Source organism: Pholis gunnellus, assembly GCF_910591455.1.
Source record: "Pholis gunnellus genome assembly, chromosome: 19".
In the NCBI taxonomy this organism is placed as follows: Eukaryota; Metazoa; Chordata; class Actinopteri; order Perciformes; family Pholidae; genus Pholis; species Pholis gunnellus.
In genome coordinates, this window is record NC_136546.1 from 8,343,918 (window position 1) to 8,446,187 (window position 102,270).

General features: G+C 41.1%; 8 protein-coding genes across 11 annotated transcripts; 3 read left to right on the forward strand and 5 right to left on the reverse strand.

The window, feature by feature from the left end:
- Positions 1-13,485: 13,485 nt before the first annotated feature.
- nudt14 (nudix (nucleoside diphosphate linked moiety X)-type motif 14) lies at positions 13,486-29,150 on the reverse strand. Its single transcript, XM_079179922.1, has 5 exons — positions 29,044-29,150; positions 20,050-20,093; positions 16,823-16,887; positions 15,929-16,229; positions 13,486-13,882 (listed from the first exon to the last, which is right to left on the reverse strand). The coding sequence occupies exons 1-5, from the start codon at positions 29,122-29,124 to the stop codon at positions 13,633-13,635; spliced, it is 741 nt and encodes a 246-aa protein (XP_079036048.1). The 5' UTR covers positions 29,125-29,150; the 3' UTR covers positions 13,486-13,632.
- An 11,284-nt stretch (positions 29,151-40,434) lies between these two features.
- On the reverse strand, positions 40,435-51,538 carry knl1 (kinetochore scaffold 1). The gene is made up of 28 exons (XM_079180865.1): positions 51,461-51,538; positions 51,316-51,371; positions 51,202-51,223; positions 51,021-51,064; positions 50,876-50,928; positions 49,950-50,703; positions 49,766-49,818; positions 48,791-49,430; positions 48,557-48,597; positions 47,727-48,228; positions 47,543-47,595; positions 45,869-47,386; positions 45,662-45,782; positions 45,496-45,551; positions 45,321-45,419; positions 45,060-45,175; positions 44,191-44,281; positions 43,885-44,001; positions 43,701-43,788; positions 43,491-43,553; positions 43,365-43,404; positions 43,175-43,279; positions 42,971-43,071; positions 42,506-42,571; positions 42,103-42,212; positions 41,811-41,932; positions 41,542-41,667; positions 40,435-41,187 (listed from the first exon to the last, which is right to left on the reverse strand). Exons 4-28 carry the CDS (start codon positions 51,022-51,024, stop codon positions 41,091-41,093), a joined length of 5,136 nt encoding a protein of 1,711 aa, XP_079036991.1. The 5' UTR covers positions 51,025-51,064; positions 51,202-51,223; positions 51,316-51,371; positions 51,461-51,538; the 3' UTR covers positions 40,435-41,090.
- Positions 51,539-52,989: 1,451 nt separating this feature from the next.
- On the forward strand, positions 52,990-55,017 carry knstrn (kinetochore localized astrin (SPAG5) binding protein). The gene is made up of 9 exons (XM_079179843.1): positions 52,990-53,005; positions 53,336-53,407; positions 53,529-53,664; positions 53,755-53,784; positions 53,873-53,972; positions 54,099-54,213; positions 54,294-54,355; positions 54,600-54,674; positions 54,768-55,017. The coding sequence occupies exons 2-9, from the start codon at positions 53,377-53,379 to the stop codon at positions 54,891-54,893; spliced, it is 675 nt and encodes a 224-aa protein (XP_079035969.1). The 5' UTR covers positions 52,990-53,005; positions 53,336-53,376; the 3' UTR covers positions 54,894-55,017.
- Positions 55,018-55,172: 155 nt separating this feature from the next.
- LOC306711065 (adhesion G-protein coupled receptor G5-like) lies at positions 55,173-63,504 on the reverse strand. Its single transcript, XM_079179841.1, has 18 exons — positions 63,472-63,504; positions 63,190-63,294; positions 62,905-63,051; positions 62,571-62,615; positions 62,319-62,462; positions 61,968-61,997; positions 61,614-61,688; positions 61,299-61,437; positions 60,230-60,392; positions 59,603-59,737; positions 59,405-59,515; positions 59,268-59,304; positions 58,790-58,890; positions 58,443-58,564; positions 56,610-56,878; positions 56,423-56,516; positions 56,042-56,331; positions 55,173-55,558 (listed from the first exon to the last, which is right to left on the reverse strand). The coding sequence occupies exons 2-18, from the start codon at positions 63,242-63,244 to the stop codon at positions 55,404-55,406; spliced, it is 2,112 nt and encodes a 703-aa protein (XP_079035967.1). The 5' UTR covers positions 63,245-63,294; positions 63,472-63,504; the 3' UTR covers positions 55,173-55,403.
- A 1,147-nt stretch (positions 63,505-64,651) lies between these two features.
- On the forward strand, positions 64,652-67,147 carry mtif3 (mitochondrial translational initiation factor 3). Of its 2 annotated transcripts, none has more exons than XM_079180810.1 (4): positions 64,652-64,719; positions 65,777-66,239; positions 66,436-66,587; positions 66,865-67,147. In XM_079180810.1, the coding sequence occupies exons 2-4, from the start codon at positions 65,780-65,782 to the stop codon at positions 67,132-67,134; spliced, it is 882 nt and encodes a 293-aa protein (XP_079036936.1). In that variant the 5' UTR covers positions 64,652-64,719; positions 65,777-65,779; the 3' UTR covers positions 67,135-67,147. The 2 variants fall into 2 exon arrangements, with proteins under 2 accessions (XP_079036936.1, XP_079036935.1); XM_079180809.1 differs by having other exon boundaries at positions 64,664-64,761.
- A 1,349-nt stretch (positions 67,148-68,496) lies between these two features.
- heca (hdc homolog, cell cycle regulator) lies at positions 68,497-77,566 on the reverse strand. The gene is made up of 5 exons (XM_079180807.1): positions 77,121-77,566; positions 73,883-74,924; positions 72,537-72,703; positions 69,730-69,884; positions 68,497-68,680 (listed from the first exon to the last, which is right to left on the reverse strand). The coding sequence occupies exons 1-5, from the start codon at positions 77,281-77,283 to the stop codon at positions 68,516-68,518; spliced, it is 1,692 nt and encodes a 563-aa protein (XP_079036933.1). The 5' UTR covers positions 77,284-77,566; the 3' UTR covers positions 68,497-68,515.
- A 1,908-nt stretch (positions 77,567-79,474) lies between these two features.
- Positions 79,475-84,085, reverse strand: abracl (ABRA C-terminal like). The gene is made up of 3 exons (XM_079179879.1): positions 83,971-84,085; positions 82,898-82,963; positions 79,475-82,051 (listed from the first exon to the last, which is right to left on the reverse strand). Exons 2-3 carry the CDS (start codon positions 82,956-82,958, stop codon positions 81,867-81,869), a joined length of 246 nt encoding a protein of 81 aa, XP_079036005.1. The 5' UTR covers positions 82,959-82,963; positions 83,971-84,085; the 3' UTR covers positions 79,475-81,866.
- A 2,143-nt stretch (positions 84,086-86,228) lies between these two features.
- reps1 (RALBP1 associated Eps domain containing 1) lies at positions 86,229-100,799 on the forward strand. 3 transcript variants are annotated; one of them, XM_079180945.1, is made up of 19 exons: positions 86,229-86,970; positions 88,548-88,671; positions 90,095-90,324; positions 91,137-91,299; positions 91,933-92,057; positions 93,020-93,182; positions 93,273-93,336; positions 93,604-93,758; positions 94,273-94,412; positions 94,853-94,933; positions 95,925-96,012; positions 96,241-96,339; positions 96,637-96,697; positions 96,912-97,110; positions 97,202-97,396; positions 97,572-97,679; positions 98,069-98,232; positions 98,314-98,419; positions 98,504-100,799. In XM_079180945.1, exons 1-19 carry the CDS (start codon positions 86,818-86,820, stop codon positions 98,570-98,572), a joined length of 2,487 nt encoding a protein of 828 aa, XP_079037071.1. In that variant the 5' UTR covers positions 86,229-86,817; the 3' UTR covers positions 98,573-100,799. The 3 variants fall into 3 exon arrangements, with proteins under 3 accessions (XP_079037071.1, XP_079037072.1, XP_079037073.1); XM_079180946.1 differs by having other exon boundaries at positions 97,572-97,661; XM_079180947.1 differs by lacking the exon at positions 94,853-94,933.
- Positions 100,800-102,270: the final 1,471 nt, after the last annotated feature.

The following is a 102,270-nucleotide window of genomic DNA, read 5'->3' on the forward strand; positions in this document are numbered from 1 at the left end:
ATGGCCGGTGACAATAACAAAAACTGGATCCCTGCTCAGGTGTAAGTGACATGCAACATGCTACCACTCTGTTTCTGTCAAGGAAAACCAGAGAGAGAGAAGCTGCCAATCAAAAGGTATGTGACACCCCCCCCCCACACACACACACACACACACCCCCACCCCCGCCCTCCATGTCTCTGTCTCCTTCTCATCAGGCAACTGCCAGCCCGTCAGATTCAGATAGGCCTTGAAGGAGGCCGCCGATAGCCTGAGCCACTGCAGCCGCTTTGACTGGAACATTTCACACGCTGTCACAAGTACATGCGAGTGCCTTAAGTTGCATCACACCTAGTAAAGGGCCCTCGGGTGGTGAAGGAACAGTGTGTGTATGTGTGTTGGTGTGCGTCTTAGTGTCGTGACCTGTATTTTTAGCCATGCTAGAGGTGCAGCTGTGTGGATGGGCAATGTCTGTACTACTATTGGATGGATAGCTTTGACATTTCATACAGACATTTATGGTCCCCTGAGGATGAATCCTAATAACTTTGGTGATGCTCGGACAATTTCTCTTGCGTCAACATGAGGTTCACATTTGATGTTTTTAAGTAAAACGACTCGACAGCCATTGGATGGATCACAACATTTAGTACAGACATGAATGTCCTCCCTCAGGATGGATTGCAATACATTTGGTGATCTTGTATCATTTTATCCATCCGTTGTGCTAATTAGCAAATGTTACCATGCAAACACAATGAAATAAGCTGGTGAACATGTTAACATTACACCTGCTAAACATCCGCATGCTAGCATTGTCATTGTGAGCATATTAGCACGCTGACATTAGCATTTAGCACTAAAAGTGCAGCCTCGCAGAGACGCTAGCATTGCTGTAGACTTGAATATCAGCTACTTTAAAATATATCAATATGTTGTGTTGAACCTATTTGGAAAAAAAGCACTGCTTACCCCAGAACAGTTTTCAAGTCAAGGTGGAAATGCATGTGTAAAAGCATTTAGACCTTAATGATTCACTAATATGAGCCTCGGTGACTCATTTTCAAGCGTCTCGCTAAGCCCGAGTGACTCACCAGAGGAACCTCCACACACTTTGCCTTTACATTAAAAATGTCTCTCCAAAAAAACAGTAAATCCAAAAGGAAACATGCAAAATAACAACTACAGACTTTAGATTTATGTTTATGTGATTCAGTTATATTACACTCACATTAGTCTACTATAGCACCTCCCGAATACCAACACCTTCCCAAAGGGCCTCGGGTGGTGTGTGCCTATACCTTGTCCTCCTGTTTGCATACATGTGTGTGAGGCGCAGAGAGAGGAGTGTGTGTGTGCAGGAGGAGAAGGGATTATGAGCGGGAGCGCTGTGGGGGGTTTGCCAGCCTCCAGGGGGGGAGGTGAAGGGGATTTCTTCTCTCATCCATTTTTCATGGCTTTTCTCCTTTCACATCTCCGGTCTCTGTACATACGGCTGACGGGTCGATTCTCTTTTATCTTTGAGCATCTTTTGCGGACTCAGTGTGTGTGCGTGCGTGCGGGGGGGGGGGGGGGGGGGGCAGGATGGGTCAAGGTTGAGACATGCTGTTTTTCATCAAGCTCTAATAACTATCTCACCAAACTGGCTGCTGAGACTCATTTGCTGACGTGTTCACGGTTTTAATTGTGGTATCACAGCAGTATCTTTCTCTAATGGTGAAGTCAAAATGCTAAATGTGTCTGTATAATGACGATCTGTATGTTTTTTTTTACCCTGCTGATGGATGAATGGTTATCTCATAGGGATATTATGGAGGTCATACCACGTGGACCGTACATAAACAGTACTGTTAAATAGCAGTTTATTTCCCTTGTGGATTAATTCAAATGCATATGTCTTTTAAAAGGGGCTTTGAATAATTAATTACCTCCCATGTGACCTCTATGGTTCATCATGATTGACCAAAATTCTTTCCTGGCCTCCACCCTTCCCCTTGAAACACAGCAGCCTTTAACCAGCATAGATTACCATTGTTTGTGGTAGCAGCAATAGTTGCTATAGTAGTCGCAGTAGTCTTAGTAGTAATGGTAGTCTTAGTAGTATATCCTGATTCAAGCAGATACATCTAAAAATACCATATAGAAGTGAAAATGACAAGAATCCACGTACTGTTTTCAGGCAATTTTTGAAAAGCAGTAAACGCTTCGACAACATATAAATAAAATGTTACGTTCTTCTAATTCTTGTTTGGAGTTGAACAGGTGGGGCAGCTGGTCTCACCTCAACTGACAATCACTTATTTTGTGTTTTATCTGAATTAATTCGTGATTTTGGGAAAAGCTTTCATACCCACCAGATATGCCATGCAGGGCTGTGAGTCCTGTTTTCATTTTGAACATCCTGTTAGATGGAATTCTCAGCCAACCAAACCAAATCTCACCTCATCTGTCATCACACAAGCTCATCGATAGCTCATCTATGTGCCCACCCATTAATTCACTGATGGAAGATGCTACCATACCAAGTGCCACCTGCTCATCAGCAATTTGGGCTTCAGTATCTCGCCCAAGGACACTTCCACATGTAGGCTTGAACGAGGGACCTACTATCTCAAAGACCGCTCTAACATCTGAGCCATAGCTTTCCCCCAAAATTGACTCTAAACATTGGCAAGGCAGGGTCACGAGTATGATTGGATAGTGCAGCTCATCAGCTGGGGAAACTATTCTAAATGTGCCCTTGAGCGAGGCGTTTAGCCCACAATGCAACAGTGTTCTCACGACCTGCATATCGCATACTTGATATCCCACATAAAAAGTACAACCTCACAAGTTCCTTATGAAGACATTTTTCACATAGTTAACCAGTTGTCATGATTTTAACTGCTTTCTTACACCAATACTCTGCAACACAGATTGATAATAGTGATTTATTGATTACAGACGTTAGATTTACCAGCTGGAGCTGGTATAAAGCTTTACGATAACAACTTCAGTTCCCATGGCTGACTGAGCTATCCAGTGTGTGGAAAGGGCATTTCCGCTTCGACAGGATGAGGCATGTTAGTCACCACTGATACCGTAGTGTACCTTTATCATACCCTTATGTTCTGCTCTGCTGATAGTGCTGTATGCATTCATGTTTTCACATGCGGAGAGCTCAGATTTCATGCCAGTCTGTGTGACATGTTACTGTTCAGAGAAGAGGAAAAGTGACAGACGTTGTCAAACCAACTGGAAATGCATAGTTGGGTTTCAATAACACTGGGCAAACACGGAAACAGTCGACCCACACAAACACACACGCGCATTTTTGAGAATGGAAAAACCACAGTTACAATGCTAACCAGTTGGGCCAGTTAATGCCACGCCGTACTGTATGTCTCGCTTTTCCTGCTCATGCTTTGGAACAGATTTTTGTAGAGGCAGTCCCCATTTAACCTTTTCGACGTTCGACACAAGACGACAAAATGATCGGTTGATCATCCAGGACAGAGTTCATTTTGTGTATTTTCTGTGGTGGCATAGCAATACTAAATTCTTTACTGTTTATATTCTGCTGTTAAAAACTCCGCCATCATCTCCAGGGGAAGTGTCCCGAAGACCTTTCAAACCCAAATTATTGCTTCTTTTTGCTTCCTCTCCTCCACTATCACTAAACCCTAAGAGATATATGATGCTCAGATCTCCTAAATGCTGCCTGCCATGCTTACTACTATGAATCACTGAATAAAGAGGATATGTGGTGTCAGTGTAAACATTGCAGATAAGAATACTTTCACATGTGGAGGTACCTATGGGGAGACTTGCTCTAAACCCTCCAATCCATCCCAGCATGCACAGGCCAGGACCTCGTAAATATACGTCACTGATAAGGCCTCACATCGCTGCAAAAAAAAACGAGCAGCACAACCTTTATGGCCAGCCTGACTTTAGCCCTTTAAAACAGAAACAGGTCGTCGGTATTCACCTGGCTCCTGTCAAGTTTATCAGTTTGAGCCAGTCGCCTCCTCTGCTCTTCCTCAAAGCACAATGCCATGTTAATCCAAGGTTATGACCTAACTGCTGTTGAGTTCAGAAGAGCAGCACGTCTTGTAGTTATTTCAAGTGTAGGTTTGGTGACTATTCAAGGGGTTGCAGGATAAATCTGAAGGGTTGTGAGATCACTAAGATTAGAAAAAAAAAAGAAAACAAACTCTGCTGCATTTTTTTCTAATCTTCGATTATCTATTATGCAAGAGATCACTCTTTGGTTGAACTTGTCATAACTCATTGACATACTTTATGCAACCTGTGACTAAGGTGTTGCAAGTAGACATATCTTAACTCTAAAGGAGACAGATCAAGAATTATCAGAGTTGTTTCTCAATCAGGAGCAAAGGAGGAAGCCGTATGAACACAAGTGCGAACACAAAGGACAGGATCGATTAACGGGTCAAAGGAATCGTTGGTTGTTGGTTTGTTTCCTACTAACAGTAAACCCTGGATTCTTTTAGCCATGACCAATATCATTTCCTTCCCTCAACCATGTGGTTATTATTCAAACCATGACGAAGATTAAGATCCCTAATCTTCGAAAAGTAGTCATTTTAACACAAACCATGATATTTCACTAGCCCTTGTGTGTGCTGTTTGGGAGGGAATGGACTGAGGTTGTATTTGGTCATTTTCACTTGGAGGTTTTGAGGCTTTAAAGGGTCATAACAAGCCAAAAAGGTTTGTTCCAAAGTACAACTATACCATAGTTAATGTATGTACTATTTAGAACAGTCTACTCTAAACATTATGGAAGCAGTTCCAAGAGTGTTACCAGCAGAGGTGAAAGAGGTCAGAACTTTAACTTAGGGAAAGGTAGCAATACTAAATTGTAAAAATACTCCGATCCATGTAAATGTACTGCATTCAAAATCTTAAATAAGTGAAAGAACCGGTATTGGCATCAAAATATACTTAAAGTACCAAAAGTAAAAGTACTCATCATGCAGAATGGTCCATTTCGGAATATTATATATTAATTCACTATATCACACAGTTAGTGATGTATTCATGCGTACACCATTTCAATGTTGCAGCTGGTAAAGGTAGAGCTAATTTCAATTACTTAATATACTGGGTTAGAAATGGAAGTACTCAAGCTAAGTACAAGTACCTCAGAATTGTACTTAAACACAGCACTTGAGTAGGTGTACTTAGTTATTTTCCACCGTTAGTGGCCTCCTCAGCTGGGAATACTGCCAGAACTGTGCCCTCAAGCAAGGCGTTTAGTTGCTTCCGTGTATCTGTTAAGTGTATTAAGAGTATGAAAAGTATAACGTTACAGTACATGAACACTACTGATGTCTACAGAAGACATACAGCAGATTTGTGAAGATGCAGAGGTCGACAAAGGTTTAAAAACACACCTCCTTCCCATATGTGTCGGATCCCATTTGCATACAGATGGAGAGTGTGTCAGAGTGTGCTGGAATCACTCTGGCATTGTGCACATCAGTGTCTCCTCACTGCAGTGCTGGATCTTGTCTTTCCTTCAAAGAGCAGGTTTTTAGCTTCCCACCTGTGAATGGACTGCATTCAGAAAGAGGGGAGGTAATCCATCTGCTGCGGTAACACACATCCAGATGGTCTCTGGAGAACGGGGCTGTCCCATGTGTCCAGTTACAACATGAAAGCAACAGGGACGCAAGTTAAGCACCCGTCTATCCACCCATCCGCACCAAGCTTTTATAGTAAATGGCGAGGGGAAGCGGTATTTACAGAAATGTTTGCATACACACAGGCTGTGTTCAAAATCCCAATGTATTATTCATAATAGTATCACGTAAAATTGAGTATGTAGTTTCGTTCCAGACGCATAGACAGTTTTCACTCACCGGTAGCTCGGACTGGTAAAGTCGTGGTCGATACGGTCACGTGATGCGGGGACGACGTCTTGCTTGAGTTTACTTCAGTGTGAACCGTCTGCTGGTAATGGCACACTTCATTGATAATTTAGAAGGCAGCGTGCAGTACAAACTAATGAGCGTGTAGTATATGCAGTATGTAGTATGCGATTTCGAACACAGAATAAGCTTGATTTTGGGAAGAAACCTAATCTGTTTTATTTCGGATGAGAAGATGGATACCAGGCTATGGAGCTTGAGTCAGGTGAGCGAATAAGAGTATTTCCCAAATTGTTGAAGTCTTACTTTAAAAACAATCACCTTGAATCATCTAGAGCTCTCTACGAAGTGATTGTAAAACACCTTATCTTGTAACATTAGAAGACAGTTTCCTAATGGAAACAGACCCCCCAATATTCATGTATATGTACAACTGAACATGTTTTGAGCAACTTGACTGAACAACTTGATTTCAGCGATAAGCCACAAGCTGACTCGTGTTTTTGAACCGCCCACGTAAGAAGCAGAGGGTCAAACGATTCTCTTTCAGTCTTAAAAGTCAAGAGATATACATGAAAATGGAATTTAAAAACGTGTTCAGTATCCAGTCAGATGGGTCTATAGAGTGCTTCTTTCCCAGAGAAGAGTGCTTTGACACTAAAGTAGGAGGGAGTATATAAGCGTGACCTGTTGCCATTTGTCTCCTAGCAACATGCTTTTAAGAGGGCAACAGAAGTGTGGCCTTATAAAGGATAGAAAGTGAGACCGATATAGAAAGTCACACTTGACAGACACGTTTCAGCAATGAAGTTGTTGAAGCAAATACTATGAAAATAAAATTTAAAAAAAACACTTCTTGTCACAATGTGCAGAGTTTGATGAGTTTTTTTCATTTTTGTCTTTGTAACAATAAATCTAGTAGATAGAAAACGTTCTTCCTGTTTCCTTACACTCGATAAACTACTAGATTAAATCATCTCCACAGTGCAACAGTTTTTTATTTCCTCTCTCCGGCTGAATGCGAGAACTCTGCTTTCATTTCTGGGAAACCGTCAATCAGGACGCCGATCAGCATCAGGTCTGCAGAATTTACATTTGCTTTGGTTTATCTCTAGTCAGGACGTGTTTGTTCAAGAGAGATGATGCGTATCAACGGGCTGCTGCTGACAGATTCATGTAAGCAGCAGGTAAAGCGCTGTGGATTTCAAGTAAATCACATTATACTTGCTTATCTCTGTTCTTTCAGTTTCCTGTGGAAGTAAAGTACTTGTTACACTTCATGCAAACATTACCTGAAGTCCCCCATGAGTGTGCAAACATGTACCAAGACCCTATAATGTTGTTGTGTGCAGATGTAAGGACTTGGTTTACTTGGTAAAGTAAGTTATTTGTCAGTGATTATGACTCATGAAGACATATTTTTGTATTGTAACACCTTTGTTCATCATCTGTTTATAGCAGCCTCCACTTACGGCATCCACAGAAGGAGTTATAGTTATTGACTCATACATTATAAACACTTATATCTGCTTAAAACTACAATATAGTGTTTCATATTTTAATTATTAAAGTTCATACAGTTTACAAATGACTCAGAGGTCACAAATAACATTTTGGTCGCCTACAAATATCAGCGTTCAGTTGTGCTTAGCTCCAACCCAGTCTATGGTCTGTAGTGTAGTGCTCGTGACAGTCTCCTAAAATAAGCTTGAAGCATATAATAGAATAATTACAGGAAAAGAAAAAAAATTCATTTTGGGCATCAAACCCATTTTATTTCAATTTAATGCAGTTTAATCCAACACAGTTAGTGCACATGCAAAGTATCATATTTAAATATATACTGTATGTTTGTACCAAGTGTCATGTTTTAAAAGTTTTAATATTTTAACATTTAGGTAATAAATTAACAAAATTGAAACATTACTTAAAACACTGCCCACAATGAGTATACACTTTTTAATAAAGCAAAAAAAAAAAAAAGCATGATAAATTCTTAAAACTGCAATATTCGTTGTGTTTGTACTTTTTTTTTCAGAAAATACTTTTTTCAAACATAAATTCAGTGAAAATAAAAATCACAATTGGACAAATTCCTTTGTCTTTACCATGAGAAAAATCATAATACTTCTTTCACTTAAAGGTATTATGTGTAGGATTGTCACTGAATATTACACTACCTAACAGAATAACATGTGCTACACTTTATAACCACTATGAACGGCTTAATAGCAGCAAATCTGATTATCTCCCCCTTGTTGCTTCAGAATATTCAGCTACCAGTCTGCCAATAAAGAAGCAAACATGGCCGACTTCATCCAAAATCAAGTGACTTATATTGAGTAGATCACCAGAGGTAAATGTTTAAACTATCTCAGCCATGGTCCAATTTAACAGTAATTAGAGAATACTACACATAGCACCTTTAAAAACATGTTCACGATTGACTGTTGCTCAGCTCATGATCACTAAAAACACAGTAAGAAATCGTCAAACGGTGAACAAACCATTAACGGAAGAAAAGGAAAACACGATCACAGTTGAAGAAGCAACTACAGCATAGCCATGGGGGTACATCTATAAAAGTCTGGTACCGATGAATTAAGAGTTCTGTCACAGAGAACCTCTGAGTGTTGACATTTCTGACATGTTGCTGAGAATTTGATACGTCAGCGCCTTAGAAGCAAGCAAACGGACACAAAATATTTTCGTTGTGTGCCTGAGAGATGGAGGTAGAACTGTCCAATGCTGGGCTAGTGGTTAATATCCAGCATAGGCAAGAATGAATTAAACAACCATTTACTTACCTCATATATTAAGTGTTTTATTCAATAGAAGTAGCATATGGCTTACCAGTGGCACAGTCTGCAACCTCACTCTGGACTGTCAAAAGTGCATTTACTTTTGTCGCGGTGGGAGACTTAAAGGAATAGTTCAACATTTTGGGGGGGGATACTCTTTCTTGCCGAGAGTTAGATGAGCGGATCTATATCACTCTCATCAAAGTAAATATGAAGTTATAGCCAGCAGTCGGTTAGCTTAGCATTAGCTAAGCTTATGCTAAGCTAAGTTAGCCAGCAGCTGGCTGTAGCTTTATATTTATCACACAGACATGAGAGTGAAGTCAATCCTCTCGTCTAACTCTCAGCAAAAATGGCAAATAAGCATATTTTCTAAAAGGTCAAACTTTTCCTTCAAGTCCTCCAAGAACACTGCTTTTAACAACCTTTACAAGACTTCCATTAGAATAAAGAGTTTGGTCTTAAAGTAAAATGTTTGCATTTTATTTAAAAAACATCAATGTAGTGTGAAACTAAATAAGATTATAAAAACATAGCCCGTCACATCCGAATAGCTTAAAAAACTAATATAAAAAAATGGTTGAGTATAAAATAGACCGCAGGTCTGATAACAGACCAGCTTGTGAGTTTTGACGCCAAAGGCTGAACAAAAATAAAATACATAAATTTAAATTCCCATCGTATATTTAACTGCCTCTATAGAGAAGCTGGCTGAACCAGCTGAAACTGAAGTGCTGCCACGCCGGTTGCCACTTGCAACAGCTGACTATTTTTTGTGGATGCCACTTTTGTTTCGTCAATCATTACGGCTGCTGTCTGTCCGCGGTGACGTTCACTAAATGCACTCGACTTTCAGACAGTAGCTGGAGGGAAGGTGTGGAGAAATTTGGACTGCTGTTGGCCTGCTGGCTGATGCTGCCCACAGTGACAAACAAGCCTGTGGAGAAGGCCAAGAAAAGCCTTCGTGGTTTGCTTTAATTTCCCTCAAAAAGAAAGATAATTTTGGCCAAAAGAGAAGTCACATGGCAGCTCTCCACATTTGACAGGCACATAAAGTTACAGACTGGCCTTAAAAGTTTAAATGGCTTTGTTTTACATCAAACCAAATCAGAAGCAGTTGGCCTAATTACGGCAAACAGAGATTTTCTAAACACACAGAGGAATATTCCTTTTGGAATGATTATGGCTAACCCATTTAAAATGTGGGCGACAAAAAGTGACCACCATCTTCATTATTTGCCACTATAGGTTCATCTCATACCAGACAAGAACAAAACGATGGAAAACTGTGAGCACCATTGGGAATCTTTCAATAAATAAGGTTCTCCATTAAACTCAACAGGTGTTGAGATCCACTCGGACCTTATTCAACTGAAGACTAAAGAACGGTTTGTTTGTCACATGGAAGAAGATGGAGGAAATTAGAAGGTTAGGGATATAATGAAGATAAGCTGCCAAATAAATAACTTTCTGAAAGCTAAAAAAATGACGATTTAAAGATATTATGATGGTTATCAAGATATAAAGTGTGGTTACGAAAATATTGTTCAAAAAACCCTGTTCGTGTTTACAGCAGCCATGTCTCCATTCAGTTCACAAGTTGATTGGCAAGTTGATTTTAAACAAACTTTTGAAATGTCACAAAACAAAAATGGGAATTAGGCGTGTTTCCATCAACTGGTTTGTAGCATATGAACTTGGCTACAGCGTAGCTTGGTCAGAAGTTGGCGCTACAGGCTACGCATGTCTTTAATCCGCCAGTAAACAGAATAAAAGAAGTAGAGAGGCCTTCAGGAATTTGTCTTAATTGGGCAAGTTTGAATTATTCTTTCATGTCCGCCACTATTGGCCAAGTTTCATGTTGTTTAGAAACGAAGACAAGCAGTCGCACATTATGGGAATATTTGAGAAAACGCAGTCAGTTAAAACGTTATTTCCGCAATTGAGGAATTTTTATCAAATTTTTGCATTTCCGTACAGCTTTTCTAATGCAATACTTCAAAACGCGCAAAAAAACTATGTGAATGGAAACACGGCTAGTGTGAACGTCCATTTTTGATTAACTCGACACATAACACTAACAAGTTGTCCATTGGTCATTTCATGGGTTTCCAAAGGTGCAATCCACATTTCTTCAAAATTGTTATAGTGGATACTTCCTGTTCTTCCTGTTTGTATGCGTTATAATCCAAATTTACGATTGATACCAAAAAACACAAAGATAATCTGATTTAGTGATGGACATCAGGTTTGGGTGCTAATTTAAGAGAATATGAATCAATTTAGAAAATGAGTCATCTTTCTTTTTCCAAAGAAAATCAACAAAATAAAATTTGTTCAAGCAGTTCCAGCAAACTATACAATCTTACATCAAGGAATGGTCTTTGACGGACGGAGGGGTACCGACGCTCAATGATTGGGGTGTACGGGGAGATAAATATGGCTTAAGGGTTCTGCATATATTCCTATACAGTCTGGGTGGATATACATGACTCAAGTATGTGAAACATATTTAGTTTGGTTGATACAAATTCTCTTCACTTTGTTTGTGCAGATAAAAACAATGAATTAAGAGCTCAAGCCGCACCAGATTACCGCGTTGAGATGCCCAGTCCTCTTCTAAGAGAACCACTGTGAGATTCAGTCGGGACAAACGCACACCTAACACACCAATGAAGAAGAATGACCAAATAACACGTTTTATGGGTAAGAGAAGACAAATGTTCACATTTGATTGTCAGTTGTTCCTCAGGATAAAAAAAAAAAGCCCGGAGGAACAAAATAAATCCTGGATTGATGCTCATCTTTACCTGAAGAACTTCTTCATTCACCCGAGTTCAGAAAAACACATCTACAGTAAGTTGTATTACGGTTGTTTTTGTTTGAAACAGCAGGTTTATGATTTAACTTGTGATTTCACCTTGAATTTATTCAAGGTGTAATTAACATTGAACAAATAACTAAAATACAGCACTTTTAATATTGTAGTCAACAAACCAAGTTGTTCAGGCTGTTTTTTGTGTCGTTTTCTAAATAAACTTAAAACTTCACTCACTATATTTCATCACACATATTTTCCAACTTCCAAACTCTGCAGGTGCACCAAGAAGCGTCTCTCTCTTATGTCATGACAGTAATAATGTATAAATAATGAGATGTGTTATCTGTTGTGAGCAGTCAATTTCTAAAAATGGTGTCTTTGATTCAGAACTTGCATATTTTTAAGAAAACTACAAGGTGGGGGAATTGCTTCCTTTTCACATATTGATTCATAAATGAAGTACCAGCCCTTTTAGAATGAAGAAAAAAACAATGACATATAGTAAGAATAGTGAGAACTCTGTTGCCTTTTGAGCTGCAAATTAATTTGAAATATATGAATATAACAACATGCTGGTCATCGTCACATCCAGAGATCCACCCTGAATACGACCAAAAGTTTGACTATTTGGACCTGAGATTTTGGCAAACTGCTGTTGAGATTCACTTTGTGAGATAAGGTTTGTGTGTTCATGACCCTCGGAGATTTACAAAGCAGAATCTCTGAAATGAATTATGACCAATCTTATTGATGGGTTTAAGTCCTTTTTCAATATGCTCCTACGCCTGCATTAACGTGTTCAAGATGTAACCTTGACATGCCGGGTATGAAAGGAACTCTCTAGAAATGACTTTGATTGTAATGAAAATGATAAAAAAAAAAGAAAATGATGCACCGGAGAGCAAAAAGAACTCCTTCAAAACTCAAAAACTCTTCAGTGACATGTTACAGTCCAAATATCGGTAACCCTTCGCAGGATTGTGCTCGAGAACAATGACACTTAAAACTGAGGCGAGGCCTTCGGTGCAGGGGCAGGTGGGTGTATGCTTTTTCTGTGAAGTGAAAAAAATAAAAATACCTAAATCACATTTTCCACTTGGCTTGCAGAAGAAGAAAAGTCTGCCAATATGTCCACTGGTTTGACTTAATGAAGATTTTCTAACAGAGTTGATTTCAGTGACACTGAGTGACTGTTTAGCCCAGGGTACTATCAGAAGTATTGCTTAAAGGCTGTGGATCAGAGAAAACTAGTGAGGCATGCTTGAACAAGTGGTGGTTAAAACGCACCTCACACCTCAGTCGTTACAAGGCCCCACCATTGACTAGCATAGTTTTTGCATTACTGGATCATGGATTAAAGGAGTACTCCACTGTTTGGTTTAGCTGCGTTACCTTATCTGTATCTTTAATGGTCCGTGTAATGACCAGCACAAAAAGTTTGCTGTTCATATGATGTGTGTTTTCATATTAATATGCAAAGTTCCTCCTGCACACTTTGTAAGGCAAGTGGAACCGTTCGCATTAACACCAATAAAAATAGTAGCACGCTAAAATGTTAGCAAACCGTGGCTGGTTAGCATCACCGAGTTTGTAATGAATGCTGGGAGTTGTAGGAATGCTTGAAACATGTTTTGACAAGTTTGTTTATTTGACTGTGAGCAGAATGGCAAACGGCTTTTTTTCTTAGCCAATATCAGGTTTATTTAAATGCTTTTTTTTTTTTTTTTTTGCTGTTATAAATGCAGGTAACATTCAAGAAACCTACACTAAAAGCAGTGGAGTGGTCCTTTAATCAAGGGCAGGCAAATGAATTCAGTGATATGCAGCCATTTATAACAGATGGCACAGTAAATGAAACGATTAACAGACTACAAAAATCATCAAGAAGAGAAAAATGTGCCAGTGACGACCAGCTATGGCAAATTTGTTTTGAAGGGAAAATATTAAGACCACATGAAACTTAAAAAGGTTAACAGGACAAAACTTAAAGATACCTGTTGGCAACAAGACAAGGGGCCCACCTGTCATCATGTACCAATAAGCAAAAAGGCAATACAGGATGAAGAGCCATGAAGGGGAAGAGTGGATGTGCTGGGCCAGTGTTTGATTTAATTTGGAATAAACGGTATAAAGAATGGTTGGTTAATACTAGTTACACGTTGGTGGAGATCTTGTACTTGGGAGACATGTTATTATGGAACCAGATGAAACTAAAAACTACGCCCATGGTTTTGGGTATACGCTCGTCATAGGCAAACGTCATGGCCTCGTGCAGCGGGACTTTGACCACCTCGATGAGCTCTCCCTCCCGGGGCTCACCTCCACCTGCACTCACGCAGTTGTCATCAGACACCTCGGCGTAAAACATAGTCTGCTTCGCACCTGTTACACCTACGCCTGACCTGTAGGGGAGGAGAAGGGAAAGAAGAAAAAAAAAATGATTGCTGTGTACGCATGTTTGCAATTACTCAAGTTTTGACACAGGGTTGGATATCGTTTGAGGGTCCAAAATCTTGTTTTTTCATCATTTAACAAAATGCAAATGCATCAGTGTTTCAAGCTGTCACTTCCATAAAGAAGGGGACTTTTATTCCCTATTATTAATCCAACTTGATAGTGTCTTTCTTTAGTTTCTGTCTGGTTAACACCCATGTTTTTCTAATGCCTTGTCCCCAGTTTATAATGTCTGTTATAAATCTGTAGCCTCCAACTACATATGAAATCTATAAAACTGGTAATAAGCGGCACACCAGTAATTTTTTAAGTATTTTCAATGCCATTTTCAGCCCAACTGACCTCGGGTTGCCTACTATTAGCACAGAATGTCACCGGAACCATGCGCTGCTGTCAAAACCCCCCTCATAGGGGTCCTGAGGGTTAAAACGATACCTATCTGTTTAATGGAAGAAGCCCACACATAACAACGCTCATAGACAACACCAACAAAGCTCGAGGAGGAGTTCTAGTCAAATCAAAAGCACAGCTATGAGAGCTGTCAGTCAAAGCTGTCCAGGTGCGGCTCTTTAAACTGCTGCGTCAAGACACAGTGTGAGCTCATAATGTGTTGACAAAGACGGCTGCTTTCCCTGATGCATCTCTACAGCTCACTTACACAACCTCAGCACTTTTAGTCCCTTCTCTTAATAAGGTTGCATTTTTTTATCTTGATATAGTTCCACCAAAGTCAAACTGTATTCATGGAAATGGATGCTTTCCTTTTGGGTGCATCATATTAAGTGGACTTTAAGAAAGCTTAGAGATTTAAAAGGATACTCCACCCAGAATTTAAATAACTCAAATTATTGACAGTGGAGACGTGGTTTATGCTGCAGAAGTGGCTAAATACGTTTCTGTAGACAAAAAAAAAAGTCATAAAAACTGGTAATGTTCAGTACTCATCCATGAAGGGCTTTTCTACTTCGTTTAAAGTCTACAGGGGTGAGTGTTGAGATTTTGAACGAGCTATCACTCTTTTAAAAAGGCGTTTTTAAAAAGGTAACAACTATTGTCCCATGTTTTTGTATATAACTGACTAACACGGACAATTATTTCTAAAATTGGTCCGGTACTGAGCGCGGGCGGACAGGAGCCGCTCACGGGGTGCAATGTAATCCTATTGGGCAACCTGACGCCGTCAATTTACATCCACTTAAAGTGCTTGTTAGCTTTTTCACTGACAGTGTCTGACAACATTATGAAGAGAGTCTTGACGCGTTGCCGGAAGAAAACGGTGGAATACATCCATGGTGGAAGCACGAGAGCCAGCCGAGCAGAGCTTGTTGTGTGCGAGTACAGAAAGTGTAGCTTAGTGTTATCTCAAAGATTACAAAAAATAAACTATGGTTCATGTTTGAACATTTCCAAATTATACCAACAAAATGCTGCGGACAGCTTGGAGTGGAGAGACCTGCTGCAGACAAGGTGGAAATAATGTGATTAGCTAAAATGATTGTGTTGACCTGGCATCAGTACACACAAACGCATGGCAGGATGACGGCAAACTATCACTTTTAGTGAATGTAAATGGACGATGCCAGGTTGCCCGATATGATTACATGAAGGTTCCCGTCTGCAGCTCTCGCATTGTCACTATTGGTCAACTAGACTCTGGCTCTGGTTAAAAAATTCTGAAGTTACCCATGAATGGTCCCTGGAATCAGTCCAACTAAAGAAACAAAGCTGCAAATGTGGGTTATTTCTGAGTGAACATAGCTCAAGGAGGTTCAGAAATTATAAAAGAAAGTTATACTAAATAGGACAACAGGATATTAATTGTTAAGGGACAAGAAATCCAGTGGGAGACACGAAAGTAGATATTTAAAAAGACAATGAAATGCCTTGTCCCAAAACGTACAAAGACTTAAACTTCATCGGTATTTCCTACAGCTTCAGAACACACACACACACAAACACACACACACACACACACACACGTGCCATCAGCTTACCTGTAAGAAGTAATCCTCTTCAGTTTAGAGGCAGGCACATCGTAGCCACACTCCTCCAGCACCTCCTGCCGGGCGATCTCCTCCAGAGATAGGTCGGGTTTGTCCACCAGCCCGGCGCAGAGCTCGTAGGTGACCCCCGCTGAGGCCGGGGGCTGCTGAGAAGAGCTCTCCCCCTCTGAGGCCGTCTGGCCCTCCGGAGACTCGGGGGCAGGGGCGGCGGCTTCGGCGGCGCCCTCCTCAGTTTTTTCCGCCGACTGAGGCGGCTGCGTCTTGGCCCTTTCCCACTCGCACATGTATACAGCTGGTTGGCAGAGAAGACAGAAAATACTGTTATACCTGGGTGGAAGTAAGACGTCGTTCCCGTTACACGTTTGTGTACTTGTCTCTTCTTTTACAGACTATGAGTCATCGATTAAATGGAAAAATAAGTGACAAATGAATCGATATTGACAGGATGCATGCTAATCTTTAAAAGCTTTCTTAAAACATATTGACCACTCCCTTTAAAAAAACAGAACAAATGCCATTCTAGGTTGTAGACAAATGGATTTCTTTCAGATAAAAGGACAGTATTTTTTCAGCAAAGAGAGAGGAGAGGAAAAAACTATATCAATGCCCAGACTTCCTTGAATTTAGCACACTGCGTTGTGGAACAGTCCCTGGCGACATCTAACAAAGGAGGTTAGGCTGCTTTGTAACGGGGCCTCTTGCGCTCTATTTATGAGTCCGCATTGTTACTAAGATCCAGTAGAATAAACAGGGATTGTAATGTGCTTTAGTCAAAGTGCCCACAGGATGTACGACAATCTAGATCCTTCTGGGTGACAAGAAGAAAACGAATGAACTAGAATGCAGATTAAAGTCAGTCTCCTGTTTTGCGTGAGGAAAACTTACCTGGGCGGAACTGCTTGACGAGGACAAAACAGTGTGAGCTGGTGTTGAAGATCAGCACTGACACACTAAAGAAAAAGACACAAAAAAGGTCAAGTTCAAATAAAATCAGACAACTTTTTCTAACAGTAAATCTCGATGCATACATGATTTATTAGGCAAGATGCTGAACCCCAAATTGCTGGATTTACTGGATTAAATCCAGTGTGCGGGGAACACACGGCATTTCGCTGTGGTGGGTCCACAAGTATGCGAGTCTGAAAACCTGACACAGTAAGTAAACTGACTGCAGGGTCATACATTTTTGGGCTGAATGTGGACGTCCACACAGGCCCTCATGGCTGGATGATTTGTTCTGAAAATGAGTCTTAAAAATGTGGTTAAAGTTTGAGTAAACTAAATGAAATCAAAGCATGAACACACTGTCAATGTCAAAAACATCCACGACTGTCGTTTTTCATGCCAACCCATCGACATCCCATATGTACATACACAACTATCCTATTTACCAGCAACGCTCCACACACAAGCAGCAATTGTATCACTCCATGCTGGCAACCGAACCTCGACGACAGCCGTCTGTCCAGTGCGCTACGGGCATCAAACGATGCGGCGTTGCCCTAAACCTTTGGCTTTTGTCAACCAAATGTCTTAAGTGCTTCGACCAAAATTATACTGAAACTCAAATCCAACACAATTGTATAAAGAGCAATATTATGGAACAAGAGGACCAAATCATTCCAGATTCAAACGCTGACTCCCAACAAACAAGAGGTGGAGGTTCAGCGCTGGCACCCAGTGAATTGTAGACACGCAGGTGGTTCACCGCTCTGTGTGTGTGTGTGTGTGTGTGTGTGTGTGCGTGTGCGTGTGTGACTGTCGCTGCCAGTGGAGACTTGAGGCCTGGGGTCGGTGTTGGGAAAGCGGATGTGTCTGAGGCAGCAGGAAGCCCTGCCCTGTCTTTCCCAGGGTGAGAGGACATTATTGGACTTTGCTATTACAACTTGTTGTAGCTACAGTGCCCGGGGCTGATACTGACTTAATATGTGTCTGCAATACAATGCAGAGGCAATGTAGAGAACAAGTACGGATTGGATAATGGTGTAGTGGTACATTTGGATTTGAAGTGGGGAAACACAGGCCTGAGGCATGGAGGCTGTCCACTGAGGCAGGCCTGGGTCTTGTTGTGCTGTTCCACACCATTACAGCTGTTCCACTGAAGAGAAATGCTCTAATGGTTAAACCGAGAAGCCGGCTGAACGGACGCTCAGGACTTTTCACGCACCGTTAAGCTTTCTCCGCGGGGCTTCTGCAGGCTGGACGGCGGGAAAACTGGGTTATGACAGACATGCGAGGAGCGGGACTAAGGCGAGGACTGGGTCGCACTGCAAAGCTTCTGGTGTCAAGACACTATGATCAGGCCTTTGTTGTACAGGAAAGACATGGGTTACGCGCTAAACAATCCATCTTCTCATCCCAGAACTGAGGCAATGGCATTGCGCAAGACCAACAACTCCGGAGACACATTTTCTTTTGCTAATTGAGATATATTTGTATGCACCACATACAAAAGTGGTTAGACCTATTTTTTTATTGACTAATTTTAATGTTTTTTCATTTCACTCATAATTCCAAGTGATACATAGTCGTAGAATATCTTGTTTTATTGAACATCTCTTAATTGAGTGAGTGTAGATACCCATCTCAGTTCCTTGAGATTCACCGAAAACTTTATGAAAGCAGTAGGGATTAAACTGATCGTGCTACTTTGTTTATACATTTACAAATATACATGTATCAGCTGGCTGGGGATACATCAGACATAATCAAACTCTGTAGAGTGAAAGGCATAGAAGCGAATAAAGACACATGAGCAGGCCAACAGCCAGAGATCCACATATGCAAGGTACCATGGTCTCTTTAAAATGTCTTGCACTGGCTAAAAATACTGTCCGTCATTAAATGTTATTTCCAGTAATAAACAAGCACCCGAACGCAAATACTCCCATAAACACATAGGTGTCGAAATACCAAAGCAATGGGAGTGTTTTTTTTAGATTTGGAGATGGCTTATGAGCGCGTTCCACTAGACGTCTTGGAGGCTGTGCATTCGTGGCAGTTAGTGAAGGAAGGTCTTGGTGGGCAGAGACTTTGGATATCAACATTGTCTATCTGCTTTTTTGCCAGTGATGCAATTCTGTCGGCTTCAACAGGCTGTGAACTTCAGTGGGACGTCTAGAGGAACTCCCAAGTTGGAGACCATGGAACGTGTGATTGAAAACAAAGGATTTAGCCACTTCCTGTCCTCTTGAGTTAACGATATCTCAGGGTGAGATGTGGTTTGAGATCGACGGGCGGATTGCTGTACCGTCTGTGGTGAAGCCAGGAAGCTTCAATCACTAAATTAGATATTTCACAGCACGCGGAAATGTGACAAAAAGGGTCCAGCCGAGAAGAAAATGTTACGCGCACTTACACACAAATGCAAAACAACCGTGGATCCTTTGAATACAGGCTAAAGGGGGGATAACACTTTGCAGAAGTTCCACCTGGGGGGGGGAAGCTGGATGTTCCCATGGGCTATTTTCTTGAGGAAGTACAGGTCTGAGGTTTACTGCTTTGGCCTCGATGGAACTGTTTTTCACAGGGACCTCTCTCCGGGGTCAGGAGTGGAGGAAAGGGGGCTTAAATGACCTGAGACTTACTGCAGGGCATTAAGGTACACGGGGCAGAACAGGGAGTGGGGACCGGGGTTTTGACACAAATGTGTGATATTTCTCTTAAAGTGCCCCCTGTGAAGCTCAGGACATTTACAGCCATTGCCAAGTAGAATAACAGGGCACCAGTTCCCTGAAAAAACAAGGTCTGTTTTGGTTCGACTGCCATTCCAGTATTTGCCATATTTTATGTGATATTTAGAGGTACAGAGATAGTGTAAATTGGTGCAAATCGAGCCCCTTTGTCAATCAGACCATCAAATTCAGCCTCGATCACATTCACATACTTTAGTGACAAGCTCTTCAGATCGCAAAATGTCTCCTGACACGGACAAGCAGCCTTTTCTTTATCAAAGCGATTTCATTGGCAACGGTTTTGACAGCTCACCAGCAAGCCGTACCATCTGTGTGTGTGTGTGTGTGTGTGTGTGTGTGTGTGTTTATTCATGCACACACACACAATAAGACGGGGACTGCTTCCATCCAACAGTTGAGAAGAAAAGGTGTTTTTACCTATCATGGGTTCGCATGAAGTCCCAGGATTTCTTTGTGCCATTCTGTGAAGGAATAAGAGAGAAATGAACAACATAAGTTAAGACAATAAACGGGACATTGTGTTAATCGGCCAACACTGTGGTTTGACAACAGAGTACACAAAAAGTGTGAACACAGTGTGTATTCAGTGTAGCACACCTCCTCACTACCACCATTGCATGCGACTCGTGTGGCAGGAAGTCAAAACAGCGCTGATTTATTTCATACGATTACTGCAGAAGCAATCAGCTGCCCCACACCTGAAGCCTGCATGGGCACGTTGAAGTAATATCACAAACCACACCCAAGAAAAACATCTGCAGATGCAAATCAAAAAGCACAGTGCCGGCACCAAACAACTAAGACAAATGCAAACGTTAATGGTGGCAATAATTCATAGTTTAAGCAGGAGCCAAAACTCTGAACTTAAGTAACCGCAATGTTTGTTGCTCCTCCCTAGTCAAAACCAAATACTGCCAAATGTAATACACAGCTTACAGCAAACACTGGCAATATCATAGTATGCGTTTTGTCAGAGTCAGCAGCTGTGAATCACAACTCTGAAAAGTGTCTTACTGTGCATTTTTTGTCCCGTACATGCCTCGTTAACGGGTGATTTTTGGGGAGTCTATCACGGTTTTTGCATCCCCAGTCAAAAAAGGACCCACGGTCCACACACTGCTGGGCTCCCTGATCGCTACACAGTAAAACATGTCCTGTAGTTACAAACTGCACGCGAGAGAAGTTGTTGTAGCCGAGTGTTTAAATGCCCAGCGGTCACATCACCACAACAACAGGACGTGCAGCTGAACACTCCTTCAGTAAAATTCCAGCAGCGCAATTACAATCAAACCGCAGAGGCAGGTGTGTGCGTGTGTGTGTGCGCGTGTGACCAGCACGAAAGGGATGCGATCGCAATCAGCACAAAGATCTTAAATATATGGGCAGTGACACACACACACACACACACACACACACACACACACACACACACACACACACACACACACACACACACACACACACACACACACACACACACACACACACACACACACACACACACACACACACACACACACACACACGGATTATTGGCTCATCACTTGGCAGTAAGCGTAAAGGGACGACGCGATAACAATCCTGATAGTCCAGTTCACTTTGAGGTTATTTTCATTCATGCTAGCTGAAGAGAGGAAAGGTGTTTACAGTTCAGGAAGCAAAACTGTATGAAGGAAAAAAATCCAAATGGTGCGGAGTTCATCACTTCATTGCACTTCGCTTTTGGTGTGAAGTCAACAAATAGTTTTCCTCCACTGGTGTATAAGTGCCTGCAGCTGTGCTTCAGTCTGCACAAAGGACAGACTTTGTTTAAATCATTAGCGGAGAAATATTATTGGGTCCGATGTCGGTTCAGTTTTGTAAATCAAGCAGAAGTCTCAGTGAACGGGTCAGATGAAGGGCTGCAGGTCACACGCAAAGTCATCAAGGTCAGTAAGACCGTAGACCGTATTCACATGAAATCAGCAAAGATATGTGAATTAAACTGAAAACATGGAAAACACAGATTGCATGCTGTATAAATACGGTAAAGTTGGCCTACATTTCCGATGCCTGGAGGAAATATGGCCTTAATTTTAAAAAATGTAGGCTACACCTCCTCTCCACCCACCAGCTCCTTCAGACGCAGCGATGACAGCTTTACTAGGACAGGCTTGTATTCAGCTACAATAGATGTGCCTTCATGTGTGCCAGTGTGGCGGTGCAGTTTCAGTACCACCCAAGAATTGGGAGGAGGTGGAATGGCACGCTAATTGCACTGATAGAATCAGAAATAATAAAGTTAGTGTTGTTGCAACACGGGGTTTGAGTTGGATGTGCCACTGTGCCAAAGAGCAACTATAAGATTTCTATCTGAAAGGAAATAAACTCTCTCTCTCTCACACACACACACGGACCGATTTGACTGAACTCCTCTCTTAACACGACTGAACAAAAAGTGTAACTTTCTAAATGTAGTGTTTTCTTCAGGGCTACTGCCTGCCTTGTGTTAACCTCCGACACGTCGGACATTAAAAACTATTATAAATCACACTTTCAAACGACCGGTGCCGGACCTGACGGCTCACGTCCACGGGGCCTCAAAAGTGAAGCCAAGCTATTATAACGCCGTTCATGCATCATTAGCTGTCATGTTGTGGTGTGAAATGAGAGCATGAAGCCAAAAGTTTGTGTAGGCTAAGTTATGGTATATCGCCTCTATTTACTGGAATAGCAATTATGTCAGTCCTACGATAAAAGCTGTATGCACGTTTGAATACTGAGCAGATACTCCTGACTTTAATCTAAAATAAAGTTTGTCATCATCGTCAACGCTTGTCTCTGTCTTTTATATATAAATTGTACAGAATGACGTTTTTCTTTGAATGTTCTACAAACCAACACTGCAGGCTCATGCTGCAGGTTTACATTTAGGTTGCATTTGACATGCGATGTATTGGGACGCACTTAAATGGTTTTGTGGCCTGCTAACTAGTATGGTGGTGTGGGTATTGGAACGCATAGATCTTCTCTGGCTGTCAGCCAACAGTAAGGCGCCAACGTCATCCAAACTCCTCGCTTGTGCCGTGTCATCAAAAATGTTCTGCGTGCCCTGCGGACAGACTAGCGGTGTAATTACTCTCACATGTCAACAAAGTGTGCCGAGTGTCTTTACACGGCATCATTCCTGCTTGAGGCCAAGCCAGCCACACCCCTCTCGCTTTCCCTTGGTAAAAACAAAACTAGTGTGAAGGCGTGTGTGTGTGTGTGTGTGTGTGTGTGTGATGGATTACTTGTCATGACTGAGGCGGGGATGTTCTTTTTGTGGCTTGTTGCTTTGTTTAGCGTAATTATTGTATAATGTATGAGACAAATCCTGTCTATGAACCTCTTACAGGTAAATTGTGGGCTACTTTCATGTACACTACACTAGGGATGTCAAACACACCAACATTATATTGCTGCACACCGCACACTTACTGCAGTGCATTATACTTTGCATTGAAGCTAGAATAACAAGTGGCATCATATACTAATAATAATACAGCCATGTGACATTCCTATTTTGTTAACATTCTTTTAAGTAATGTTTTTATTAAATAAAATGCACTTCCTGGAGGATACAGCACACGTGACACAACACCAATATTCAGAAATGAAATATATGGCTTGTGGCTCTGAAACAATCTGAGCCATCGAGAGGCAATCGACTGCAGAAAATTGGTAGGCAGCCGGTGACAATGCCCATAAGTCATCCAAAAGCCCATTGAGTGTGGCCTGACCACAGTAAATGACGCAGACGGCCTGTGGTCATCGAAAGCTAGTTTAGCTCTGGTGGGCGGAGGCCGTCACAATGAAGCTACTCTGAACAAAACCAGGACGATCCAGACACAGGTATACCAGCAGCTGCTTAGTAACTGAAAAAAGTAATCACATGACCGTAATGCTGTTACTAAGTGATGCCTTACTGCCCAACATTAGCTGTAACCTGCTACGTGATTTTTGTTTATTGACATGTCAAAATGAGCTGAAACTAAAAGTTGTTTTGACTTTTTACTTCCACACAGTCCGCGTGTGGTCAAAAGCTCCGGCAACTCATGACATGAGATTGGGGGCTTTTAGATTCATCCACTTTTTTCACAAAGCTCCGTTTGTTAAGAGTGAAAAAAACAAAAACAAAGCTTATTCGGGGTGGAAGGCCAACATTTTGAGAAAAAGATCAAATATGGCCACGTTAGAGTAGACGTGTGAGATTATATTATAACACAAGAGTGTGCTGTCCTTCCTGTGTAAATGGGAGCTACAGCTTTCCCAGATTTCTAGTAACAGCGGATGATGGAAGGTGTGAAAAGATGATGATAAAAAAAATATATATATATATATATATATATATATATATACTCCCAATTAGGTCTGTCCATTCAGAAAAGCAAAAGAGAGTAACTCAAGTAACTCATCAAGAGAGTGGAAACAGGTCAGAAGGGTATTTTCCCAACAGGAAGTTGCCGAAATTAAACTTGAAAAACACCGGCAGCAACAGTACCAGTAGAGTCAGTTAGAGACTAAGAGACAGACTAACCACCACCTTGATTATAGTCTAGTTTGTTTACAGTAATCATATCAATATATCACTATAAACTAAGCAGTGAGTCATTGTCAGGATCAAACATTAAAAAGATGGAGTTCTTTTCCAACAACAACATACTGTACGAGTTACAACTACTCACTAACACACACACACACACACATACTACCTCTCTTGTATCCTGTCACAACTCACAGATGGCGGGGTTCCCCTCATTACCGGGGCCACTTGCTGAGAGAAGGGGGGCGGGGAAGGCTTGAATGGCCCAGGGGAGACAGAGAATCATGGCCGACATGGATTACTACAGAGAGATTAGCCCGTGGGGAGGGAGAGGGAGAGAGAGACGAAGACAGGGAGAGGGAGGGAGGGAGGGAGGGAGGAAGCAGGAACACTGCTACACAGGACCTTGAAATGAATGTGGTCCCTCTGGCTTTGGGCATCAGAAATGACAGACTCCTGTGTGAATGGCTATTGTAGGGTGAGATGTATGGTCTTTTAGGTGCTTAAAGTCTAATAGCCATCACACACACACACACACACACACACACACACCTCCATACACTATAAAGCAGGCAGCTGCTGCAGCAGAAAGAAAAAAAAAAATCAACTACCATCCTCAAATACAATAGCACTTTGAATCTCAACATGTGCTCTCCAGTTTTTTTTTTTTTCCCCTGGTTTTAGCTTCAGTCTCTGTCCTCTCACCAGCCTGAACAAAAGGCAGCAAGGCTATCACACACACATTACGACCAGTGAACTAATGACCGACAGAGTTTGAAAAAACGACAATGACCGAAAGCATCTGCAGCTGCACAAAACCGATCGACCGGCCATGACGTAATTACAGATCTGCAGCATTAAAACAACCTGGTTAATGGTTCCTATCCACCGAATCTAGTGTCAAGGACGCACTCCTCGAGCTCACACCCATGTGACCGTGTCCTCGAGTACAATCCACAGAAAGCATGTCGACCTCAAATCGCATCGAGTCAGCCGAGTGTCCCTCCAATGCAAAGTGACTACTTGGGAGGAATTGACCAAAGCATATTTCTGTTTTAACAAGACCGAGAGTCTGCAGCACCGTCAGCAGCTCGGTCAGGCTGTTTATAGACACAGCGATACTTTGAGCTAAACGCTCATCATGCTAACACGCTGATGTACGGCAGGTATAATGTATGATCACCGCGTTAGTTCAGACATGCTAACATTTTCTAATTTGCACTAAAGAAAAAGTACAGCTGAGGCTGATTGGAATGAATGTTATTATTTTGCAGGTATTTTGGTCATAAATCAAAGTATTCAGTGGGTTCAACTAATCTGTTGTCATTAAATCATTGTAAATATAGAATTTCAAGTTGAGTCAACTTAAATTTTAGAACTTGAGTTGAGCATGAGTTCTTCAGACTTGAAGTCATTTGACTTGAGATGATGAGTTAAAGGAATGTACTGCTGGGAGATCACTCAACTCATCAACTTCAAAGTTTAAAAGAAACATGATAATGATATTAGCAGACTTCCCAGCATGCATTTTTTTGAGTGTTGGAACTCTCCAGAGATCAGTTGTGTAGTTTGAAGAAAACATATATGATGTGTGCCTGAACTATGGTATTAACAAATAGCTTCTTATTCAACGTAATTTGGTTTAAAATCCCTTTTCTCTGTGAACTTAATTTAGTTAGTTCTGTATATTTCTACTTATGTGACCAACTTTGAACCAACTTTTCAACTTTAGTTCAGGTAACTGATGTTTTTCAGACAGCAGAGTAATGTACGTTTTTAAGTTGAACCAGCGTAAGATGTTTTACAGCGTGAATTTTAATGACAAAAATTGGTCAGCGGGTAAAACAAGAACTTCAATAAGCTTTTTAGTTAAGAGTTCCTCTCACAGGTGATAAGTGACACTAAAATACCTGCCCTAAATGGAAGTTTAAAACAAGCAGACAATTGTCTCTCCATCTACAGACACACTCGTACATATTGGGCTCATTTTACCGCCATGAATCCAACTCGAGCCTATGAAATACTATTCACGAGAGTGTTTTAAGATCATGATAGATCTCCGACTCACTGATGGAGTAGAGTGTGTGTGTGTGTGTGTGTGTGGGGGGGGGCTATATACAAGTTAAATAATTCCAGATGAATAATTCAAATCATTATAATGAATAAATGGAAGGTAATTATCCTGCTTCAAGTATCAACCTGTGATTCAATGTAAGCACGAGGCGACGGAGATAAGAGGGGTTTCCCGGAGTCAACGAGGGCCAATCACCTGCCTTGTAGAGAGAGAAGACAAAACACCAGTAAACACTAATGATGGAGAGAGCCTCTCACGCATGATATTATCTACTTTTAGAGTACTGTGTGTGTGTGTGTGTGTGTGTGTGTGTGTGTGTGTGTGTGTGTGTGTGTGTGTGTGTGTGTGTGACCAGTGGCTAAGCTGCAAATGTACCCACGGACATAAAAGGTTTGAGGAAGAGATGCTCCCTCGGTAGGACTGAAAGGCCTTTGTGGGGAGTCCCTGAACAGCTCCTCCCGAGCTGCAGAGGAGAGATGACGAGGATGAAAGGGAGGACAGGACGAGAGAGAGGGAGTCATCTCTTTTGTTGTCCATCTGCTGTCTTAGCCGTTCCGCCATTCTCTTGACAAGCTTAACCCCCACCCCACTGCTGTCACAGGTGTAAACCCCAAATAACAAAAAGAAAACCTCCTCAATGAGCTCCCCTCAACATGAGTGCCTTGCTACTTGAGTTTTTCTGATTAAACTGAAAGCAACGCTACAAAAGAGCACTTTTGCAGTTAAAGATGCAGTTTCTTTATGTTTAAAAAAGTACTTTCCAGCCCTGAGTGAAGAAAATAACCTTTATCTTGCATGTAGATATACGACATTAACCGTACTTCATCAGTAAAACCAGGTAAAATAACATCTTTCTATCGCCTACAAGGTGAGGCATGTGTCTTTAGAGTGAGTAAGTACCATGATTCATCTTCTGCACCACTGTCAATATCCTGGTTTTACACAACAGAAGCCAAGTCTATAACGCAGGAACACAGATACCGCACAAATATTTTGAAACCTAAAAATAAATTCTTCCTGGACTGCAGCCTATGTTTGGGTGAGGAAGCATTTCTCACTTTGTTGGAGACCATCAGGACACACAGTCATCACACTTTTCTTTTAGCATTCGCACTTCTTTATACACACACACACACATATATATATATATATATACACACATATATACATATGTGTATTTACTTTATCATAAACTTATAAAACACAGATAAATAAAGCATAGACATACTGATCCAGAGTCATGTTCCAGGATCACAATATCATGCCTTTCAATTTCCATTATGCGGTTAACAATATTGAGCATTTACTGCAAACCACTGAGGCGGCTAATATGAAATTTGACAGCTTTTGATCTCCTGAGATAAAAACGTACAGTTAACGAGATTTCGGTCACAGACGATTCCCTCTGCCCGCCCTGATTGCCACCATGACCTGGATAGGCAGCTAAAAATGGATAGTTGAAAGGATGGATAGACGGATGGATGGGTAGCGACTATACGTCCACCCACAGGCCCTTCAGAATGCAGCTTTTGCTAGGATAAATGTAACAAAGTAGGAGTTCTAAATCTACACAACAAACACTACAAAAGCATATAAGAGGAGATGATTCATATCAGATTGATTTCTAATTATGCAAGGTAAAAAGTCACTTTGAATGTGAATTAATAGCAAAAATTCTAGATTTAATTATGACAAAGAAACCGTTTTTACTGTGGATCATGGTTAATACTACCCTATCTGATGAACACGTGCCAATCTGCATCCCTACATAAAACCATCGTAAAGAGATCAACAAATCATGTAGGAACCGATCAACGTTTCTGGTCAGGTTCAATGCCAGGCCAACGCAGTATGTTGGTAATGATCCTTATTGTCCACTCACTATCTGATACCATGACTTAAGCAACTCACTTCATACATATTCACACTTGCATCAGTATAATGGTGTGGAAAGACCAAAAACAGCGTAAGTGATCAATGACCAAATAAGAACAACAAAAGGGTGCAGTCTGTAAAAAAAAAAAAGCAGGTTTGATAGGAACTATAGCACAAAAACCACCTATAAAAAAAAAATACTTGGACAATAATGTAAAAGACTGCAGCTGACCTTAGCTGTATGCATGTGCCTCTGAATGTTCCAGGTTATATCATTGACCTGTACTTGCACTGTCATGTGGCGAAACAGACGTTTAGAGTAGTTTTACCTCGATAAAACCCCACAGCATTTGAACGGGCAAGTCTCTACAATGTCCCACGTGTAAATGGGGAATTTATCTCAATGCAAACCTGAACTCTGAAGACCTCTGACCTGCAGACACCAACACCTCACAGACTGCATTCACACAGGAGTCAGTGTGACAGCCTGGATCAACAAGTAAGCAAGTTCACGTGTCACGTAACACTGCCAAACAGTGTTAACTACACCCCCTCCTGTAATGTACTAATGTAAAGCATGTGCTAACGTTAACGTGATGCTCCATCTAAAATACCTCTTCAGCTATAAGCTACCGTTAGCTTGCTAGCTTGTAGCTGTCTGTTAGCTGCCTCGGCTCAGGTCAAACACAGAAACACACCGCACGTGAAAACAAAGCGAATACGAGTGTTTAGTGATCGTGGTTAAAGTGACGCCAATTATTGTAGTAAACGTCTCTGTTTAAGGTCAGTTTAGCCTTCATGTTATGCTAGCATGCTAGCAGCTAAATGAATGGGGGGTTGGGCTAGCCTACAGCATCCAGTAGCCTCTGTTAACCGCTATCAGACAGAAATAACTCACCTGGTTATAGTGCACCCTGAACGGTTTCAGATAATCGGACTCTGTGCACGGAGTGACTTCAATGTTATTAATTTCTTCCATAGTTTACACTTGGAGCTGGATTGTTGGCTCACCGATGGGTATCTGTCACCGCACACTCACTGACAGTAAAGGAATGTCTACGGAAGCCGGGAGAGGACAAGAGACTGGACCGCAAGGGTGGCACGAGAGGTGAAAGGATATTAGGAATGGAAGGCACTGTGGTTGATTATAGTAAATACTTTATTCAAACTTTATAGGGAACAATAGCTCAGATAACGACTCTAAGTATTGCTTTGAATAATTATTTGTATTATTGCAAATGAGAATTATATTTAATCAAATAAAATAAAATCAACCTTGTAACTAAGTGGGCTACCTTTATTATTATAAGTATTGTACTTCACTAGAGTAATTTAATTCCATGCCGCTTTATACTTCTACTCTTCTACATTTTGGAGGCAAATATTGTATCTTTTACTCTATTGAATATATTTGACAGCTGCAGATTTAGAATAGTAATAAAAAAAAATAGAATATGTATAGGTTAAGCAACCCAGCAGTACATAAAGTAATTCAAATCAGCCCCACCTTTGTCAGCTGCAATATTAAATTGATGTACAGATGTATATTAATGCATCACCAATTATTATCCCGGTAACATTATAAATATTATTCTGAAATGGACATTTATTTATGAATCTCAATATCACGTATCACATATTTGCCTCAAGTCCTTTTGACAGGTGCATAAGATCAAAACTCCAAAAGCTGACTAAATGGTCCAAATAATCCCACACACTGTCAATTAATTATTACTCAATTCCTCTGCAATGTTTCAGGTCTTCAGACGTTCATGAGGTCAAATTGCTTGATGAGATCCACATTTGAATCCTCGTTGGCTGCTGTCTCTGAGGCATTATTTCAATATTTTCATTGTGTTTTGGTGTTTTAAACATTACATTGATTGGCTCGGAGGAAGGTTACATAACAGTTACCAATTGGCCCAAAGGAGGAGAGCATTTTTCATCAAGGACAGCATGATTAGTGTTTTTTTGTGTTATTCTGTTTCAGAAAAGGTCTTTCAATAGTTAACTTGACACAGTTTTAGTCAATGCAACAACGCAAGATTTTCTTAAAAGACTCAACGTGTACGTTTGTTGACCATCTAAACTCTATTTTCACACATTGTATATGATAAAAGCCTTTATTTACAGATGGAAAATCTGCATTGTTTGTGTTTCTCAACTGATAACTAAAATATAACCCTATTAACTGCTTACTATACTGCTTTACAAATATAACTTTAAAATTCAGCAGTTGCCAGAAAAAAAACCTTTCGGTCCACTTACTAGCTTTTTGTGTTTGCTTTTAACTGCTCTTTACAGTCTTCATCAGCAGATTTAAGAAAAGTAAGATGGTGTTCAAAGCTCCAGATGTTTTGTCAAACTACATGACAGAAATATCTTCCTCGAAATGTCATCAGGTTCCGAAAACGTTGTGGGAATAGTTTAACATTTAGGGAAATCCGCTTACTTACTTCCTTTCCAATATTTAGATAAGAGAAGATTGACACTACACATATTTGTTAACTAAATATAAAGACGTGATGAATATTTGTCGTTTCACAGGGAGTCGTGTGCCAGACTTTTTACTGGCCGGGACAGCGAAGACTCCAGGAAGTTACTGTTCCTGACCAAAATAGTCCAGCACTTAGCCCACTGTAAAACCACAATCTGTTGTTTTTCAACTTTGATTTTTGCACATATTAAACAAACAAGATATAACGTGTAAACTAATACATTTTAGGGATGCTGGGAGGTGGATTTTCTTACTTTTGGACAAAGCCAGGCTAGCTGTTTCCACCTGCCTCCAGTCTTTATGCTAAGCTAAGCTAACTGGCTGCCAACTGTATTCAAAAAGCTTATTTCCCCTAATATAGCTCTATTCCTTTCACAACTCAGACATCATCAGTTAACATTGATTGTTATGGTTGTTATTGATTATTAATAGATGTTTGGATTGACAGCTTGTTCCAATCCAGTGTGTGTTGAGTTCGTAGAGCCCCTTTTAATGCCCGACACAGCTTCATATTAAACATGATGCGAGGTCCACTGTGCTGAGCAATGAATAAGAGATGGGTGTGGGAGCTCTTTCTCACCAACCCTGCCTTGAAGGGTGAGGCTGCATGATGTCACCCCCCTCACATCAATAACAGCCTTATAATGGGAAACAATCTGCAGAGCTCCAATCTCCATGGGGCTGACTTCCTCCAACAAATGAGCCCCGTCCACCACCCACTACACAAGGACAGGACGTAACACTTTTTGAGGGCTGATTTACATCTAAATAAATACAGGCCTAGACGAAACAATGTGCGGACCCAACGGAGGAACCGGCGTCTCTCCTCTGGGCACGTCCAATTTATACTGCCCGATCAAGCCCAGCTGCAGGACACGATAAGACGGAGGGGTGGAGGGGGGTACTGCGGAGTTGAAGTATTGTACTGGAGTCGACCTGCTCTGGTTTGCTGAACACAAAGAAACTATGGCAGAAGAATGAGGGGTTGAAATGTACTAAAGCATTAAAGAAGTAAAGATAAAATAATATTCCCTGTTGTCAAAACAAGTATTTCACACCATTAGTGTTCAGGGGTTTGGGAAAGTTCTTTTTTGGACAATGGCTATCAAATATCAAAAAGCAATAACTGGTAGCACTGAAGTAGTTTTAACCAACTTCAAAGGGTCTCAAGATAAATCTGAGGGGTCTTGAGATGATTACTGGGAAAGGAAAGAAGCGAAACAAAGTTCTTATAAACAACTTTTTTCTTTGATTTCCGTGAAATATTAGGGGGATATTTTTGTGAAAGGGGTCGCAAGACAAAAAAGTTGGAGAGTCACTGCTTTTAACTTTGACAATACACTGCATTCAATAATCTTAATCCATGTTTTATGTCCAATCTTAATCTGAACAGTAACTATAGCTGTTAATGAAATGTAGTAGCTGTATAAAGTGACATAAAATGACCTCGAAACAGTACTTGAGTTAAAGGGGACATACCATGTTTATTTTCAGGTTCATACTTGTATTTTGAGTTTCTACTGGAACATGTTTACATGCTTTAATGTTCAAAAAAATACTGTATGGGTCACTTCTTTGTGAACTTGGAAATACGTTTAAAGTTCTTTCAGCGGAGTCAGCAGCAGAAACACTGGACTTCATTCCTACATAGTGGACCGTCCTGACACTGATTCCTGTCTCGGGCCTCATTTGAGCATCGCCCACAAAAAGGCTTCCGAAAAATCTTATCAGGTCCGGAGGCACCCATAACGTGTTAATCCCATCCTTCCAAGAACACGCGGGTGCAGACTCCTTGCAGTCACGACCACTTACAGCCTGCATGCGGCTGATGCACGCCAGACTTCTCCTAGCTTAGCTCAACGCCAAACCTGGAGCCTCCTGGAGCCACCAAACCTTCTCTTCCCGTCTGGCCTGCTCTGTCTTTTTATGTCTTAAATTATGGCCATCTTACTTTCATTTTACGGATGTTTTGTTTCATTAAATCATCATTTTTACAGTTATTTTCCCACAGTTTCATACGTTCAAATTGTTGGTATAAAATCAGTCACATATACTCCTTTCATTTATTAGTTATCATGTGTGATACTTTTGACTTTTAGTAATATCAAACTTAGTCTGTTCTCTACCTTGAATAATGTGAATAAGAAGCCGTTTGATACTCATTTAGGAAGCAAATCAAATTATCGATGTAGACAAACTCTACTGCAACAGCTTGATGATGATTATTCAAATTTTGGAACTTGACTTCAGTGAAGTTTGGTGTTTTTTGTGTTGTGGAAATGCACTTACTCTGTGTAAATGTTGTCTTTTTATTAAGAAGAATACATTTGTGGAGGAAATGGACCAGAGAGTGTGATCAAATAAGATAATGCTCTTGGAAAAAGAAACATATATGTATATATTTTTTATGGCCCACAACATGGACCATAGTAGTTGCTGTTGCTGAAACTTTGGACTAACCCTTATTTTAAAGGGAAAAGCTCTCCACTGGTCTATCCATAGCATAGTTTATCAGCCAGGGTCAAGCAGGGATTTGGGCCAGAGGCTCGGGGAATGCACTTAACCAAGGTGGCTGCTGTACCTCTGTTAGCGGGCTCAGGGTGTGGGTCAAGATGGCCGGTATCCACCCGTCCAGCAGTCTGGACGTTCAGCCGCCACTCGCCTTGTCCAGGAGACGCTCCTATATCCTCCCATGTGAGCTTGGATTTCAAAATAGGGCCTTGTGTCAAAAGGGCACTCGATAACGCAGCTCAGACAACTGTTGCTCGGTGTAGGTGTGTGAGGAGTTGATGGTGGATCCGAGGTGAGGACAGTGAAACATGAAGGTGACAGGACTGGGCTTCACATCGTTGCACATCTAAAAAATATGTATAAATAAGACTTTTTAAAAAGGATCAAAACATATTTAATAAATTTTTTTATCCACATATTCAGAGTTGTAGACTTGGACTCGAGTCATACTTAAAGTTGCACTCATGAATACTTTTACACGTGTAGTGTTTTGGATACTTTCAGCTCATTGTTTGGGTTTTATGGCCCTCAGCTTTAGTGTTTTGGTTTTGGTTTAATATTGGACTTCCATTTATCAGATGACCCAAGGCACCACTTCAAATGAATGCTAATGTTTCCTTTCTGTCTGCTTGATGTGTAAACTGTTTAACAATTTTCCCACATTCAACTTTATAAAGTGACGACATGTGAATGTTGTGTTTAAAGCTTGTTGCACTGTTCCCCAAGTGGACAAAAAAATCAATTAATGCAAGTTTAAGTAAAACAAAAACGAGGACTTGAGATATCTTTTGCATAGACCTAACTGAGACCTGAAGAATTAACTTCCCTATAGAAAGCACAATGTGGCTGACCTTAAATAGCCACCTATCCATCCATTATTGGTGACCTTTACAGGAGCATAGGGGGGGGGGGGGGGGGGGGGGGGGGGTTCCCAGCTGCTTGGTTGAGAGGTAGGTACACATGTCACCGGTCAATCACAGGGCTGACACGTAGAGACAAACCACCATTCACATTCACATGGGCAATATTACACTCAACAATTAACCTAAGCTGCATGTCTCTGGACCGCAGGAGAACCCGGAGAAACGGGGAGAACAGAAGGGCCCGAGCCGGCCAGGGAGTTCAAATACAGAACCCTCTTGCCGTGAGGCGACAGTGCTAACCGCTAAACGCATTTCAATTACTTGATAGCAGCTGTGTGAAAACAATATTATTGCTTTGCCAAAGTCAAGTCATATAATGGTCAGCATGCAGAAACCTGAAAGACTTTAAATGTGCTTGTGAAGACTTGCCCCACATTTCTTTTTAAATAGCCCTGCCTGCCATTTTACTTGCCGTGCTGCATATTAACTTCATGAAAACGTTCATTAGCAAGGTGTGAGGCACATGGCTGGACTAGTCAGCTTCATCAGTATTTCTCTTCCAGTTAGTAGTAATGTGTGAAGACTCTTCCTCCTCCTCTGCAAGATCCAACTCTCAAGGCCATTGTAGTGGAAGCCCTCCTCTGCCAGGCCCTTATATTTTTAGGAAAAGCTATTATTGTTCTGATCCCTTGTATTTCGTGCCCCAGGATGCGTTTCCCCGAACAAGGTCAGAATTCCTGTTTTGTCATCATTATTCTACCAGAGAATAGTCAACACGCCCACAATGCTTTCTGTTCGTCGGGGTTCCTGGTACTTGTTTGTCTTCCATGGATACAATTAGACCCGAAATGGAATTTGGCCGAAGTTAAGTGAAGCTATTGTGGCAGAGAATAGTTTGGAATCAATTTAACTCAGCTGGAAGTTACCCTCAAGTCATTTGCTATTGATGGACCAGTGGACAAAAAGAAAGTCCTTAAAAAGGAATTCCCCTTCAAGTCTCTTCGGGCCCAATGATGCATCATAATTAAAAATATAATTAATGATAATTTAGGCACTTGTAGGTTTTAGACAGCAGTTTTATATGGACGATAAGTGACGAATTGCACATCTTGGGCGGATTTCTGAAAAAAAAAGAAAACATTTTCGATCGCAAACACAACATAATACATCATATCACACTATTATGGACTCAAAGTCTTTTGTGATGTAACTTTAGTTAACACACAGCCCTCAGTATCCTACTTGGTGGGCTGCATGTCCTCATTGATAGTGAGATTTTCAGACGTATTCAAGCTCTGCCACCTTCTGACACACCTGCACATTCAGGTTTGCAAAGGTACCTTTTCGCAGTAATTTAATGGGTTTGCAGTAAATACATGTTCATATTTTTTAGACACTTATCCTGCGTTTTAATAAAGAATACTTCATCTTTTAAATCATTTTCAACAGGTTTTGAATGCCGGGAAACATTCTCTCTCCACGTAGAACAGCACAGATATGAAGGGATTATTTAAATGAATACTTCTTTGTATTTTCCCTTCTAATGAGATGTAATATGTCCTCACAAAAGTTTAAAAGCAACCTCTGGACTGGATGGCTTGTGAGGCTGTTGGGACCATTGAAGCTCGATACTATGGGACAGCTGCTGTGTCCCCCTGCTGAGAGGGAGCCCATTTTAACAAGGCAGGCCTATTGTCTTTTCCTAAGAATGACCAGAGAATGTGGAAACTCCCCGGGTCACACAGTGTTTACTAGCGCGCGTGTGTGTGTGTGAGTGTGTGTGTGTGTGTGTGTGTGTGTGTGTGTGTGTGTGTGTGTGCGTTGGTCATTGGGGTGAGTGGTGGGACGTGGCTGTGTTGCTTTCATTCGCATCACTATGGGAGCACATGCCATCAGAGCTAATTACCTGCCTGGAAGGACCAATTAAGACACCCTCTAATGCCCCCAAAAAGATGAACGGGACAGAGGCATGAAAAGTGGCATTTGAAGTGAACTGTGTGGAGACACGGCTCCGTATGTCTCTGTTTCAGGAAGGCCAATGCACGGACAAACACACACAAACATTTCATCTAATTTGGGGTTCATAACAGTAGTCTCTGCATTTCTCATATTCCAAAGATGTCCATTACAACAGACTTTCTGTCCCAGTAGCGAAATGTTAAACATGCAGTAATGCAGCAACATAAAATAGTATTAAAAGTGTGCTCTCATCCACTGTCACAATGTGTTGGTTTCATAGTTGTTTCCACTAAAATAGTGAATGAAACAAAACCTTTTCAGTTTGAAACATTTGATTGAGTCTTGAAAATTGTTCGAATGAACTGAATTCTTAACTTTGCCTTGTCTTCTTTACATAACATGTTTCCCGCAGTCTAAAACAGTTGAAATAAACAATGGTTTAAAATGAATGGGTAATTCTTTTTTTTTTTAAACTACTTTTCCCCACAGTTTTATGCAATTGTTCACAGTGGTGTTTATTATTTAAGGCCCCTTTTTCTTTGTTTGTAGTGAAAATAAAAAGGATTTTGCAAGCAACCGTTACAGATTAGCTGCGAGTTTAAAACCACTTGTCTCTTAATTGGATATAAAGACGTTCCATTCGGCATACATCTATTGTTTTTATGGATACAGTGTCTTCTTCAGACATAGCCTAATATATTAGTCTATACAGTTACTTAAAGGTGGGAGACATCCTCATTGTTTTTGACATCAAGCAATTTATCAACCTGTGATTTTTAGGCTTAACAGGATGACACTATTTTCTCTTGTGACAGATGACTGAAGGTCTGTTGGATCGCAACATTATCTGCTTAATAATGCCAAGAAATCTGATCAAAATCAACAGTAACAGCAATCACAGCATATTTTCTATGTTATGCAGTCGGCTTCCACTAACTCCGGTGTACAATGGGACCCGACAGTTTCATTCCTATTCTGTGAACTCGTAGTGAACGTGTTATAAGTTGTGAATGTACCGATGCCTGAAGAATAAACCCATTGTGTCTTGGCTTGGATACGGCCCTTTCCTCGGGTGCTGCTGTGAAACCCAACACTTTGTTTAAATTGAGCTGGCTTTATCTTTTTTTCCTCACTGTTTGAGTGAAGCTGTCACAGCTGGACTCCAGCAGCACTGTGAGATGATTACAAGACATGGAGACTGGCCACCAAGGCCAGAGGAAGGGAGGGACAATGGAGGCGAATTACTTCAGACTGGAGGTGTTGGCAGGCTGTCGTTACAGTTAAAGCAATGGTTGTTGGTATACTTGAACTCTGACCTTCTTTAAAAATCCACATGAGTTAAACCGTGCTAATGAGCTTCTGCACATCCACAGGCTTCATGTCTAGCGCAAATATCTGCTGCAAATGAACCCGACTGGAACCCACATAATATTCTTGATTAACTGGACTATGGAGCATTGGTGCCTATAGTCTTTTGTTTCTTTCCATAGCGGGAGGCTATCGCACCTCATTCTACCAAATGGTCATTTTTATTAAATTAAAATAGATATGTACTGATAGAAGTCTGGCCAAGCATTGCAGACACAAGCCAAACAACACTGATCCCAGAATGTAGCTTTGTGTGACCCCGAGTTATATTTATGGAAGTATAATGTCCAAACCATTATTTATGTCTCTAAATATTAAATCATTATTCAAGCAGGACTTGGAGCTGAAGGTTGCCGCGACAGGTGCTTTTGTTTCTAATCTTATTTCTAGAGATACAAATGAAAAACAGTCCTTCCTACTAGATTAAAGCACATACTCCATTTGCCTTTCTTTTCTTTATTGCATGAAGCATCAGTTTGTCTGGCAGGTGGTTTTGTTTTGACTTAAATACAAATGAAACCTTAAAGCTATCTTCCATAACCAATTCTGCCACCTCAAAGCTCTCCCTGCCTGGTGAAATACAGCTCCTGGATGTAAACAGATGGGGACCAGGTTGCTTGAGGCCAAATGTTCCACTTTACAGAATTAGACAGTTGGACTGTCGCCATCTTTCTTTCATCTAAATCCCAATAAACTGTTACATTTGTCACTCATAAAGCAGTTTCGTTGCACCTCTCATATGTGGTGATGCATTTAATGTCAAGTGGAAAGGATCTTGACATTATTGGGCAACACAGCAGTGTATATTTGATCAACTTAGATGAATTTGATGTCTTGTTTCATTCCATTTTGTATCCACCCTTACAGCTTATCTGATTCAGACAGACAGGGTTGAGATCACACCTGTTTATCTACAGGTTTCACTTTTACGTTAAAAGATAATGAATTACAGATTTTTAGCAACAGTAGCAGCATGGCTTTAAGCATGGCAACATGACAATTGATTCCTTTGAAATATATTCGGGGTTCCCAGTGGATAAATCCTGCTGACTGATCCCCTGACTTTTCCTCTAGTGCCACCATGACGTTGACATTTGCGGTTTTGAGTGAAATTTCTTGCGAACTATTGCGGATTGCCACAAAATTTGTTCTTGTCATAACTGACTGACTTTAAACAATTTTAACTCTTTTCATTGAGCGTTATTATACGGTCAAACGTATTCATATTTGGTCATAAAATATAATTATTCCGATCCCAGCGGTCTCATCTGTACTTTGTGTTTAGTGCTAATTATGTTAGCATGCTAATGTGATAAAACTCAACACTTACGAAAAGTTATTTTTTGTGCCTTTTACTATGAGTGCCCTGCAACTTACACAAACCTAATATATTACTAACCCGCTATTCAATCCCCCCAAATCACACACACACACACATACACACACCGCCCAGGCTCCAGTGCAACCGTCTATATTTAAAACCCTGCCGCCACTTTGAAATTACTTAACTGGAGTAAAAAACAACTAATACCTATTTGTATTGCGTTCCGGTCTAATGAATGATTCAGTTTCCTATTGTAAACAAGGACAAATCCTTCAGCCGATCGATTGAAACGAATTTGAGTTGACCCCCCCAGGCTGAGGTCAGGAGACCCAAATGCTACTTCAGCCAAACTTAACGCCCGCCTGGACACCCTGTGTGTCTTCGATCTGGTTTGACAGCAGCCGTTGTTTCTGGGGGAGGGACGGAGGAACTCGTGTCCCCTGACGGCTCACTAGAGGGTGACGGTTTGGAAAGTCCTCTTTGACCTTTGACGTCGGGGCTTGAGGAATGGACAGTCCGCACCCCCCCCCCCTCCTCCTGCTCCCTCTCAGAGGCTTGTATCTGGCTGTTTGACCTTTCAAATGAACCCTGGACACTGTCCATGTCAGTCATGTTTTGGCTGTTGCCAATGAGCTTTGAGCATTAGGAAGATCTGCATGCTAGATACTACCATGTTTAGGTTGGTTCAATAAAAGACAGAGAGCCTACACAGATGAGCTCTTTGTTTGATGCCAAGGTGCAGCTGCTCTCTGGTCACTGCTGAAGGATTACAAGGTGTATAGTAGCCCTAAGATCTATGAAACATGGTTAAACACACAAGAAAATAAAACCAAGTCTAATTTTGTGTTACTAAGTTGTTTACATTTCATAGATGAAAAGCAGCACGATGTTGTGCTGCACAAAGGTATTTGTCATTTGCAGTTTATTCTTACAAACAACTTAAAAATACATATCTTACAGTCGCTCTGTGATTACCCAGCAGCTCTTAACCTCAAGGTCAAGATCCCAAAATGGCACCAAGATAAATCTCAGGGGTCACAGGATGGTTAAACAAATTAGGAAAGAACATCTATAGCTGTGCTACTCAAAGGTTTTTTCGTCCAGCTATCTCTGGCCTTTAAGAAATATCCTTCAAATCAAACAATCTGAGCAGGAAAAAAACACCACCGGTTCAACTGCTCACAGATATCCACACTGAGGCCATTTTCTGTGACCCCGACAGTAGACATTGCTTTAAGAGGTCACAGACCAAAGCGGGTGTTGAACAGGTTACATGTTTTACAGACCCATGGCGCCCTCTAAAGCATAACCACAGTATGGCATCTAACACTGAAGGCGTGTTTTAAGGGAATAACGTCAACTTGGTTAATGTCATGAAGTAGAACAGAGTAGCACACTGACAGCACACAGAAGAGTTAAAAAGACATTTTGGTGTAGAGAATAAGTGCAGTGACAGATGTTGATGGTTGACATCTCAGCTGTTCAAACACAGTCTATCAAATTGGTTAATACCGGTCTTAAAGCACATTAGTCTCAACAATAACACAATGTCTGTCTTGTAAAGATATATGTTTCACATTCTGCAAAGAGATTTATATTATTGATGATACATTACTACATGTTGTAGACAAGCAGATGAAGAAGAGACTACAGAATGTAACCTGTGACTTAATCTTCATTCAGTTAATGCATCCTGGGAATAAAACACAGTTAAGTAAACAATAGCACAGACAAAACAATTGAAACATAATCTTTTTAATGCACTTCCATTTATTTAACAAGTTGTGGTCTCTCTTTTGGACTAAAGTACAACAAATCTTTCAAAAATGAAAAGAGGAACTGTCGTGACAAAATATAGTGAAATATATTTACATATGTTCAGAACTGTACACAGCTACAGCTGGATGTGACGTATTTATAAGCAAAACAAAGTACTGTAAGCTGGGTTCATGTTCACTGCCTGGAAGAGACTCTGCACACCAGACCAGAGAACAACTGTGTTTAATCTGTTCACGGTTCACATAACCACGAAACAAATGTAAATTGAACCAAATTCTAGCAAGATGACATAACTAACAGAACTTCAAATTACTTGAATAACCTAAAATAGTAAATGTATTTGTATCACATTTACATTCTTTCTTATCCAAGAACAAACTTGTATGTATTTGTTTTAGAGACGTTTCGGGACCTTAATGTTAGTGGTTGTAAATAATGGTGACGTCTGGCCAGATATGTGACAAACAAGACAAAGGCTGTCGCTAAAACTCATCGGATTCCCTGTATTCTGTCAATTTGAACAAAATGCACGGAAATGGGTTTTTTTGCATTTTATATTTTAAAAAAGCCAGACAACACATTTTAAAGTTTACATTTTTCAACATCCACACTGTACAAAAGAGTTTAAATAGAAAAGATTGGTCTCAACAGAGCAGAGTATCATGAATGGTTTTGACAATCTTCGTCAGGAGGTTCTTGGCTGGACTGAACGACGCCACAATCTCCTCGATCTGCTCCGTCCTGCAAATAAATGAAAACATCAATTATATATCAAACTAAAAAGCGTAGAGCTGAAGTGTCCGTCTGTACCGGTTCCTTTCTTGTATGCAAATGTCAAAGCCTCGCGCAGCAGAAGAGCAGCCAAACCAAATAGGAAAAGAAAGATAATAAGATAAACGTTTAAGAATTTAAATAATAAAACCCTAAAATATGTCCTAAATTCAACTTCAAGACTTGAAGTATAAATAAAGTCTTTGGTTTGTGGTGAAAAACAACACATTTTTGTTTACAGGCTTTTAAAATTGCATTTCCACACAAGGCAGGAAAGCATAAAATCATCTATTTCTACTGAATTCATATTTGAGTCAAACTTACGTCGTGTTTCCGATCATGTTTCTGAAGCTCTGCACTTGAAGGACACAGTGGTGGTCGATCACACCGACAGAGAAGATCACTTCAAACTTGGAAAATGTCTTGAGACAGCTGAAGACAATGTGCACTCTAGAAGAAGAAGAAGAAGAAAAGGATATTAAACAATGTAATGTGAGCTTTTATTCTACTTCTGTTTATTAACACTAGTTTAATTAGTTTGTGATTAACCATCATATTCTAATATTCAGATTTTGGTCGGGAAGAGTTCTTACCGAGTGTCCACACAGCTGATGTGGAGAATATCAAGCCTCAGACCTCCCCACATGTTCAGCAGACGCAACTCCTCTCCCAGCAGACGACAGCGACTCACCACCAGGCCAACATCGTGGAGCAGCTACACACAACAGGAGACAAAATAAAGTTGCAGATTGATTTGTGTAAAACCGTATTTCCGCAAAAGGTACAACACAAATATGAGACAGAATACTACGGGGGTCTACAACCTGCAGCTGCACACATGTGGCCCTCTTGCAGTAAGCGGAACACATCTCCATCCACACCTACCGTTGGAACATGTCTGCTCGTTGGATACTTCTCCACCCAGTCACGCTCTCCCTCCACGTACTCAGAGAGCAGCTTGTGAACGAGGCAGGCGTGGCCCTGTGACTTCTCATCTAGTTAGAAAACAAAATGTACAGTAGTCGGCTTTTCTTTCTTATAATAAACAAATTACCGGTAAAAACAATGTCCCCAATCCTCAAAATGCATCCTCATTAATGAAATGTTAACTACTCTAAGAAAAATTAGATGATTTGACATGGAAGGTATTTAGACAGGCGAGTAGATGAGAAAGAGACATGAATCAAGATTTGAGCTCATGTAAATCCAAACATATATATATATATATATAATATTCATCACATATATTCTGACATGACACGCTGCTTTTTGTATCATCTTTTCTCACCATCAAGTTGAAGTTTGAATGCGACGTGGGATATTTTCCTCTCAGACTGATCACCAGCATCAGTTCCTTCAAAAACAATAAAAAAAAGACAAATAGTATTAATTGGAAAAACATTTATATATTTAAAAAAAAGCTTGGCTGTAAATTAAAACACATCAGTCTTTTGAGAGATACAAGTCTTTCTTTCACTCAATGTCTGCCTAGCACACACACACCCACACACTACACTGTGTATAGTTTGGCTGGTAAACAGTAGCTTTAACTGCAAAGCAGGTCCTGATATTAGAGTGGATTAGTGTGACTAAAAAGGGCAACACGGTTAAAATGTTCAGCCTTTAGCGACTTACATGTTAAATTAAAAAGAACAAATTCTTGTAGAAACAGTAGGAATGCTGTCCACCTTGTATAAGCCGTACCAGTTTATCTAAAGTTTAAAAACAACGCCGTCTGTTGAAGACCACTCACCGCTGGATTGTTCGTACAGCAGCTCTAGATGAAAGGTGTCATGAAGGAACGTGTAGGCGGTGCAGTTGTCGGTCTTCTCTGCAAACCTCCATTCATTCACCCTGAGGTAAGAAATGTACAAAAAGGGATTTTAACTTTAATATCGTTGTGTAACATGAAAGTGGTTCACGGTGCAGCTTTTTTTTTTGACAATCAGAAACTGACATGTGCAGCACGTTGCCGTGGCTCTCGAGGTTCCTCGTCTCAGCTTTCAGCCGGTTCAGTTTATTGGAGTTCTGCTTCTTCTGCATCTCCAGTTCGGATATTTGTCTGTGGCAAAAGAAAATCAAAAAATTTATATTTAAAAGTGTCTAAACATTAAAAAAAAAGATATTCCTTAATATTCCCAACTCACCGGTCATTATCCGCCAAAGCCTCAGCGACTGTCTGCATTTCTGTAAAAGATAAAAGTAATATTCAACTCAAGCACATAAAAATAAATTATTAATAATAATAATAATGTAAAGGTATTACAAGTTACCTTCTTGACGCGAGTTCAGACTTGGTTTGCCTTCGAAGCCCTTTTCTTCAACTGCAGTAAGTTCTAGAGGACGAGAAAAACAAAGTCACTTTATCATCACATCCACACCAATACGGCCCGTTCTTGTGGGTGTGAATCATTAACTATTCATACAGAGAAGGAGGCACAGTGAACTGAACAGCCAGGAGTCAGTTTCCCGCAGTAGCATACCGGTTTCTGATTCCCGAATACAATCATCCAAACTTTTCAGCATCTCATCTGCTTCCTCAATCTTTCCTCTCAACCTCTGCTGCGCCTCCTGAAAAGATGAGAAATAGCTTTAAACCTTCCTCGTCCTCAAAAAGACCCGGGAGGTTTCTAATTCAGTTTGGTTCCGTGTGTGGAGGACTCTTACCAGATTAGCCTGCACAAGGTTGGAGTACAACACCTCCTTCATTTCATGGGACTGAACTTTGCTCAACTTCCTGAAGAGGTTATTTCTCTCTTTGAGTTTTGCACCAAAAGATTTGAGCTGTGAATTCAAACGAACACAGTGAGGGTCAGGAGTGGAATCACACAGCCAACTGATACTCTTTCTACTGCTACATCTACATAAACAGCTACACACACTGTCAACATGTCACATGACGTAGTCATCATGGCAAGAAAGAAGAAAGTAAATTGAAGTTAAATAGAATTACACTGGGTTGTCCCTTCATACCTCTTTCTCTGTAAAATGTCTCACTTCTTCCCACAGAGGTCTGTTAACCATCTTCAGTGGTTTGTCCCGGTCCTGCATTCGCTCCTTCAACCTGGGAAGAGGACAAAACAGGCCTGTGTGTCATTTTAACTTCTTAGAACAGTATCTTTCTTTGGCTTTTCCAATGTCATTCTGTCATTTCTGACAGCAGTCAAACAAGATATGGTGCCGAGTAGGAGTTTTCTTTAAAGAAAAAGAACCATGCTAAGCAGCTAGCCCCGGTCCGTCCTGTCTTGTAATACCACTTGTTTCTTCCGGAGGCGATAGTGAGTCACTGTAGTGTCCATTCTGCCCTCAGTACCACATGAGAGGACGAAGACGTAGTGCTGCCCTGAGGGCTTGTCAATCGCCTTTAAGGTACATGGTCCGTGTATGTTTCGATACATGTGGCAGAAACAAGAAAATGACTTTTATGTTTGTTTTGCTCTCCCTATCATATTGCCCCCGACACCCCGGCAGATCAGCAAACTTCCTGTTGCTGCCGACACACAGGTTTAGACCCAGCAGAGCGGAGCGGCGATACGACGCTCTGCCACAAAATATCAAAACATTACACGGGCTATAGGCTGAAGCCGCACGTGAAGATTCAGAGATAACGGTGATATTTTGGCCTCAGAGCTTCAAGCGGTTTGGTTGGTTCATGTGTATTCTTGCTATTTTACAATAACTGATGGCAGCAGGTGGCCGAGTACCACACATTGCACCTTTTTCAGGAGCCATGCTGACCTAAAATGAGACATGAACCACCTTCAAGGAAGAAAAAACACCTGGTTAAACAGCGTAATGTGACAAACTAAAGTCGTAAATGTGTTAAACGTGAGCGTACATACCCCTCCACCCGTTCTGTGAGGCTGAGGACGTCGGTCTCATACACCATCTGTTTAGGACGGTAGATGTGTCTGTCTCTCCATAAGTCCATCGGTGTGCAGTCTGTGTCTGAAATAAGCTGCAAACAAAAATATTAAAAAGTCATGTTACTACAGTTGGCTGTTTTTCCATACATATATATATATATATATATATATATATATATATATATATATATATATATATATATTTTTTTTTTTTAATATGAAAGAAGATGAACATACTCTGCCGGGAAGGATGCTTTGCCGAGGATTATGGATGACGAAGTCTATGTTGAAGAGGTTAAAGAACTCCAACACTGTAATGGTGCCATCGTTGAGTTTCTGGAATCAAAACATTGAATGAATGAGTAAAAACTTTTTTTTAAAGATTTATTCATAACATATGTCAACAATATACCTGTACATCATTGGTGTAGTCTTCAAGCTGGGATTCAAACAGGCTTTGTTTGAAAGCTGAAAAAAAACCCAAAAACAATTAATTGACGGAGAATCTGAGGAAGCAGAATTATGTCAGGAAAACATCTAATAGGAATGTGATGATACTAAGATGATAAACAACTTACTTGATTCAAATGTAGCTTCACATCTGGTGCTGGTTGTGTGAGAGCTGTTGGAGTAATCTGTGGTCTGTGTGGTCATGCTTGGAGCTGTAGCAATGTTACCGTCGCACTCCACAACATGAGACTGAACATGGGGAAAACAAATGAAGAATTTAAAGCTCGTCAAGGTAAATAAAGTAAACAAAGGATATCATCCATTATTTGACCTACCGTTTCGACGTCAGTGGTCGCTTCAGTGGAGGTTTTCATTCTCTTTTCATCCTCCGTGTTGTTTTCGTCTCCTGGCAGAGGTCTCTTTTTCCCGTGGACAGAACTAACAAAGTCCGGTTCAAACACGTCTTCCTCTAAAAGCTCGTCCGTGTGGAACCCGCGAGAAGAACTCACATTTCCAGCGGCTCTCTGAGGACTCATGTCCAGCGTTTCAGACATATCTTCGTAGCTTACAAGCTCTTCGTCGTAAAGATCAAAGTTGCTCAGTTTACTCGTCACATCGACAGCGACCGTCCTCGTTTGTTCTCCCACAGGATTCGGCTTCTTTGCCTCTTCAGGTTTGCCTCTTTGGGGGAGTTTTGCCTTAAAGCTTCCCATTGAGAGTCTGGACATAAGTTGCTTCGTCTTCAGGTTGAAAGGAATTGTCGTAGTAAAGGGTTCTTCTTCTTCTTCTTCTTCTTGCGTAACACTTTGAGCTTGTGTATTTTCCTCCGTGTTTACCAAACCCACTTCAAGTTCAGGCTCCGTTACAGGTGTGCATCTGGTTTTGTCTTGTGAGTTTCTGTCCGTGTCGTGTTCCAGTCGAGGCACAGGTGCTGTGCAGGCATCCATGGCAACAGCAACAGGCGCTGTAGTCGTTACCTGGCTGAAACGTCTTACTTTTGATTGTAGATCGGCCAAACTCATTCGCCTGGACTTCCGTGAAGGCGCTGCATCGACGTCATGGTCGACAGCACTGGGTGAGCTCTCCATCTTCTGCGACAAAGTTTGATCTCTCGGTTCGCACCCGGTGACCGTTTCCTTCGAGGGAAGAGAATCGGGAAGGTTTGTGATTTCCACGCCGCCGGGGTCGGACGATCCCAGTGCTTCACTGCCTGACTGGGAAGTGACCCCGGTTTTCTTCGACTGGTCAGAATTGGGGCACACGTCCTGTGTGGACGAAGGGCATTGAGGTAGCTCATCCGTCTGTCCCAAAATGCAGCCCGTCTGAGCTTCAGTCATATCCACGCTTACATCGTCCCCCATCATGGTTTCATTTATTGGCTTCTTCACGGCAGCTGGAGCTTCCTTTTCAGGATCCACATCAGGCTTCCGTGTCTTCACTCGGTCCAGGAAGCCATTTGTGTCTACATCTTTTTGAGGGGACACTTCGGCAGGAGCCACTGCTCCGGTGATCACAGCCCAGGAGCCACTTGTCTTAGATAGGGAGTTTTTAAATCCTGGATCCAAAGCATGTGCTGGTAAAGATCTGTTACTCTGCCGAAGATGTGAATTCGATGCTGAATTGTGGTCAATATTTACAGTGAGGCACTGGGTCACATCCATCGCTGCATCAGTTGCAGTGAACCTCACCGTTTTCTCTCCACAAGCGGGTAAAGCGTCCACATGTTGGTGAGACTGGGGTGCCAAATTGGTGGCAATGTTTACAGTGTGATTTCTTGTCACATCCATACAGGCCTCTTCAGCAGTAAACCTCACTGTCTTCTCTCTGCAGTCGTCTTCAGCATCGAACTTGACCTGAAGGAGAAAGATAGAGAAGATAGGACAGCAAGTTAACATTATCATTTCATAATTAAAACGTGAAAGAATTGATTAGTGCCGCTTTAACAGAAGTTTACGTGTGCAGCAATACATTTGTGTAAAAGCTCAGATTAAGGGAAGGTTTAGGCTCACCTGATGTTTTTGCACCTTCGTCTTTAAAGAAGCAGTCAATGAGGAATCCAGACCTAAATGTGGAGATGGGAAATAAGTCAGAAACAATTCAAACAAAGAAACTGTTTTTACTATTTTGATCATTACAATCTCGTCTTGTTGCCTCGTCATTGTCAAAAAATTGGAGAGTTTGGTGTTTCCATACCTGTGCGGTTAGATGATCCCAGCGCTTCATTGTTCTTCTGTCCTGAAGTCATCTCTTGTTTCTTCACACTACCACTTTGGGGGTACATGCCTTGTGTGGGGAAGAGGCACTGAAGAGAATCATCTGTACCTGTGCTTCCTAAAATCCGGCCTGTCTGAGCTTCAGTCATGTCCATGCTCACATCCTCTTCTGGACGGACTGTCCCTCCATTGGATGAGTCTCCAAAGTCAGAGCACTGTGCAGCTGTAGGCGTCACTCTTGTGATCACAGGATCACCACTGGGGCCACTGGTTCTTGAGAGGCTTGCAGTAAAACTTGGATTCAAACTGTGTGCTGATCTGTTTCTAGGGCGACCATCTTGTTTCTTTACAGGGAGAAGTGCATCTGATAGTAAATTACTTGCAATATGTACAGTGAGGCCCTGGGTCATATCCATCACTGCATCCTCTGCACTGAACCTCACGGTTTTCTCTCCGCAGTCGTCTTCAGTGGCAAACTTGACCTTTGGAAGGGAAAACAATAATCACTGTAAGAGTACAGTCCTCGAAAACATCAATGACAACTTAAATTAGCATTCCTAGTTAATTAATTCTTTTTTTATATTTTGTAGACAATAAAAATGAAGTATGCAACCATTTTCTAAAAGAAATCGATAAATGTAATCACTGAGATTCTGCACAAGTTGACTCAATAGGTAACAATGCTGCACAGACCACAAACAGCTCTTAAAACACAGACTTAGTTTTAATAGCACAGGTGTTGTATATTAATTCATCCCGCAAAATAAATACACACTTCAAAAATCATAGCAAGTGAATGTTTAAGCTCACCGGATTTCTTTGCACCCTTGTCTTCAGAGAGGTTTCCGTACCTGACGGGAGGAGAAAGAGAATTAAAGTAAAAGCAAATTAGAAGAAGCCATCAGACCCATTTCAAATAGTAATAAATGAAATTAAGGGCACTCTAAAGTTGTTATTTGTGCTGAAGAAGAAATTAAATGTTTGTTCAGATGTTACTATTTTTGTCCTCTCATCGTCTCTTTGATCTACACTTGAGTTCCATACCTGTGCGGTTAGATGATCCCAGCGCTTCATTGTTCTTCTGTCCTGAAGTCATCTCTGCTCTCTTCACACTTCCACAGGAGGGGTACATGTCTTGAGTGGGGAAGAGAAACTGGAAAGGATCGTCTGAGCCAGTGAGTCCTATGCGACCCGTCTGAGCTCCAGTCATGTCCATGCTCACGTCATCTTCAGGACTGACCGTACCTCCATTAAATGATTCTCCAGAAGCTCTGGTTGTATTTAGTGACTGCTTTTCTTTACCAACACTACGTTTCAGCTGGGACAGGGAGCCGTTTGTGTCAACAGTTTCCCGAGAGGATGCTGCAGTAGAAGGTACCATTCTTGCAATCACGGGACTACCACTGGGGGCAGCGGGTTCAGAGGGACTTGAAAGGACGTTTTTAAATCCCAGATCCAAAGCTGACAGGCCAGGAGTACCACAAGTCTCACGGCTTCTCTCCTCCAGAGATGAGGCATTGTCCACTTTTCCAAGAGTGTGAAAAATGTCCACGTTTTGGTTTGAAGGAGCGAATGAACTACTGGCAGTGTTCACCGTGTGACTCCGAGTCATTTCCATAAAGTCATCACCTGCAGTGAACACTCTGGTTTTCTCTCTGCATTCGTCTGCTGTATCAAGATTGTCCTGGAAGAGGAAAGACATGGGAGAACATTAAAACAACATTCAGAAAGTACCATCTATATTTACCATTGAGTTATACATATTATATATATATATATATATATATATATATATATATATATATATATATATATATATATATAGAGAGCACATTTAAAAACAACATTTGTTTGTAAGTGCTCTCCAGTCGAGGCAGATGGGTTAGGTATAACATAATTACACACATAAAATGGTGCATAGTTGGCAATTTAGCTTCACTTAATGTCCGTACGGCATGACGGATTGTTTTCAGACTTAAAACGTACGTAATACTTAAGTAAACGTATTGTAAAACTCACCTTGGGTCTTTGATTGAAATCATGTTGAGATGGATTCTTCAAGGACGTCATATCTGAATTTGGAAATACAAATAAAATGCTTATTAAACTGTAAATGAGTCATCGTATCATAAGTTGTGAAACAATATCAACAAGGAACACTTAGGCCATTAATCAGTCAGCTGGTTGATAGAAAATGAAATACCTTGAGGGTTGAATGATGGTTTACTGATCTGCTGGTTGGTCTTCTCTTTTGTCTGCGACACTCTGCTGTCATGGTGGGAGTACATTTCTTGCGTGGGGAAGAGACACTGGAAGGGATCCTCGTCATCAGTGAGTCCCAGAATGCGACCAGTATGCGCTTCGGTCATATCAATGCTTAAATCCTCTTCAGGACAGAGGGCCCTTCCATAAGAGAATTCACCGACCTTCCTGGATGAACTCAGTGACTTCTCCATCACAGCTGAAATAGACGTTGGAGCCTGATTTTCTTTATCCACGTCAGCACTTTGTGCTTTAATCTGAGCCGTGGAGCAGTTTGCTCTTTCAGACGATGCAGCAGGCGCCAACATGGTGATCACAGGATTAATGCCGGGGTCACTCGGTTTGGAGAGACTTGCGAGGAAGTTTTCAAATCCAGCATCCAAAGTAGGTGCTGGAGACGATTTGTTTCTCTTCTCTACTCTTAAATCCATATTTCTGCTGGTGGGTGCTGATACTGACCCAGTGTTCACATTGTGACTCAGGCTCATGTCCATGGCTCCATCGCTGGCAGTGAGCTTCCCTCTTTTCTCTCCTCTGGCGGGTAAGGAGTCATAGTTTTGGAGGGAAATGTCTGCAGCGAACCCTGCATCATTTCCAATGTTTATTGTGTGACTGTGGGTCATGTCCAGGAATGCATCATCTGTAGAAAACATCACTGTCTTCTCCCCGAAGTCACGCCCAGTATCAACGTCGGCCTGGGTGAAGAAAAGTGGCTTTATGTCAATGAATGGTCACTAAATATCAAGTTCTACATAAAAGCTTCTCATGAACATTATAATGAAGCATTGTATTAATAGAATACATATGATCATAACAAAGAAATGTAACCATTGGTGGCTGCGACAGTTGTAAGAACACACAACTCACCTTGTCCCTTTGTTGAGAGGCATGCAGAGGAGCATTCAACAGGGTTTCCATTCCTGAATTTGAGAGATTTGAATTTAGTAAGAGTCGTCTTACACTGTAACAGATAATGGGAGTATGTGGTAATAGCTGTAATGAATATCCCTACCCATAATTTGTTGAATCCCATCTTCAGTGACCGCCACCTGGACCCTTATGAAAGCAAACACACAATATTAATGTTGCTACTACAGAACATTTTGACTGCAAGACAAAGATCAGCATATTCAAATCCAACATTTTCAATAGGTCAGCAGCTTAATATGTGCAGCTTGAGAAGATCACCGTACCTATTTTGTGTGGCTGTCGCTGCTGTGGAAAAACAAAAATAGGACAAATATTACAAGGCTGCTCCAAAAAAACTAATAAGAACTCAGATACTTATACATACTAACGTTACATACTCGTTGTTATTAACTCTTGTAAAGGACTTCGGGCAGGAGAGGCATTTTTTACATCCCTGTAAAGAAAAAGTACAGATTAGGTTGAAATGTCAGCGTGCTTGTGGTAAATCTGAGCCTGACTCTTTTTTTTTTGGTATTGTCTCACTTTGAGAACAAAAGGACGTCGTTGGCCGGAGCAAAGCTGACTCTTCTGGAAATTCTCTTTTCCACCGGTTTGGCACACTCCACCTTAGTGAAAATAAAAACATATAAAGCAAAATATAAAACCATAAACAAAGTTTTTACCCTTCAAATGTATCCTTGTTATGGTGACAATTGATACTAAAAAGAATATCACGATTGGAGCACATCTTTCATTACAAGAAAAATTCTCAATTTGACATACAAACACTTAATTTTCTTTAAATCTAGCAATTCAGTTACCACATTTTCCTGCTGCTGTGGTTCAGGGAACATGACTGATCTCCGTGGTGCTTTTAAAATCTAAAAAAGACAAATTGCAGAGGTTATGATTCAGGCTTATGATATAAATGTAAACTACATATACTTTGTCCATATATTATTTGTAGCACTGACCGAAGAAATGCGTCGCTTGGAGAATCCACTGCCTTCACTGTAACAGCACATCAAACACAGTATTCAGCTATGGTGAGTGTTTGTTCTTATATAAAATGTGAATACAGTCATATCACAAATCAATGGTAATGCCAGCTACAAAGATGGCCTTTAGGTTAAGTGTAGTCTGTTGCTTTGAGGACACATGAGTGCTTTCTTCTCACAACATAGTTTCTACTCACTCATTCTTGGCAGGATCCAGAGGCTCCATTTTCAACTGTGAACAAATGAAAACAGAGCTTGATGCAGGAAGTCACAGATTCTGCAGTCCATTGTTACATTTAAGTTGGTAAGACATGACATTATGTCACATTTACCTGACCTTTCTTCATATTTAGCTAAATGGTTCGATTAACAACCAGATACATTGTTTTTTGTGGGATAAAAAGGTAGACCCGGTGCAGTGTTTCAGGTTAAATAAGTAACTGTTACTTAAGGATTACTGACCTCGGTAGCGAGCATTCATTGTACCTCGGCTAACGTCCGTGTTGGTCTGGCATTAACAAAACAAGAACAATAACTGAACCCAAAATAAACAATACAGCGCATACCTTGTAGTTGTTGTGAGATAATTCCTTGGTTTTACAACGGATAATGTTGTGTTATTACTTCTTAACTAACGTGAAATAGCTTTCATGTCGCTTATTTTTTAGCTGGGTCGACGTGCGAAGCTGTGAGCTGCAGCTAACGTCAACGAGCCTTGATGCTAACGTCTTCAGTTTTGAATTTAGCCGCCTCCACGCATGCGCAGTGACCCATTTCAATAGTTTTTTGTCTTTCGCTGCTTATTTCGGTAAGTGCAATATTGTTAACTCAACAACAATAACAGCATAATACACATGCCGCTTAGCTCGAATTAATCAAGAAATACAAACCCTCTGACAACAACAAATAGAGAAAAGTAGTTTTCGTCATACAGGAAGTAACGGACTCAAACCGGATATGATCACAGAGGGCGGGACGTTTTTAAATTCGTGCGGCTCGTTTTGGGGAATTGACTGTTGACGTCTTGTACTTAACGCATCCATAAAGGTAGGCGTTGATGTTGTGTTACTGAACCCTGTCACACATATTGGTATGTTTCAGTTATGGCGAACGGTTAACTAGCACCTAAGCTAAGCTAACTAGACCCTTGATATGTTACTTTTTTTTAAGTCGTCTAGCGAATGTTGAATTTGGAAACTCACACCAAACTCCATTCAAAATCTGTATTTTTGTATTAATCTTACGGTTAAAAGTGAATATATAGGTCCTAGTATTCTATGATTACGTTGTCGAAGCTTTAGAGTAAACGTTACGCAGAAACAGAACGTGTTTGAATATTTCAGTTCAACAGCTGGTTCAGTAAACATTTCCTGGAATTACTAAATTGTAAGTTACTTAATCAGATTGTTTCTTCTTACAGGTGCCTTTTACATTGCTGGTGTTGTATTCATTGCACAGCAGATGAAGCAAATGACATCCAAAATTCCAAGAGGTGAGCAGAATTTGGTATTTTTGGACTGTTTTGGTGATTCTATTTATGTACATTTAAATTGTACTATTGTATTTCAAGACAAACGAAGCTGATGTCTGATTAACAATCTTGTGTTTTCCAGGTGTGCATTTACCTGCAGAAATGAAGAAAGCGGGTGATAAGTTTGAATCCAAAGACAGAGCACCTGTATCTGCAACAGAAAGTGCTGCCCAAAAGTCAGATGGTGTCCTCAAACACCAAAAAGAAAACCTGCCAAAGTAAGGCGTGTGCTAATCAACACTATACTATGTACAGTATGGTTGTGTCACAGCTATTTAATTCATTTTTCTTCCACTTTTGTCTTGCAGGAAAACGGTTGCTCCCAAAGCACACAAAGGGTGAGTCTTGCATTACGTTGCATATCCTGAAGCATCAGCCTTTTTTTCTTCTTCTTCTCACAATTTTATATTTCACCTGTCGGTATAGGGTGTCCACCAGGTATGGGCAACAGGCAGAGCTTAAGGGGCAAAATCAGCATCTGATGGCTACCAATGGGGAGCTGCAGAAAAACCTCTCAGAGACACAGGTGCAGGAAGTAGTTTTAATGAAGTACTTGCATGATTGTAACATATCTAACTACTTGCATTTATAGATTTCACTTGTCTGTTGTCCGCTGCAATTGACCAGCATTTCTTTCCTTGTCACTTTGCAGCAAAGAGTGTCTGAGTTGCAGCTGCAGTTCAGTGAACTTGAAAAGGAGAATGTAGAGGTTCGGAAAAACCTGAAGGACTGTCACATACTCCTAGTCGCAGCCAATATAGACCCAGGTGAATATGTATCCCCTTTTTTCAAAATGTGTTTTTCTTTGCTTGATGGAAAATAACGTAACATCTCTTTTGATTCTTAGTTTTGGGAGAAAGGGTTGGCTCAGCTGCGCAACAAAATGAAGACGAAAGAAAAGAGGTTATGGTATGTATAGTTTATTTCAGTCTACTTGATGTTATAAGTTCTGTCATGTTTTTATCACACTCACACAAATGACTACAAACATGCACTAGTTGTATACCACATATCCATACAATTAAAGTACATTTACAATATAGTTGTATCCTACACATGTTTATATAGTTGTATCCTACACATAAAGGGTAACAGTCTGCTATCACAGGCAGTGCCATCTATTGAACACAACTTTCATTGTCTCCATTTTCAGAGTGTCTCCACAGACCTGCTGAATGAATTAACAGCGTTTGGAGACACTGCATCACAGCAACGTGCCCGGTTAGAGGTGAGTTAAACTCACACTTTGCTGTTTGTTGTAATTGCTTTTACGTGACGATCGCAGTGTATTTTAAATGATCCTCATTTTACACATTTATAGGAATTCCAAACAACGATGTCGGAACTCACGAAAGCGCGGGAACATATGCAGGAAAGGGAGAACTTCTCCCTGGAGGCGGCTGAAATGGAAAAAGCTCTCAAGGAAGCAGAAGCTCTCTTGCTGTAAAAGTTATACAAATTTCCCAACTAAAAAGAAGTTTAAAATAATAAAAACAATTGCGTATTGATGCATAATGTATGTTTTAATGTTAGTGAGACTTAAACTGAATAAAAGATTCTTTATCCTCGTGCTCCTTATCTCATTTTCATATTTCAAACCGTCAAAACATGCTTTAGGAAACATTATTTTTACCGTAATATCCACAACTAAAGACATTTTATTGGTTAAAGATCAAACAGTCTTGATAGTTTTTCTATATAACAAATCTGTAAAAAACTATTTTTACTAATCAACTTCATGAAACGTACAGCCTTTTCTGATCCCCACTGAATTAAATTGTACAAACCAAATTCTGGTCCTAAGAAAATAAATAATTATAATAATAATACACCTATAATATATGTCAGGCAAGATGCCCTATACAATATTACACACCAGTACACTTTCTAGTTCATTCTACTTGCTTGTAGTCTCTTACTTCAAGCTGTCCATCTTCACCTTTTAGTCCACACTTGTCTACGAGGGCTTTTCTTTTTTGACGTTGGCGTAGGGGTTCTCGCAGCTGTGCACGCTACTTTGAAGAGTGCTGGCGTCACTGACTGAGGTTTCCTGAGTCCCGATTAGCTCTTCGGAGTGGCCGGTGTTGTAGTAGTAGATGAACAGGAAGAAACCTGCCACAGACAAAGAAAGATGGTCACTCATACGGACAAGTTGAGCCTTGAAATGGAACGTAGTTTTAGTTTATTGCTACTTTACACTCATTGCTCATGCAGGTGGGTCATCTATCCTTTTACAGTTTACTTTTATTATAATACAATATTGTAATAATCACTGAAACAAAGTAACTGCTGTGGCATCACGCTAGCTTTGATAGAACCATGACATGTTTTTTTTGTTGTTGTGTACACTGATCCATTTGGAGGAAGTGAGACGACATCCAGCCGACATGGAGCAACATTATCATTCATTTGGTGTTGTGTCTCTGGCTACGAGTTGATTTAAGACCAATGTTCACTGTCCTTTAGCTCTTTTTTGTTTGGTAAGTAATAAAAACCAAGCTAGATGAGCAGTGAGTTTAAATTAGGATTCAATTGAATTATTTGAAATGCAACAGAACAATAAATTGAAAGCTTATTATTATCACAGTTCGGGACCTTGGAATGAATTCAAGACTGTGAAAATGTAGTAGGAGGGGATCCGGAGGACACCGTAGGCGAAGAAGGCAAAACCCCAAGTGATCCCCATCATGCAACACAGTCCCAGGATGATTGCAATGCCTTTTCTGTTTGTGCTTATTACTGCACTGCTTGTTCCACTTCCCGTTCTCTTGAGACAAAAGAGCCAGGACATTATGATGATGAAGGTAGTGAAGGTGAAGAGGAAGACCAACGCATAGTAACCTATGTTGACAATGGAGTGCACGTCACTGTCCGTTATCCAGCACCTTGGAACAGAGAGACATGTCGGTAAAGGAAGGGAAGCGTATGAACAAATGTGGGAATTCTGTATATTAAATATATATTCCACACACTCACATGGCCACAATTTCTTGAGTGTCACTAGTATAGATGGATTGTTTGCCATATTTTCCTAAGATGAGCAGGACGATCCCAACTACACTCGGTAGTACTGCAAATGGACAAAGAAGATTTACCAAGTCACTACTGACTTGCAAATGTCCATGTTCAGATCAAACAACAGAAAATACTGATGTGTACTCACCCCAACTGGTAATGGAGAGTTTGAGTATGTAGTGACGGATAAAGATTTTGCCCCCCACGTGCAGCTGCAGGCCGAGGTGGAAGGCCTGCACAGCAAACCAAGTAAAAGTGACCAGCATGAAGTAGTGCATGAGAGCCGCCAGGGTCTTACAACCCATAGAGCTGTTCGTCCGTGCCACGAAGTCGTTGAGCAGGAAAGTGAGGTTAAGCAGGAACATGGCCGACACCAGGTGGATGAGAATCTTTGTGGCTATACTGGCCTCGGTCTTCCTGTAAGAGAGACACATATTGCTAATTGCTACCCCGTCTGGTGAAGGAGTTACAGCTGCTATGAGGAACTTTATTTTGTGTTTAGAAAGCAGTCGTGTTTCCGAGAACCAGAGTTTCCTTTAGAAAACTTCTTATTTTACTGCAGCAGGGTCTGACAGTCAGCCACGCTCAGTCCTGGTAATAATAACTTTGAGGTTTGGATTGTTGTTCGGACAAAACAAGACATTTGAACACGTTTCTTTGAGTTCTGGGTAATTGTGACAGTATTTCTCACTATTTTCATACACTTTACAAACTAAATGATAAATTGGATTAATCAATAAAACAAACAGCAGATCAATCAATAAAGAAAATAATCATTAGTTGCAGCCTTATATAAAATGGTTAAAACTTAGCTCCACCTCACAAGAGTATAACGTTGCTTATACACATTAATGCATGAGTAATAATAATGTAATCATAATCTGTGTAATAGTATGTCATTAGATATCATAAACCCTCACATGGGCTATTTCTTTCCATTGATCACTTTAACTTTTAATACTTTGAAGTACATTTCCTGATACTATGTTTCCAATACAGCATTTTTATTTGTAGGAGATGTTTTTTACAGCGGGGTATGAATATAGAAACAGAATTCTCTCACCTCTGTAAAATTGTCATTATCATTTATCGTTGTCTCGTTATTTAATAAGTCCTAAACTAAACTTGAGTTATTATAAGTAATTCAATTTAATCACAAATTGCATAATTCTATGTATATTTATTTATCTATAAATGCAAAGGTAAGTGCAATAGTGGCCCGAAAATAGTAATGTGATCATACAAAGTGAGGAAAGGGACAGATGGGATGTCAGCTTAGTTTCATAAAGTATTCATTTGGTACATAACACGGTTGTTTCCATAGCACTCCCACAGCAAAGCTACTATTCAGCGGTCTCATTTCCCTATTGCAAATGTCTGACAGAGTTCTGTTGTTCTGAAGAGCATGCTTATTTACATGAATTATCACTAAATCAGCTGGCTGTGGGACAACGCAGCTATTGACAAGAGATGTGTTTTTTGGTGCTTGTTTACTTGTATAAAGACTAAAGACTAAAGAAAAACAGATTTTTCCGATTAATGCCTTTTTTTAAAATAATCGGAACTATTTAAAAATCAATCCAGTATCTTTTAGTACAACTTTTGTTTCTAAAAGGCTGACATTAATGATAATGACACTTCATTTTATTTTTTTACAGGAAATATCTGAATATGTATGGCTACATAATGAGAGAGATTGGAGTATTCAGCCATGGCTCAACAAACCTGGACAAAAGATGGGTTTCATTCTGCAGTTAAAAGCTTACAAGTAGTTGTTATTGCTCAGGCCAAGCCCAGTATTTTTAGACATATTTAAACACAAATAAATGACGTAATCATTTAGTAATTTGGCTTTAAAACAGAATTTAGCTTGTGAAAATGTGACCGTGACAACCCTATATTGAAATAAAGGTAACACTTTATTTTACATGGTCATCATTTCCTGATACTGAAACTAATTATGGAAACATGTTATCATTACCTCATAAGGAAGTGCAGGAAGAGGACTACGCCGAGGAAGAACATGGACAAGCCACAGCCAACTTGGGTGATGATGGTGAGGTTTTTCAGGTCGGAACCAGATATGGTGACATTAAGAGGAGCCTGCGAAGAGCAACAATTAAACACTTTATCACATGGACTGGCATTGATGAGGATAGTTTATGATGAATTTCATTACAGAGGGGGAAATGAAAAAATTCAGTAGCTATGTGCAGTCAAGACGGTCATACAGAGGAATGTCCATATACATGTATTCCACTGGGAATGCCGATTGAAAGGACGAAGCTTAGAATGTCATGAGAATATTACAAAAGACGGAAGACGTACCAATAAGATAGCAAAAAAGGTCAAATGCGAACACTCGCATGTAATGTTGGTCCCATTTGTTAGCGTCCGACATCCGTCTTCAGTCCAGTTTGGTCGGCTTCCTAAAGGACAGGATCAGAGCACGCAGACAACGCAGAGCTGAAGCTGGAGGGTTCACGAGTACATTGAGTGAGTGAGAAACAACAACGAATCAACGCTCCATGCCAATAGTAGATTTGAAACACGGAAAATACGGGAATCAATTTGACACTGTATCCGTTCTATTCAAGTGTCCCAGTGGAATAGAAGTACATCGCCTATATTACATCAGCTCACTACTGTGGTCTCTGTTATTTCATGTCCTTTTCTAATCTACATTATGGCAGCAGTCACATGCTGGGATTTTGTTCCTAAAAACCATCGTTAATGTTATCGATTACACTTGATGTGTCAAAAAGCTCTATTCTTTCGTCGGTAATGTAGACCTAAAGAAAATTACCTTCACCATTCCATGAACAACAAGATGGAATTCCTTCCTGTAAAAACAACAACAGAACTGCATTCAAACGTGCTCTTGGATGGTAAACAAACTCAAACAAATACAAATAATACACATTCGATATCTTGTTAACTTACGTCTTTAATGTTCTTGAAATTGATGAATATCTTGTCTGTGAGATTGCTGATCGTGACTCCCATTTCAACTGCTAAAACCTCATCCCCTAAAATAGTGCTGTTGTTCATATCCTGAAAAAAAAATGAAACAACTGCAAAATAGTCACATGATTATATTTCCTTTATCATTGAAGGCGACATTTTGATATTGTTTCTTACCGAAGTCAGATTGTTGAATCGTAAAAGGACTACAAATGCCACGCTGACATTCAAACTCAGGGATTTCTCAAACGCTTCTTTTGGCACTGAGACAGATCTTGAGAATTGAGCCACAATATCACTGCTGTCTACGATCTGCAGGGAAGAACACACAAGTGTGTTGTCAAAATCGTGTACAGTGCTGTTTTAAACATTTAAGAAAAGTAAAACCGTTTGTTTGAAGTCAATCCAATTATAATCCAGGAAATGACTTAGTATCTAGGAAATGACTCAGCAGTCTGCCTGCTCAGCTACATTAGTTTTGATCCTTTCACCTCAATCTCGGAAAGAGAAAAATGTTGAACAAAAGTAAGTTATTTCCAAATGAGAGACAGGATGCCATATCCTCAAAGTTTAGATGGACTACTTATTTCATGACTCTGAAGTGTTAAATAAGTAATGGTAAGTAATGCCTGAGGAAGTGTCCATTATTAGGAATTAACGCGGTGTGTCTTACAGTTGGAGTTAGTTGAAAACCTGGTGTGTCTCACACAGACGCTAAGTTGGGAGTGAACTGGTTCCCCAATCCATACAGTTATTACCGCATAGCACGCATATGAAGGTTCAAATTCAAAATAATACACCCACACTTATGATGTCCTTTGGGTCCGAATAACCAAAGAAGACCTCGTCTACATCCGAAGGGTCTGTTTCTCTCACTAGGATACCCGTAACTCCTTCTCCCACAGTCAGTGTAGCCGAAGACTCGTTGATGGAGCTGGCAAGGTCGGCCATTTTGTCCATGACTTCGCTGTTGACAGAAGGAAGAATATTTAATATATTGACAATTCTGAGTTTCATATACATTTTTACATATATTACATTACATTGTGGTAAATATATATAAATAGCCCACTTTTTTTTTTTACCCCCTTTGAATTTCAATGTTATAAGGAATAGTTAGGAGTTGTACAGAGCTGGAGCAGGGAGGTTAGCTTAGCTTAGCTCAAAGACTGGAGGCAGGGGGGGAAACAGATAGCCTGGCACTGTCCAAAGTTTAAAAAGCATCCATGTAATCCCAACTCTAAAGTTCAATAATTAAGATATTGTATCAGCTTAAGTCCTACAGAAAGAGAAATGTAAAGCTTTGTGGTATTACAGGGAACCTCCTGCTGCAACTATTTCTGGGAGCAGTGACTTCCTGGAGTCTTGTCGACACATTTCTATTGGCGAACAAACAAACAAACACGATAGGACATGTTAATTAGGCAGCATTAGTGGTTTTGGAGTTAGGAGTGGCCCATAAGACTCCACCGTTCAATTTGTTATTTGGTGCATCAAAAAAGCACAATGTCGCTTAATGAATTTCTCTCTTAAAGCACTAATTCGCTTTGGGAATTTTCCTTTTAAATAAAGCAGCACATTGTTTATTTCTGTAAATCGTCTATCTATTATCAAAGCATTATCAGCAATACAGATAAGGTGAATATGAATGTGTTGCGTTGCATGTCGATTTAGTGGTGCTCCTAAAGCGTTCCGCTGATGCTCCTGACATTTTCAGTAGTGCTCCATAGAGTGAAAAATCAGCTTTGAAAAGAACCAGCCTAGCTGTTTCCAATCTCAACAACCTCTGGCTCTGGCTCCGCAGTGGTAATAATCTTCTCATCTCACTCTCGGTAAGAAAGCAAATGAAAGCATGTTTCCCAAAATGTCTTACGCAGCTTTGCAAGCGTCGAATTTTTCTCCTTCTTTAGGTGTAAAATTCCCAGGCACTTTAACTTCAACCTTCGGCACTTTCACTGGATTATCACACCGTAAACATGTTGTGCTTGTTGTGTTGATGATGAACTTTGATTCTGAAAGGAAGGGACATCGATTTTTATCTCAAGCGTTAGAATCTGTAAAGTAAGTTATACAGTTGGTGCCATTTATAGCCAGTGTCCGCAGCATTACAAGCATGATGTGCATTATTTTGCACAAAAGGCAAGACATGAACAAATAGTTACTTTTTGCTTCTCTGAGAGGAACTCACCGGTTCTGCATTTGTTTACATCATAACTAGCTTCTTTACATATCGTTGTATTCAAACGTGTAATCCAGCAAGGTTCTACAAAGAGAAACACGGTCAGAATCTTCACATACACAGTAAAGGAAAAAGTGGGACAACGCCACAAAAAGTGCACTGATAAAAATATTTAACAATCTCGTATCTTGTAGCTAATATTATGAGGGATGGTAACACAAAAAAAAAAGACTTCTAAATTGAATTAAAGACTTGTATCATCATTCCAATTGTTACATTGAGCATAAACGTAATCATACCTTTATAGACACTTGTTTTTATTCCTATTTTTTCCAGACTGAATTGTAAAACAAAGTTGTTTACCTTTTTCAGTGTTAATGATGGCCGTTGAATCTGAATAATAAGAGAAATTTATATTGACAAAAACAAATCAGCAAATTAAAACTGTTGTTTGACAGTTTTAAAGGGCCAACACACACACACACACACACACACACACACACACACACACACACACACACACACACACACACACACACACACACACACACACACACACAAGCAAACAGATGTATGTCCAACTTTCCTCTCTTCTCATCTGCCCTGTGCACTGAATAATAAATACAGTAAAGGTGAACAGAATGTCATTTAATGTTGCTCACAACATTTAATGCTGACATCGGAGAATGTAAAAAAACAGTTATGTAATATCACCTGCGATGTCAGGTAATGTGGTGTTGCACTGCCTCCCTTCCACGACATACAGATCCCATTCCTTTTTGGTGTACAATTTTTTGAGGCGTACTACATAAGAACCATTATATCCTTCCACTTGAGGATATTCCCCCCGAAAATTTCCTGTTAATTAAAAGCAGAAACACAGTTCGATCTTTATTTTGTTGAAATGCTAATGTGAGTGCAAGAAGAAATTCAAAATTCTGAGAGTAATAAGTTGGTTGTACTCACGTTGTTCAGTCACATTTCTCTGCACAAATATTATGCAAGCCATAGCTGCAGAGAGGTAAAGAATGCAGTCTTTTTATGTCACGTAGTAAGAGTAACAAAGTAAGAGCAAAAAGGCTCAGTCTAATGTGTATGTACTTTAACAGCAGCTAAGTCATCGATCTGCAATGTGGTGTTTTCACCCATCAGATGGACCCTACATTAGATGCTTAAGATATGTTACTGTATTTTATCGTTTTAAAAACATAAATACAGCTACTAGCTGTAAAGGTGCTTGTTCCCCAAACATCAGTCAACAGCTACTGTAATTAAAATGTTTATTATAGTTTCAACTCACTCCGATTCCAATGTTTATCTGCAGTGATGAAGGCACTGAAACTTTCAAGAACCACAAAATAAGGTGATGTCGGGTTATTGTTCAAACAACCTTTGAGGTCCTTCCAAGTTTCTTTTTTCTCTGTTTTGGGTTTTCCATCTGTTCCATCTGAGACAACAAGGTAAACAAAGAAATCTTCACACAAGGTGTCACCTTATAACCATAATAATCGTCCCTTATGAGAATAATGCAATATGATATGTAGAGGCCACTAGACGTTATCATTTGGAGATTTTGATTACGTACAAAAAGGATAAATCCACAGAAGCCCCACGAACAAAACCCAAGTCATCCAGCTCATGTTGCTTTGATGGCATTAACTCTCTGTCAGGACGTGCGATCGATTCCCTGCTACAGAAGATGAATGACAAGTACAATTCCAAAGTTCTTTTTCAATACAGATTATCAGCCAAAAGTATTTTACTTCAAGAGGATGTCAAATGTGTACATATTGAAAAGCCCTCTGAGGCTAATTTGTAATTTGTGACTTTGGGCTATACAAAAATAAATTGAATTGAATTGAATTACCTTTCTGTGGTTGAATCGTCAAAGCACTGAAGAGTAGCACTGAGGAGCAGCACTGAAAACACGAACAACTGAACCTTTTGGACTCATGAATATGTTGTCTCACTGACTTTGCATAGCTGCCCGCTGAAAGCGTTTTGTTTTGCAAATACACAGTTCCAAGAAATGTCCTTGCGCCTCTCTCCTTTGCAATATAACCAAAACATAATTTTGCTTAGATGAATGTCCAGTTACGATGTAACCAAATTTAAGGAATGAATGGTGGCTGTGACGCACAGTAGCTTGTATGTACATCGTTATTTTTAGCATGAAGTACAAATGTATGAATAGGCCTACAAATTAACTCTGTACCTTGTCCTTTTAAAAACATCCTCAAGAATAGCATTCTGGATTTTTCCAGACAAGGATTGTGTCTGCACATAGCCTACTTCTCTTTTATAATGTTTTTTAATGAAAAGTAAATGGTAAATATTCCAGGGTAAAGTATGATCAATGGAGAATATTTCAATTTTGTCAGTTTTAATTGCATTTTGAAATTGATTTGAAAAAAAAATCTTCAATCCATAAAAAGTAGCTCTTTGTTTATTGTTATTAAAGTTATTAAACTAATTAACTAAACACTAAAGTACTAATTGGGTCACAACAAGTAATTCAAATAAAAAGTAATTCACCTAAGTAATCAAATACATCCAAAGGATTTCATGGCTCTGACACAAGATGTTCAACACGAAAGAACTGTGCCAAATGATCAAAACAAATGAAATAACAATGAAAGGGTTTGTAAGGAAATGAGCTTATATACAATAAATGACAACAACACAAAAACAACAAACTGCTAAAAGCAACATTTAAGGTTGCTAAAATCAGCATCTATCTTCTTTTTTTTTTACATTTTTGAGAATTGTATATAGGCAAGAAATCAACTGTGTACAATTAATGGCAAATTGAAACGTTTTTCACCCCCATTGCATCAAGACGGATAGACAGACATTTCAAAACCCGGGCAAAATACAACTAGAACCACCTGGATGGTAAGATGACTAAGCTCAAGTAAGAATGTATGGTAGGCCCTGTTGTGTTTTGGGTGAACTGACCCTGTTAATGAAGTCACGACGTGTCCCGCTTTGTGCAGAAGAGGGCAGCATCGGGTTTCGGCTGCATCTGTTCTCGCTCAAATGACATGAAGAAGTACATGGCGGAAGAAGACCGCAACAGTCACCCTGCAATATGAATACACGACATTGATCGACAGTGAGTAAACAGCACAACAACAGGAGATAATTGGAGAAAAGGGTAATACTTTACAACTGTTTAAGTGGCACTTACGCCGAGTTTTAGGCCCAAACTAAACGCTGCCAAAATGACTGTAAACGGCTCTCTCGGTCAACTCCAGACTCCCTTTTTAAACCGTACAGTTTAATGTTGACATGTTAATTCCACACCAAGTGCACCACAGTGCATTTACTGCAAGGCGTTTTTATGAATTGAAAAGGCTTGCTGGCCAGTTCGGCATAACGTTTGCTGATGAACTTTTTAATTAAATGTTAGCTTTTTACAATTTGCTTGCAGTGGTCGCTGCGGCCAGAGTGTTTTACCTGCACACGCGTGTCAGAATGCCAGGTGAACGATATAAAGAGAAGGGTAAATAAGAGTTAAACTTCCTAAAGTAAAAATAAGTAAATGTGGGGTATCACGAATATCACAGCGGACCCTGAGGGCTTGTATACATCTTATTTGGGGTGTGTGCAGTGACATTTAAGAAGGGCAAACTGTAATTGGCCGATGTTTCAACGGGGGCGGGCCTTGCGGGGTGCAACAGGAAATGATGTCACAACTGTATGAACTGGCTGTTGATACAAACGAGATGCTGCTAATGAGGCAGAGACGAAATTGAACCCAACACCCATTAGATATGTTTGTGGTATCAGAGCTAACTAGCCCGTAGAGTACTTTAGGAAATAAATGACTAAATAATATTTTTTAAATCTAGTGAAATGTACCTACAAGACATTACTTAAAATACCTACAGAGGCAAGAGAAAACCCTGAGCTAGCAAGCGAATAATGGCAGTATATGTGTCAAACACATTGTTTCATAATCCTAATGAATTGAAAACCCACGTAGTACGCATTTAGCAAAATATGAGCTATGTAAATATGTACTAGTAATCTGTCATGTCTGCCAGTCATTTTCAGGAAAAGCTTAATTCTAACATTGTGGTAAAAGAGATGCTTTCCCCCCCAGTTATGGCCTTTTCGTGATGTACGCTGTTTCACATAATCCCCTCTTTCTTTCTTTTTGTATCTAGGATATGTCTGCAGGTTGTGTGAGGTGGATGCTGAGCCGTACAGTGAGAGCTGTGTGTGGTGGCAGCCGAGGCTACTGGACGCCGGCGTCGAGATTCGCGCTACCCGGTGAAAGACCTGACCTCGTTGCTTCCTCCTGGAGATGGTCTCCATTCTCCACGGCTGCAGACGACACAGAACAGACTCCCGCACCAAAGAAGAAAAACAAGCACGATCCCAAAGCTCATGCCACAATCGGCGCCGTCGGCCGTAAGATCCCACACCGTGAGATACAGGTCATAAGTGTGACGGGCGAGAACCTGGGCACCATGCACCGTGCAGATGTGATCCGAATCCTGGACGAGCAGGGTCTCAAATTGGTGCTGCTCACCGAACACAAAGATCCCCCCGTCTACCGGCTGATGAGCGGCAAACAGATCCACGAAGAGCAGCTGAAACTGCGGGAGAAACAGAAAGCAAAAGCAGGTATGTGGTATTAGAGGTATTGATATAATAATTACCAAATGGGATCTTGTCAAAATATTACTTAAAACAAGGCTCTAGCAGTTTCATCTCGATACCCTCAGTATTCAACAGATCTCTACAGGAAGTAAAAGATGTACGTAGTTCACACAGTACGAAAGTCAAACGTGATGAAACACGCGTGTTCTGTTCTCCACAGCCCCCGTGCAGGTGAAAGAGCTCACCTTTTCCTCCGGCATCGCAGCGCACGACCTGTCCACCAAGATGAAACAAGTGGAGAGTTGGCTGGAGAAGAAGAACCATGTCAGACTCACTCTGCGATCAGGACGCGGGCGATCGGCAGTCGACCTGGTGAGGGGGAAACGCTTTCTGTTGTCTACTCCGTCCTGTGCAACTGAAACAGGTTCAGAATAGCGCAGCTGTGTGCGTTAGAGATGTGCATTCCCAAATGAAGCATCTGCACGGCAGATGTAGTCACAGATTTAACGTCATCTGCGTACATGTCTGCCAAAAAATGACAGTACGGAAATGTGTTTGTCCACCAGAAACTACTTAGAAGTTTATTTTTCACTATTCTTAAAAAAACAAATCAAAGGGATTAAAAAAAACATTGTTTTATTTTCCACAGGACACAACTCTGGAGCAGATAGTGCAGCAAATGGAGGTGATGGTCGGATTCGTTTCCAAGCCAAAAGCCGTACGTGACGGTCAAGCAGCCATGTGCATCCTCCGACCACCTTCAGCAAAGGAACTGTCACAGAAACGGAAGGATAAGGACGCAGCATCGCAGTCTGACGACTCGACTTCAGGAGCCACTGAGAGCGAAACACCCGTCCCTCCTGTTAGCAACACGGACACAACAGAAGGGTCTATAGATGGAAATAAAACATTCTCATAAAAACTAATCCAATTCCTTCATTTCGTTGTGCATCGTGTTAAGAATTGAATAAAGCCTGGTGTATAATAATGATGCATCCAGCGAAATGGAATAACCATCGGCCCTCTGAAAGTTTCACAGGTGGCAGAGCTACGATGGTACCGACGTGTTGTGCAATAGCAGAGTGACGTTTTTAATGTATAGCGCCTGTTTGAATACTGCATTACAGGCTGTAGTGACCTAAACACTGAACTTTATTTGATAAGTGCGGGTTTCATTCTTAAAAACATACTCTTAAGTTGGTCCTCTCCACTACAAGATGAAGCAGTAGGTTTCTCCAATCATTCAGCTTTTTCCTTTTGAAGGTGCAGCGTGTAGGATCTGGCGGCATCTAGCAGTGAGGTTGCAGATTGCAACCAACTGAAACTCGTCCGATGTGCCTTGACACAAAAAAACTAATCCCGCGGAAGCCCTATCTAGAGCCAGTGTTTGGTTTGTCCGTTCTGGGCTACAGTAGAAACATGGCAGCCGGTTTATTCTAAGGTAACGATTCTGTATTTCAGGTTATTACACACTAAAGGAAACAAACGTAATATTATGTTCTCATTTCTGCCAATAGAGCCCCCTAAATGCTACACACTGGCCCTTTACCTCGCCCTGTCTATAAATGTAACCTGAATGGACCAGATGTTTGTTATTAGATGGGGCTTTGAGTCTTCACATGTGACATTGAGAACAGACTTTTGTACCCAAAATGTGGTGAATACATGTTTCTGCTTTTTACCCACAAACATACACCGATGAACAGGTCGACACCACTGGATACGTTTGTTCACGTACTTGTGACAATTCAGACGAGCTAAAGGATGATGATGATGATCCGCTAATAAAAGTTGAAGCATTTGGAAGAACATCAGTAATTAGCTTGAGGATGATGTCGTCACTGTTGAAGTGACATTTCTTTTTTTTAAATATGGGATGAAGATATCAAACCGACACAAACGCATATCGTTCTCTTCTTTATTTGAGATTCATCTTTGTTTTTGGTAAAAAAAAAAGAAGAAAAAAAGTTAAATAAAAGCAAAGTTTGGCATACTGATACATTCATTTCTCACAGATAAGTGTGTTTGCTTGACTGATGTGTCACTTCTACACTTTATCAACACCTTTCTGTAACTGCGGAGATATACTGTCTTGGAACTCTTTTTTTTTTTTTTTTCTTTCTTTTTTTTTTTTGAAAACTAGAGTGATACTTTTTCCTATACATAAAAAAACAACAAAAGAGAGCGAACATAAAAACATAAAATCACCTTAAGGCCCCAAAAAATAAAATCTTTCCTAGATTGTGTTTAAAAAAATGTAGAACAAAAGCAGCTCAACTAGCCTGCATGGACAGCATTTGTCAATAAGCCTCGAGTACTTTGTAGGAGGAGAAAGGTTTCACAAAGTGATAGTCCAGGTTGCCGCAGTGAGGGCACTGCTGGACGTTGCTGTACTCGGAGAAATACTGCATCCCGACTCGAACGTCCACCACCGGCTTCCCGCAGTGCTTACAGTTGAGACGAGCCTGAGGACACACAGAGACAGGACGCAGGTCACTTTAAGAGGACGTTGAATTAATGCTGTACAAGATTTGACCCGGAAGCTCAGGACGTGTGTCGAAAAAATCTCAACCCAAAGCTCCACTCGCTAGTTCTTTTCTGAGCTTTTCAACTGCATCTCACGCCGTTCATCAACCCTGGTGACACAGCAATGACCCTGGACCCGAGTTGCACCAGCTGTTCTTAAGTTCAGACTAAACCCTGGAGCATTTACCAACTTTATATTCACTGGCTCGAGCCACAACTAAAAGCAAGACCGATTTGTATCCGACTCTCTTCTGTCTCAGTTGGATCTGTGATTCAAGAGCTTTTACGATTCTTTTGTACAAAGCTAAATTGGTATCTAGTGTACTGGATAGTAACATTTGAGCACCTCCACAACTATTTTAGCATTCATAACATTAAGTTCATACGGCAGGCTTTTTAGCAAAAGAGCAACAATAGCATTATGAAGTCCTTTCTGGTCCAATGTTTGCTCTCTTCTGGCTCCTTTGTTGGTCTCTCAATGCTCCACTATGTTCACCAGTTAGTCGTAAACTGAGTTTGGTGCTGGACAGGTAGTGGACAGTTTTTTGCAGAAAATGGCTGCCTGCTGTGTTTTAATGAGAGAAGTTGCCGGCCAGAAAACCAAAAACAATGAGCTGAAAGACACTAAAATGTTCCATAAATCTGAGGGGAACTGAGTTAGATGATAATTCTCTTGGTTCAGCCACTACGAATGACGCCTCACATTTCACATAGTAATTTAATCCAATGTTGTTATACAGGTTCAAATTCACAATAGGAGGTTATAACACTCGACCTCCATGCCAAATTTCAGCCTCCTAGGGCAAAAACTGTGGCCGCCAAAGGGTTGGGAAATGTTTGTGGACCGACTGACCGGCAACAGAGTCGCAGCTAAAAACACGGATTAGTACAACTTTAATTCCAGTGAGCAACCGGATGACGGCAGCATTGGAGAGTACCACTGTTTCTCTGCCCACGTGTGATAGTAGTCAGTAAAATCAGTTTCTACCTGGCAACACGGGGAAGCCGCCAGTATATCGTAGGTGTACATTGTGCCCAGTTGGTGCCAGCTCCCGTCCCAGCGTGACTTGCACTTGATGCAGACAATCTTGTGGACGCCTTCTAGACAGTCCACACAGATGGCGTAGAGGTGCATTAACCTGCCTGTTGGAAATAAAGAAGTAGAGTTAGGTATTACGTTTAAAGAATAACAAGACACTCTGATAATCAGCGAGGGAAATAAAAAAAAATAAACCCCTGATTGCTCCCATGGCTCATTATGATGCTTCTACAGTGCATGCAAGATAAATAAGACCAGAGACTAAGGTACCGGAGTGATCACATCCTAAAAGATCAGCCTGGCAAGTACCAAAATGAAACCTTCCTAGCTCTGTACAATTTCTGTGTGAACGCCAAAGGTCATTTTATTTGGCGTGTTATTTTTAAATCTGTGCTTCCCAACAAGAGCTTTGAAACCTCATCAAACTGAAGCTATGGAGCAAATGCAATGCAGCTTACCATTCAAATCCCATTATTAACATGAATGCATTGAGAGCCACTCACATGGAGAGTCATGACGTGTTTGATGAAGATGGGTTGTAAAAATACGTCCCTGCAAACTTGCTCACTAATAAAACAAACAAACATACATTTACATTTTCTCAGGACAAAATCGAGCTCTTCGGCCTCGTAAGGCAAAGTAGGTCTGAGCTGTTAGCTACTGTTAAATAAACAAACCCCTCACTGTTTAACTGTACAGCATGATTCATTTCTCTTTGGCCGACATTTATATTCGGCCTGACACAAAAGCATGAAAATCTGAATAAATAATCCTTTCATGCTGATGCATATCAAGCACCATACATATCAAAGCTTGTGGGCCAAAACATCAAAGAAGCTTCGCCCTGCTTATTCCCATTCATGTCTGACTGTGCCAGCAAAAAACCGTCGATGTTTATATTCACAACATGGACTGAGCTTATCGACGGATTAACCAGTTGTAATTTCTATTTGTAGAAAAGAAAGCTTGACATTTTAAATAGAATGTGAAGATATAATTGAGCAAAAATAACATATTAATGGTTGCAATTCATGTCGACATTAAATGTTTTTTTTATATTAGAACAATCCTGAAAGTTGATGTTCAGCCGATCCAGAGCTTAATAACATCACTTGATTAATGTGTTTCTGTTAGTTTTCAGATTAAACACTGTACCTACAATACAAACTGAACATAGCGTAAATAGTTTTAACATGTTTTATATAATTCACTAATGGTAATTTTAGTTTTCTGTGAGGTTATACAGGCTAAATGCTAACGTCAGCGTCCTAACATGCTCACAATGACAATGCTAACACGCTAATATTTACCGTGTTCATCGTCTTCGTTTAGCACGTTATGTTTGCTGATTAGCTCTGAGCATAAAGTGGAGATGATGTCGATGGAAACGTATAGGAGAAATTTAAATGTTGGTGGTGATGGATAAAAAGTTAAAGGATCATCAAAGGTATTATAATTCATCTTCTGGGAACCAAAAATGTCTGCACCTAATTTTAAGGCAATCCATACAAATAGCATTTGAGAAATGTAACTAAAAAACACTAACGTCAACCTCATGGTTGCGCAAGAGGAAACGTCAGAGGATCAGTAGAGTCGGTAGGATTCATCCTCTGGGCACCATGAACGTCTGTACAACATTTCATTGCAATCCATCAAACGGTTATTGAGATATTTCAGTCTGGACTAAAGCGGTCGACCGACTGACCGCTATCACCATCCACCGCTAACGTGGCTAATAAACTTGTAAGTGAATAACATCTTCAAATATTCACTTTTTGTCTCATAAGGTTATTCCAAGCTCGCACGTTTATCGTAGAGTGTGCTAGATTTTTTTCACCCCACTTTTTCACAGCATTATAGAAGGAAATTATATTTATTTAAATACTTTAAAATAAGTGAATCAAATATACAAAATATTTGCGCTATGTTGAGCTCTGTGCCCTCCATAGACTTAAAGCTACAGTTAGTAACTGTAATAAAAATAACTTTTTTTCATATTTGCTCAAACTGTCACTGTATCCTGACATAGTAGATGAGACGGATGATCTGAGTAAGAAAAACAACCAATCAGAGCCGATGAGTATCTTAAGCTTAAAGCTGTTAATCACTTGCTTGTGAAGCTCGTGAACTCCAATCAAATGGTCAAACGAGGCAAAATTGATCAAATATGAATCAGGATTCTGTTACTGTATTGTCTATTTGTCTTTTAATTGTTTTCAGAAACATATTTCCGTGTTCTGTTTAGCTGTGAAATGAGAACGTTTGCGACCCGGCTGCCAAAACTGTTGGAAAACAAATGAAAACAACCGAGCCAAAACCAAGCACCGCCCACCATCCAGAGAAAACTTCAAAAAGCGTTCTTCTTTTTCTGATTTCATTTTTTTCATTATTTATTTATATTAATTATATTGGCTTTATAACTACACTCGTCGTCATATACATACATGTGTTTGCCCTCTGCATTTAACCCATCCTCAGCATTCAGCAGCAGTTGGCTGCTGTAAAGCGCACCGAGAGCATTTTGGGCTCCGGTGTCTCGCTCAAGGGCACTACGACATGCAGACGGTAGCAGACGGGGATCAAACTACCATTTGTGACAAGGAATAGCCCATACAGTGATTGACAGATAATCTATCTCATGTACTACTGTCAGGGTATATTGAGAGTTTTAGCAAATATGACAAAAAGCTCTTTTTTATGATCCGTAGCGGGAAGTGTTTGTCTCTCACGCCATGCTCTTGCAAAGCAGGTGTTACCTTGAAGGTGGCAGGGGACGTCATACTCAATCTCGTCGTGGCGTGAAGGGCTGAGAAACAGAGTCCCGTCCACCAGAGGAAACTGTTCAAACACAGGCAGCGCTCTGTGGCACAGCGCACAGTTGACCACGTTTCTCTGGCTCGCACTGAGGGCTGAGAGGATAAACCTACAGGACAACATGGACAGAAACATTAGGTCCTCCACACTGGACGGGGCCTCTGGCAGATTCACGTGACATTCTTTCTGGTTTTTATCAGAGTTGTCTTTATAAACAAAGAATCAATCCCGTAAGGAGGTTTTGTTTGTGTGGCAAGGGTTTCAGGCTGAAACTATAGTGACATTGTAACGGTTAGAGTAATAACGTGGGCACGTCTAACGCGATAAGAGGTGATTAGGATTCTGTAACAGCCAAACAGACAGCAGAATAAAATGAAGTATTCTTTAATAAATATTTGTGTTTCAAGCAGTAATAATTAAAGAAGCAATTATCATGGTGTCTTCACAGATCTCTTCAAAGAGGTAATCAGACAGCTGCATTTAATCATTTATAATTTGCATTGCACTCTGGCTGTTTTACCTTCTTTACTCAGTGTTATTTTTTATTTTATTATTTATCATTTTTTAAATCCCTTTCTATATTCCTTTCGCATTGCGTTGCGTTTCTTTTGTATCACGCCATATCAATGCCTTTTATGTTTAATGTACAACATGTTGATTTGTTTTGTTCTAATGAGATTGAAACAAATGAGCTGTGTTGGACAAAACAGGCCATTTAAATATGACACCTTGTGTTGTGGAAAATTGTGATCAGCATTTTAGCAGACCTCCCAGCATGCACTGCTTGAGTGTTAAAAACTCTCCAGAGAGTCCATTGTTGTGTAGTTTGAAGAAAAGATATATGAGGGGAACCTGCTGTGCGTCTTTATTACATGTTGAGTCAAGTCACGGTTGTTTCTTTTCATAATAATGAAAACAATTTGAACTATGATGACGGTCAGTATCAATTTCAGACTTTTCCCCACTTGCACTTTCTCATTCTTTTAGCTTTTGAAAGTGCAACAGTAAGTCCAGAAGCAGCAGCCATAACAGTAGATCTTGTACATCATAACTGACTTAGAACCTGAGAAATGTAATGTAACTCAAGTCTGACTGTAACAAATTTCAGTTTGACGAATGTTGACTCAACTTAATATCTTACATTGGTCAAAATTGGTCATATCCAGTGAACCTAACTCAGCCAGTTACATATTTTCAAAGCTCATGAGGCAACGTTGAACTAAACACTCAACATAAGCTCAGTTAACTCACATTTTAAGGCAGAAGGGAAACATGTTTTGCGGTGTACCTGCGCAGCTCTTCTCCCTGGCCTGCCTGGGCGTCGTCCTCCATGCGGACGTGGTAGGTGTTGAGTTTATGTCGAGGGACGTGGGTGAGGAGCTCCGAGAGGTCCAGCCTCCTCAGGAACTGCACTGGGTGAGAGTGCGTGCCGTCACCCACACTGCCGGAGGTGAGCCGGTGGTGGAGCGGGAGGGCGAAGGACAGCGGCAGGGGAATTACAGACCCGGGGTCGAGGTGGGCTCCGCCGCCGGAGGCTCCCATCGAGCAGCCGCCTCCCCGGCCGAGAGCTCCCGCGACCAGCAGGTGCTTCCTCTGCGGGTCCATGTGGACGGCTGATTTGAAGAACTCTCCCAGCTGACGGGAACCTCGCAATCCTGCCCCTCCAGCTGCTGCTCCTAGGACAGCAGTGGGGGAGAAAGGGAAACCAGCTGGGGGAGACTGTCCCGGGGAGTCACATGGTGACTTCTGAGGAGGCCCCAGAGAAAAGGGTCCTCCTGTCGGGAGCCCTCCTACTGCTCCTCTCTCTGAAGAGTTCTGACGGTCCATTGATTGTCTCCGAGGTAAGTCCTGACTCGAGGCTCTGTGGAGTAGTTTACCTCCTCCTATACCTGCTGCTCCTGGTGGCTTGCTTCTCTTGGGCTCATCAAAAAGCCCGTCCCCGGGCCCTGCGGCCCCTCCACTGGACCCGTTCCTGCTCCTCTCAGTTGGCTTCTTCTTGCGCTCGTCGTGCAAACGTTTCACCTGATACCAGTCGGTGTCTTTCTTTAGGTGGCCCTGGCCGCAGCGGCAAGAGCAGAACCTGAACGCCAGGTCGTAGCCCTTCTTGGTCCACATGTTCTGCCTGCACTGCTTCTCGTTCCAGGACCGCGCGCGGCCGATGCAGTTGAACTGGACCAGGATGGAGCTCTCCCACTCGTAGAAACACTGCAGGTGCATCCAGTTGCCGTAAGGGCAGATCTCGCTGTTGCAGAGCACCCGCTGGTAGTCGTCCTTCTCCAGGTCGATGGGACGGGCAAAGCTGCAGCCGAGAGGGGTCGCACACTGGCCCTCTGGAAGAGTAAAGGCAGGAAGGGGATTAGTGAGTTGTGTTCTCGTCACAATTTCCCACAAAAACTTGATTGATTCACCTCATGTGTAATATCTTACTGAGCCTATGCCGCATTGTCTATTAATCAGTCAGTTACTTTTATGATTAAACAGTTAATCATTTGTTCAAGTTGTGCGGGGGAAAAAAACAAGTAGCATCTTCAAATTGCTCATTTTCGAAGTCCAAAACCAAAAAGTTTTTCAATTTAGGGCTGCAACTTATGATTAATTTCATTATCGATTAATCTGCCTTTTACTTTTTTGATGAATCTGACATTGTTTGGTCTTGTAAACATCAGAAAATAGATTTTTTTTTTTTAAATGTCCCTGGTGACGTCTTCAAATATCCAAAACCCAAAGATAATCAATGTCCAATAAAATAAGACAAATAAATCCTTACATCAAAGAACCATTAAACGTGTTTTTATTTCGTCCGAGATGACGGAACCATTCAAGCAGTCTCTCCATCATGAGTAATCAACAACACGCCATGAGGTGAACGTGTTCAATTTTAGATTGCAGTGTCCTTGCTGCCTCATCGCCATCGATTTATGAAATTCAACTCGGCCATCCAAGCCTCTGAGCGGCTCTTTTCAAGCTCTGCCAACTGTCAAGTCTGGATGTGAATCAAGTAAATGTGGGCACTCAGTCTCTACAAGAAGGAGCTCATGATAAATGTGTGTGTGTGTGTGTGTGTGTGTGTGTATGTGTGTGTGTGTGTGTGTGTGTACCTTTTCGGTACAGTCAGTGTCAGCACTCTTTTTCTCCATCTAAAGTCACCACAGTTGGCAAAAACATCGTGTTTTTAGCCCTGTGTATTGTTTTAGTGGATAAAACTGATAAAGTTCCACACTGAGTTCAGCTTTAAATTAATCTTGCTTGGACACAAACAAAACACACATAGCTCCTTAAAGATGTTTTCAAAACTTTACTTACTTTACTGTACTGAAAATAAAATATATAATTATATATTTAATATAATTATTTTTGGGCTGATACGGACTTATCTGATGATTATTTTCCTGGTTAATCGATTAATTTGGGTTCTTAATTAATAAGAAAATAGTACAACAATGCAAGGTGTGATATTAAAATTGCTTATTTTGTCCAGTCCACACCCAAAGACAATTCAGAATAATACACTTAACTCTGAAAAATAAATATACATACAACTGTGGTGCATTTACGTTTTTCTACAGAAACAATTCTATATTAAAAGTGTCATAATAATATCATAAAGGGACTCAGGAGACCACTAATATCTAAAGAGCAAGAACCAGCTCATGTTTTAAAGGGTCTGTTTTAAACCAAATGTGAATCCAAAGTGAGAGGAGACAATCAGCGCACGGTCAGTGTTTATTTATAGCTGTTTTAATAAGGGTCTCTGGGAAGTTGAACTGAGTGCGCAGACAAGCGGTGAGTTGTCAGTATTACCCTCCAGGAAGGCCACGACCAAAAACTGTGTGGACAAGGTGCACTTCAGGAAGAGAGAGCGGAGGCCTGCAGACTAACACCAAATAAACAGCCTTTACTAACGTGGATGTAGTGTCATTAAGACTCTATATTTATCACCAAAAAATACTAATTTCATAGGTGATAATTATTTATTTCCCGGAAGAGCTCGAGGCGCCAAATTCCATCTTACAATTTAAAGATGTCTAGGTGCTATTCAAAACTCGTAAAAACAAGACTAAAGACTATTTACCAAAGCACAACTACTGCTCTCCAATTCTGATATCAACCGACACACCCAGCAACACCTGTGTCAGTCACATTGCAACTTATTTGCCCGCTCTTGTGTGTTTTGCGCCAAAACAAACCCATCAGTGTAACTCAAGTCACACAAACCGAGATTGCAATGCAGTAGAGTAGAATACTAACTTGCTGGTTCACATACACACAACGGACAAACAAGATCCACTCAATTCATACAAGGCCTTAAGTCGTGATCGACCATTATAGCCTATACGTGCAGACAATCAAGTAACCATTGAACGAAGACATTTTTCAACCGAAGTTTGGCACAGTGTTCAGTGCCATTTGCAACGTCGCAGTGCATGCATGTCAGAGTCGCACAGACAGGACAGAGCTTTCCCACCCCCTTGGCAGGAAGGCACGCATCACTAAACTTCTACATCTGTGTCCGTTTCCTCTCTTACCACTTGAGCGCTCGTGTCTGGGTGCAGCAGCAGAAGCAGCCGACGCCGCCGCGGCCGCGCCTCCTGTTGCGGCCGCCGCACAGGCTCCATTTTCCTGCTCATCTCCGCTACTGTTAGTGCGTTTGCTCTTCTTTCCCTTGTTGTTGTTCTTCTGGTTGGGCATTGTGCAGGATTCGGATGTCAGTGTTATTTTCGACCTCTTATCGACGGCTGCTGTCAACGCTGTCTGACATTTCTGTGGACTCCATTTCTGCAGTGGTGCTTTTTTTTTGTTGTTGTTGTTGTTGTTGCAGTGCTTTGTCTTTGTGTTGTTGTTGTTGGTGTCCTCGTGGATGACAGGCGGGGTTTGATGCAGCTATGACAGCAGCAGTAACAAAATATAAGCTGCTATAATAACCTTAAAGAACGAAGGCGTGTCCGTCTCTTGTTTTGATTCCTGCTCTGCTGTTTTCTTCCACCCCTGACGTCACGGGACCCCGCCCCCCGCGTTGGCCGTCAACGGTTTATGATGCATTCAGGGCCTGTGGGAAAGCTTTGAATTTATAGTTTCGAAATTCAATTTCATTCTTAACAACTCAAACTATTAATCATTCATTTTATTTTGTTTGTATACATGACAACCAGTGGTGGAAGGAAGTAAATAAGACGAGATAATCTCTTATTGACACAAGGGCATGTCCTCCTTTTCCTGTTTAAAGCTGCACACATCACAGTATACATGTTTTACTACCTGTTAACAAGCTGTTTAAACTCACATATATATATATATATATATATATAAAATATTTATATCATATATATAAATGTGTATATATATTTGCTGCATTAGCTACATCTACATCCTGTTGTTACCAGTCCCTAACTGGTTCTCATTACAACATTACTGCACAACCTATAACCTATATTCCATAGATATACTATACTATATTCCTATATTGTAACTCCTGCACCATTGTATGTCTATGTTTACATCTTTGATTGTCGTTTACTTTTTTTACTTGTGTGACTTATGTTTCATACATATTGTATGAGTATTGCTGGAGGTAGCCTGAGTGCTGGGAATGACTGCTTCATGCTGGAAAATGGCATCATGCAGAAATATTGCCCCTGTATGCTTTTATTATGAAACATTGTATTATTGGATGGTTTAGTAAGTACTAGTTTACTATTGTGAAGTGGAGATATTTACAGCTGCTTTATATACCTTTGTACGTCTTCAACAGTGCTTAATATTCTATAAAGGTCATCTCGGGTATTGTATGTAAAATATTAATTAGCAACAATCACTCCAGCTGTGAGATCAATATGGAGTAAAAGGTGCAACAAACCTTTAATGCAGTGGAGAACATGTGTAAGGTGGTATTACATGGAAATACTATACAAGTACCCCAAAATTATATTTAACCATAGTACCTTTTCATCTCTTTTCCATCACTTATAACAATGCAAATGATCTACCATAATATATGAGTAAGATATTCTCACTGTACTTCAATGCAGCAGCAGACTCAGCCTTGAGACTAGAAGTTGATGAGAAGAAGTAACAAGTATCACATAACTGTGGGGAGGCATCATCTTATTTAGCCCTTATGACAGCACATATTTCATCAGCCTGGCAGTGATCCCCAAAAAAACCTTGCAAGGTAACGGGAGCGTTACAGCAGAACAGTACTTAAAAACATGGAGTATGTACATCAAAGTACCTGTGTAACAATCAATGGCATTTCAATTCAACCAAATGTTTGAACACCAGAGTGAATGGAACGTATGACAAGACAAAAAACGATGTTTTCTTCCTGGAGGAGATCAGGGGGGCAGACACCATTCATGAATCTTACAAGACTGATGACTATGAAAAGGGGCAAAACAACCACAGACAAAAATAACGACAAAAAGAGCTACAAAGTGACACACAACCACAAAGATACACAAAAGGACAACAGAAATACCAAGCAACCACAAAGGGACACAAAATCACCACAAAGAGACACTAAACAACTACAAAAAGAGGCAAAACAGTAATAAAGTGTGTGTGTGTGTGTGTGTGTGTCTTGCTCTTATGTAAGATATGTGGTAAGCATGTGCGTGCCCAGGGGGCCCATTGTCTCATAATCCGCCCATGCGTGATCTCCTTGCACCAAAACACACCATAGCAGCCCTTAACAAATAAGTAAATAAACCAGTTACATGAAGCGTGATTCCACAGCAGCCGAGTACTAGCAGCAGTACTTTGATGACCAAAAATGCACAAACAATGTAGCGTCCCCAGTGTCAGTGGCGCATTCAAATAAAGAAAATACAGTGAATCAAGTTTTAGATTAAGAGTCTTCTCACAAAACACACCACAAAGCAGGTTCAAGGCTTCAAGTGTAAAGATTTTATTCCTCTGCGTTTATTCCGCAGCAACAGAAACCTTTATTCGTTTAGGAATGTGTTATTGCCGATACAAAAAGACAGTAATGACGCACGTGAACACATGCAGGCATCCCACAAGTTCACAGAAATGGCTTGAGGTATTGGCACTGCTCTGATCATAACTTTCTCCACTTGCTAAGTGTTAACTTGTGCTGTAATCTGCATTTATGACCCAGAGCAACACACAGCAGGTTAATGAAAAATGACAGTGATGCAAGCAGCATGTTTCTTCCCAACTCTTGCTTTTTCTCCAATATTTCCATAACTTTTCAGACTTCTATACTTAGCCGACATCGTTTTATATTCTGATGATTACATTTTGTATTTAAGGCTATATTTCAGCTTCATTCATAATCAGCATAATCATTCAGTTTTCATGATTTAAACACGTTTTTGATTCACCAAACGCTGTTTAGAGCACAATCTCCTATTGGGTTAAAAAAAAAAAAAAGAAGACATAATTCAAGTCAAGCTGAAACAAAACAGCAAACACCTGAGCATAAAAAAATGTGCTAGGTTGACACAACAGCAGTGAGTGTGAAACGGTTCTCATAAAACTTGCAGATGAGGCGTGGTCTCACAGGGCAGAGTTGTTGTGATGTAAATCTTGATATTATGCAGGTGAGCACAACCACTGCCAAGTATGAAATGTTACATTCAGGCAAAAATATTTGGAGATTGTTGGTCCTTCAGGTGGTTATCCAAGACGATGGGGCAGAGCCAGGTACGCGATTGGCTGTTTCTGTGGTCTGAATGAGTGAACAGCCAATCACGTAGCTGCATCCGCCGTGCCAAATCCTCACTGATTAACAGTGGCATTGAGAAATACAATGGTGATTTGGAAAAAGTGTAATTTTGAAGTAAAAAATATATATAAATTACGATTGCCAGAATTTCATTTTAACGAGTTAAAAGAAATATCTATTGGATTATTTCACAAATTCATGTTTTATTACATCATTTGTCTGTATCGATTCATATGGTATATTTATTTAAATTTGATCAGTTTAGGCCTCCATACAAAGCTTGGAATGCTCGTCGAAACAAAGCAAAGTGATCACGCCTGATCTGCAAGTATCATTTGACCTACAGTACAGAACAGAGAATGGTAAAATATATATTTTTTTAAACTAATAAAACTATAAATGCACATCTTGTGTCACAAGTAAGACACCTAATTTCAGCTACAGGACATTTACTAAACATATTTTGGTTCTGTCGATTTGGTCCTGAGAAACATCACAAATTCATCTTTTGCATCTGGCACCAATCACCCTGTAATTATTATACACTAATAAAAATTGCACAAGAAATACATTCGCCATTTGCTCATCAACGGTTTCTTACAAAAGGCAAGTTTTCGAGTTTGTTTAGCAGAGAAAATCTACCTTTGACCACATGTAAAAAGATGGAATAAAAACTACTCTAGTAGATTGCATCGAGTACAAAAAGGTGGAAAAGTTTTTTCTTGAAATGCACTTGTCTTTGTAGCTTCTATGAAGGAATTGTTCGTGTATTTCCAAAAGCACTGGTCTAATAAGGTCTTTTTACAAAGTCCACAAGAGGTAGTAGAGATGGCTCATGTAAACAATAAATGGAACTGCCTTTTGGTGACACTGTTGGTGGAAACATACATCTCGTTGTCTTAAAGCTGACAGACATAATACACTAAATGAAATGTGAAAACACATTGTATGATTTTGTAGGTAAAGATGTCTTAACTCCCGTCGCCACTTGAGGCTGTTAAGGGAACAATTTAGTGCAGCTTTAAAAGAAGAAAGAAAAATGTAAAAAGTATTTGTACAAACAATATGAAGATCAGAGTGCTCTAATTAAAAAAGTATCTTGTTCTGTGTGTCCTTCATCATGACACCATCAAGAGAGGCATTTGGTAACTAAAAAAAACAAACTAAAATGAATGTGTTACACGGATGATTACATTCCTGATTTGTGCGTTTATAGTCTTAAAAGTGTACCAAAATCACATGGCAGACCCGTGGTTGATAACAGCAGCGCCTGAGAAGGAGAGAAACACGTATTTTCCTTGTCATCTGAAACCATGAATGTGGCTGTTTTTCAGTCCCCGAAAACCTAAAATATTCTCAAATGACTTTTTGTGATATAGTTTGGCAAAAGTAAAATCAAATGCAGACAAGCCGGCTGGGTCCGTACTGTTTGATCTAATATGTTTAAATTCAAAATACTGAGCCCTGCACATGAAGCGAGATAACTGAAAACAGAAGCTCAGTGACAAGCCGAGAGGCGGCAGAAGCTCGGCATTTGAGAGGATTCGGTAAGTTGCTAGAAGACCCTCCGATACCAACTTTGGCCTCATTCCTCGAGCAGGACGATATCGACGTTATCATGGACGCCCTGCAGGAGCAACTCGCCCTCGAAACTGATCACCTTTTTCTTCTTGGCTGCCCGCAGGGTGCCCACCAACGCCTCGAAGATGTTGGCACACTTGTCGTCGCTAAATAACACCCCGAACTTCACTCTGGTTTGACCATCAGCATCTGAAATGAGAGACAGGCTGATAAAGTTAATTCCAAAACGGGACGGATCGTAATCTAAACAGCTGTAACGACCCGAGCGTTGGTGTATTATTCTATCATGTTTTCTTTCCGCAGGTAAGCCGCTCAGTCACACCAGATAATCTGGATTTAAGTCACAATTAGCCAGTTTTCTCCAGTCCCCTATTTGATTCATTAACAGGTGAAAGCAAAAGCATGAAGGCTTCTTTTTAATTGGCTTAAGAGATTGAATAATTCTTGGATCTTATTTTGATTCAACCCCTCGTTTGAGGGCTTTTTCTTATTGATATATAATATGCTGATTATTATATATTTTTTAGACTACAAAATGTCACAAAAACTGCTGAAAAGGCTCATAACAGTCTCCAATAGACCACGAGGATCTCTTCAAATTGATAGTTTTGTACGACCAACTGTCCAGAACCCAAAGATTTAATTTACGATTAAAAAAAAACCAACAACAACAGAAAAGCAGCACATCTTGACATTTGAGAGGCTGGAACCAGCTGCACGCTTAAATATTTAATCTAAAACTTAAAGAACTGAGAGAGCGCAGCATTAGCACCAAAGATGAGCTCATGAAAACATTATTGAAGAGTTATTTTTAGACTAAATTCAACAAGTGAAGACTGAGGGGCTGGTGAGCTGGTCCCTCCAGTCTGTTTGTGTTTCCAGCATCAGGAGCAGTGAGCTGTAGCTATACTGACCAAACATCACATGATTGCATGTTTGTGGTTCACTAGAATTCACGGCATGAACCGCTTCAAAACTGTTCCAGCTATGCCAGAGCCCTTCAAGATGAAACGCAGAGTCATAGCACGGACTCACCTTTACTGCCGAGTCGCTGGATCTCCTGCACCAGCAGTTTTACTTCATGAGCGACATCCATTGTTGCTAAAAGGGAAAACAACATCAAGAGACAAATATATCAACGCAATTAGACTTTTTTTTTGGCTTGAAATGAATCTTCTTATTTTTCTTTAAAAGCATCAAATAGGATGAGAGCAATCAACCTTGATACACTGCATGGAGAGAGCACCAAGTTAAAGTCCGTTCAAAGGAGTGTCATTTTAATGATCCATTGCTTCAAGGAAACAGTGCCTTCTTTGATATTCAATCTTTTAAATGAAGGTTCATCACTCAATTAACTGTTATTAAAATAAAAGACTTTCATGGGCCCCCTGGACCAACTATGATGATGTGGAGTTATTATTAAAAAAAAATGCATTTAATTGAAATTATGTTTTGCGTGGTACACCGAGTTTTCAACAAGCGGGAAGTTATTCCGGAAGAAAAATAAATCTTTGATTGTTATTACCCCCGTGGTTATATGTTATTATCCTCAAGGCAATTCCACTTTTGCCAGATTAGTGAGAGGACTTTGGAACTAAACGAATCTTCTTACAGGAAAACGGTTGTTAAGACCATTAAAATCAACGCAAAAGCATTTGTATTTATCGAATATGCACAACACACTAGCACGAGCCATCCCTTTAATCAGAGAAGTAACATCAGCATTGAGATCAGACGGAACGAGCCTCAACATGAACAGGGCGGACGATCATGAATGCGGAAATGGGTGGATTAGCACTCACAGCTAGCTATCCCGGAGCGCGAATCCTCACTGTAATTCATTCATCTGTAGTGATGTGCAGTCGTTCTTAAGTGCGGGTTAATGTTCACAATTCAAACATGGCATACGTAACTTCAGGTGCAGTAAGAAGTATTGAAATAAGCAGCAGATACGAGCTCGCCGGTAACGTTAGCTTCTTACAAATGATCTAGTGAGGGAGGACGGAGGAGTTTCACACAGTTAAACGGATAATACGTGGTGGCAAAACGATGCCATGAAAGTAAACATAAAACCTGTTTAATTGTTGCATTGACATGTATATGTTTACCTTTAAATTCGTCTTGAATCTAATAAGATGACGGACGGCTTTCTGATAAATCTGCTGCCGGTGGATAATGCTGCTGCGTTCAGGGTCTGCGCGGAAACTTCCACTACACTCACTCACTCTGCACAAAATCCGAGATTTATCAATCTTCTTCTTCTTTAATTTAATGGCGGACTACGAACCAACCGTTAAGGTGCATGCCGCAACCGACTGTACCGGAGTGTGTAACTTCATGGCTTTATAACAGTTTTTAAAAATAATAATAGTAAAAAAAAAAGTTCTACTCTGGATATTAAACTCGCTTCATTAGAAAATGTAAATAAAGCCATTTTAACCTGAACTTGTTTGTCGCCTATCTCTAACAGTCTTTTGATGCTCCACAGTCAGCACACGTTCAACAGTTTCTTTACAATTACATTGAGTTCTGTATGACCTTAATCTACAAAAAGTAACATCTTCTTTTTCACATTTACCTTACATATTTACATATCACTTCTCACTATGACTGACGTCTTCTGTTATAATTTCTACTCTCAGTGTCGTTATTCCAAATGTCCTGCCAAAATGTCATTAGTCTGTGCTATATTACTGTTTTTGTTTCTGACCTCCCAAAACAAATTTCTAAAATGTTAATATAATTTTAGTTGAATGCACTTTTGTCAAGTTTATCTGCAACCTCATTTCCCTCTATTATCATCAAAGACCTGTATACATGTAATAATGCTTCTTTGTCACCTCATTAAATGTAACACCTTTGTACAATTGGGCTCAAAGATACTTAAATACGCTGACTATAGTACATGGGCTTACTGCATTGTTCTATCCCTTGTCCATTATCTATTTTATTTTAAAAAACGAGCATATACATGATTTTTAATCCCCAATCATAAGACCATCTCTCTACATGGATTATTGCTTTTTGCATACTTTTCATTACATATGCAAAATTATTTTCCTTTTTCCAGATTGCTCCATTATCTGCACAACGATTAAAGTATACCTGTCATTCTTAACGATCATCACAGTAAACACAAAACCAGTTTGAATGTAACATTAACATATGTGTATTTACCTTTTATTTCGTCTTGATTCTAATAAGATGATGGACAACTGCCACAAGCGAGAGAGTTCAGGATACGTTCCAACTGGTAAGAAACCCAAGGTAGACCCAGAACCAAGAGATTATATAGCTCGTCTGGCCTTTCGCCCCCATCAAGGGCTGGAAAAAGTTGCTGGGAAGGTTGAAGTCTGGAATAACTTGCTGACCCTGCTGACCCTGCTGACCCTGCTGAGCTTGTTGTCCCTGCGACCCGGCTCCAGATCAGTGAAAGATAATGGATGGATGGAAAAATGTTGCCTGGTCTGTTTAGTCTCGATTTCAGGGTCAGAATCCATTCTGACAAATTGTAACCCGAATGTCACAGCAGAAATCGAGACTCATTAGACCAGGCAACGTTTTTCCATACTTCTATTGTCCAATTTTGGAGATATTGTGCTAATTGTAGTCTTGGTTTTCTGTTGTTGGCCTACAGGAGACATGGAGATAAGGATGTTTATCTTCTCATACCTTTGATAGAGCGGTGACTGCAGTGATAGTCCCTCTATGAGATGCCCTGGCAGCTTAAAAATGAAGACAATTTAACTAGATCATAAAACCCAGAACACGAGAGATTATACATCTCACCTGGCCCCTCGCTGGGCCCCCATCAAGGCCTGTAAAACATTGCTGAGGGGACATTAGGAATACCCTGCTGAGCCTGTTGCCTCTGCAACCCAGCCCCGCGCCATGTCACAACGCTCAAATCATCTCAAACTGTTTTCCTGAAACATGACAATGACTTCACTGTTCTCAAATGGCCTCCACAGTCACCAGAGCTCAATCCAATAGCACACCTTTGGGATGTAGTGCGTATACCTTTGCACCGCATCCCAAAGGTTGCAGGCTAGGGTTTATAAGAATTTTGATACAAGGAGAAATATGTTAATTATTTCAGTCAATAAATCGGAGTCAATATCCCACCAACACTCTTTTCCACCTAATTTTCCATGGAAATTAAAAAAAACAAGGATTGTTTACTTCAAAGAGTTACTAATGACACGTGATTTTGATATTTTCATGTCTGGGAAATTCGGGATTAAATGGGTTAAATAAGAGCCCTTTAAAGGGCTCTGGGTTAAATGCGCGTCAATCGGTGTTTTATTTTGAAATATCCTACCGGAAGTGTTACTTTACCAGGCTTGACACTGGTGGTAGGAATGGCGGCTAAGATTACTACAGGAAGGAACCCAAAGACCATGAAACTTTACTTCTAACGGCCCCGCTGAGGAATTTGTTTCCAGCGAAACGCAGTAAAGCCGCCCCACAACGGATCAGAGGGAGAAGAAGTGCCATAACGTGAGATTAACGCAGGAGACGTCCAGGCTGAGGAAGTGGACGCACTTTGCGACTTGCTAGTTAGCTTAACGTTAGTGCCACTGACTTTGATTCAAGGTAGCCGTTAGCTCGCTTTACTGCTAGCCAGCTGTTGGCTACTTGGCTTGGCTGAGCCCAACAAGTTAACTAAGTAATTAACTGTATGAAAACATTCCTTGTTTGAATACTTGAGTGTTGATCCGCTGCCTTTATCAACAGATAGTATTGGTGTTTTTTTTGTACAGAGAGTAGGACCAGGCGACAACAAGTCGACACAGCGCGTTGAGAACATTATTACTGCTAACCTAGCTGGTGCAGCAACGCTAGCTAAGTTGGGATCCTGAAGTCTCGCCCATTTTTTGGATCCTGCCCTAGCCATTGGCTAAGGGCTAATCAACGGCCAAGTAGTCTGGTTTTCAGGGTCAGTTGGCACTACAATGGAAAGTCTAACGCTTACTGATGTCGAGCAGAAATATTACTCGGATTTGTTCGCGTACTGCGACACGGACAACACCAAAAAAGTGGCTTCCAATGGGAGAGTTCTTGACCTTTTCCGGGCGGCCCAGCTACCCAGCGAAGTTGTCCTGCAGGTAAGCTAGCGTTAGCCAGTGCCAGTTTTTGAAAGTGTTATCCTCAGACTGTGAGGCTGTTAATGGACATTTTTACAAACTTGCCTGGCTGTCAGAGCTGACCTGTCATTCAGGTTAAGCTATGGTTGTGCCATGGTGGTTAGCAATGCTGCGCAGCAGAAGAGACACACCTTCTTCTGGCTAATGTTAGCCTTAGCCAAAGAGAGTGGGGCAGCCAAGTCCCATCATTTACTTTAGCTGAACATTTTGGTCTCAAATTGACATCTTATTCATATACCAGACGCTCGTATGTCTGCTCTCCATGCATCTCTTTATGGGCATGTGTTGAACAGCGCCCAATGTACATAACGTTGTAGTAAATGATCTCCCCATCAGCCCTTTGCCTCAGATTACTGCCCACTCTTTCCTGTCTTCTCACTCCATTAAACTCTGTTATTTTTGCTCGCCACTGGCTTGAGATGACCTGATGGAAAAGCAGACCCAATGTCAGTGTCTACATGTCAATGTGATTTATAATAGCTGTTGCCTGACATACCACCAACTGATCAAAAATACCTGATTTTAGGAATGGTGTTTCCATTCAACCTGCCTATACACAGATCTTAACCCACTGCTACTCGTCGTATTAAATTCATGTTACGTTCACATCAACCTTGATGCCATCCACACGGCCACTGCTCCGTCTGTTAACTAAGAGTTATGAGCAGCCATCTCAAATGCAGCAGCTCCATTTCCCCCCCCCTTGTGTGTGTTGTGACTCCAGGTTTTCGCAGCAGGCCGGTATTTGCAGTTTGTGAGTCAGAACCCTGTTTCAAGGTCAACAAGGGGAGCTGTGTGGTGGAAGAATCGGACAGTGTTGTAATCATCTACTTTCAAAATGTACACTGTGGTGGCCAATCGGAACACGTACAGCTACAGTGTCGCGTTGTAACAGGCAGGAGAAAAGTGACTGGTGCTTTGTATCCGGACGTACTCGAGAATAAATCCTTTGTCAGCAAGAACGGGATCAGTCAGCTGTGCAGTAATCGATGTTGTGCCTCTCAGCACTGAAGGGCTCATCTTAATGTGATGAGTTTTTGACTCCCTGGGTGTCAATCGTCCACAGGTTCCTGGTGGCCACGTATTAATCATGTGACACCACTGTGAATTATACACACACAAAAATTGCATTATCTGTGCACATTTTAAACACTTTGTGGTGTCTGTCTGAATGGTCGATCTAGCATTCTGGATATAAGAAAAGCTTGCTCAGCATGATGTCAAGCACAGCCAAATATGTGATAATAAGGCTTATTATCCCGCTGATCAGCTGCTAATAAGCTGAGTAAATGAGACTGTTGCTTGTGTAGTTTCTTTGTGACTTGAAGCGGGTAAACCACATTAACTCAGTAAGTCTTTCAAACAAATTAGCTTCTTGTTAAAGCAAACTCTGAATGATGGTTATATATTGTTTACTTTCTTGTTTAAGTTGTGAATAGTCGGTGTCTGACTTGCTCTTCTCTCAGCAATGGTTAATATCAGAGTTTCAGATGGATGTTGTTAACTGTTCCTCCTCGTTCGTTTGTGTGTGGGTTTAGATCACAGAGCTGTGTGGAGCCACTCGGCTGGGTCACTTCGGGCGGAGCCAGTTCTACATCGCTCTGAAGCTTATTGCCATCGCCCAGTCCGGTCTGCCCCTGAGGGTGGAAAGCCTCAACTCGGGTGAGTCCAGCGATGAATTGAGCCATTTATCTCTACTTGAGAACCTGCTTTCACAAGCCGGGGCAGATTCCCACTAAAAGTACCATCACTTAAAACATACCACTGACACTGGACTCAAAAGCGTTTCGTGTGTCGAGGGCAGTCAAAATCCTGTTTCAGAAATGCTAGCTTAATGAATTTGAGGAGGTCATGGGACAGAGAGCAAGGGGCAGGATAGAAATCTTCAAATTAAAGGTCTTAAAGAATGCAGTCTGTGTTAACTAACTGTAAATGATATGCTTAATATCAATAACATGTAAAAAACAATTACAAAAGCGCTCATTATGTGTGTGTATATGGGGGAAAATATTGTTTACTTCAACAAAAATGTAATCAGAAATGATTTGAGCCATTTAGCCAGTCTGCACAGAAGTTGGTAGTAGCCCAATATTTGTGTTATCAGCTGCTTGACAATAAGAGCTTTCTGTTTATCTTTGTACTAAACAGTCTGTAGTCAAAGCCCTCGAGGGTCTAACGGCAAAATTGCATTTTTCTGTTTGTCTTTGGCGTGACCGCTCTCAAAAAACTACACAAGGGAAGATGTCACAGTCACCCTCTTGAGTTACTCGTTTGACCTGAAATATTGCAACATGGAGTTGCTGAAATTATTTCATAATTTGAATAAATATAAGGAAACACAGCGGTGGCCACTTCCTCAAAGCAAAAATGGTCGTGATGTACAATGTGATGCGTATTGGGTTTGGGGATGTTTTTTGGACTTAAGAAACCATTCGCTCTTAAAGTTGGGGCTGTCTCAGAAGTAGTTACAGGGAATTCAAAAATCATGGATAGAATTTTGGTTTAAAATGTTCACTTGCTTTGTGCCATCAGAAAGCCTAAAGTCGCCCTGGTCATGCTGAGATATTGAATAGAAAGTTATTCTATATCATCAGTATATAGTTTGTTCATCAAGTTATTTTTCAATGGGTGCAAATATCAGGTTTTGTTGTCATTCGTGCAGCGAATGACAATGTCACTATTTTGGTCTGACATTTAAACGTCATTCAAATCCACTGAAGAGGAGACAAACACACCGTTTACTGCAGCGACGGTAGCGTCAATAGACCAGCACTCAGTCTATGCTTTATTATGAGGAAGCAGTCGGGCCTGTTTACTTCTGCTTTCACGCTGTCGTTCTCATTACTACTGTTGTACCCTTCAAAAACACATCCGATTGCAAGAAGTTCATGCTCCTTCTCTAGGCATTCTGGGTAATCTCTGGAGTCAATAACTGAAGTAGAAGCACATGACGTCTGACAAATGTAGTCCCATGCAGAGAGATTTCAGTCCTCCTGTTTCGAGCATCAAAGCACCTAAAAAAATAAAACAAACGATCAATCTGAATCTTTCCTCTAATCCCGTGCGTGGATTCCTGTCCCACCAGTCAAAGACCTGCCGCTGCCCAGGTTCGTGGTGGGGAAGAATGAGGCGGAGGCGAGGCATGCGGCTCTGTACCAGGACTCCGACGGTCAGGGGTTGTACCCGGCCTCCGCCGCTGCAGTGATGCCCAGACCGCCAGGCAGGGGGTTCCAGAGCAAGAAAGGACCCCCGTCGTCCACTTCACTTCCTGCCCACGAGGTCATCCAGCCCCTGGCACCCAGCATAGAACCACAGGTTAGTCATTGTACTCCTATCGTGTACACGGAACACTTAAATACTGTCATGTTGTACTTTTTAATGTTTTATATCTCCATGTTTAGTCGCCCTTTTCCTTATAATTACCTATCCTTTGATTATAGAAATACACTTAAGTGCACAAGACAATAAATGAAGGTATTGGGTCATGCTAAGAGACACGCATACTTTGTTTCCCTACAAGTAGTCTTGCAATAGCTGCATTAGAAAATGGACTTTTACTTTTATCTATATTTGGGGAACACATTTTCTTTCCTCCTACGGATGAACCCAGCCGTTACTACAGATACGCCACTATCTATGCTGGACTACTGTTGTGTTTCCTGTGCATGTTTTAAGTATTTCTAGTTCAAATTACACTCAGAAGTTTTTTTTCCGCTGCTGACATTTTCTCTGCTGAAACCCAGAGTGCGTTGCTCGTCGGTTACACAGACCTCATATCTATATGCATCCGTTTCGCTCGCTGGCTGCTTGAACATCCATATCTGTATTGAGCAGAGAGAAAGCCTTGAAGCAGCATTTATTAGCGCGGATGTGGCATGTTCCGGATGGAAATCTTGTATTATAATGAGATAGGATCTGAAAGTTAATACTCATAACACGTGCAACCATGATAAGACAGTTGTGGCTACACTTCTGCACGCTGAGCTTCTAATTAAGATTTTAAGAAGATTACATGACTAGAGATGTTTATTCTCATTTAATCTGCAGCTGTTAAGGTGTTTACTGAATGCCGTCTTCATCTGTATACATATTTCACAAGATTGATTGTATTTTACGTGCGTTACCAGCCCGAACCGACGTCCCCCGTGGTCTCCCCTCACCAGTCTCCCCCCACCTCCCCTCACTCGTGGAGGAAACACAAGCGGCAGCCCAGCGGAGGAAACGCAGACAGACAGACGGCGGTGGCTCCAGCTGGCGCTGTGTGGACGCATTTCAGAGAACCACAAGCAGGTAACATCCACCGACCCACTGCTGCTCAATAGAAGAGGGTGATGAAGAATTGGAAAGTGAATTGATAAAAAAAATACCTCTAGTGTTTCCTGCTTTTCTCCGTTATTCGTTTATGTCATGTTAAACTAAATATCTTTGGGTTTTCTCTATTTAACAGTTTAACTAATACTGAAAATAATCGTTAGTTGCAGCGCTAAATTAAAGTCAGTAGGAAGACGCCACAAGGTGAATGCTGATATATATATTTTTTGGAGAGTTGTGCGTTTTCTGAAGTGTCTGTAATGATAATGAAAGTACGACAGATTTGGCAGAAAAGGCGATACCAGCTGTGGCGCCGGTCAGAGTCGGCACAGAGCATATACTGGTTGTGTTTGTGTTACTTCCTGGTGTTTGCTGAGAGTGGCAGTTAGTCATTAGAGGAACAAAGGAGACATCACATGACCCGTGCCATGCTTTCATCAGCACAAAATGTGATGGAGACATTACAAAGAACAATGGTATGAAAATAATCCTCTCAGGAGCTGAAAAGTCGATATTTGCAGCCCTTCTCTCTTCCTAATAACTCTTGCAGTGTATTTATTTGTGTATCGTGGGATGTAAATGTGTGCTTTCCTCCTCTTCCCCCCCCTCCAGGTCCAGTGCCCGGTGATGGAATGTGGCCGTCCCACTCGCCCCCGCCTCCAGGTCAGGAAAGTTGGGTCAGTTTCACAGCAGACACCCCGCCATCCATCCCAGGAATGCATCCCTCGTCAGTCCAGGTAGGGCAGTGTCACCTGTCTGTCCCTCGGTACTAGCGCTGGTCAGACATACTTGTTGCTGAAGCAATTCACTTTTAAATTCTTCAGTTGACAAGCAAACCCCTACCCTTTCATTCTGGCCTTCATGCTAAAAAGACAGTTTGGGAATAACTTGAACTACAGACCGCTGGTCGTGCAACACCTTCAGCTAATCCCACAGTAGAAATGGGGTTTGTGGTGACAAAATAGAATCAGAAAAATAAGCGTACATATAGCCAAGGCAGAGGGTAATACAATAAGTCATCAGTATATAAAATGAGAATGACTTCATCAGGAGGGCAAACATCATCAACCTCTTTCATCAGATGGAAAATGGCCGTCAGACATTGCCAACATAGAGCGTAATCTCACTAACCACATAGCCTCGAACATGAGCTAACATTTTGATATCGGTGCTTTATCTGCCTGAGCAATGTCACTTGTGTGACATTGCAAAGTGAAAAGCTGTAGAAGCCTCTCTGCTCAGTGCCGGATTTTAGACGGGCGACATGCTGATGTTTAGCGTCTTAGATGATGTAATTAAATTTGTCAAATTGTCATTGATGGATGGGATCTGATATACATTGCTTTTGCTGTGCCACATTCAGACGACATTTATCAGACTTTTTAACAGTTTGTAGAGTCAAAAACTGTGGTCAGAAAGTCGACTACAGTACATGCAGCCACTGAAGAAACTGCAGTTGAATACATAACACGCTTTACTTAATTATGTGCTTAATCACAAAGGTTAGACAAAGGTTTATTGCCAGGGAGAAAACGGTTCAAATGTCCGTTTCTATGAATAAACATAAAAAAATAATGAATGAAACAAACAAAAATTATACAGTAATATAATAACAACTATTACTACTACAATTATTATTCCTTTAAACCAGTGTTACTTTCTTAAATGTTTGTGGAAATGTCCCATGTGGTTCATGCAGGACAGCACAACAATACGAACGGTGGCCTCGGCAGCAACGACCAATGAGATCCAGCGACAGTCCAGCGGCTACGACGATCCGTGGAAGATCACAGACGAGCAAAGACAGTATTATATCAACCAGTTCAAAACCATTCAGCCAGACCTCACCGGCTTCATACCTGGTAGGAGAATGCAGGAACACACACACACACACACACAGACACACACACACCAAGAGGATTGTTTTAATCATCTGTTCCGGTGTGTTTCAGGTTCAGCCGCAAAAGAATTCTTCACCAAATCGAAACTACCGATTTTAGAGTTGTCACATATTTGGTGAGTCTTCACTCTTCCGCCAATCGCCATCTCTGCTGTGTTTGTCTGTCCTGAAGATATTTAGATGTCTCCAGGGCAGCTAATACTGGCAGGATGACGGTAAAAAAAACATCGTCGGTACTGTTGTTGAGAGATGAGAATCTGTATGAAGCTAAATTCTTCTGATTATTTGAACAGATCCATTTCGAGAAAAACTCTCTTCTGCAGCTATTGCGATGCGTTTTGTGTGGCTGGCAGACTCACTAATGTCTAACGTGTGTTTTGAAGGGAGCTGTCAGACTTTGATAAAGACGGAGCACTGACACTGGACGAGTTCTGCGCTGCCTTCCACCTGGTTGTGGCCAGAAAGAATGGCTACGACCTCCCTGAGAAGCTGCCTGAGAGCCTGATGCCAAAGCTGATTGACCTGGATGACTCAGCAGGTACACAGTGTCTCGCTCTCCCTCCCTCCCCTTTTCTGTTTTGCTGCCTCCCCTAATTTCCCAAGCTCAGGCCTCATAAAACCTGAGAGGTGACAGCACTGCAGTGTGCTCTACTTGAATCGTGGTAGTTCATCTACAGATTAACTTTCTATGATGGAGCTACTGTACGTTTCTGCTGCCCTCTTCACGTCACGTCCTCTCATTAGCTTGCCGAAACAATTTAGCTTGCAAAGAAATACTGAATTTGTTTTGCAATGGAGATTTTCTGTATTTTAAGAGAAACACATTAGACAGTTGTGCATCTCTCTTTTGGGTGTCAAGTTCCATGTAAATCTTTTTTAGCCACGGATTGCCAAATACATGGAGTGTATAATTACAGCAATTTAGTTGAACACGGGTGTGTTTTTATTCATTATTGATTCAAATTCAGATGTTTAAAAGAGGAAAACTGTGTTGTGTCGTTGGTTGTTTGGTGGGAACCCTGGCTCACCTGTGTGTATTTTTGGGGATTCAGAGGGCTCGGAGCAGACTGCTGACGTCGGATACTCGGGCTCCCCGGGCTCCCCGGGCTCCCCGGTGGAAGTGACCCCCAGCAAGTCCCCCTCCATGCCTTCACTCAACCAGGCCTGGCCAGAGATGAACCAGAGCAACGAGGTTCACAGCACGCACACAGCACACACACACGATTACTTATTGTATCTTCACACATACTGTGAGCTCCATGTTTGTTTGCTTTTGCTGTGTTTGCATTTGATTCATCATAATTAATTGCGCGGGGTTAAATTAGGTGCTTTTTCTTTTATCCATCGATCATGAATTGACTGCCTCTTCATCCTCTTCATCATCAAACATAATTACTGATAATTCAGCACCTCTTCTCTCACCTCCTGGACTGTGGCGTTCGGCCTGCTGTTCTGTATGAAAGTCTGTTTCGTTTCCATGCCCACCGACGATGTCTCATCGCCACGTCGTCCGGGGCGACAGGCCGATGATGTCACATGACGGTAGCGGCTCCGGCTGATGATGTAAATGTGTGATGTCACTGCACTGGCTGACTGACGTGTTTTTTCTCACTGTCTGTCTGTCTCCTGCAGCAGTGGGAGACGTTTAGCGAGCGCTCCTCCAGCTCACAAACTCTGACCCAATTTGACTCTAACATTGCACCAGCTGACCCTGTAAGTCAATCACTTAGTATGCATGGTTTCACCATTAATGCACAGACATTAACCCTCTCTGGATCTCCCTGAGCTCTCTCTGTCACTCTCTCTCTGTCTCTCTCTCTGTCTGTCTCTCTCTCTGTCTCTCTCTCTCTCTGTCTGTCTCTCTCTCTCTGTCTCTGTGCATGATGTTCTTTCAAAGTGCAGTCTGCAGTCAGTGTGTGTTGTGATTTGGCTGGCTTAGCCTCTACTGGACATCACCTATTTTTTCCTACAGTGACATCCACCAATCACTTGTGCATTTGCTGATTGTGACAGATCCACTTTCCATATATTGTCAAATGTTAAAATGTTGCGGTGCTTTGTCTTTTATCCTTACAGTGTCAAAGTCCTTTTTTTTTGTCCTGAGGCGGCATTCCTTTTTTCTTACAGCATTAATATGCTCACGAATAGCTCTGCACTATAAATCTGGTGAAAAGTGCAGTATTGACGATAACAATTTGCCTTATTGCAAGAGAGTGCATATTTCGTTAAATTGTTTTTTGGGGACTCTGAAGTCAAACTGAAAAAAAATCACAAAGCAGAACCTGAACATTACTGTAACCCCCCCACCAACAGAATTGTACTTCAGTACAGTACTTGTACAGAGTAAAGCTGCTTAGTTAGGGAGTTAAAAGACAGTAACTCTTAAACCTCAATGATATTCCAATTAGAATATTCAGAAAAAGTTAAATCTCTTGAAACAATGGCAGTTTAAAATGATGAAAATGGGTCAACAGCAACCCAAAAACTCTCAACCCCTCATGTGATTGAAGCGGTTATGAAGTTGAGTCTTTACTTCATCATTTGCTAGGCTGCTGTGTATCAAACCAAGTGGATTGATAGATGGAGGCCAAGCCTGACAAAGTAAACAGATAATAAAGTGATGTGGACTACAAACGTATATCTCCAGTGAAACGTCATGAATCTGTCTTTTCTCACCTCCTGTCCCGACATATCCGTCCTTCAGGACACGGCCATCGTCCACCCGGTCCCCATCCGGATGACCCCCAGTAAGATCCACATGCAGGAGATGGAGCTGAAGAGGACCGGCAGTGGTGAGACAACATCTGGCCTCAAGGCTGACTCTCCACAGCATAGATTACAATTTCACAAATCAGTGTTATATACTAACGTCATTAAACACCCGTATTAGTTTACTTTCTAAAGCTGCTACTGACGATATTTTGGGATGAAAATAGTAGTAAGACTGCGAACTGTTTGAAGTTATTCTCCAACGGTTGACTGAACACTTGTGGCCTCCCTGTTATTGCTCAATCCTTCAGACCACAACCACCCGACCAGTCCGCTGCTCGCTAAACCTCCGGAACTGTCCGAAGAAGCCAATTTACCTGCCTCCATGTTCGTAGCTGCCAACACTGTAGGTGAGTAAAGGATGGGCTGCCGAGCCAGAGAATCCATGTTTGAAACAGAACTCCGTCAAAACGCAACGACAGACTCACAGTTGTGAATTTAAGAAGAGAAAAAAAAAAAAAGCATCAAAATAGATTCAGAAGAGATTTAATCCACACAGTCTTCCTCCCCGTACAAACCTGGCGCTCACTGTGAGGTTTGAACTAACCGTGGCATAAAATCTCTTTTGTATCTCTTGTAAACGCATGATAATCAGCAGGTTGATCAGATGTTTATGGGATGTTTTTTTGTGCGTGTCTCTGATCAAGGTGATGGTTACAGCAGTTCAGACTCCTACACCTCAGACCAGGAGCCAACCACAAGACAAAGGTCAGTTGGATATCACGTCATTTGAGTTTGCTTGTGTTCTTTATTGTTGAGGTTTATGTTTCCTTTCTTTTGTTGGACAATCACTGTGGTCATGTCTTTGAGTTTTGTATCTATTTATCTGTGGTTTTGACCATCTTTCCACTGCATTGGAAGGAGATAAAGTAAAAATGTATACCCTCTCCATAACTCCAGAAACATAACTGTTTGTCTTCAGGTCTCAGTCGGGAGCGTCTCCAGAGGCTCTGAAGGTGGTAGCCCCGCCTCCGCCTCCACCCCGCCCCCACCCGTCTCACTCTCGTTCCTCGTCTCTCGACATGAACCGCACCTTCGCTGCCGCAGCTGTTGCAGGACAACCACAATCCTCCACGATAGCCTACCCGCCCGCTGTGCCTCCTCGACCGCTACCCACACAGGTAAGACGGACATCTCCTCGTCATACATCCTGCATCACGGGTTATCTCGACAATATGGAGGCCTTCACCCTACTCCCCTCTCTCTCTCTAGACGTCGGCACCACACACCGGGCATCGTGCGGAGGCTGAAGGTGCACCAGGAGGCGGTGCGGTGCTCACCACCACCTCCCCCCAACAGATTCCCCAGCAGCCCAATTTCGCTGACTTCAGTCAGTTTAAGGCCTTCGCTGCATCTGAGCAGCCTTCCAGCCTGCCGGAGGTCGATGTACACAGTGAGCCGGGACAGGTATGTCGTTACCTGGAGTTTGTGTGTCTCTTATCACTAGGTAGCTGTTCATTATACACGCTTCACAGTTAACTCTTGTTACCTGACCATGCTGCGAGGAGCACCATTCCTCTCTGAAGGCGTCTGCCATCCTTTTTATTGACAGATAAGCTGTCATGTGTTTTTGTGTCGACAGGTGGAGAAGTCCTCGGAGGGAGCCGGCCCTTTAAGAACGGTCAAGAGTGACGGCCAAGCGGACGAGAGAGCCTCAGCTACTGTCAACTCTGTGAGTCAACATGAACATGTGAATAAACGATCTAATACTTCCAACAGTTCACTACACAACTGAACAATATTCACAAAATGTAATTGTTGTGAATACATTTGCAAATAGAAACATTTTTATTAATGTGATAAAGGTCAAGAGAGGTAGAGGCTGCAGCTATTATTATTTTCATTGAAAATGGAGCTGCCGATCATTTACTTGATGATCTAATTGATTTGTTTTGTGTATAAATGCCGATCATAGTTTCCCCACATCGTAATGTTTCAAAGAAATTTCTCCTTTTGAGACTAATCCATTAATCAATTGTTTTATTTGCAAATACATGAATTACTTAACAGTGAAAAGCGCCCTCCTTGCAAACAGTAGAACTACACAAAGACAATATTTTTGTTTTTCCCACCCACCAGGCCAAAGGTTCTGCTTCTGCGTCTGGTCCGCTCGCGCCTCCTCCAAAGCCTGTGCGCCGAAGGTTGAAATCTGAAGACGAGCTACGACCGGAGGACGAGCAACATGGTCCGCAGAAATCAAACGTCATAGCTGCCGTCCTGGCCACTCAGCCTTCCATCCCCAGGTAAAAAGACTTTGGAAGTTATTGTTTAATTAAGTTTTTGTATGTATTTTAGTAAAATAACAAACGTGTGTGTGTTTTCAGGTCGGTAGGAAAAGACAAAAAGGCCATTCAAGCTTCAATCAGAAGAAACAAGGAGACAAACACAGTGTTGGCGCGACTTAACAGTGAACTGCAGCAACAGCTGAAGGTACGTAGGATTAAGAAGTTTCCTTTCTGACTCTTTTCTCCTCTGGTGAAATAAATAGATCACTGATTACTTGTCATTTTCCAGGACCTGCTTGAAGAGAGGATATCCCTGGAAGTCCAGCTGGAGCAGCTCAGACCTTTTTCTCATCTTTAACCAACGTGGAGGAGTAAAACTCTGCTGTCGTGAAGCAAGGCCGTGCGCCCTCGGTGTGACTCCCCCCCCCCACCCACCCACCCACCCTCCGCCCCTCCCTCCTTCTTCCACCATCACGGCTTTCCCCGGAGGCTCCGACCTGCTGCAGGGTGCTCCGTTAAAACTCTTAGGCGCAATCACACCCTTAATTAATCAAAAAAAAACGGAAGGACCTGAGAGCACAGTCGCACCACGAGGAGGAGGGGACGGGAGCTTTGGGGGAGGAGACTATACAAACTGGCACTTTTTTAATTTTCTCTAAAGAGAGGTGAACGAGGGGACGACATCGGACTGATGAACGGTCAGGAGCAGCGGACAAGACGTTCAAACTGCTGGTGTCTGATTACTTTACTCTCTGAATGACTGAAGAAGAAAGTCGGAGTGTGTTTATCGTGTGTGTGTGTGTGTGTGTGTGTGTTTGTGTTCCTGTTTATTGACTTGCTTGAATGTAGCACCACTGTGTTTATTCTCTCTTGGGGTGAAGACTCTGCAGCACCAAGCCCCGGTTAATATCAGGCAGGTTTAAAGAAGCAGTTTAATACTTTCTGTGAAATACACTTTGCTTTTTTTCATAGCGTTTGATGAGAAGATCCATATCAATCTCATGTTTGTTACATACGTGATTAGCTTAGCTTAGCATAAAGACTGGAAGCAGGGGGAAACGGCTAGCCTGGCTCTATCCAGAGTTCAAAACTTCAGCTCCTCTGAAATTCACTCATGTTTTTAGAGAGGAAACCTTATTTGTATTTCTCAAAAAGTAGGACTATTCCTTTAAATGTCTTCTCGTTTATTCTACTTCCTTCAAAACTGGACAACAAAACTCTAAAAGCATTTGTGATTTAAATATCAAAGATGGTCTATCCTCTGAACATTTGCCTCCCGAACGTCACCGTCTTCAAATAATCTGCTAACAAATAGATCACAGACGCACGTTAGAGGCTTTGAAAGCAGTCTGCCAGTAAGCAAGGAACCTAAAATGTACCTTTTTTGTTTGACTGGGGTTTGGTGTGGCCGGTCTCTCCATTAAACATAATGGGCTACTTCTGGACAGGATTTTATGCGTGTGTTTTTGTGGGGCCTTTAAACGGCTAAATCATCATGGTGAAGGCTTTTTTTTTTTTTTCTTTTTTTTTTTACTTCTCCTGTGATGAATTCAGCCCACCTCTCACTTGTTACTGCCCCTTGAAGTCCACATGTGTGTGCGTGTGTGTTGATGGCATGATGTGGTGAACGAATGTCTTTATTTTTCTGTACGTTAAACTGTGTCTGGGGTTTGATGTGACTGAAAGGTTTAACTTTATGCCAAATGACTGAACGATCACTCTGCTCCCTCACCTCTTATGTTGGCTCTGTTTAAACCTCTTTTCCCTTCCTCCAGGTTTCTCTTGACTTATTTTCCAAACATAACATCAACATCCCGGCTTTCTGTTAAACATCTTATACTTGGTTGCTGCGGTCATCACCTGTCTTTTACCGTCACCTGGCTGGGAAACCATCTAGTTAAACAGACATTCACGTGAAGGGTTTTGAAGATATTCCAGCTGCTCGACTGCAGGAGGCGGCATTTATGAAGAATTGTGTTGCTGATCGGGGAGATTTTTTTCGTTTTTTTTCTGTGATTTCCCGATCAGCAAACTCGCGTGCACAGATCCAAAACTGATGGGGCAGATACGAGTTAATATTGGTTTAAAGATTCATCTGTTTTCCCAAATCGGGCAGTCGGCACTATGCAAGCACGGGCGATGCGTCCTCACAGACCAACTATACTTATGTTTGTACTACGATAGTAGCAACTGTGTGAACAGTGTACTCTGTATCTTAGATCTTCCAGAACACCATCTACTGTATTTTTGCCTTTTTCTTTTTTCTGGGGCCCCCCCCCCCCCTCCCCCTCCCCCTCCTCCCCTCCTGGCCCAAGAGGGAAATCCAGATCAGTGTCTTATCAGGACACGTTTACCCCAAATCTGCAGGATGTGACTCGTGCTGGTTGTAGATGAAGCTTAACAGGATTACAGTCGGAGACCAGTCGGCAGATTGGGGAGACCTGAATGACCTAACTGCACTTTGAACCGCCCCCCCCTCCCCTTCTCATTTCTATTTGTATTTATGTTACATCACGCTTCTGCTTTCTTTTAACGTTTGCATGTTGGTCTTGTCTTTCACATGTATTTTAAAAGATAATAATTAACCACTCAAGTTTTTGTTTTTTCTTCTTCAGTACATCCTTAGAAACTGTGATGTTTTTGTGCCAGTAAAAGATCCGGTCTTGTTTGGTTAATTATTATTTGAACTGTTTTGTCCCCAGAGCTTCCTGTGTGTCCGTGAAGGGTCTGTCTTCTACTAAAGCCTTACTTCCCCCACTGGCGTTCAGGTGTCCACGGTGGCTGACAGACCTCTCTTCCTTGTTGTATCAAGGGTCGCCTTCTTTTTTCTTTTTTTTTCTGCTGTTGAGGATGATGATTTACTTGGTGTGTGTGTGTGTGTGTTCTGTTGTTTCCAGACCTGGAACTAATACCATTTAAAACCCTTTTATGTTTGCTAGCACAATAGCGCCCCATTCATCTTAAACCCAAACGGTAATCCAGGCAGGCAGGAGCAATCACAAAGTCTTTGATGGGATTTTGAATGCTATATGCTCCCAGATCTGTGTTGTATATTGTATATGATACACACTTTTGGATTCATATGTAAATTTGCATTAATTGCTGACTAACAGCGAAAGAATATTCTATTTAATTTCTTCTCTTGGCTGTGGGATCCTAGATGTTTAACTGCATGGATGTACTGTATCTCTGCAGAGTCAACTAGCAGCTGTGTGATTTTTACACAAAAATAAAAAACGGCACAATATTTTAAACGCTCTCTTCACCGTCTTTTTTTGGATATTTTACATGACATTTCTTTGTGCGGTTTGCTTTTTTAAAAGTGGTAAAAAAAAACATTTTAAGAACTTGTTTTTTTTACTGACTTGGATCATGGATATTGAATATGCAGAAATGCATGAAGATGGGAGGAATAGCCAGACAATTGTAAATTGTTTTTCTAAGCAATTTTATTTTTTTAGGTTTATGTGAAATCTTTTAATAGCTCCAGTATCAATTAATAGGACATACAAATAATCTAATATTTATGCTATAAAAATACATAATTACAGAAGAAATGATCGCGAAATTGCTCAAATTTAAACAAAAAACTCCGGATAAGAGAAGAATTTTAGCACTGGAAGGATTGAGCAGACCAGGAAGACGCAAGGAAAGTGAAAACAAGCAGCACCTGCAAATCATTATCTAATTAATCTTCCATCAAGAGAAATCTCAAGGACAATCAAACCAAACGGGAAGCAGCTGAGCTGAAAGGTCAGAGTGCAGTCTTTTGAGTTTTCGCCATCTTTGCAAACAGGATGTGTTTCTGTATCAGAGCGTTTATTTAGCCGCAAACAACTATTTGCTATAAAGTGGAGTAATGAAGTCGCTCTCCCTCTGTGTTCTAATAGAGCTTCTCTCTGCTTTGTTTACCGTTACATAACTGGCCGCGCTCAGTGCATGTGACCGTGCATGTGACCGTGCCCCACTGGCTCATAGGTGCTGCATCATGGGTGTTTAAAAAGATCTCTCCACTGCTCTCATATGGTGGTTTGTTATAGCTAACAGCATAGCTAG

Coding starts and splice junctions, on each gene's coding strand:
- mtif3 (XM_079180810.1), top strand. CDS start 65,780: ATGTCTGCAGGTTGTGTGAGGTGGATGCTGAGCCGTACAGTGAGAGCT. Junction 66,240..66,435: donor GAAACAGAAAGCAAAAGCAG/GTATGTGGTATT, acceptor TGTTCTCCACAG/CCCCCGTGCAGGTGAAAGAG. Junction 66,588..66,864: donor GGCGATCGGCAGTCGACCTG/GTGAGGGGGAAA, acceptor TATTTTCCACAG/GACACAACTCTGGAGCAGAT.
- heca (XM_079180807.1), bottom strand. CDS start 77,283: ATGCCCAACCAGAAGAACAACAACAAGGGAAAGAAGAGCAAACGCACT. Junction 69,885..72,536: donor CGTCCCCTGCCACCTTCAAG/GTAACACCTGCT, acceptor TATTTCCAACAG/GCAGGTTAATGCACCTCTAC. Junction 68,681..69,729: donor CGGCTTCCCCGTGTTGCCAG/GTAGAAACTGAT, acceptor GTGTGTCCTCAG/GCTCGTCTCAACTGTAAGCA.
- LOC306711065 (XM_079179841.1), bottom strand. CDS start 63,244: ATGAGCTGGATGACTTGGGTTTTGTTCGTGGGGCTTCTGTGGATTTAT. Junction 62,463..62,570: donor GAGAAATGTGACTGAACAAC/GTGAGTACAACC, acceptor TTTAATTAACAG/GAAATTTTCGGGGGGAATAT. Junction 61,689..61,967: donor CATCATTAACACTGAAAAAG/GTAAACAACTTT, acceptor TTCTCTTTGTAG/AACCTTGCTGGATTACACGT.
- knstrn (XM_079179843.1), top strand. CDS start 53,377: ATGAAGCAAATGACATCCAAAATTCCAAGAG. Junction 53,408..53,528: donor GACATCCAAAATTCCAAGAG/GTGAGCAGAATT, acceptor TGTGTTTTCCAG/GTGTGCATTTACCTGCAGAA. Junction 53,665..53,754: donor CAAAAAGAAAACCTGCCAAA/GTAAGGCGTGTG, acceptor TTTGTCTTGCAG/GAAAACGGTTGCTCCCAAAG.
- abracl (XM_079179879.1), bottom strand. CDS start 82,958: ATGGATGTCGCTCATGAAGTAAAACTGCTGGTGCAGGAGATCCAGCGA. Junction 82,052..82,897: donor CCAGCGACTCGGCAGTAAAG/GTGAGTCCGTGC, acceptor CTCTCATTTCAG/ATGCTGATGGTCAAACCAGA.
- knl1 (XM_079180865.1), bottom strand. Junction 48,598..48,790: donor GGGATCATCTAACCGCACAG/GTATGGAACTCA, acceptor TCCTCCCGTCAG/GTACGGAAACCTCTCTGAAG. Junction 45,420..45,495: donor ACTACACCAATGATGTACAG/GTATATTGTTGA, acceptor TTTTGATTCCAG/AAACTCAACGATGGCACCAT.
- nudt14 (XM_079179922.1), bottom strand. CDS start 29,124: ATGGAAGAAATTAATAACATTGAAGTCACTCCGTGCACAGAGTCCGAT. Junction 16,888..20,049: donor TTCATGCGAACCCATGATAG/GTAAAAACACCT, acceptor CTTTTTCTTTAG/TGTGTCAGTGCTGATCTTCA. Junction 13,883..15,928: donor AAGAGGATTACTTCTTACAG/GTAAGCTGATGG, acceptor CCTCCCCTACAG/GTCAGGCGTAGGTGTAACAG.
- reps1 (XM_079180945.1), top strand. CDS start 86,818: ATGGAAAGTCTAACGCTTACTGATGTCGAGCAGAAATATTACTCGGAT. Junction 93,337..93,603: donor TTAGAGTTGTCACATATTTG/GTGAGTCTTCAC, acceptor TGTGTTTTGAAG/GGAGCTGTCAGACTTTGATA. Junction 98,420..98,503: donor AACTGCAGCAACAGCTGAAG/GTACGTAGGATT, acceptor GTCATTTTCCAG/GACCTGCTTGAAGAGAGGAT.